The following is a 113,428-nucleotide window of genomic DNA, read 5'->3' on the forward strand; positions in this document are numbered from 1 at the left end:
TGTTCCTCGATGGGACTAAGCCCCCACATTCACGGGTCCATTTTTAATGCATCCCGAGAGTTTTGTCTGATGGTAGTTGCTGTGCCCCGCATCCTCTATCACTTGGCCGAGACCCCCTTCCTTTATTGGTCGACTTTGGGTGAGCCGGTACAGGTCAAGAGGGAGCCCATCACAACCCTCACTATTGCCACACTCTTTAGCTTGGGCCTGGCAGGGGCTGGAACAGGTATCACTTCCCTGGCAACTCAGAATCAAGGTTTATCCTCTCTTAGAGCAGTAGCAGATGAGGACTTAGACCGCATTGAAAAATCCATTAGCCACCTTGAAAAATCCCTAACCTTCTTATCGGAGGTTGGCGCTGTTATCACTGTTCTCCAGTTGTTCATCGAGTTGCTCGAGCGGGCCCAGTAACGTCTCCATTGTGAGACTTGTTGTTACTGTGTTTGTCATATCGAATACATCACGGAGAGCTTGCCAGGCTTTGCCGTGCAGGCGAGATACTCTCAGTAGCTCGCTGTGCTCTCCGAGAGGGGCGGAGGAATCGAAACTGGGTCAGCCAGGTCGGCCGCGTATAAGGCAAATGTCCTACCAATGTGCTATCGCTCCAGCCCGTTAACATAATGGTAACATAAAGTTAACATAACATCACGCTATATCTAATTATAGCAGAAAACTGAGAAGAACGTTTGTTCTGGGTGAAAGTTTCTTCTCTCAAACACTTGAATTTTAAAGAAATCCAAAAAAACACTGTAATTATCGGAGTAGTCCTCCAAAATAGGCGAGGTCTGGATCTGCTGCTTCTTAAGAATGGGGGACTCTGTGCGGCCTTAGGAGAAGAATGCTGCTTCTATGCAGACCACACAGGGGTGGTGCGAGATTCCATGGCCAAGCTACGGGAGGGACTTGAGAAACAAAGGCAAGAACGGGAGGCACAGGGAGGTTGGTTTGAGACCTGGTTTAACCAGTCCTCCTGGCTCGCGACTCTGCTGTCTGCCCTTGCAGGCCCACTGATTATCCTGCTACTCTTAGTCACCATAGGGCCTTGGATACTCAATAGACTGATAGGCTTTGTCAAGGACAGGGTCAATACCGTCCAGCTTCTGGTCCTACACCAGCAAGATCAGGTTCTTGACACTGCTGAGAATGGTTTCTCAGTATGAACCAGAGAGAGGGGGAACTGTAGGGTGACTACATGGGAACTGAAAATCACTGTCAACTTGTTTATTTAGACTTTGAAATGTTGTTTAGACTGTCAACTTGTTTTTTTCAGATTTTGAAACTTTTTGTTTGTACTAACCTGATAAGGTCCCGGATACCGCACACCCCGAACATGTCAACTTGATTGTTTAACGTGGTTTTGTTTTTTTTTTTTTTTTTGAAGTTTACAGGTCCTCACTCCACCCGGATACTGTAGTCAATATCCTGAACTTGTTTTCCTATCTGCATACCCCATAATGCTTGTGACGCAAATGCTAACTTTTAAACCTATGGGCCAGATATGCACCATACTGTGCTGTGTTTTTAAGTAATTGGTTGAAGTAGTGTACTGTGTTTTAAAGTGATTGGCTCCTGGACAGAAGTAACGAACGAAATGGCCTATAAAAAGACTGTAACCTGAACGAACGGGGTCTTGCCTCCTCAGCTGGTCCTGCATGGCTAGAAGAGGGGCTCGACCCTAGCTAGCTAGAACAATCAATCCTGTTGCATTCTCTGGTCGGTCCTTTGGAGACCTTAAAACCATGACCTAACAAGGACTTCTCAGGAAGTCTTGGCCATGGTGGGGCCCTTTCCTTCTTTCTACCTGCCCGCTTCAGTTTTACCTTACAGGAATTAGGTGTGGGGGTTCAGCCCCGGCCTCTTCCACTCACAAAGCTTCCCACTGGCCCCGTGAGTTGCCTCCTCAGCACACCAGTCTGGGATCATCTTCAGAGCTGTTTTTCTCTCATCACAGCTCATTTATTCATTCTTTTCATGATAGCTACTAAGTCCTTCTCTCCATTTATACTGTCAATTTAAACAAAGCAAGTCTGCACTTGGATCAAAAGAACCTTCATTATTTCAGAGTTTTCAAGGATGTCTGGAAGCAGAATTCAGAAAGAGTAAATTTTGTAAGCTTCTCCTCAGTTCCAGCAGACTTCAGGTTTACTTTTGTTTAGTTTCAGTACATCAGAAATTTACATGTGAAGTTAGGAAGAAATAGGCATTTCTCTTTCAGCAGCCAAGCGGAAATGTTTGCCTCCTGGCTGATCCCAGACTGCATTTTACATTTGAAAATGTGAGGCACGAATCTTCCAGGTGTGAGCAAAAGGCAGATCTTTGAAAAAAGAAGACTTTCATGATTATATAAAAAAAAGGCTTTAGGGGATGCCTGGATTCAGGTTGTTAATAGCTGGCCTATTCACAAGAATGGCTTCAATAGGAGTTTGGAATTGCAAATTGATGGGGGTGGTACTCAATGAAAAGGTTTTTCTCTCTGGGAGAAAATTCACGTGGGCCCCGAGTACTTTCTATTCTACAACTTTCCTCTGTTGGAAGAACCTGGGGTTCTGCCACTGCCAGGCTAGGTTGCAGGCTGCGATATTGGCCTAGCAAGTGCCTCTTCCTCAGTTGCTCTGATTCAGGAAGGGTATTCAGCTGCAGGCTCAAGTCAGACCCCGAGGGTGGGTGTGGGTGTGGTAACAATCCACTCTACTGAGTCCAAAAGGAATGATTCCATATGGATTTAAAGAAGTTCTGAGGTGAGGTACTCTTCGCATGTGACTGCTGATTTCTAGATGTTTCCCTCCTAATTCTTTCCAGCAAGACAAGGGGATGTTCACAGCATTCCTAACCAACAGGGATTTGGATTTCTAATATTAAAATCAGCTCTTGATTTCTTTGAACAGTTTCAGTCTCAGTTTTGTCTGCCCCAAAACTGCAGCATCATGTCTTTCCACTTAGAAAGACCTAAATGCCTAAATGTTTGTTTGGGGCCACACCCAGCGGTGCTCAGGGACCACTCCTGACTCTGTTCAGGGATCACTCCTGGCAGGGCTCAGGCTACAGTATCTAGTGCCAGGTATAAAACCTGGGTTGACTGCATGTTAGGCAAGTGCCCTAATCGCTATACTTTCTCTCCAGCCCCTCCCTCTTCATTATAATGCTTAAATATCTACTCTGGACTTTTGTTTTTGGATTTTGAGCCATACCTGGCAGTGCTCAGGGCTTACTCCTGGCTCTGTACTCAGGGAATCATCCTGGCAGGCTCAGGGGGCCATATGGGGTATCAGGAATCGAACCCAGGATGGCTGCATGCAAGGCAAACACCCTACTCACTGTACTATCTCTCCGGCCCTATCTCCTTCAGACTGAAGATGTATGTAACATGTATGATGAATGACTAAACATGTTCACCCACCCTTTTTTAATTTATTGGGGTTTTATGGTTTACACCCGGTGGTGTTTGGGGTTACTCCAGGCTCTGTGCAATGCTCAAGGAACCATAAGTGGTGCTGGTGATTAAACCGGGGCTAGGCAAGTATCTTAACTTTTGTCCTGGGGATTCTTTTTAGTTTGTTTTGCTTTTGGGCCACTCCTGGCAATGCTCAGAGGCTACTTTCAGCTCAGTGCTCAGGGATTGAACCCAAATACAAAGCACATACTCCAACCATGGAGCTATCTCCCCAGCCTAATGCTGGGCTTGTCTAGTTGGAGGGGTGGATGGAATTATTTTTAGTGTCTTGTGGAACATTCTGCTCAGGTTATTTCTAAGACTGTGGTTGTCTGGGCAGGCCTGGACCTTTGCTGCAATTGCTGCCCTGCCTGGTTAGCCACGTGCTTCACCAATGCATTCAGTGTGGCCCTGCCTGCTCTTAGCTTCTAGTATCACCCTGATGTCATCAATATAGTGTATTATTACAGTGAAGAACTACATTCAGTCCCAAACTCTCCTGACCAAATGTGGACAATAAGCAGGTGAGTTCAAATAACCCTGTGGCAAGGGGCCTGAGAGATAATACAGGCCATGTATCCAGCCAGCCCCAGGTTGCTCCTCAGCTAACCGTATGATTTCCTGAGCACTGCCAAGAGTGGCCCCATAAGCACTTAACCAGGTATAGCCTCTGAACATCACTAGGGGTGGTCCAAACCATCACTCCCCCCACCCAAAAACCAACCAAACAAAATCCCTGGCAGCACAGTAAATTGGATCCTTCCCATGAGAAGGATAATCTCTTCCCTGAAATTGTGACAAAGGAGAGAACAATTGCAATATCAGTCACTGGGAACCAGTCTCTTTTGGCTTGTAGTATTTCTCTCATATGGTTGAACCATGTTTGGATCAGCCGAAGTTAGGCAGCACAATTTAAAAAAAAAAAAAAACAAATTTTATTTGTCCCTGTCCCTGTCACTGTCCTCCCGTTGTTCATTGATTTGCTCGAGCGGGCCCAGTAACTTCTCCATTTTGACAATTGTTACTGTGTTTGGCAGATCAAATACGTCATGGGTAGCTTGCCAGACTTTGCCACGTGGGCGAGATACTGTCAGTAGCTTGCCGGGCTATCCGAGAGGGGCGGAGGAATCGAACTCAGGTCGGCCATGTTGGCCGCTTGCAAGGCAAATGCCCTACCGGCTGTGCTATTGCTCCAGCCCAGATTTTATTTAGTCATCAAGAATTACAAAATTATTCATGATTAGGATTCAGGACTACAGTGTTCCAACAATGACCCCTTCACTGGTGTCCACTCCCCTCCACCACTGTCCCCAGTTTCCCTCCCATCCTTTATCCTGCCTCCATAACAGGCATTTTTAAATAAAATTTTAATGAGACAGAGCAATAGTACAGCAGGAAGAGCTCTTGCCTTGCATGTGGTTGACCTGGGTTCAATCCCTAGCATCTAATATGTTTCCTTGAGCCTGCCAGGAGTGATGCCTGAATGCAGATCCTAGAGTAAGCATTGATCACCAGTAGGTATGGCCTCCAAACCAAAATAAACACATTTTTGGCACTGTGACTTACAGTATTGTTAATAATAGGCTTTCATGCCTATCACTTCTCTACCTTTCCACACCCTGTCCACCTTCCAGTCCTTCCAGGGGACTACTTCCGTCCTCCATTGTTGTAGTTGTCTCTTTACTGTCCTAGTTCCACCCCACACCAGCTTCCTACTGAAGACCTGTTCTAGGGTTCTTCATTTCTATTGCCTTTGGGATTTGTTGTTCCCCTGCTCTTTCTATATGTCCTACATATGAGAAAGATCATTCTAAGATAATTTCATTCTAAGATAATTTCCTCCCTCTGACTAACTTTATTCAATCTGATACTCTTCAGATCCATCCACATAGCGGCAAATGATTTTATCTTATGGTCAAGTAATATTTCATTATATATATCTATGTCTTTTCTGCTTTGTGTTTTTGGGTCCTTGGGGTGTATCCCAAGAAGTGGAGTTGCTGGGTCAAATGGAAGTTCAATTCCTAGATTTTTTAGGAATGTCCATGTTGTTTTCCAGAAAGTTGGGACCAGTTGACATTCTTATTCCCTCAACCCCTGCAGTGACTGAGGGTCCCGTCAACCCACCTCACCTCCCATCTGAGCCAACACTGGTTGTTGTGCTCTTTTAGAAGTATAATAGTCTTTGTGGTATGAGGTGATGTCTCATTGTTGCTTTGATTTGCATTTCCCTGATGATTAGTGATGCAGAGCATTTTTTTCTATGCCTTTTGGCCATTTGGTATGTCTTTTTTTTTTTTTTTTTTTGATGGGGGGAACTGGGTTGGAGTGATAGCACAGCGGTAGGGCATTTGCCTTGCACGCAGCCAGCCCAAACAAGCCAGGTTCTATTCCTCCACCCCTCTCGGAGAGCCCAGCAAGCTACCGAGAGTATCTCGCCTGCACGGCAAAGCCTAGCAAGCTACCCGTGACGTATTCGATATGCCAAACACAGTAACAAGTCTCAAAATGGAGACGTTACTGGACCCGCTCAAGCAAATCGATGAACAGCGGGAGGACAGTGTTGACGAGGGAGGCCACACCTAGCAGTGCTCAGGGGTTACTCTTGGCTCTGCACGCAGGAATCATTCCTGGCAGTGCTCAGGGAACCAAACAGGATGCTTGGGTCAAACCTAGATTGGCCGCATATAAGGCAAGTGCTTTACCCACTGTGCTGTCCCTCTAGCCCCCATTTATATGTCTTCTTTGAGGATGTTTCTGTTTATCTCTTCTCCCCATTTTTTGCTTTGTTTTGTTTTGGGCCAAATCCAGAGTTGCTCAGAGCTTACTTGTGGCTCTGAGTTCAGGGATCACTCCTGGTGGTGCTCAGGGGACCATATGGGATGCTTGGAATTCAATCTAGATCCGATTCTGCAAGGCAAGCACCCTACCTGCTATACTATCACTCTGACCCCTCTTTGCCCCAATTTTTTTTCTTATAAAATTCTACTAGTGCTTTACATAGCTTAGATATTAGCCCTTTATTGGATGAGTGGTAAACATATTTTCTCCGGTGGGGTGTTTTTGTATTTTGGTCACTGCTTCCCTTGAGGTGCAGAAATGTTTTAATTTATCTTTTCTTCAGCTTTCTTGGCCAATGGCACTGACTCCTTAAAGATTCCTCTAGTTTCAATGTAATGGAGAGTTCTGCCTGTTTTCTGGGTGGCACAATTTTAATTAGGCTTCAAAGTCTACTCTTAATCTTCCACTGACTTTCTTAAAGGCCACACAATGCTATTTGACAATGAATTCATTGGTAACTGCATGCCAGCACCCAGCATGCTATTAATTAAAGAACTAATCTCTCTTTTGTCCACTAGGTATGCTGCATTGTTTTGTGGACTTCTTTTTAGGTTTGGGGAGTTCCCTGAGTAGTGCTGCAGGGTACTCCCAGCTCAGTGCTAGGAGGTTGCTTCTGGCGGTGTGCAGGATTCCATGAGGTGCTGGGTATCAAATTTTCACATGCAAAGCATGCATGAAGCCTGTGAGCGCTCTCCCTGCCCAGTCTGTACTGTTCTAAATTAACCACCTGTGTGGGGTGTGTGAGTCTTAGGGTTTCTCATTTAGCATGACTAATTAACACTGCCCTGCAGATGTCTTTTCATGCCTCTGTTTTATAATCTTAGTAGGAGAGAAGTTCTGGACTGACAGGCTATCCATTTGGGCCAGCATGTGACTCTGTGGTAAAGAGCCTTCTATGCATGAGACAGATTCACTGCAAAAGGGAAAAAAAAAGTATTCTGCATTCCAAAAATTCATTCAGGTAATGGAGATGCAAACACTTTGCATAAAAATTTGTTCAAAAATATTCCAGAGGCCAGAGAGGTATAGCAGGTCAAGTCCTTGCATGCTATCGGGGCAAGTCCCATATGGTCTCCCAAGCCCCAGAGAGAGTGGTCCCTGAGCACAGAGCCAGGAGTAAGCCCTGAACACAGTCAGGTGTGGCCCCCAAACAAAACAAAAGCAACAAGAGCTGGAGAGATAGCACAGCGGGTAGGGAGTTTGCCTTGCACGCGGCCGACCCAGGTTCGATTCCCAGCATCCCATATGGTCCCCTGAGCACCGCCAGAGTAACTCCTAAGTGCAGAGCCAGGAGTAATCCCTGTGCATCACCAGGTGTGACCCAAAAAGGAAAAAAAAAAAGCAATTAAAAAATCTCAATTTTCCGGGCTGGAGAGATAGTATAGGGGTTAAGATGCCTGCCTTACATCAGGCCAACCCCAGTTTGATTCCCAAAACCACATACTCCTAAAGCAATCCTGGGAGTAGCCTAGAGGTTATTCTTTCATCTCTGGGTGGCTCAAGTCATCCCCACACTTCAGAGTCTCAGCCCCCCAGTCTCAGTTCCTTGCATTGGACCAATGATCCAGTTTACCAAGAATCACTGGGAGGGACCCTAGGATACCCTGAGTACTGCTTAGATGGCCGTCCACAAAAACTTTTCAATTTCTATGCAAACGTTTATGTTTGTTTGTTTGGAGGGGGGACGCATCTGGCAATATTTAAGAAGTATTCTTTTAAAAAATATATTGGGGGGGAGGGAAGCAGTTTTGGATAGCATTTACAGTCTCCTGACTGCACTGAGGACTCACGCTTGGTAGGCATGGGGGACAACATGGGATGCTGGAGATCTAACCCAGGTCAGCTGCATGCAAGGCAATCTCTCTCTCCACAAATACTATCTCTTGGGCCCCTCAAGGAGCTACTTCTGGCAAAGTGCTCATGGGCCACACCCAGGAGTGCTCAGGTTACCATAAGGTGTTGTGGACAGAACCGAGGATTCCGGCGCTCCATGCACATTCTCAGCCCTCTGAGTCATTTCTCCAGTCCCAAACCTTTAAACTCTTTCAGCGGTTGAATCCTGTAATCTCCCAACCTAACCTCAGCCCATGTCTGTTAAGATTTCATCAAGAGAGCCAGAGTGGTAGTACACGGTTTAGATGTTTATCTAGCACGTCACTGATCCTGGTTTGATCTCCAATACTCCATATGGTGTTCTGCACACCTCCAGGAGTGATCCCTGAGCACAGAGCCAGGAGAAAGTCCTGAGCACTGCTGGGTGTGGCCCCCAAAACAAAACAAACAAAAAAGATGTCATGAACAAATTTTGGAGTCATATATATTGAACTCTGCGCTAAGGAGTCCTTGAGAAGTACTTTTCCTCCATAGCTCCATCTGTTCTCCACATTTGTTGCACAGGGATTTGGTCCTGGCTATGTGGGGACCAGAAGACCCTGACCTCTAAGTCCATATTCATCTTTTCATCTTTATTGATCTGTACCTAACACACCCTATAATTAAATAATCTAAGTTATATGCAATGGTGAACTCTTTTTTTTTTTTCTTTTTGGGTTATACCTGGCAATGCACAGGAGTTACTCCTGGCTCTGTACTCAGGAATTACTCCTGGTGGTGCTCAGGGGACCATATGGGATGCTGGGATTCGAACCCGGGTTGGCCAGGATTGGCCAAGTTCAAGGCAAACGCCCTACACACTGTGCTATCATTCCAACCCCTCTTTTTGTTTTTTTTAATTGAATCACCATGAATTACAAAGTTACAAAGCTATTTATCATTGGGTTTCAGGTTAACAATGTTTCAATACCAATCCCTTCACCAGTATTCACTTCCCTTCACCAATGTTCCAGTTTTCGTCCTGCCCGGCAGTCTACCTCAATGGCAGGTCCTTTTTTCTTTTTTCTTTTTGCTTTTTAGGCACTGTTACGGAGAGGGTAGCCTACCTATCACTATATCTCCTATCAGCACCCAATCCTTATCCAGAGTGACTTCAACCACTTTCCTCCTTCATTGCCATAGTGATTCCTTCTTTGTCCTATCCCTTCTGTGACTGTCCTCCCCTACTCCTCAACCCCTTCCACCAGTAGCAAGTTTCCTACTAAGGTCCAGTTTCTATTATCTTTGGGGATTCATTATTCCCCTAGTATGTTTCTTTATGTTCCACGTATGAGTGAGATCACTCTGTGTCTTCTTCACTCTCTCTGACTCATGTCACTCAGCATGACACTCTCCAGATCCGTTCATGTATCAGCATGACTTCATCTTTTCTTACAAAGCTATGGTACACAGACACAGACACATGTATGTACCATAGCTTCTTTATCCACTCACCTGTTCTTGGGCACTTGGCTTGTTTCCAGATTTTTAGCTATTGTGAATCTGCTGCAGTGAACAGAGGAGTGCAGATATTTTTTCTGCTTGAGCTCTTTCTCTTTCTCCAAAATACTTCAAAGCTTTCTCTGGGGATTTAAAAAAAAAAAAACCACACCTAAAACAGGAAACCATCTGGGAGATAGCTCAAAGGACTGAGAGCATGCTTAGCATGCTGGAGTCCTGGCTTCGATCCCTGGCACTGCATGGTCTCCTTTGATATTAAAATTAAAACTTTAAATTAAGGGACCTAAAAGATAATATGGTGGGTAGGGTGCTTGCCTCACATGCAGTCAGCCCTGGTTTGATCCCTGGCACCACATATGACCCTCCAAGCCCACCAGGAGTGGTCCTTGAGCACAGAGCCAAGAATAAGCCCCTGAGCACAGCCATGTGTGCTCCCCGCTTCCAAAAAACTCTTAGGGGGCCAGAGAGATAGCTCAGTAGGTTGGGCACATATTTTGTATGCAGGAGACCCCTGGCTTAATCCCAGCCACTTGAGCCTGTGGTCCCCTAAGTACCACCAGGAGTGACCCCCATGCACAGAACAGAGGATAACACCCCCACCCACACACACACACACCCCACCACCACCACCAAAGACAAGACAAAAATGATACTTTTGTACAGATAAGGACCCAGGGCCCCTGGCTGGACAGCACTGGTCAGCAGAGACTGCACTGGAACCCACCCCCACCACCCCTTGACCACCAGTCGCCTTCCTTTTCTTATTACCACACTAAAACCACCCTCTGATGAGGCTCATCTGCCCTTTTCTGCACTTGCACTGCATGTCCATGGTACGTTCCTCAACTGCGCATGCCCTACTGTGCCCCCTCATAAATATGTATGAGATTCCCGAAAAACCGCCGAGTATGTATAGACCATTGCATCACCCTAACTCTGCCAGGCAGAAAGCGAACCCTCACTCCCTCTCTTTGAAGCTTGCATTATGATCTGTTCTTTAGACGCTCTTCCTACTTCAGTTGTTTCTTTGCCAACCTCCCTGTTTAATTCAGTTGTTCCTGTGCTTTTTTTGGACAGCAACCTGAAGCGATTCAGTTAGCATTTTCATCACATATTTAGGAGGAGGGGAAGGTTTCCCCCACAAGGAGTGCTCAGAAGGCTTGGTGGGGAGGGGCATTCAGGGTGATACTTGAGCAACCCAGCCAGATGACAGTTAAATACTGGGGCCCAGACAGGCAGCACTGCTCAGCCCCAGGGGTGCTGGGGGCTATCCAAGCCACCCCAGAAATGCTTAAGGACCATTTGGGGCCACGAACCCAACTTGAGTCTTTGAGCACATACTCTGAGCCCTGAGCTATCTCCCCAACCAGCTTTCCCATCATATTTGCTTTCTGCTTTTTAAATCCCTCCATATTGGGGTCAGAGAGAGAGAGAGAGAGAGAGACAGTGCAGAGGGCAGGGCACCTGCCTTGCATGCAGACAACCCCAGCACTACATACTATATCCAGAGCCCAGCCAGGAGTGATCCCTGAGTACAGAGCCAGGAGTAAGCCCGAAGCACCACCAGGTGTGGTTCAAAAGCAAAACAAAAACAAACACCCTCCCCTCCCCCCAAAGAGATAAAATCCCTCCAACCTCTTAATGCTGATATTAATAGGGGATCTCATGGTTCCTCCTAATAGCTGGCAGTAATACAGAGACACCTTTGTTTCACTTCCTAGTGTCAATTTTATTTATCTCATTTCTTTAAACTTGTCATATCTGAATCGTTACATCCCATGTGGTCCCCTGAGCCCACCAGGAGTAATTCTTGACTGCAGAGCCAGGAGTAAGTCCCAACCACTGTCAGGTGTGGCCTTCAAATTAAATCTGAGCTTGGCTCAGTATCAAGGCCAAGCATGACATTTTTCCTTCTGTTTTTGTTAAATTTTACACAAATAACAATGAAGAAATTTTGTATCTTGTATGCTTCTTAATATGCATTTCCACATATACAATCAGTAAGGAAATGAAAATCAGTCAATTTCAGTGCACATCAACAACGCTTTGGGGGTCGTTCCTGGCTTTGGTCAGGGGACCATGAGAGTATAGGAATTGAACCTGAGCCTGCACTCAGTTCATTGACTATCTCTCTGGTCCTAGTCAATAAGCTTTTTTAGGAACTTTGAGGAGAGGACCGCCTTCAAGAGAGGAGAGAGGGAAGAGAGGTGATAGTGGGAAGGGATTATGTCAAGATCTTCTCCAAATTGCCTTGACCTGGAGTTTTCTGTATGTATCAGAGTAGTCAGAGTGGAAAAGCTTTGAACTTTTGGTGGTATTCTTTGGGGGAAGTGGGTGTGGGGTATTTGGGCCATACCTGGTGGTGCTAAGGGACTACCTTAGGTTCTGTGCTTGTCATCACACCTGCTGGTACCTCCAGCTTGTAAAACAAGTGCTCAGCCTGCGTCTGGGCCTCACTGGCACCAGTTAATTAAAAAAAAAAAAAACCTGTAAACCAGTTAACAGTTTTTTGTTTTGGGTGCTACATCTGGTGATGCTCAGGGGTAACTCCTGGTTCTGTGCTCAGAAATTACTCCTGGAGGTTCTCAGGGGAACATACGGGATACCAGGATTCGAACCCAGGTTGGCTGCGTGCAAGGCAAGCACCCTACCTGCTGTACTGTAGCTCCGGGCCCACCAGTTAATGTCTTATCAGACCTCAGTAACTTTATCCTCAAGAGGGGCCCCAGCTTTCACTCTTTGAGGCTGGCAACAAGGTAACTCCTTTTTTAAAGATCAAATCTGGGTTTTAAAACTTCCCCCAACTCATTGCTAAGTCCCCACTTTCAAGCAGTAAAATTAGAGGAAGGACCTCTAAATGACCCATTTTTGGAGCTGGGCAACGGGTGGCAAATCACAAAGAAGTGACCAGAACAGTCTTTCTCCAGCCCTTGGGCTATTTCTTATATTGCTATATGAGTCTTTTTCCTTTTATAATTTGTTTTGGATCACAGATGATAGTGCTTGGGGGGCTATTCCTGGCTCAGTTCTTGGGGTTGTTCCCAGTGGTGGCACACAGGGGGATTATGTGGTGCTGGGGATTGAACCTGGGGGTCCTGCATGCCACACTTGGCAGTGCTCAGGGATAACTCCTGGCTCTGTGCTCAGGGATCAGGTATCAGGGATCAAGGGGGCCATATGGGGTGCTGGGAATTGAATCTGGGTTAGCTGCATGCAAGACAAATGCCCTCTCTGCTGTACTGTGACTCCCACCCGTTTTTACATTCTCTTATTGGTATCCTTTGATGCACACAGGGCTTCAGTGTTAATGAAGTTCAATTTGTCTGTTTTTCTCCTTTTGTTGCTTGTGTTTTGGTGTTACACTTAAGATTCCCTCACCAAATCTGCAGTCATTGGATTTGCTCCAATTTGGTTTTTTTTTTTTTTTTTTTTGGTTTTTGGGTCACATCCAACTGATGCTCAGGGGTTACTCCTGGCTCTGCACTCAGGAATCACTCCTGGCAGTGCTTGGGCGACCATATGGGATGCTGGGAATCGAACCCGGGTCGGCCGCGTGCAAGGCAAACGCCCTACCCCCTGTGCTATTGCTCCAGCCCTACTCCAATTTTTCTTTTAAGAATCTAGTGCACTATTTTTTCCCCCATTCCCTTTTTTGTTGCTATTGTTCTGTTGCCTGGGGCTAGCATTAGATCATAGTGCTTTGCAAACCTGACTGTGGCATCATGGAATTTGTACTCTTTTTGCTGCGGTGTTCACATATGCACTCACCAGGGGTCATATTTACTTCCTGGCCTGGGAGCTCCATCTACTTTCATTGAGTGCTCACCTCACCCGTGGTTACATCTCTTTGTAGTGCTCATACACATTTGTCTGCTGCAGCTGAAAATCACTTGTGGTAGCACTTTAACACTGTCCTCTCGTTGTTCTTTGATTTGCTTGAGCGGGCACCAGTAATGTCTCCATTCTGAGACTTATTGTTACTGTTTTTGGCATATCGAATACGTCACGGGGAGCTTGCCAGGCTCTGCCATGCGGGCGGGATACTCTTGGTAGCTTGCAGGACTCTCTGAGAGGGATGGAGGAATTGAACCCAGGTTGGCCATGTGCAAGGCAAGCATTCTACCTGCTGTGCTATCGCTCCGCTCGTCATCACTTGTGGTACCAGGGATTAAAGACAATGGAGACATCAGGTTCATACTCAGCACAGATGAATTCCAGGGATTTGAACTCCCTCAGACCAAATAAGGGCTGGAGCGATAGCACAGTGGTAGGGCGTCTGCCTTGCATGCAGCCAACATGGCCGACCTGAGTTCAATTCCTCCGCCCCTCTCGGAGAGCCCGGCAAGCTACCGAGAGTATCTCGCCCGCCCGGCAGAGCCTGGCAAGCTCCCCGTGACGTATTCGATATGCCAAACACAGTAACAACAAAAGTCTCCAATGGAGACATTACTGGACCCACTCGAGCAAATCGATGAACAAGGGGAGGACAGTGACAGTGACAGTGACAAACCAAATAACTGAGAGGCAGGACCTCTAGCGACTGTGGCATAAGAGCAATAATTTTAGCTCTTGAATTTAGGCATTTGATCCATTTTCAGATTTTTTTAAATTTTACATGATGTGAGGCTTGGGTTTGACTTTTATTCCTTTTGCTCATTGACACTCACTCATCACAGAAGCATTTATAAAAAGCCTATTCTACCCCCATTAAAAGTTCATTTAAATCCCCATTTGGAACTCTTGTAGAAAATAATTGATTTGTGAGTTTGTTTCTGGACTCTCAATTCTACTTCGTTAATTGCTGTTTCTCACTATTCTGTTACCACGCTGATTGAACACTATCATTTTAGCGAGGTTTGAAATCAGGACTGAAGAGTCCTCCAACTTTCTTTCCTCCTCTTTAAGGCAATTGAATCTATTCTGGATCACTAAACCTTCCATATGCATTTTAGGATCTGTTTGTTCACTTCTGCAAAAAATGGCAGTTGGAGTTTTGATTGGGACACATTGAAAATGTAGATCAACAAGAACAACTAGTGCTAGTGTGGATGCAGGGAGAAAGGGTTTCTCATTCATTTCTGGTGGAAATGGCAACTGGTCCAGTCTTTTTGGAAAGCAATATGGTCGTTCCTCAAAAAAACTAGAAATTGGGGCCCAAGTGATAGTACAGCAGGTAAGGTGTTTGCCTTGCATGTGGCAGACCTGGGTTCGATCTCTGGCATCCCATATGATCCCCCAAGCACTGCCAGGACTAATTCCTGAGTGTAGAGCCAGGAGTGACCCCTGAGAATCGTTGGGTGTGACCTCAAAAGAAAAAAATTCTAGAAATTGAGCTTCCATACAATCCAGCAATACTGCACCTGGGAATATAGCCTAGGGGCTCAAAAAACACAATGCAGAAAAGGCATCTGCACTTCTATGTTCATTACAGCACTATTCACAATAGCCAGAATCTGGAAACAACCTGTGTGTCCAAGAAGAGATGAGTGGATAAAGAAACTATGGCGTATCTACACAATGGAATACTATGTAACTGTTAGGAAAAAACGAAGTCATGAAATTTGCTTATACATGAACAATGACAGGGTATATCTTGTTGCTGAGTGAAATGAGTCAGAGAGAGAGGGACGGACATAGACTGATGTGCACTCATTTGCAGGATATATATATAAAAAAATCATCACGAATCACGAATCATGACCATCCTGTTAATTGTCGATTGCCTCGCGCAGGCCCCAGTAATATTTCCTTCATCCTAGCCCTGAGATTATATTCAAGGCTCTTTAGGAGAATGAGACCTATCATTGTTACTGGTATTTGGCATATTGGGTATGCCACGGGGAGTTTGCCAGGCTCTGCTGTGTGGGCAGGCTACATTCGGTAGCCTGCCAGTTTGTCCAAAGTAGGAATGAGATAATACGATGTTATAATAAGATGTCACGCGGCCGCAAATGCGGCCGTGCGGTTCCAGGAGCTGGTATTTATAAATCATAGTATGAGACTAATACCCAAAGACAATAGAAATGTGGTCCAGGAGGACTGGTCCATGGTTGGAAGCTTTCCACAAGTGGGGTTTGGAGGAGGCATTTAAGAAAGAGAAGAGACCACCACGACAATGTTAATTGAAAATGATCACTGGACAAGTGAGTGCTGAAAGGAAGTAAAATACATAAATACATGGGGAGGGCGAGAGGGAGAGAGAGAGAGAGAGAGAGAGAGAGAGAGAGAGAGAGAGAGAGAGAGAGAGAGAGAAAGAGAGACAGAGGGACAGAGAGAGAGAGGCATCTGCCATAGAGACAGGCTGGGGATGGGTGGGAAGGAAACAGGGGACATTGGTAATGGGAAATGTACACTGGTGTAGGTATTGGTATTGGAACATTGTATCACTGAAACCCAATCATGGACAGCTTTATAAGTGTGTGTATCACTGTGATTCAATTAAAAGGAGGTGAGTCTGTGGAGAAACTGTAGTTCAATCTGATTGCTGTCATCTTATACTGTCTTGTAATCAAAATAGGGTTATTTCATTTCCTTCAACAATGTTTTGTTATTTGCTGACTTATTTTTGTGTTGCTGAATATCAAACCTAAGGCCTTGAGGCCTCAGGGATCATTCCTGCTGGCGGACCATATGGGGGATCAAATTAGCACTTCTTTTTAAAGATCAAACTTCCTACCTTCCTTCCTTCCTTCCTTCCTTCCTTCCTTCCTTCTTCCTTCCTTCCATCTGTACTCAGGAGCTACATCTGGCATTGTGCTTGGGGAGCTACATGAAATGCCAGGCATTGAACTGGACTTGTCTGCATGCAAGGCAAGCACCTGTCCTCTCCTATCTCTCCAGGCCCCTGGTTTTATTTTCTTGGAATGGCTTCATCCTACTTTGGATCAGGAAAATCATGGCCTCATAGAATGAGTTGAAAAATGTCTCCTCCTCTATTTTATGGAAGAGTTTTGAAAGAGTTTGTGCTAATTCCTCTCTAAACAGTTGATACGATTTTCCTGTAAAATCATTTAGCCCTGATTTTTCTTGGTTGAAACCATTTGGATAATTGGGTCAATCTCTTTGCTGATTAAATGTCTATTCTGTTTTTTTCTTTTTTAAAAAAATAGTTTTGGGGCTGGAGCAATAGTACAGTGGATAGGGTGTTTGCCTTGGACGTGGCCAACCTGGGTTCAATTCCCAGCATCCCATATGGCCTCCCAAGCACCGGCCAGGAGTAACTCCTGAGTGCAAAACCAGGAGTAACCCCTGAGCATTGCCGGGTGTGACCCCCCAAAAAGCAAAAAACAATTTAGTTTTAGGGGGGCTGGAGCAATAATACATTGGCTAAGTCATTTGCTTTGCACATAGCCAACCATGTTTTGATACCTGGAACCCTGTATGGTCCCCTGAGCATCACCAGAAGTAATTCCTGAGTGCAAAGCTAGAAATAAGTCCTGAACTCCAACAGGAGTGGCCCAAAAGACGAACCAAAAATATATTTAGCTTTAGGGTTTGTGCCTATCTAGGAATTTGTTCATTTCATCTGTATGAAATGAATTTATTAGCTCCTAATGTTTGCTCTTAATCCATTTTATTTCAGTAAGATTATCCCCCACTTCCATTTATGATGTCAGTAATTTGAGTCTTCTCTCTGATTTTCTTGGCTATCTTGGCTAAAGATTTGGCAGCCTTGTGACAAAAATGTTTGTCTTTTATAAAAGTCCATTTTTAACTGACTCTGCTGCTATTCTATCCCCCATGTCATTAGTGTTCACTCTGCTCTGTGTTATTTTTTCCTTTCTGCCTGCTCAGTTTGCTCTTCTTTTTCTGTAAAGTAGAAGGTGAGATTATTGATTTGAGATTACATTGCATCTTTTCTTTCTCATCCCCATTAGAAGGTATGCTGCATTAAAATTTTTTTCAGTTTATTTTTTTTTTAGAAATTATTTTTTTCTAAAACTATGCTTGTCAACTCATTCATCAGGTGATGGCCTTTTTTTTTTTTTTTTTTTGGATCATACCTGCGATGCTTAAGGGTTACTTGTGTCTCTGATGTCAGGAATTACTTCTGGCAGTATTTGGGAGACCATATGGGATGCTGGGAGTTGAATACAGGTCAGCCGCATACAAGGCAAATGCCCTTCCCACTGTACTTTTGCTCCAGTCCTTTATGTTGTTTTCTCTATTTCTTCTTGCAGTTATGCGTTATGAAGGCTTTTTTTTTGGGGGGGGGGGAGGGAATAGCACATCCAGCAGTGCTCATGCGCTATCTCTGACTCTCTGCTCAAGAGTTACTCCTAGCAGTGGTCAGGAGACCGTATGCAGTACCAGGGATTGAACGTAGGTCAACTGCATGCAAGGCAAGTGCCCTAACCCCCTTTTTCATTTCTCCAACTCTGATATAGAGATTTATATGCACCATTTTTGCAGCCACGGGACCTCTCATAATATTCATAATAAGCAATAGAAAATAAATTATCTAAGCATCTGCCCCTAGCAGGCAGGTTTGAATGGTGGTGGGAAAATTTGAAATAATGGTGGTGGTGTAAGGGCGAAACTGATGCCATGACAGGCTGCAGAAATGAGAAAAATCAGGGAGGCCTCAGGTTCAGTTCCTGGTACTGAAACAGATTCAGCTTCCCAGCAATAAAACAACGCTTAACTAGCCAACCTGAACCCACCTGGGAAAGTTCCTGGGCTCAGTATGTGGGCTCAATTAAATCAATTCTCACAATTCCCCAGAAGTTGCTTTTTGTTTACCCTAATAGGACAAGAATCCTATGTAATTATAAGATTGTTACCGTTACTGGAAATTATTGTTGAATTGTTACCTAACCACTGTTACCCTAGACACTTGCCAAAACACCTTTGTTTGGTAACTAAGTAAGATTCTTTTTTAAACAATAAGGCATATACTGCTTATGTAATCAAATCCTATATAAATTGCTTGCAGCCTGAAGTTGGGGTTGCTATCAGGAAACCACCCTGTGGGTGGGATAGCTGACCCCAGTATACTGGAATAAAACTACTGTTTTTGCATTACCAAGTTAGTGTTTCTGTTCGTCTCACCTCTTGAGTACCCAGAATCCCGGGCTTAACAGTGGGAAGGTGTAATGGAGGCGGATTGGTTTTGAAATATTGAATGTAATCAATTAATGTGAACAACCTTAGAGCGATAGCACAGCAGTAGGACGTTTGCCTTGCACACGGTTGACCTGACCAACGCAGGTTCAATTCTTCCTCCCCTCTGGAAGAGCCCGGCAAGCTACCTAGAGTATCTTGCCCACAGGGCAAAGCCTGGCAAGCTACCCATGACTTATTCCATATGCCAAACACAGTAACAACAAGTCTCAACAAGTAACTCAACAAGTAACTCAACAAGCAACAAGTAACTTGTAACAAGTAACTTGTAACAAGTAACAACTCAACAAGTAACTCAACAAGTAACTAAAAAAGTAACAACAAGACATTACTGGGCCCTCTCGAGCACAACAGGAGGACAGTAACAGTGACAGTGAACCCTATGAAAATATAGTTTAAAAAATTTTTAAAAAGTTATATGCAATTGCTTGTGTAGATGCATATTTTTGAAGCTGGTCCAAAAATATTCATAGTTGAAATTAGGGACTGGAGAAATAGTGAAGCAAGTAAGGCACTTGCTTGCAGGCAAATGACTCAGGTTCAATCCCCAGCTATGCATATGGTCCCCCAGCACTTTCAGGAATGATTCCTGAGCACAGAGCGAAGAGTAGAGCCTGAGCATGCTGGGTGTGGCCTCAAATCCCAGAAAGAAACAAAGTTTACGTCAAAATTGAAACTAGACAGCCTATCTAGTTAGGCATGGTTGAAAGAGGTGAGAATATTATTTGTATCTGTTCTTGAAGAGAAGACTTCTTATTACTGTGTTTGGCTAGAGCGATAGCACAGCAGTAAGGCGTTTGCCTTGCACGCAGCCAACATGGCCAACCCGAGTTCGATTCCTCCGCCCCTCTTGGAGAGCCCGGCAAGCTACCAAGAGTATCTCGCCCGCACGGCAGAGCCTGGCAAGCCACCCGTGATGTACCCGTGATGTATTCGATATGCCAAACACAGTAACAACAAAGTCTCCAATGGAGACGTTACTGGGCCCGCTCGAGCAAATCGACGATCAACGGGAGGGCCTTTACCTTTTACCTTGAAGAGAAGAATGGAAACCTTGCAAAGAAAATCTCCAGGCATTCAAGGCCAGAGATCCAAGAGCAGTGGATAAGGTGCTTACCTTGCACGTGATGGACCCAGGTTCAATCCTAGCATCCTCTATGGTCCCGTGGGCCCGCCAGGAGTGATTCCTGAATGCAGAGCCAGGAGTAGCCCCTGAGCACCACCAGGTGTAACCCCAAAATCAAAATAAATGAATAAGAAATCTTCACATCAGAATGTTGCTCAGGGGCCAGACCTTGAGAGTTTGTTGATCAGCCCAGTGCTCACAGCCTGTAATCCAACGTTCCTGAAAACAGGCTTCCTTATTCTCTTGTCCTACAAAACTGCATCTGTGACCAAGCTGATGACTTTTTTTTTTCTTGCTGGTGGTGGTGGGGCATGAGCCTTCCATCTTCTCAGGCTGCTGGTCCCTAAATCAACCTGTCTTTCTTGCATCAACTCTTACTGATCTCTTGACTATTGGCCCTCCAGGGGTGAGCACGAACGTGAACTTGTGTGGGTAATATTTTCCTCGCTCTTGGGTGTATGCCTTGGAGTTAATGGTGGGATCACATGGTGTTAGAGCACTGGGCTGGCTTGCACGAGGCCACAGGCCCAAAGCCCAGCAGCAGGCCACATGGCAAGTAAGGTCCTGGAGGCACGGCCACCTGGGGGTCTCAGTGCCACCTCTGAGGGCACAGGCTGAGGGTTCAAGCATCACCATGGAGGAGCCGTGCGAGCCCAGCAGAGCCGCGCAGGGAAGGAAGGGTGCCAGCACCAGAGCCATGCGTGCGAGCAGGGGAATACGCCTGTGTGTGTCCCTGGTCACACACCACAGCGATCAAAGGGAAGGGACAGGATAAACAATAAGGTGACTTCATGTGGGTCTGACCAAATCTCCCCAACTCTGTTAACAATGCCAGTGATTGCTGTTTTCAAAGCGGAGGTACAATTTAAATATGGTGAAATCTGCAGCTCTTAGGTGTACATTTCAACGAATCATAGTAAATATTTATTCCTGTACTACCACCACCCAGAACAAGATACACATTTCCTTTGCCCCTGAATGTTTCTTTCCAGCCGCTCTCTCCACATCTATTATTACCATCATAATGGTAGCTCTGGGGAGGTTCTCATTTGGGAAGGGGGGGTGGAAGGGTGGTAAGCCACACCCGGCGGTGCTCAGGTATTACTCTTGGCTCTATATTCAGGGCTCACTCCTGCCGGTTCTCAGGGGACCAAATGTGGTGCCAGAAATTGAACCCAGGACGGGAAGGGGAAAGCAAGTGTGCCTTAACTGCTGTACCTTCTCTGGCCTGGGGAACAGTGGTTTTTTGTTTGTTTATTTGTTTGGTTGATGGATTTGGGGGCCACACCCAGAAGTTCTCAGGGCTTACTCCTAGTTTTTGGACTTCGGGATCATGCCTGGTAGGCTAATGGGATCATACAGGGTACAGTGGTATGCAAGGCGAGTGCCCTACCCACTGTACCATGTCTCTGCCAGTATGCACCCACCCTCTCACCCAGAGAGAGCCATTTGGGGGCCATATCCAATCTGCTCGGGATTAGCTCCTGGCTCTGTGCTCAGGGATCACTTCTGGAAGTGTTCTGAGAACAATACGAGGTGTAGAGATGAAACTGAGGTCAACCATGTGCAAGGGAGGTGTCTTACTGGCTGTACTACCTCTCTAGTCTCCTAATCTTTTTTTTTTTTTTTTGCTTTTTTGGGTCACACCCAGCGATGCACAGAGGTTACTCCTGGCTCTGCACTCATAAATCAACCCTGGCAGTGCTCAGGGAACCATTTGGGATACTGGGAATTGAACCCAAGGCAAACACCCTACCCGCTGTGCTATTGCTCCAGCCCCTCTAGTCTCCTAATCTTTGGGAGACCACAGGTCGTAGCTCTGTAGCTTAGAGTTCCTGCTTGCAAGTGTGTAAGATTTCAGGTCAGGGATATGTGACCCTGGTGTCACCTGGTCCCCCAAGAACTGCCAGGAGTGGCCCCTGAGCACTAATCAAGGAGTACTCTGGAGCACTGCTGAATGTGATAGCCCTGCCACCACCACACCCAACAACAACAACAAACCTATGCAAGTGTAAGGTTTCAAGGTCAGCAACTTTAAAAAAAATAATAATTTAACTAAAGAACCATGATTTACAAAGTGATGAATAGTTGAGTTTCAGGCATATAATATTTGAACACCAGTCTCACCACCAGTGTCAACTTCCCTCCACCAGTGTCCTCATGCTCTCTTCCTACCACCCTCCTCAAGCTCAGCAGTTTTTTTTTGTTCGTTTTTATTTATTTTATTTTATTTTTTAATTTTTTGCTTTTTGGGTCACACCCGGCAATGCACAGGGGTTACTCCTGGCTCTGCACTCAGGAGTTACTCCTGGCGGTGCTCAGGGGACCATATGGGATGCTGGGAATCGAACCCGGGTCGGCTGCGTGCAAGGCAAACGCCCTACCCGCTGTGCTATTGCTCCAGCCCAAGCTCAGCAGTTTTGGGCCATAGCATGGAGAAGTGAGTGTGAGTGTGTGTGTGTGTCTGTGTGTGTGAGTGTGTGTCTGTGTGTGTCTGCGTTATGAAACTAGAAAACAATTGAAAAATGCATTCCCTTCTATTGTTTTGTTTTGAGGGCAACACCTGGTGATGCTCGGGGCTCTTCTCCCTCATGCAAACCATGAACGCCAGTTCTCTGAGATATCTCTCCCCTTCTCCCACTTTTTTGAAAACTTAGATGCAGACTGGAGCATGGGGGGGCGGTAATCATGAAAGTTAGAGTGAAATATTACCTGCCCTATGGGCTGAAGAGATAGCCACAAAGATCATTGTCTTGCTCGGTCAACCCAGGTTTGGTCCCCAGCATGGTATATGGTCCCCAAACATTGCCACAACTAAACCTTGAGCACCATTGGGTGTGACTCCAAAGCCAAATATATACATGAATTTTCATTAATTGATTAAAAGAAGAAGGGAAATCAGCCCCAGCCCCACATGCAGAAGCTCACAGCAGGGCTGGCAATAGTGCCCGTGAGGTGCTGCCCGCTAGAAGAAGAATGGCTGTGTGCTGAGAGAGGCAACTGTCAGAACTTAGAAGCACTGAAGGATTGAGCACGTGGAAAAAGCAGCCATGGAGATGGCCTGGGCAGAGGACAGAAGGCTGACAAGCACACCTGGCTTCTTTGCAGGTGAAAGCAGCACCGATGAGCTGGCAGTGGCCAGTGGGTTGGGCCGAGTGGTGGGGCCCACTGTGAGCTGAGGTTCCGTGAGGTAAAGGTCACGGCTGGATGAGCCTCAAAGGGGATGAGATGCGGTTCCGAGCACCTGCTGCTCCTCAGGAAACTTCCAGCTGGTGTGTGTGCAGCCGGGAGAGGAGGCGGCGGGTAAAAATGCTTCAGAGCTTCAGAGCTGGCACCCTCCAAGCCTGGGCATTCTGGAAGCAACTTCACACCTCCTGGGAAGACGGAGCCAGCAAGAATGAAGCCAAGAAACTGTTTCCTGAGAGCACAAAAATACTCTGCTCAGTTGCCTCCTGGCTGATGGTGTGCAGTACTCAGTAACCGTACCCGCTCTGAGGGGGCTACTCGCGCCCATACCTGGAGGTAGGTTGGGGGCCATGGAGATTGTACTTACTTGGACCTACCTCTTGTCCACCTTGGTCTCAAGGGTCACAGTCATCTCATCTCTTCGCTGGAAAAGCCCAGATCCGGACCAGAAACGAAAGGATGCTCTTTTGAGTACCTCCAGGTCTGTCTTGGGCCTTTGCTCCTATTGGGAGGAATGAAGCACTAGATTGACTTGCAGAGTAAGTTAATTTCCATGTTGACCCATTAGCAAGCTGGGGTTCAGAGAGGGGACGGGATTTGCTCCGGGACACACAGCTAATAAGTGGCAGGGGTGAGTCAGTTTCAGTAACATACCCTACAAAGATGGTTCAGTCAACAGGGGACCGTAGATTAGACAGCAGTGTCCAGACTCCTATTGCCTGGTGAAGTGGGCAAATAGACTGAGGGGCCCCTGGCAATGTGGATTAAAGAAGCTCCTCTGGTGCTGGAGTGAGAGTACAGGGGGTCGGGCATTTGCCTTGCACACGGCTGACCCAGGTTTGATCCCCGGCATCCCATATGGTCCCCCAAGCACTGTCAGAGTGGTTCCCAAGTGCAGAGCCAGGAATAACTCCTAAGCACTATGGGTGTAGCACAAAAACCAAAACAAAAAAGAACTCCTCTCGCACCAGACCTGGCATCCCATATGGTCCCCTGAGTCCCTCCAAGAGTGATCACTGAGCACAGAGCTGGGAGTAAGCCCTGTGCCTCCCCCAAATCCCCCCAAAAAGAACATGATGAAGGACCACCAAAAGTTCTAAGCTCTTCTCCTTGACAGCATCCTAGCAACAGACTCTTTATCAACGTAAGAAAACTCCAAGTGGGGGCAGCTTGGGAAAAACCTATAAAACCAACTTTGCAAAGGCAAGCTGCGTGCATCTCCATTTTGGGATTCATCCACATCTCAACTTGGATGTATACTCAGCTCGCTCTCTCTCTCTCTCTCTCTCTCTCTCTCTCTCTCTCTCTTGCTCTCTTGCTCTCTCTCCTTTCCTCCCTCTCTAAATAAAGGTATTTTACTTGACTCCTGAAATTCTTTTTTTTTTTCTTTTCGCTTTTTGGGTCACACCCGGCAATGTACAGAGGTTACTCCTGGCTCTGCACTCAGGAATTACTCCTGGTGGTGCTCGGGGGACCATATGGGATGCTGGGAATCGAACCCAGGTCGACCACGTGCAAGGCAAGGCAAATGCCCTACCTGTTGTGCTAGCACTTCAGTTCCCTGAAATTTTTTTCTGCATGGTAAAGGTAAAAAGGCAGGTAAAGGCCCTCCCGTTGATCGTCGATTTGCTCGAGCGGGCCCAGTAACGTCTCCATTGGAGACTTTGTTGTTACTGTGTCTGGCATATCGAATACTCTCGGTAGCTTGCCGGGCTCTCCGAGAGGGGCGGAGGAATCAAACTCGGGTCTGCCATGTTGGCCGCTTGTAAGGCGAACGCCCTACCGCTGTGCTATCGCTCCAGCCATTTTCTGCATGAGTAGATGATAAACCCGGGCAGAGAAAGGACTGATTTTTCTTTTCCGAGATCCCTCCCTCCTGTATGGGGCCACGGCTCCCTGAGAACTTGGGTGATAAGTCCAGTGGACCTCAGGTACAGCTTGTCGACTGCCCCGTGGAGCTGACGGAATAATAGTATCCAGCTGACACAGGTGCTTGTGGCCAGACTTTAACCATCCTAACCCCCCAGGCATTTCCCTAGGGCCCGAGGTGGCTAGCACTCTCTTGCAGCTACTACCATTCTCGCCCCCACACTTCATTCAAGACACCCCCAATAATTGGAGAGACCGCCAGGAGCCAGGCAATCTGTAATGCTGCCACCTTGTCACAGGGATGGCCTTGCAGCTTCGGTGCTTTAGCCCACAGCCATCTCAGATGTCTCATGCATCCTGTGTCACTTGGTGGCATCATTTCCCTTTGCTTGATTTGGTCTCTTGTTGTCTCATCGTGGCTCCTAAGTGTACAAAGCCCGCTGCTGATGTTGCCAGTAAGAGGTCACAGTGAATGGCTGACCTGGAACCAAAATGAAAGGTGATGAAGGGGCTGGAGGAGAAGGTTCAGAGAGCTGGGTGCAAGCGTGGCATGTGAACGGTCTGGATTCAATCTCTAGCATCAGAGGGGCCCTGAGGCACACGGAAGGGACCCTGAGCACAGAACCAGGAGTAGTCCTTGCTACGGGGGACAAAGAACCAAAAGAGTTTTTAAAAGAAAAGTGATTAAGGACTACCATGGTTGAAAACCAGAGATGACGACAGTTTATTATTCAGCAATTATGTCCCACTCTACCACAGGGCAGGATCTGGAAGGTGAGGAAAAGAGAGACTGCGGCTGTGCAAGCCCCACTTCAGAGAAAGCAGTAAGACTAACATTTAAAGGACTACATTAGAGGGTCTAAGTTATATAGTACAGCAGGTAAGGCGTCTACCTTGCACGTGGCTGACCCAGGTTCAATCCCCAGCATCCCTTATGGTCCCTGAGCACTCCCAGGAGTAATTCCTGAGTGCAGAGCCGGGAATAACCCCTGTGCACCGCCAGGTGTGGCTCAAAAAGAAGGACTACATCAAATAGAGAGAAAAGTCTAATGATCTGGATTGAAGAGCAGACACAATCAGGAGGATAACCACCAAAGAAAACATTTGTTTGCTTTGCAGTATTGAAGAAAAGGCTGTACTGGCTGAAGTGAAACTCTCCTGACTCTCTTAGCATGAGGACCTATAGCTTCAGGAGTGTGCTTCTCAGAACGCATCCCCTAAGCATCCCCAAGGCTGGAGGGATGCTACACGGAATAGGCACTTGCCTTGCACACAGCTGACCCATCACCCATGGTTCAATTCCTGGCACCGAAGACAGTCCCCTGGCACAGAAGATGAGTCACGAGGTGTGGTCCCAAAAGGAAAAAAAAAACAAAAACAAATAAAAGCCAGAATGCATCTCCATTGCTAAGTGAAGGACTGCTAGAAAGGACACAGTTGAATTGCAATCTAAAGCACTCCAGCCTTGGAGTGGGAAGAAGAATGGGATAAAAAAAAAAAAAACATCCAGGGAAGATAGTTCAAAGAACTGAGCACATGCTTTGAATGCAGGAGACTCAGTTCGATCCTGGCAATGCGGAGTCCCCCAGTACCACTAGGAGCAACCCTCAAGCATTGAACCATGAGTAACCCCTGAGCAAGAAATAAAAAATACATACATGTCTCCAAACTGAGGAAATAATTATATCCCACTTAAACATGCCAATTTTCCCCAAAAGGCAATTGAATCTTTTACGGAACACTGAAAGTCAGGAGATAGCACCCCCAGGGGCCCTAGGAGAAAGTATTGTTTTATTTTAAGATTTCCCTACCAGGGGCTGGAGTGATAGCACAGCGGGTAGGGCGTTTGCCTTGCACGCGGCCGACCCGGGTTCGATTCCCAGCATCTCATATGGTCCCCCAAGCACAGCCAGGAGTAATTCCTGAGTGCATGAACCAGGAGTAACCCCTGTGCATTGCTGGATGTGACCAAAAAAAGCAAAAAAAAAAGATTTTCCTACCAGGCAATACGCAGGGGTCACTCCCAGGAGTGCTCAGGGGACCAGGTGGTGCTGGTGATTGAACTAGGGCTTTCTGAAAGTAAGCACAGGGCAAATACCTTAACTCTTATACTGGCCCACAAATTATTATTCTTTTGTTTTTCAAAACATTTATTTGTTAATTAATATTGGGGGTTTGGAACCACACCCAAACCACACCCAGTGGTGCTCAGGGGGCTACTCCTGACTCTGTGCTCTCTCTCTCTGGCCCCTCATTTCATATATATATATATATATATATATATATATTTGCTCGAGCGGGCCCAGTAACGTCTCCATTGGAGACTTTGTTGTTACTGTGTCTGGCGTATCGAATACTCTTGGTAGCTTGCCGGGCTCTCCGAGAGGGACGGAGGAATCGAACTCGGGTCGGCCATGTTGGCCGCTTGTAAGGCGAACGCCCTACCCGCTGTGCTATGAAATATATATGAAAGGGGAATTGGAGCTATACCCTCCAGTTCTCAGGGGCTATTCCTGGTTCTGGGTTCAGGAGAGACCCCTGGTAATGCTTGGGGGACAAAAGCATTCGGGGACATTACCTGGGGATGGACGGACCCTGCACAATCTTTATGGTCCACTTAAAAAGTTTTTTTTTTTATTAAAGCACCATGAGTTACAAAGTTATCCATATTTGGGTTTTAGACACAAAATGTTCCAGCACTAGTCCCTCCACCCTTGTCTTCATCCCTCCACAAGGTTTCCAGGTTCCTTCCTAAACTGCCACCTTGACAGCACATTTTTCAGTTTGATACAGTGCTCTTGTTCCTATTTTGGTCTACACCCTGTGGTGCTCAGGGGTCACTCATGGTGGTACTGGGAACCTTGTGGCAGCAGGGTCAAATCTCCTGCAGGCAAAGCAGGAACTCTAGCCCTTTGGACCATCTCCCTGCCCCCCTCCCAATACACAGCTTTAAATGACCTCACATCATATATTGAGAAGATTTTCCTTTTTCCATTTTATTTCAAGTTGTCTGTGCCAATATATCTGCAACACCTCCCTACGAGTTGCTAAAAAATGTTTGGCAGGCAACAGAGTCAAACCAGAATGCATTGAACCTATAGTCATGGTTACCTTCTATATATGGCAAATAAGATTGATTTCCCATTTACAATAGTGATTTAATTCTATTTTTGTTTTTGTTGGTGGGGAGGTGGCGCACTCAGCAGTGCTCAGAGCTACTCCTGGTGGGCTCAGGGGACCATAAGGGAAGTCAGGGATTGAACCGTGTGCAAGGCAAACCTTCCCTCCTTCCTTGTTCTCTAGATCTCCTGCTTTAATTCTAAAATAAAGATATCAGAGTTTTGTAAAAAAAAAAAAAAAAAAGGAAAGAAAGAAAGAAGGCAGGGGCAAAGGGCAAACATTTTAAGAGGCATGTAAACCAAGTCATAGCAGAGAGCCAGAGAGATGGTTCAACAGGCTGGATGGAGCCATGTTGGCATGCAGGAGGCAGCAGACCATGGGTGGTGCCCGGGACTCAAACTGAACCCAGGCATGCAAGGCAAGAGTCTTAACCCCAAACTAGCTCTTCAGCCAGGAAGCTCAAGGCTTTGTTTTGTTTGGTTGGTTTGGTTTTCGGACACACCCGGTGGTGCTAAGGGCTTAGTCCAGGCTCTGTGCTCAGGGATCATTACTGGCAGAGCATGGGGCCCAGGTTGGCCATGTGCAAGGCAAGTATCCACTGTACTATCGCTCCTGTCAAGGAGTTTGATTCCTGGCACTATGTGATCCAGTTAATACCACCAGAAGGGATCCCTGAGGGCTGAGCCAGGAGTAGCCCTGGGGTTCTACTGGGTACGGCCCAAACCCAGAAAGGAAAAGAGAATAAAAGTGGTGACCTGGAGACCATCTAGAGGGATTCAGGAGGACATACACCGACCTCACCTGGCACCACAGACTCACAATCATCTTGTGGAATCCTAGTTCCAAAATACCCTGGGAGTGAAGAGTTTTCATTTTGGCCTGAGATCAACTGGCAAAGAACCTGCCTGGAAGAAAAAAGCAAAAACATTAGCATTGTTTTCTGAAGGGACAGTTTGCCTCTTTCCCACACCACCCTCTGGGAATACTTAATAGGAACTAACTGCTTTGGACTCAGTTAACTCTGAATGAGTTGAGAATTGTTTTGCAACTAAGGTCTTAAGGGTGTGTGTGTGTGTGTGTGTGTGTGTGTGTGTGTTTTGGCCCAACCCAGTGGTGCTCAGGGCTTTCTCCTGGCTCTGTACCACTCCTGGAAGGCTCAGGGGACCATATGGGGTGCTGGAGATTGAACCTGGGTCAGCTGCATGCAAGACAAGTGCTCTACCTGTGTACTATCACATCAGCCCATCTGTGTACTTTTTTATTTTATTTATTTATTTTGCTTTTTGGGTCACCCAGCGATGCACAGGGGTTACTCCTGGTTCATGCACTCAGGAATTACTCCTGGCCATGCTCGGGGGTCCATATGGGATGCTGGGAATGGAACCAGAGCCAGGCCGCATGTAAGGCAAACACCCTACCCACTGTGCTATCACTCCAACCCCACCACCTGTGTACATTTTATTTATTTATTTATTTATTGCTTTTTGGGTCACACCTGGTGATGCACAGGGGCTACTCCTGGCTCTGCCCTCAGGAATTATCCCTAGCGGTGCTCAGGGGACCATATGGGATGCTGGGAATCGAACCCGGGTCGACCACGTGCAAGGCAGACACCCTACCCGCTGTGCTATTGCTCCAGCCCCTGTGTACATTTTAAACGTTTTTTGATTTTGTTTTTTGGGGAAGTCACACTTGGCAGTGCTGGGGCAGGAAGGGTTCTACAGTTTCTATGCTCAGGGCTGCTCCCAGCAGTGATCAATGAATCACGTGGTGCTAGGGATCAATTAAGGCCTCCCAGACGGAGCATACACCCCAGCTTTGAAGCTCTCTCTCTATCCTGCTTGCTTCTGCTTTTTCCTTCTTTTTCTTTTGGGCTTTTGGTCCACATCTGACAGTGCTCAGGGGCTATTTTTGACTCTGTGTTCAAGAGTGACTCCTGGTGATACTAGGGGGACCATATGAAGTCTCAGGGATTTGAACTATGGTCAGTGAGTTGCAACACTCATGCTTAGCTCCAGTGCTATGCCTCTGTCTGAGTTCTTACATTCTTTACAGGGGCCACACCTGGAAGTATACTGGGAGGCAGAAGGCCATCAGTGCTGGGGGGTCAAACTTGCACATGCTTGAGCCACATCCTTGGACGTGGATCTTAAGATTTAGTAGGAGTGGGGAGCAAAAAATGATTTTTATTTCTTTGAGGAGTGGGTGGGGATGGGCCATACCCTGTATTCAGCACTCACTCCTGGTAGTGCTCAGGGAACTTTATGCAGTGCCAAGGATCTAACCAGGATTGGCTGTGTGCAAAGCAAGTGCCCTATGCACTGTACTATTTCTTTGGTCCTTAAGATATTTAAGGGACAGTGATTAGGAAACAGGAAGTTCTTCTCCCTGGAGTGAGAGATGATGACTAGCCATCAGTACCGACATTTGGGTCAGTCTCCCAGTCTCACTCTGACTTCAGGCTGTCAGGTCCCTGTCATTGTGTCGACCCTTCCATGTGTTTGGAATCTCAATGAATCTCGGTGACATTAAATCCCACATACTTCACAGATAGGTCAGCGTTAGAAAATGGATCCAAACTTCTGTATTTTGAATTCCCTGGCCGCAAAATTCTGGATAAGACTGTTGAAGTGAACTTTTGTTCTTGGGTTTTCCTGGTGCCCTGGGCACATTTTCTAGCCTAACCACTGGTTGCTAAGGGAGGGTGGGGGGTGGGGTGGGAGTGTGACTGGGACTGCCACTTGGGCCCTGCTCAGGATGCTGACGTGGGACCTGTCAGGTCATTCTGCACAGGAGTCAGTCCATCAGGATCTTGTCCCTTCTCCCCGGAACCCGCTGTCTTCTGAGCAAGCCCTTGTTTGTGTTGACTTCACATTCTCTGTGCTAGAGATCCGGAGAGATCAGGAAACACAGGAGTAGGAAATGGCCTGGGATCTTTCACCCATCACCAGAGAACCGGGTGGCGATGAGATTCCTCATTCCTGGCTCCCTCAGAGCAGGGAGGAGTCTGAGGCTGGGCCGGCTGTCATTACGCATTAAGGAATGAGCGTTTGGACATTCCAAGTGGCTCTGATGTGTGTCAGTTAAGGACAGGTCTCAGCACCCAGTAGGTGCTCAAAACAGGAAGAAAAAAAAAACCTTGGTTGATTTTGTATTGATTTCTGTTTGGAGGCCATACCTGGTAGCATGTGGGGACTAATACTGGCTCTGTATTCAGGGGACACTCCTGGCAGTAGTTGGGGGACCATATGTGGTGCGGGGGATGGCAAGCTCCTTACTTTCTCTTTAGCCTGAATCTTAATACATCTTCACTGAAGATTTGCTGAAGGAGAAAGGAGGGTGGAGATGAGGATAGGGTGCAGAAGAGAGCTAGGAAGGAGGTGTCTTGTAGCAGATTTGCACCTGCCTTATGGTCGCCTGGTTTAAGAACAGCTTCTGTAGCTAAGTGCAAATATGCAGTTGATACTTGGAGAACGGGTTTTCCTGAGTATCTTGCTCTGGTCCTGCTCTGACATGCTGTGACCAGCCTAGATCTGAGCCCTGGAGAAGGTCTTCAATTCTGAGGGCTCGCGGGGATGCTCTCTGGAGTTGATGGCCACAATGATCATTTCTACCAGCTGTTCTGGCCAAGTTATTTCTAGCCCCTCTCTCCCAGGACAAGAAGGGTATTGTAGTGTGAAGTGGCTCTCAGAGCATCCTTACATGGATGTGATTTAGAGCCAGCACACGCAGTGGCACGCAGGACGAATAAGGGGGTGGATGGATTGGACCTTCTCTCGCTGGAGCAAAAGGGAAGTTGGATCATATGTGAAGTGATTTTGGGAGAAGTAGGAAGTGCATTTTTAGAAGTGAATAAAAATAAATTATTTTGCATAGGGCATTTTTGGTGACATGAAACCAGAAATTTCAGGGAGGAGATCGTGCAGCTCTGACAGGAAGCCCCAGGGATGTGCGGGCAAGTTGAACTCTGCCAGGCCCCACTGGTTCTCAAAGTGGGGACTTGAAAGTTGGAGACTGAAGCTACAGACTTGGCATGTTTCCTTGCCCTCTATTCTCTTGGTTAGTCCAGATTCTTCTTCTCCTTCTCCTCCTTCATCTTCTTCTTTTTCTCCTTCTTCTTTTTCTTTTTTTTTTTATGGAGTATGTGGGGGTGGGGGGGCATACCCAGCAGTGCTCAGGGCTTACTCTTGACTCTACTCAGGAATTAACTCCTGCTTGGGGGATGCCAGGGATTGACCCCTGGTTGGCTGTGGGCCTGGCAAACACTCTCCCCTCTGTGCTATCACTCCAACCCCACCCTAGTCCAGGTTCTGATTGTGCATATAATTGGTCTAACTCCACTTTATGTGCAGGACACAATTAGCAGTACTCAGAGCCTTGTCCTGGCTCTGTGCTCAGAAGAGAACCATGGAGGTTCTCCAAAGACCTTGTGTGGTCCCAGGGATTTGAACTGGGCTTGGCTGTCTGTGAAGTAAACTCCTTAACCCTTGTACTAGCTCTGTAGCCCCTGGAATATCCTGGTTTTGTGTTTGGGTTTTTTTTTTTTTTTTTTTTTTTTTTGCTTTTTGGGGGCTGGAGCGATAGCACAGCGGGTAGAGTGTTTGCCTTACAAGCGGCCAACATGGCCGACCCGAGTTCGATTCCTCCGCCCCTCTCGAAGAGCCCGGCAAGCTACCGAAAGTATTGGATATGCCAGACACAGTAACAACAAAGTCTCCAATGGAGACGTTACTGGGCCCGCTCGAGCAAATCGACAATCAACGGGAGGGCCTTTACCTTTACCTTTACCTTGGGTCACACCCGGCGATGCACAGGGGTTAGTCCTGGCTCTGCACTCAAGAGTTACTCCTGGCGGTGCTCAGGGAACCATATGGGATGCTGGGAATCGAACCCGGGTCTGCCGCATGCAAGGCAAACGCCTTACCGGCTGTGCTATCTCTCCAGCCCCATATCCTGGGGTTTTGTCAGTTGATTGGTTGGTTTGGGTTTGGGGGCCACACCCACCTGTGCTTAGGGCTTCCTCCCGGCTCTGTACTCCTGGATACTCCGGGTGGTGCTCAGAGGACCACGTGTGGTACTGGGGATGGAACCAGAGTCAGCTGCATAGAAGGCAAGTGCCTAAACCCTATTCTATTTCTCTGCCCGCCTTCCCACAGTCGCATTTAAATCTCTCAACGATTACAGGCGGTGAGAATTATTATTCTGATTGTAAACTGCTGAAGAAACGGAAGCACTTACTGACTCCTGTGCTTAGGAGAGAGTAGCAGAGCCAGTGGCTGGTTTCTGTTTGGGCTTTAGGCTCCGTCTACACCAAGTGGCGCTCAGAGCTCACTCCGTGTTGTGTTCAGGGGTTCAGGACTGGACCTCTGCCACAGCCCTTCCGATGGAGACCTCTGGGATGTGGGTGCTGAGGCCTTCTGTGCACGCTCATTCCAGTCCCGCTCCCACACAGAAAGCTCCATCTGGGAGAGTTGGCATGGGTATGGAGAGTTTGCCCTCCGTCTCGCCCTGACCACCCAACCCCAGAACTAGAGGCAGAGCCTCAAGTCCCTGGGTTCCCATGGTGCTGCATTTTGGGGTGGTAAACGTTTGAGAGCCCAGAGACCTCTTGGAGCCAGGTAGGAGGGTTCTGAAAAGGGGACTGGACAAGCTGAGCGGTGGCACCTGCTTATTGTCACTTTCCAGAATCATTTGCTCTTGCTCTGGGGTGTAGCCCCCTCTCTGGCAGGCAGAGACTGTGAGTACTGGGGTGAGGGGCCGGAAGCTTCAAGGTCATACCTCTGCTTCATTGTCCATGGAGTGGGCATCAGAATGGCCCAACCCAGAGGAGAAAATGAGCCAATGCATCCAGATGTGTAAACGCCAAGACAGGATTAGGGAAACATTCATTTATTAGCACTGTAACACTGTCCTCCTGTTGTTCATCGATTTGCTCGAGCGGGCACCAGTAACGTCTCCATTGTGAGACTTGTTACTGTGTTTGGCATATCAAATACGTCCTGGGTAGCTTGCCAGGCTTTGCCATGCGGGTGAGATACTCTCTCGGTAGCTTGCTGGGCTCTCCGAGAGGGGTGGAGGAATTGAACCCTGCTTCATGCAAGGCAAATGCCCTACTGCTGTGCTATCGCTCCTGAAAAAAAAAAGGCAGGAATCCTTAGGAAGTATCCTATAACAACGCTTTTTCCTTTTCTAATAGGAACCACCCTAGCAAAACAGGACAGGTCTGATGTTTGGTACTAGGGCTCAGTATGGGGGTCATAGGTCTTGGGGGTCAAACTCTGGGCCCTGAACACGTACTGGCATGTGCTTTACCGCTTGAACTGTTTTATTTTTATTTATTTTTTAATTGAGTCACAGTGAGTTACACAGTTGCAAAGTTGTTCATGATTTAAGTTTCAGTCATATAATGTTCCACCACAAAAAGCCTTCAACAGTTGTACATTTCCCACTACCAGTGTCCCCAGTTTCCTTCCCCCCTCCCCCCCCCCCCGTTGTTCGTTGTTTATTTTTAAATCTGGAAAGATAATGTCATTGTGTTCAAAGGATATCTCTGTGTCATAAAATCACAGAGTATTTTAATTTACTCTTTGTCCCTTTTATCTAAACTAAAGGGCTAGAGAACGAGTATAGCGGGCCACAGCTGGCCTTGCATGTGGCTGACCTGGATTTGATCCCTGGCACCTCAGATAGTCCTCTGAGCCCTGCCAGAATGATCTCTGAGTACAGAGACAGGAGTAAGCCCTGAGCACAGATGGATATGGTTCACTGTCCACCCTACCAAATAAATATTAAAAGATAAAAATAAGGGGCTGGAGAGATAGCACAGCGGGTAGGGCGTTTGCCTTGCACGCGGCCAACCGGGGTTCGATTCCCAGCATCCCATATTGTTCCCTGAGCACCGCCAGGGGTAATTCCTGAGTGCAGAGCCAGGAGTAACCCCTGTGCAATGCCAGGTGTGACCCAAAAAGCAAAAAAAAGGATAAAAATAATAGTTTGGTCTGAACATAGATTATTTATATATATTTTAAAGATGTCATCCTCTGTACATATAAAGTATTCTTATTATTATGTACTTCAAAGTGTGTTAGCAAGTTGACTTTCCATAAATGTGTGATTTGCCTGCTTGAGTTCAAAAGTTGCTCTGTGTCTCTGTGTGTGTGTGTGTGTGTCTGTGTGTCTGTGTATATGTTTTCTCAATACAAGAATGTGGTAAGGCCTCTGGCATGGGTTATTGGTCTTGTATTTGACTGAAAGCGAGCAGAGGAGACACCCACTAAGCCTTTAAGATGTCTAAAGTTGGGTCAAGAGAGACAGCTCAATGGGCTGCGCGCATACTCTGCATCAAAGAGGTCAGGGTGTGATGTATTTTCCCACGCTATCTCCTGGTGAGTGAATTGAGCGTTTGATAGTAGTTGGATTCATGAGACTCAGTTCCAAGACTAATTTGAGGATATAGATTTCTGTCTTCCTTTTTTGTTTCCCCACTGGTCTTCAGGCCACTCTAGTGGTGCTCACGAGCCTTGGGGTGTGGGAGGGGAGACGGAACCTTTCCACCATGCAAAGAATGGACTCCAGCCTCTTGAGTTTTCTCCCCAGCCAAAGATTTACACTGTTCTGATCTATTAAAGGTGACTTCCATATGTCAGGTAGGAATTTCTACTGGGGTGAGAATGAGCTCAAGAGGGAGAAAGAGGAACTGAGAAATGGAATGAAAGAAACAGGTTCTGATTATGTCTCTGAGTCACTGGACAAAATCTCTCGAAGGTAGGAATCAGAAAGCTAATACAATTTGTACAATGCCCTTAGGGCTAGAGCGATAGCACAGTGGTAGGGCATTTGCTTTACACGCTGCTGCCCAGTCGAGCTGGGTTCAATTTCTCCGCCCCTCTCGGAGAGCCCGGCAAGCTACCGAGAGTATCTCGCCTGCACGGCAAAGCCTGGCAAGCTACCTGTGACGTATTCAATATGCCAAACACAGTAACAACAAGTCTCACAATGGACACGTTACTGGGCCTGCTCGAGCAAGTCGATGAACAACGGGAGGACAGTGCTACAGTGCTACAATGCCCTTGCCTTGCACCCTGATGACCCGGGTTCAAACCCAAGCAACACAGGTAGTCTCCTGGAACTCCTCCAGAAGTGATCCCTGAGCTCTGCTGGGGATGGCTCAAAAGCAAAGAAACTAAAAGACCTCTCTACTGTGGGGCCATTGTTACATTGTTACACCAACATTGTCACCTCAGGGAGAGGCCTTGAGCCTAAGGCCAAATTCTAGATACAAATCCTGGGTTCATTCCCAGCATCCCATATGATCCTCTGAGCACTGCCAGGAGTAATTCCTGAGTGAAGAGCCAGGAGTAACTCCTGTGCATCATCAGGTGTGACCCAAAAAGAAAAAATAAAATAAAGAAACAAAAATGCAGCAAGGCCTCTGGCTTGGGTTTCTGGTCCATGTATTTGATTGAAAGCAGGTAGAGGAGACTCCCACTAAGTCTTTAAGACGTGCTAAAGAGGGGTCCAGAGAGACAGCTCAACTGGCTGAGCACATACTCGGCATCCAGAGGTCAGGGTGTGATCCCCAATAACACATGTTTCCTGAGCACTGCCAGCAGCCAACTCGTAGAACAGAGCCAGGAGCAGTTCCTTAGCACCAGGGAGTGCGACCTTTGTCCCCCCAACCCCCCCAAAAAAAACAAGGAAAGTAACCGCTCAACTAACCCCTAACCTGGTCAAAATCAGTCCAAGCTCTAAAAGCACCCTGAGGTCCTTAAATGTATTTGTAAGAGTGAGATGACTGACGGGTTCAGCCTTTAATGGGGGGTAGGGGCAATGCAAGATCTACTCATAGGCTTCACTGAAGACAGGGACCAGCACAGACAGGAAGCCCATGATGCTTCAGGGAGTATTTAATCTCTGGGGCAGCTAGGGAGAGCCCCAACGGCTTTCCCTCTTGCTGCCCAGGTTCGGTGGGCTTGGGCTGCTTGCCCAGTCGGGGTGGCCTATGTCATGGGGCAGATGGAGGAGGTAACAAGAACCAAGCCGGTTGGCGATCAGTTGTCATTTATTCCATTCTCCCCACGCGCCTGTTCCAATCTCTCTGAGCCCCTCACACTGCCCCTCATTCCCGTCTCCTCCTGTCTCTCCCGCTCATCTCTCTGTGCTCCATCTTGCTGCCCTCCTCTGTCTCTCCTCTCTCTCCAACTCTTCCGTCTCCCCAACTCCTCTGCACTGGGGGCAGACACTACACCCAGTCCAGTAGCGAAATCAACATAAGAAAGCCCGTCCTGACAGTCCATCAGGCTCAAGGGCAGAAACACCACCTAAGGGTGTTACTCTTCTCCTTAGTCCAATAACTTAATTAACATCTTAATTGACATTTTAATTCTACTTTTTAATATTAGTTATTTTTGTATGGACACAGTAAGAGATAACATTGAGGCTTGTAAGGCTGCTCTCCTGGGACCATCTTGCCACAGACTCAGACTGCTGTGCTCAGGCCAGATTAATCTTTTCTAACCCTGGGCTGGAGAGATAGCACAGTGGTAGGGTATTTGCCTTGCGCACAGCCAGCCCGGTCAAGCCGGGTTCGATTCCTCCGCCCCTCTCGGAGAGCCCGGCAAGCTACTGAGAATATCTCGCCCACACGGCAAAGCCTGGCAAGCTACCCGTGACGTATTCGATATGCCAAACACAGTAACAAGAAGTCTCAAAATGGAGACATTACTGGGCCCATTAGAGCAAAAATCAATGAACAATGGGAGGACAGTGTTTTTTTGTTTAACCCTAGCAGGGTTCGAATCTAGTTATTACTTTTTGGAGCATGTCAAAATGTGTCCATGACCATGTTCTTAACCTCACGATCACGATCATAGTGTTGTTCATCGATTGCTTCGAGCAGGCACCAGTAACATCTCCTTCGTACTAGCCCTGAGATTTTAAAAAGTGCCATAGTCAAGGCTCTTTCAGGGTTAGGAGAATGAGACCCATCATTGTTACTGGTATTTGGCATATTGGGTACGCCACGGGGAGTTTGTCGGACTCTGCCGTGTGGGCAGGTTACATTCGGTAGCCTGCCAGGTTGTCCAAAGTAAGAATGAGATAATAAGATGTTCTTAACTTATGGTTAAGCATTATGGCACTTTGGCCAGGCCCACTTCGATGCCAGGGTAGCACATAGCTCACTGCTTGCCCTGGGTCCATCCAATCCCTTGTAGGGACCCTGCTTTTGGGGTGCCAGGAAGTAAGGGCAGCTGAGGCTTAAGTTGAGAGGACAGATGTCCAGGAGGTAAATATTATTCAGAGTTAATTAACTCCCCTGTTACAAAAGCATGGCATTAACTGCCTTCTTGTGTCCATACAAAAAAGACACTGCTCAAATGAACTATGCAAAGGACTTAAGAAGAGAAAAACAATATTTACAAGTTAACAGAGCACAAAGAAAGAAATTACAAATAAAGACAGAGGAATGGGAGCACTATGATGAGAGTTACCCAATAAACCCAAGCTCCCTGCGGCAAGGCAGAAAGGACAAACCAATGTTACTCTACATCGGAGTTTTAACCAAAGACAGGGAAAGCTGTGCGTGGTGTCTGGGGGGCAGGGGACACTGCCATCCTGGGGTCTGCCCGGGCTCGCTCCCCACCTCTCAGGGACGCCTCCTCTCCTGTCTCTGTCTTGGAAGTGGCCGGGCCTGCTGAGGCTCAGCCTGCCCGAAGCTGCCTGGCCTCCGGAATCCAGCCCCCGACAGATGGCCTTGACCCTTCCTCTCGGCCTGAAGCCATCATGGCAGTGAATAGGAAGCAACACGTTCCCTCTCCCAGCCTGGATCCTGCCCACAAGTCCCTCTAGAAACGCAGGACAAAATGGGTCATTGTTCTCGGGACAATAGGTTTCCTCACAGGGAGGGCATCCAGACCTTTGCCACAAGGGCTTTCTTCAAGTGCAGCTGGACTGGTCCGGGGCTGGGGTGGGTCAGTCATAGGGTGCCCTGACAGGGCTAACTGCTGTGGGTGGAGAGGCTGGGACTCAGGGTGCAGCCGTAGAGGGGAAGGGACTCTAGCGGTTAGTACTTTCTGGAGGCAGGACTGAAAGAGATGAGGGCTGGCTAGGCTAAAAGGATTGGGGTATGCATGAGCGCAAGGTTATTCAACGTCACTAATTACCCTCTTTCCCTTCCTCCCCACCCTTAGACCTGCTCTGGTTTTCTATCTGTGCCCTTAGCATCCCCTATGTTACCTGCACTGTAGCACTGTCCTCCTGTCCTCCTGTTGTTCATCGATTAGCTCGAGCGGGCACCGGTAACATCTCCATTGTGAGACTTGTTGTTACTGTTTTTGGCATATCGAATACGCCACGGGGAGCTTGCCAGGCTCTGCCGTGCGGGTGGGATACTCTCAGTAGCTTGCCAGGCTCTCCGAGAGGGATGGAGGAATTGAACCCGGGTCGGTCGAGTGCAAGGCAAACGCCCTACCCACTGTGCTATCGCTCCAGCCTTTGTTACCTACCTTTTAAAATTGTTTGTCTTTGGGTTTGGGAGACTGCACCCAGGGGTGCTCAGAGGCTGCTCCTGGCCCTATGCTTGGGGGAACAGGCAACTGAACCAGGATTGAACCAGGAACTGAACCAGGATTGAGGCTTAACAACCTTCTCTCTCTCTCTTCCATCTTAGACTGTTGATTGCTCATCTGCCTTCCTTGAGGGATGTTGGTTACAGGAAGACAGAACTCATTGTTTTATTCACTTTTGTTCCAGGCACTGTCAGACATAGAGCAGGCAGCCAAGACACAATTGTGGAAGGAATAAAGTAGTTAAACCCCTGGCTTGTGAGGGTAGTGCAAGAAAGCTGAAGCTCTGCTTATACTTGGGCCTAAGAAAAATGGTTCCTCGGATCCAAGCATCAGCACAGACCAAGAGGCCCTGACTCCCTTCCCTGAACTAGTCACCTAAATTTCACACAGTCCCTGTCGTCCCAGATCAGAGTTCATACTTTCCTATCTTACGTAAATAGTGCTCAGAGTTTTGGTTTTGGATTTTAGTCTGGGGGCCACACCCAGTGGGGGTGAGGCTCCTGTTGGCTCTCTATGTCCCTTCCTAGCAATACTGAGGGTTCCATAGTTGCTGGGATGAAACTTCTGCCCTCTCATGCCAGGCTCCTGCTCCAGCCCTCTGAACCCTGACCCTCCCTGCCCACCCAGCTGTCTCTCGGGGGACTTTTGTTTTACCTTTTCCATCCTGATTACTTCTCTCTTCCCCACTTAGCACTTCTACTACAGGAGGGTCCCCATGGGCAGTGGGAAGGGGGTTAAAACTGGGGAACTGGAGAGACAGCTCAAGAACAGCACACAAGACCATCGAGCATACACGAGGCCCAAGTTCAGCCTCCAGAACTGCACATGCCCCCTCCTTCAGCACCACTAGCTCCCTAGATTTGGACCCTTCTAAAGAAGCAGCTTAAAACGGCATCAGCAACAATTCAGGGGCTGCTTGGTCTTCCTACCTCTTTGTTTCTAAAGCCTGGTGGGGGGCTGGAGCGATAGTACAGTGGGTAGGGCGTTTGCCTTGCATTCAGCCAATTAGGTTCGATTCCCAGCATGCCATATGGTTTTCCCTGAGCACTGCCAGGAGCAATTTCTGAGTGCAAAACCAGGAGTAATCCCTGTAATCCCTGACCCAAAAGGCAAAAAAAAAAAAAAGCCTGGTGGACTTCAGCCTTCTCTTAGGCAGGAAGTTCAAGCACATGCTTACTAAATGGGAGTTTTCAGGAATAAATGAGTAAATTCATGGATGAGTAGATGGAGCCCCATCTTTGGCCCTGATCTTTAGGTAACTCATGTGTCTTGACCTTCCAGGTTAGTGGACAGAAATGTCTGCCTTGGGGCAGAGAAGGCGCTCAAAAGGCTGAGCGGTGCTTTGCAAATGGGAGCCGAACCAGAAGGTCCCTCAGGACTGTAGCAGGAGCCCTGCCCTGGGAGCAGCCACCAGTACTGCTAGGTGTGGCCCCCAAACAAAACCCAAAATAAACAGAAACAAAAATACCCAAATAAACAAAAAGAGACAGAACCGCCTGCCTGTTCCACCTAACAAAAATTGTTGTTTTGTTTTTGTTTTGGCTTTTGCATCACACTTTGCTGTGTTCAGAGTTTACTCCCCGGCTTTGTGCTCACTCCTGCTTCCCTTCTGATGGGGCTGAGGGGATCACATGTGGTGCTGGGGATAAACCTGGGTCGGGATCTAAGGCCGGTACCTGAGTCCTGTACTGTTTCTCTGACTCCACAGAATTGCTGAGAATCAGATGAAATGATTAGTTCCCAAAGCAGAAGTTGCTTAAAGGTCACTTTGCTTTCCTTCTCCTTTTCTTTCTCTTTCTCCTTCTCCTTTTCTTTTGGGTTTTAGGTCACATCTGACTGCTCAGGGCTTACTCCTTGCTCAGACTTCAAGGTACATTCCTGGCAGTGCTTGTGGAACTGTATGTGGTGCCAGGAATTGAACTCCGGTTGGTATATTCAAGGCAAATGCCTTACCTGCTGTACAATCTCTTCGGCCCTTTTAATTTCAACAAGGAAACAACCCCAGACTGAGACTATGTACATGCAGATGCAGAAAAGCTGGATGCAACCAACTGCTTGCTCTGTTCCGGGTTGGGTTTAGCTTGGTCCACCCAGTCTGAGGGAATCTGAAATAGATGGAGAAAGCGACCGCTGAAAGCTGGGGAGGAGCTGAAAGGTGGGCTCCCAGCTCAGGTCCCCCTTCCTGCTGTGCGGGCAGTGTCAGGAGTGGTGGCACCCAAGAAGCAGAGAAGGAATTGGCTTGGGGGTATACACAACAACCCCCACCAAATACACCCTGGGGGATAGAGGCCAGGTTCAGGGTAGGAGGGACTGACCAGGAAATTAATCCCTCTTGGTGATAATCCAATTCCCTCACTAGATGACTGTTACCTGGAGATGCTTGGGGAAGTCACTCAGATACATACCCATCTCCACATCTTTGGGGAGGTCAGAAGTCAGGGACAGGAGCACAGGGTGCCCTCACACCTTGCCTCTCCTCTGTCCTTTCATTCCTGGGATTACTCCCCCCCCCCCCCCCCCCCCACTTCATGGCTCATAGCTGAAACCATTTTGACATGTTTCAAATCTTCAAATCCCCTTATGTCCTTTGGCCCTCCCTCAAGTGCTGAGTCTTTCAGTTTCTCCTGCAAAAATCTATCTCTGAAACCTCATTTACCAGCTCCCTGGAGGTGCTCAGGGGACTATTGGAGGCCAGTGACTGCCAGCAAGGCCAGCCCTTACCCCTGTGCTCTCTGGACCCACCATCGTCAGAATGGCCGTCACGACTTAGCCACTAAATGATTGTAAGGAGGCTCACTTGCCATCTCCCAAGACTGTCATTCCAGGGAGGGGGACCCAGGGGACAAGGTGGATGTTGCCAGGGAAGGGGCAGGTGTGTCCAGCGCAGTCAAGGGACTTTCCCAGGGGGAGGCTGTGCGCTGTCGTGTGAGGGGAATGTCAGTGCTCTGCCTGGGGGGGTCTCTGGCCCCTTCCCCCTGGAAGCAGAAGCGAGGCCACAGGCCCCGTGTAGGGGAGACTCCCTCTGCGACCTCTGCGGGTGGGGAGCGGGGAAAGAGAAGGGCAGGGAGGGGAGACCCGCACAAAAACGAATAGAGAGAGAAGTTAAAGAAGAACCACCGGGAGGGACAGACCAGACAGAGGGAGGGACAACGACGCCCAAGGAGTAACAGAAGCGGACAGTACCGCGGGTCCGCTGCTGACCCGGGTTGGATATCGGGCACCTCTCCTAGCTTGCCTGGAGCAGGCCCCGAGCACCACCGCCAACTCCCGCAGAGAGAAACAAAGAGGAGGCGAAGGGAGCGCGGGCCGCCGAGGGGCATCAGGAGCCGCGCACCGAGCGAGCGCGGGCGCCAAGCGCGCCGCATGCCCGCGGGGCCGCCGCTCGGGGCCCGGCGAGGCGCGCCGCTGCCCAGCAGGGGGCGCTCGGAGTGCGCGGCCCGACGCGCCCGCGGGGCCGGGGCGGGGGCGGGGCGGGGGCGGAGGGTCCCGCGCCGGGGCGGGGGCGGGGGGAGGCGGTCGGGGCCGCGCTGGGTCCCCGCGGCCGTCTTTATAAAGCCCGCGGGGGAGGCGGCCCCGGCAGCAGCGTCGAGCTCCCGCTTTCCCGGCACGCCGACCCCCGCCCCCAGTCTCGAGCAGGACAGACCCTCGACCTTGGCCAACTCCGCGCGGGTAAGGAAGGACACGGGGACCCCCGCGGCTCCCGGCGACCGCGCGCCCCGCTGCAGCACGCGCGCTCCGGCTGCAGGTTGGACGTGGCGGTCCGGCGCTGCAGGCTGAGCTCTCCTGCGCCCCGGCTCGCGGCCCGGGAGCACCGTCCTCGGGCCCCGCTCGCTCCGTCTGCCGCGTGCGCGGACACCGGGCAACCCCCGGGCCATCCCCGGGGTTGGAGATGGAGGGAGCCGCTCCCGGGCCCACACGCTCCCGCCTGTTGCTTCGTCTCCGGGGGAGGGGGCTGCAGCGTCCCGGTGGGGGTGGGGGGGTTCAAAGGAACTGGGGGGCTGAGAGCGGGCGAGGGGAGGGAGGAGACGGACCCGGGGCTGGAGGAGTCACCGGGAATGAGGAAGGGGCGCTCAGAGGAAGAACAGGAACTGCAGCCTCCACGGAGCCCCCAGGCTGCAAGGAGAACCCCCTCTCCCCCGCCCAGATCACCCCCACTCTCCCCCCAGGCATGCACAGGTGAGGTTGGTCGCCCAAGGGGGTTCGCGGGCTCAGTTTAGGTAAGAAAGAGTTAAACTCGTGGCCGCAACGGGAGGGCGGGAAGCGGAGGGAAGCCTCTTTCTCCCCCAACTTTCCCCCCTGACCCCTTTTCAGTACTTAATGGGGCTGGGAGGAGCGGGGGAAACCCTGCAGATCAAAAGCCCGGGTGGTTCTCAGGCCTGAAAGGGCCTCGGAGCCCTGGGAAAAACTCAGATTCCGCGGGGGCGGACGGGGTTGGCTCCGCACGATGAAGATGAGGGCCAATGAGGACAGAAAGTCGCCTGTGAGCCGGACCCCACCCACACTTCCTGCATCACCGTCGCATTATACAGAGGGTTTCAAAAGTCGGAGAGGTTGCGTGGGGGCCCGAGGGGTTGTACAGTGGGTAGGGCGTTTGTGCTTCACGGGGCAGATCCTAGGTTGGATCCCCAGCAGCACCCCAGAAAGTCTCCCAGCACGGTTGGGAGTGATCCCTGGGTGCAGAAACACCCGAGTACCACCGCCGGGTGTGGGCCCCACAAAACAGAAACTCCCAAAAAAGTGGGGTGCACTTAAGGAAACAAATGGTGAGTTCAGCGTTCAAGCTAGTCTCAACCACAGCCTCAGTCTACTGCGACAGAGGCAGGCTAGACCTTGGTTCCTTCTCCTGGCCGTTTGGAGTGCCGCCTCTCCTCATCCAGACCTCCCTTCTTCAAATCTTACCCTTCCCTTCGGCGTTGCCCCTCTCCCCCTGCCCACCTTTCCCTCCCTGAGTTCCATCTGTACCTCTGAACCTGGAGGGGAACTGGGCTTGGCTGTTCGGTAACCCCCCCAGTAGGACAGGCTTGGGGAGGGCCACCGTGGCCCTGAGCCTCCTTTCTGATGGGGACTATATCTCCAAAAGAGTAAAGCCTAAAGGGGACCAGAAACCTAAAGAGGACGGCTTGCTCCCACGAAACAGTCTTCGCACCACGTGTGGGGAAGGCAGCAGCAAACACGACTCTCTTCTGACGTTTGGGTAAAGTTTTTCTAGGTTTTGGTACTGACAGTTCAAAACCAGAATCTGGCAGTTAGCCAGGGCAGGGATCAAACTGCAGTAACATGAGTCAAATGGGTGAGCATTTGTGCTTTATTAAAAGACGTGGGGGGCTGGAGCGATAGCACAGCAGGTAGGGCATTTGCCTTGCACGCCACCAACCCGGGTTTGATCCCCAGCATCCCATATGGTCCCCTGAGCACCGCCAGGAGTAATTCCTGAGTGTATGAGCCAGGAGTAAACCACTGTGCATCGCCGGGTGTGGCCCAAAAAGCAAAAAAAAAAAAAAAAAAAGACATGGTGGGCTGTGGGGAGCTCAGTGAGCAAGAACACATCCTTCCGCATGCAGGAGCCCTAGGTTTAATCCTTCCAGCTCTGCAGAGTCCTGAGTGCCCCACCCCCAAACCCAACCAGGTGTAGTCCCCGAGCCCCATAGGGTGTGACTCCCAAAGAGTTGAATTTAAGACTGAACAGAAGGTGCCTCTCTGTGTGTGGCCTGGGATAAGTTCTGCCTAGTGGCCTAGTCTCTACCTCATGGGGTCGATGATTGGATTGACCTGAACCTGAGGGTCAATCAAATGCTCCAGATGGTGAGGGCTGTGATCTGCGTGTGTGTGTGTGTGTGTGTGTGTAGTGGTCAGCCAGCGCCCATATGGAAGGAAATAATGATTGTAGTCCACTCTAATGAATGCCAGCAGGAAATGCAGTGCTGAGACAGGTTATGTCACGGCCTCTCTACCCTACCAACTCATCAGCTGCCTCTGCCTTTGCCCTGCACACTCCCTGACCAGCAGTGCTATACATACAGGGAGCTGTGTGCAGGGAACAGTCTTGGAGCTGGGCTCTTCCCCAGTGCACCTTCCCCTGTCTGCTACACCACCGGATGGCCCATTTGGAAATGGGGCGATGGTAAACTCCAGTCCTCTCCTGTCCTCTGACTTCTCTACTTGATGCTGCCTGCAAGCTCCCTGAAGTCCTCACTTGATGTATGGAAAACTCAGTCTTGGAGAGGGGAAGGTGAACTGGGACGCTGTCTAGGAGCTGGGGCTGGACTAGAGCATCTAGAATTAAAAGTCAAGGGAGCTGGATGCTGTACTCATCTCTGGGACTGAGATCTCCTTTTCTCTTTGAGTTTGGGCCACCCCAAATCAGTAGGTGGGGCTTGCTGCTGACACTGCTAGGGCACTAGGTGGTGCCAGGATTGGATTGAATTTGGAACTCCTGCATGCAAAAGTGTATAGTCCAGTTGAACTGTCTCCCTAGCTGGGTGAGGCCCTTAATCCAGTCGGAAAGGGAGGAGCTGTCCATATAGCTCTTTTTTTTGTTTGTTTTTGTTTTGTTCTTGTTTTCGGCCACACCTGGTGGTGCTCTGGGCTTTACACTCTGGGATCCCACCTGGAGGGCTCAGGGAACTGGATAGGTTCTGGAGATTGAATCCAGGGCAGAGGCATGCAAGGCGAGTGCCCTACTCATTGCATTATAGCTCTAGCCCTAGAACCCAGAGTTCTTTCCTTGAAACTGGTTCAGGACAGGGAGACAGTGCAGTGGTTTGGATGTGCCTGGGTTTGGCCCTGGGTTTGATCCTTAGCACCTCAGGGCCTGCCGAGTATTGCTGGGTGAGGCCCCTGTGCGCGGTCAGGGTGACTCTGGTGGTCCCTGGCACCCAGGGCAGCAGCAGCACCACATCCTTGGATCCTATTGAGCCACTTGACTTAGTGGGCCAAGTAGGTTGGCCAAGCATTGCTGGAAGCCACCCCTCCCACCCCTCCAAGAAAAAGTAAAATAAATAGGTCCAGTTGGAGTTAGTAGTACAAAGCTCAAAACTTGAAGAGAACATTGCAGGGCGGGTGAGTGAGTGGGCTGGGCTGAAAACTGGCACTCAGGAATCTCCGCGTGGCCGCAGGAATGCTGACTCAGCTCCCGGAGTGCTGCCCGTGTTCAGGCTGGAGCTGCCTGCGCTCTGTGGCTCTCTTAGAGAGGGGCTCGCTTTGAGTTTCTTGGGATGGGGAAAGCAGTGAGGGTCAGGGACCATGCCTAGAGCCTCATCCATGGCAAGGGATGGGCTCTGCCACCGAGCTGCCTGGTGTGACCTCCCTTTCAGCAGGCCGTGGGGTCGTAGCTTGCAGATGCATTCTTAGCACTACTGTGTGACCTTAGGCAAGTCATTTCCCCACTCTGAGCCTCAGGGAATCATGGGACGTGGGTTAAAAATGTACTGGCAGCGTAGCTGTAAAGAGAAGCAAGATCATATAAATGACTTTCAGTGTTCATGTTGATGGTGGTCATTGAGACATTGATACTTCCTGGGGGGCAGTGTGGGTGCCGCTTGATTTCACCACCCCCAGACAATGCCGATGAGCCAGGGTGGAATTTGGGGGCCAGCACGTGTGTCCTAAAGCGGGTCGCTTTGCCTCTCTGAATGTTGGATTCGTAGTAAGCCCTCAGCAACTTTTATGTGATGACTTAATCTCCGAAGAGCAGTCAGGAACAGTCCTTATTTTTCCACCTCTCCCTACTACCCCCCAGCATTTTCATAATTGCTCCCAGAAAAACTTCATGCTTAAACTTTTCCATGCGGAAATTCTCAGCCTCCGCTGTGGCATGAAATCAATTGTTTGCATTTAATTTGACTTCTCAAATGAAGGGGTAAAATTTGAGAAGAGGGTAGGGGGCAGGGGGAAGGAGAAGAGGAAAATGAAGTTAAACCAGATGTGTTTTTGTTTAACTGTAGGATGGTGGTTAAAAATTGCCCGAGCATTACCATCCTGCTTTCTGAATTCCTGTAACTGGGAGTCGGGTTTCTCTAAAAATTGTAGTGTTCCTTCCTGACGAGTATGGACTTGTTCCTCCCCATTATTATTACTATTTTATGTTCATCGCGGACACCACAGAGTACTGGCCAGCGAGAAGACCTCACAGATGCTGAGGCTTTCAGACCTAGAAGGTCATTAGAAGCTGGCTTGAACAGCATGCTCCCAGGCCAGAGACCGCCCCAGAGAGGGGAAGGGGCCGCCCCGGAGTCCCCCGCACTTCTTGGAGCAGAGTTGGACTGAAATTCAGACTTCTGACTTTTAAGATCTTTGACCTTTCCTAAAGGAACTATTACCTTTAATTTGACATCTCATTTCCATACATATTCCTTGTATATCTTTTTTTTTGGGGGGGGCGTTGGATTACTCACTGCTCTGTTCTTGGGGGATTGTTTTCAGCTGTGCTGGGGGACAGACCATACAGGGCCTGACATCAAAAGCATGTGATCGACTTCCACAGTCAGTCATCTCCCCACTCTCAATTTGCTTTTCTTTTTTTTGGGGGGGAGGGGGGTTTGTTGGGACACACCTGATGGTGCTCAGAGCTTACTCCTGGCTCTGAACCCAGGGATCATTCCTGACACTGCTCTGAGAACCATATGTTGTGCCAGGATTGGACAGGGTCTGCCGTGTGCAAATCAAACAACTTAACCCCATGCTATCTCTCTGACGGTCCAACTCTTGGTTATTTTGAGGGGATCAGGGGTTTGGCTTGCACTCAGGTACTCGGCTCTCCCTGGCTCTCCCCATTTCTCTGCTGCACAGTGGTCCCTCAGGGTGTTTCTTGGAACAAACCATCTTGGAAGAAGAAACGATCTAGACCTTGGCCTAATCTCTACTGCCATCTCTCTGCTCCCCACCCCCACCCCCCAGCTGCTTTCCTTTGAAAATTCTTAAGTACTACCTTGAAAGACTTATCATGTGACTCTTTGTTCACTCACTTGCTTGCCTTTGACTTGTACAAAACAGCAGGGTGGGTCCTCTGAGATCGTGGTTAAGGTGCTTAGATCTCGCCCCTATTCCTCTGGGTCTCTTGTTAGCTAGTCACTGAACTGTATCAGGTTTGGTTTGTGTGAGCATCGTTTGATTTTTCTCTTCCCCCACCTGTCTCTACTTGGATGCAGTCCATCTGTTAACACAGCAGTTGATAAAACTCACTCCTGTCGCCATCTGGGAAGAAAGAGTTTCAGTCAGCTCTTCCTGTGGGCGCCCCTTCCCCTAAGCACCTCTGAGCTGCTGTCCTCTTGGCCTTATTAGGGAGCGCTTTGTCCCATGGCTGCGAGTTGAGACTCCAGCCGCACACATGAGAGCACATGAGAAACCAGTGGCATAAAAAAACATCAGTGGGAGATAATAGACACCATCCTCTACCCTTGCCAGTGCCTCACCCCCACAGCCCCGCCAATACTGCTTTTATCCTCCAAAGAAAAGTGACACAATCCATCTTCCTGCAGGAATTCCTTTCTTCCTTATTCTGAAATCATTAAAAATTGTGTTGTAGTGTAGAGAGTGTAGTGAAAACACATGGTTGGCATGCAAGGCCCTGCCCCTGGCACCATCAGGTGTAACTGACAGCCCCCAAGCACTGCTGGGTGTGACCCCTGCAGTCCCCAAGCAGTTCCAATGGCACAGTTCCTAATACTGCTGACTCTTGTCAGTCCAACTCTGCTGGGGTGGCCTTGGGCACTGGAGGACTGCTGGGTGTGATCATCACAAAACATAATGGGGCCAGAGAGATAGTACAGTATGCAGGGTGCTTGCCTTGCATGTTGCTGACCTGAGTTCAATCTCTAGTACTGCATATGTGATAGAGCATAGAGCACAGAGCAAGGAGTAAGCCCTGAGGAGCATCACCAGGTGTGACTCCTTCCAGCAAAAAAAAAGAAAGAAAAGTATATATCTTGATATACATGATGTTACTTTTTGGTTTTGATATTTTTGTTTCTGAGTCACATCTGGCAGTGCTCAGGAGCTATTGTAGACTCTGATCTTGAGGATTGTTCCTGGCAGTGCTCAGGGGACCAGGGGGTGCTGGGACCTGGGCCATTCCATGAAAATGCAGACTAAGCATGAACTCTGAGTCCTGATTTTTTTTTTTTTAATGGGCTAGGAATGTGGCTGAGCAGTAGAGCCCTTACTTTGCATGTGTGAGGTCCTGGTTTTGATCCCTGGCACCACAAACAAAACAAATAGTACTTGATACTGCAGCTTTAGTTAACTCACAGAGATAAACAGGATTCCTCAAAGCACCTCTCAAGCTTGTGCCTGTATCAGCTGAGGTTTTGTGAAAATGCTACGTTTCAGTTGTTCCCTTTCTTTGAATTCAGGATTAACTTTTCAGGACTATCTGTCAAGAAACCAGCTCATCAGTTTGAATGACCATAGCATTGAGCTTGCTCTCCTTCAATTTACGGAGAAGGAAACTGAGGCTCATTGTAGAGTCGAGTAACTTTCTCAAGGGTCACAACTAGGAAATGGAATGAGACCCAAATCCTGATCTCATGCCCTCGTGCTGTATATTATCTGTTTTCAGAGGGATCCTTTGTCTTGTGTTTTGTAAGGTGAAATGGGGTGGAAGGCTGCAGAGGGAGGGGACCAGGGACAACTACTACTCGTTGGGCAGGCTTGGCAGGTGTCCCTTCTCCCAGGCAATAGGTTTTAGCCTGGACACCTCCCCTTCTAACCAAGAAGGGAAGGGATGATTCTGTCAGAAAGCATTCAGAAACCCAGAGCAGTCTAGATTTACATCCTGGCCTTACCATTTCATTTCATTTCTTGTGATCTTTACTATGTATTTATTTTTGTTTTTTTAAATCCACATCCAGCAGTGCTCAGGGCTTACTCCTGGCTCTACTCAGGGATCACTCCTGGTGGGGCTGAAGGGACCATATGCAGTGCCAGGGATCCAACTTGACCCACGCTGTGCAAAGCAAGTGCCTTAGCCATTAGACTGTCCCTCTGATCCTCTGAGACTTTTCATCACCCTTCCTTGGAGATACTGAGGGAGAGCTTAGGACCTTCCTGGTTCCTGTATGAAAATAGTTGGCATGCATGCCACCACTCACCTATCCTGCACCTATACCAGACATCACTAATACTGTTCACTCATACATTCTTAATTCTAAAAAAAAAAAATTAAAATTAAAAAAAATTTCTTTGACCACAACCAGCAATGCTCAGGGCTTACTCCTGGCTCTGCATTCAAGGATTCCTCTGCATTGCAGGGCTTGGAATCATATGTGGTGCCAGGGAACTAACCTGGTCGGTTATCTGCCAGGCAAAGCGCCCTAGCTGCTGTATTATTTCTTCAACCCATCCTCATGTCTTTTTTTTTTTGCTTTTTGGGTCACACCTGGCGATGCGCAGGGGTTATTTCTGGCTCTGCGCTCAGGAATTACCCCTGGCAGTGCTCAGGGGACCATATGGGATGCTGGGAGTTGAACCCAGGTCGGCCGCGTGCAAGGCAAATGCCCTACCCGCTGTGCTATTGCTCCAGCCCTGTCCTTTTTAATGCAGTCTTCCTAGAAGCCCAAGTGACTACTGAATGTAGACTAGTAAGATTAAAGGATATCCTGGACAGGGTTGGGAGCTAGGTCAAGGGGTGGACCACATGCCTAGCATATGAAGGCCCAGTGTTCAGTGCCCAGCACTGCATACCATGTCTCACCAACCCTCTCTCAGCACCTGCGCGTGAGTGTGGTCCCTATAAAAAAGAGTTAAGAATTTCCAGGAACAATTTAGATTTATTCATTTATGTGGCTGGGATAGAGGAGGGCCAGGTCTGGAGGTTAGATCAGAACTTACCACTGGGGGGTCTGAGAGATGGTGCAGGGGTTCTGGTGCCTGTCTTTTCTGTAGACTGACCCCTGTTCATCTCTGGTACTACATAATGGTCCCTGATCACCCCAAGGGGTGACTCCTGAGCTCAGCGGGGTATAGCCCTTGAGGGGCTGGAGAGAGTATAGCTGACAGGGTTCTTACCTTGCCTAAGGCCATCCAGGTTTTGATCCCCATCACCCCGTATGGTCCTCAGCCCACCAGGGGTGATTCCTGAGCCCAGAACTAGGAGTCAGCCCTGAGCACAGCCAGATGTGGCACAAACAAACAAGCAAAGGAGTAAATAATCCCTGAACTGCCGGGTATGGTCCTAAAACAAAAAACAAACCAGGAATGGGGTGGGGACCTTTCCCGGGGCACGCACAGAGATGCTCCAGTTCTGTGGCAAAGAACACTGGTTTCTGGGGCTGTGCACAATCCAGTCTTTACGAGTGAAAAGGAATTGGGGGAGTTTCAGACATCCTGAAGCGTGTCAGTAACCCTTTCCTATACCCAAATGCAATAAAGTCAAGAGTTGTAATAATAATGGTGGTAAAAGTGACAGCTACTGAATCTTAATTACCAAGCCACAAGTTCAAGTGCTCTATATACATTCATACCTTTACTCCTGATCACAGCTCGTTTTTGTTTATTTTTGGCTTACTCCTGGCTCTGGGCTCAGGATCACTCCTGGCTGTGCAGTGCCAGAGATGGAGTATAGTGCTCTACCCGCTGTCCTCCCTCTCTGATCCAATTTTTTCAAACAAGTTAAATGACTCAGAAATGAGATCATTTGCCCGAAAGTACTTTCTCAAATGCGGTCAGGAAAGTTAAAAAAAAAAAAAAACTAGACTCAGAATAGATGAATTTCTTAAGAATTATAAAGAGCTTTGGGAGGGCGAAGAGGGTGGGAGACAGCTGCTAGACTGAGTCGTGATTTGCTTGCACCTGGCTCAATCCCTAGCACTGTATGGTTTCCTGAGTACCACCAGAAGTGACCCCTAAACCCCAAGTCACGTGCTCCTTCCCTTTTTGTAAATTGTTCTGTTCTGTGCTTGGTGATGTTCAGGTGCTGTGTGTGTGTGTGTGTGTGTGTGTGTGTGTTGTGTGTGTGTGTGTGTGTGTGATGCAGTGCTGAAAGGTGGCCGTCATGCAGTGCTGGAAATCCAACCCCAGGTTTTCTGCATGCAAAGGCATGTGCCCTTAGAGCTTTTTCTCGAGACTCAATCATTTAATTTAATTTATTTTAATTTTGATTTTTTTTTGGGGGGGGGCTGGAGTGATAGCACAGCGGGTAGGGTGTTTGCCTTGCACATGGCCGACCCAGGTTCCATTGCTCCCTCCCTCTCGGAGAGCCTAGCAAGCTACCGAGAGTATCCCACTCACATGGCAGAGCCTGGCCAGCTCCCCGTGGCGTATTTGATATGCCAGAAACAGTAACAAGAAGTCTCATAATGGAGACGTTACTGGTGCCTGCTCGAGCAAATCGATGAACAGGAGGACAGTGCTACAGTGCTACAGGGCTTTGAACAACAGCTGGTGCTGCTCAGGGCTTGCTCCTAGCTATGTACTCAGGGATCACTCTTGGAGGGGATTGGGAGACCATATAGGATGCTGGAGATTGAACCTGGGTTGGCCACATGCAAGGTCAGAGCCCTAACCACTGTACTCTGGCGCACAATCTTTTAATTCTGTCTGCTTATTTATCTTTTTTTTTTTTAAATATTTTATACTTCCACTTTTATCTCCCTCCCCTCCGCCCCTTTCTCTTCATCAGGTAACTTTCTATTATTCACATTCATGGGTCTCTCTTTTTGTGGGGGTCAGGGTGAGGAGTGGCATTAGATGGTACCTGGTAGTACAGAGGGGTAGTACAGATTCCTGCCTCTGCTCAGGAGTGACCCTTGGCGGTGCTCAGGGGACCAGATATGGTGCTGGGAATTCAAAGTAAGATCATGGCCACCACAAGGTCCTGACTACTATCTCTTAACTCCTGGTTTGTCTATTTGGGGGGTTTGACACCTGGAGTGTGGGGATAGGGTTTAGGTCCCGCAGTGATGAGGACAGATCTAGGATTCCGCATGCTCTAATCCCTTTGAGTCATGTTCCCTGTTCATTAATTTTATGTCCTTATCTTGACTATTAAGGTGAAATCCAGTGTTTGTCTTTTTCCTTCTGATTTATTTCCCTTCTGCTCAGTTTCCTCCAGCATCTTCTGTTCTATTACAAATGGAAACTTTCATCTTTACAGCTGAACAATGACTGTCCCATTGAAAAAATGTCACATCTTGAGCCATGTATCTATCCAGGGGTGCCTTATTAGCTATTGGAGGAATAACGGGGAAATGCTGGCATGAATGTGATGAATGTGATGCTCCTCTTTTTTTCTTTTGAAAACGCCAGATGGCAGTTTTACAGTTTCATAAAGACAGTATAACACACCCAATGACTTTGTTTTCTTCATTCACTGTGCAGCCTGCCGTCAGGATTGGTGACTCAGTGGCCAGCTGGGCTGCTCATTCCGTAGTTGCTTTGCGATTTTTGCTTTTTTTGGGGGTGGGGGATCACACCCAGAGATGCACAGGGGTTACTCCTGGCTCTGCACTCAGGAATTACTCTGGTGGTGCTCAGGGGACCATATGGGATGCTGGGAATCGAACCCGGGTTGGCCATGTGCAAGGCAAACGCTGTGCCCGCTGTGCAATCGCTCCAGCCCCAGCTTTGCGATTTTTGAAGGAGACATGGGGAGCGATCTCCCACAGGAAGATTTGTTGCCCCTCTGGCTGAAGTGGGCAGGCCTGTGTGTGTGCTCCTCCCCTCCCTGGGTGGAGATCCATTGGTCCGGGTCCCTGGGGCCTTCCCCACAGCACACCCTGAGACGGCCCAGAGAGGGTGTGACCAGGCCCTGAAGAGATTTCCAGAAGGGAGACCAACCTGCCTGTCATCCCAGCTGGGATTGCCCGGCCTGGCTGCCCACCGCTGACATGGACCACCCTCCCTGCCCATAGGGATTGTTCACAACAGCTCTGAGGGAGGGAGGAGTTTCCAGGGAGACCGAAAGGACACTTAGAGAGGGCAAGGAACTGACCCAGAGCGACACAAGTGGACACAAGCTGGTCAGTGGAGCTGAAATTCCAGCCAAGAATCTGGGGTCTTTGCTTTCTGCCTCCCAGTTGACTGAGTAGGCTGGTTTGGACTCGGATGAGGTGGGATGGGGCTGTCTTGGGGCTATCTGGTCCAGAGATCCAGGATTGGACCCAGTTGCTTTTGTTTAGTCTAGTGAGACCGGTAGTTGTTGCATTCCTTATCAGTGCTGAGATCGAACCAGGGTTTCCTACAGGCAAAGCCCGTGTGACCGCAACCCTTGGAGCACTCTCCCTTGCCCCTTTGTTCCATCTTTATCAGAAGGGCAGAAGAGGAAAGGGATTTGGCAGCGGTCACACATGAGCAGTGAAGCTAGAGTTTGAACTTGAGCAGCCTGGCTTCAGCATGTGGGCCCAGGATCACTTAGTGAATATTAGATCCATTTCTGTAGGCCAGATGTGAAGACTCATCTTTGAACCTGCTGCTTCTTTCAGAGCTAGACTCGAGAAGGGGGGTGGGGAGGACTCAAGAGGCGTTAAGCCTCTGGCGCAATGGACTACATGACCCGCCCGATGCCCCGAGCCAAGGAGTGAAGAGTTTAATCTGTTCCCAGTGATTCCTGGGGGGCAGGAAGGGCAGTGGAAGTGGGGGCAGTCTGGGTGCCTTCAGGATCAGGGTCAGGAGGAGGTCAGTGCCGTTATCTAGGCTGGAGCCACGTTCCTTCAGAACCTGAAGGCATTGACCCGAGCCTGTTCCAGCAGGTTGGGCCCAGGGCCTGGACCTCTGACTTTCTCCCCAGCTCCAAGTCTTCGTGGGGTTCGGAGAGTCAGACACCCGGCTTGTGTGAGACTTTTGCTCTGAAATTTCCTCCCTCAGTACCCACCTCCCTGGGCCGACCCTCCTGCCTGCCCACTGTCCCCTTCGAGAGGAAGCAGAGCCTTTTCTTTTGGGCAGCACTTGAATGACAGTGTTTTCTGACTGGCCCCAGGCCAGGCTGGGCTCAGCTGTGCAATCGAGCCTGGCGCTAGGGCTCTGGGCCGGGCTGCCAACCCGCAAGGATGGTGACAGACTCCAATCAGGAGCGTGAGATGGGAGCACGGTGCTTTCGAGGGGCCAGAGCACAGGCCATTTCTGCGACCGATGTGGCACTGGCATCAGGCTTTGTTCCCTTAGTGTCTGGAATGGCACCTGGTTGGGGATGAAAGGGAAATTCCTGGTGGTGTGGCTTTTTTTTATTCTTTTTGATTCTTGGGTCATACCCTGTGGTGCTCAGGATTTAATCCTGACTTTACTCAAGGGTTACTCCTGTTGCTGCTTGGGGACCATATGGGATGCTGAAGATCAAATCCAGGTCAGCTGCATGCAAGGCAAGTGCCCTATATGCTGTCCTATTGGCTCTGGCCCTAGGAGTGGCTTATCTTGTCAGCTCACCTTGTGTCTGCTTCTTGCAACCTGTTGCAGGAATGAGGGAGGAAGCCAAGTGGTGAAGGGTGAAAAGATGAGGCGCACAGACACTCTGAAATGCATGCATGCTTCCTGCAGCAGACATTTCCTAAGCACCCTTGCCTGTTAGTCTCAGGGTAAGGTTCCAGCATTCTCGGAGGAATCTGGTTTGTGCTTTTCTAGCCTCGGCTTGTGGGGAGAGGGTTGTAGAAGAGATGCATTCAGAGTCTCAGGGATGGAGAGCACCTCGAAACCCAGCCTGGCCAGAGTGACTACAGGGAATTCTGGAGGAAGCTGTTTGTTTTCTACAATAATCGTGCACTGAGCATCTGCTGGAGGCTGGTGTGGGTCTCCTGCGGTGTAGTGCAGTGAACCCCACCAGGTCTTTCTGGAGCGAGTGAAAATAGAGAAAGGGAGGTTGGAACCTTCCAGAGGGTGAGGAAGGCACTCAGGCTGGGGCAGCTTGGGGGAGTGCCGATGGGAACTTTGTCACCCAGAGGGACAGGGAAAGACCTCCCAAAGTGGTAGCCTTTGCACTGCTGAAATAAACTGAGCTTGGACCTCAGGGGACCATGGTCCAGGCAAGGAACAGCCAATGCAGGATATAGTGGACAGGATTCTCACCTTGCACACAGCTGACCTGGGTTCGATCCCCAGCACCACATATGGTTGCCTGAGCACTGCCAGGAGTGATCCTTGAGCATAGAGCCAGGAGGAAGCCTTGAGCACTGTCAGGCATGGCCACCCCCCAAAAAAGTTTGAGGGTCACAAAGAAAGTTCTAATAGACTGAATCAGACGCTTTGCATGCAGGAGGTCTGGGTCATATGCCTGGCACCAATGTGATTGGGGTGACCCGCACGAGCACCAAGCCTAGAGTATGCCCTGAGCAGTTCTGAATGCTGCTCACAAATTCCCCAACCCCAACCCCCATAAAAAAGAGAAAAAGTTCAAGCAGATGTTGCTTCCACCCTGATAGGTGTAAGTAAGCTCTGTGGGGCCCCCGAGATGGTAAGTGTCCCCAGGTCACAAAGGGGAGGGGAGAAACTGAGTCAAATGCAAGTACCATCCTGAGTCTGGGCTTCGCTTTCACTTGCCTTTTGAATTGGTAGTTATTTATCTATATATGTGGGGGTGAGGGGGTTGGCTAGACCTGGCGGTACTTGGGGCTTACTCCAGCTCCATGCTCACTACTGGCAAACTCAGGACACTGTGGTTCCCAGGATCGAACCTTGGTCAACTTTCGTGCCAGGCAAGTGCCTGCATGTACTATCATTATGTTTTATTTATTTATTTATTTGCTTTTTGGGTTACACCCGGCGATGCTCAGGGGTTACTCCTGGCTCATGTACTCAGGAATTACTCCTGGCGGTGCTCGGGGGACCATATGGGATGCTGGGAATCGAACCTGGGTCGGCCATGTTGGCTGCGTGCAAGGCAAACGCCCTACCCGCTGTGCTATCGCTCCAGCCCCTGTACTATCATTCTGGCCCTTCTGTATTGTTTTGTTCAGTGCTGGGGATGGAACCCAGGTCTCTTGCATGCAAGTCATGTGCTTTATGCTGACTCACATCCCTGGCCCTAATTTGTAATTAATAAGTGACTGGATTTTTTTTTTCTTTTTGTGGCGCCAGGGATCAGACCCTTAACTTTTGAGCTACATCCCTGGCCCTGTTTATTTTTATTAATATTTTGTATTAGTATTATAAATTTTAATGTATTCTTATCATTTGGGCCTAGTGTTACATGTCAACTGATTTTACTTTGATCAGTAAGTTCTTTAGGGATGTCTTAAGTTTTGGAGTCTGCGGAATTAGTCATCCTTTAAAAAAATGTAATTTCTGACTTGTACTGTGGACAGAATGTGGAATCTGTAAACTTGTTATTTAAAATGTGATCCCTGCTTTATGGCCTCATATGTGATTCATTTTTTAAATGTTCGTGTGTTACTGAAAAGAATGTGTGTGTAGTACTGTTTCAACCATCCTGCATTTGAATTTCAATATGTTCTTTTTTTTCCTCTCATTTTAATGCTTTGTTGTTCTTAATTTTTTGGGGGGGTGGGGGAGACGGGACATACATACCCAGCTGTGCTCAGGGGTTACTCTTGGCTATGCACTGTGGAGTTACTCCTGGTAGGGCACAGGGAACCGTATGGTATGCTGGGGATCAAGTTCAGGTCAGTCATGTGTAAGGCAAACACCGTACCTGTTGTAACACAACTCTGGCCCCACTTGTCCATAAATTTTAGTAGTTTTACCTACAGAAAGTAGCATGTTCTCATATCCCTCACTCCCTCTTCCATCAGCTTTCATAACTACCAACATTCTCTTCAATCCTAATATCACATTCAAATTGTCTAGATATTTTAGTTCTTAGTTAATATAGTATATGCTCTCCATGTTCTTCTCTTTTATCTGAGAAATTACATAAGCCAGAGGCTCCCAAACTTCTTTGGCCGAATGCCTCCTTAAAATTATTCAAGGACTGGAGAGACAGTACAGTGGAAAAAGCACTTGCCTTGCATGTGGCTGACCCAGATTTGATTCTTGGCATGCGATATGGCCCCCTGAGCACAGGACCAGGAGTAAGCTCTGAGCCCTGCCAGTGCCGCCCCCAAACAAAGCAAAATTTTTCAGTGCCACCCCAGCCCATGTGCCTTCTTTCAGTAAACTAAAAGCAAGCCTCTCCCCACTAGTTACAATCCAGACCATTCCCTGATTCCCATCATTCTAATGCCTCTGGGGGGAGTGATATTGCTCACTTTAGAGAAAGACAGACTTGAGTAATTTAAAATGTTTTAGTTTTAGTTTTTGTTAGCCTTTAACTTTAAGGGACAGTTTAGTTGGATATAAAATTCTGGGGTCAGGAGCTGGGGGTGATCCTACTGACTGGTCCTCAAGCACCAGCTGGCTGGCCCCTGAACAAGGAACCAGGACAGCCCCTCACCCCCAGCACTACCCATGTGGCCCAACAAGAAGAAGTTCTCCATTTAAATTCCCTTACTTTGGTTTCAAGTTGATTTTTAATGGTAAATGATTTTTTTTTTTGCATGGCAGAGCCTGGCAAGCTACCCGTGGCGTATTCGATAGGCCAAAAACAGTAACAATAACGGGTCTCATTCCCCTGACCCTGAAAGAGCCTCCAATATGGCAGTTCATTGGGAAAGACAAGTAAGGAGAGGCTGCTAAAATCTCAGGGCTGGGACAAATGGGGACGTTACCGGCACCCGCTCGAGAAAATCGATGAGCAACAGGATGACAGTGATACAGTGAAATGGTGTTTTTATATAGACTTTTAGACTGTTGTTGTCATCTCTTGATAGATGTTGCTTTTTTTTTTTTTTGCCATATCTGGCAATGCTTAGGGTTACTCCTAACCCTACACTCAAGAATCACTTCTGGCAGTGCTCTGGGGACCATAGGTGGTGTTGGGGATTGAACCTGGGTTGGCTGTGTGCAAGGCAACCTGATGTTACATTTCTGAATGTGGATTTTCCCTCTCTTTTGGTCCTTTTTCATGCAATATCACTTTGTTTTTTGGGCCACACCCAGCAATGCTCAGGGGTTACTCCTGGATCCCGCACTCAGGAATTACTTCTGATGGTTGCTTGGGGAACCATATGGAGTACGAGGGATTGGCCAAGTGCAAGGCAAACCCCTATGTGCTGATATTGCTCCAGCCCAGCAATATCACTTTTTTATAGCACTGTAGCACTTTGTTCATCGACTTGCTTGAGTGGGCGCCATTAACACCTCTGTTCGTCCCAGCCCTGAGATTTTAGCAGCCTCTCCTTTCTCATCCTTCCCAAAAGGGCCATATTGGAGGCTTTTTCAGGGTCAGAGGAATAAAATGAGGCCCGTTATTACTGTTTTGGCATATCGAATATACCACAGGTAGCTTCCCAGGCTTTGAATTATTTAAAAGAAAAACAACCCTGATCCTATGGTTTACAGTATTGTTGATGTTGCTTCCATGTATACATCACTCCAACACGACACAGAGTGCCCAAGTGCCCACTCCATCCCCTCAGGCCCCTAAGGTCTTTTTTTTTTAAAGGATAACTGCTTTTTTTTTAAAGGTTTTTGTTTTTGGGGTTTTTTTTGTTTTTTTTTTTTTTGCTTTTTGGGTCATACCCGGCGATGCACAGGGGTTACTCCTGGCTCTGCACTCAGGAGATACTCCTGGCGGTGCTCAGGGGACTATATGGGATGCTGGGAATCAACCTGGGTCGGCTGCGTGCAAGGCAAACGCCCTACCCGCTGTGCTATTTCTCCAGCCCCTTTTAATAGTTTTTCTTAATCTCCTCCCTGTCCCTTTATTGTGAAAAGACCAGTGGTTGTGCACAGCCTGGCCATCTTGCATATTCGAGGTGAGCTGGTGAGTTGTGCATGGGGTCCAGTGCTTGCGTGCTTTGCTGGCCACGCGGCTTACAGGTTCACAGCCTTCAGCTGCACTGCTCCCTGCTTGCTGGGCTGGCGCTTCCTGATTGTGACGTTCACTCAACTTTCTGTTTATTTTATCTTTGGTTTTGGACCACCTCCACCCGTGCTCAGGGTTTACTCCTAGTTCTGCACTCAGGTGTTACTCTTGGCGGGCTTGGTTCATTCCCTGGGGCGTCTCATGTAGGACAAGCGCCCTACCTGCTGTGTATCATTCAAATCAAGTACCTGTTTTTTAGTTTCAAGGTTACCTTTTTACTTAGTCACTGTACTATCTCAGTCCCCTCAAGGTTAATTTTATTGCCACCTCAATTATCTCCCTTCATTTATTTTCCTCTCTAGGGACTCCAGTTATTATTAAGTATAGTTCAGCACTTGCATGTCCATTTCTTCTTCTTTTGTGGTGCCAGGGACTGAACCTAAATCAGCGTATATTCTAGCGATGGGCGACATCCCTGTCTCCAAGTTGATGAATTTTGGCAGGGTGGGAGGGGGGTTTGGTGCTCTGAGCTCTGCTCAGGAGGGGACCTTGGCAGTATTTGGGGAACTAGATAGATGCTTTGGATTGAACCAGGGTGTGCAAAAGCCTGGACCTTTGTCCTGCCTCTCCGGTCCACCAATTTGATGACTTTTGACAAATAAGCATTATCTTAGAACTGTGTTGGCTAAACAAGATTGAAAATAGTCTCTCTCACTGCAGTGAGTTCTGTGGCCCCCTTTGCTGCTCCCACGCCAGTCATCCTGTGCTCTCTTGCCACCTGTTTGAGTGATCCGCCTGCAGGGGTATTGTTAACAGTACTCCTTATACATGACTGTATTTTGGGAGTGGGAAGGCAAGCAGAGCTCAGGGTCCTGGGGCCACTCCCTGGGGTGTTGAACAGGCAGGTGGTTCAGAGCCAGGGCCCTAGGATGTGAAATAGCTTTGGCTGCCATGCGTTATACCAGAATGTGCTGGGAGGACCTGTGTGGTACCAGGGTTGGAACTCAGGTCCTGGCACATGCCTAGAAGCACCCCTACCCACTGAGCTATCTCCCCAGCTTCCCGTGATTTCAGATTTTGTTGTTGTTGTTGTTTTGAGGTGTCTACCCGTGGTGTTTGGGGGTGGCTCCTTGGTACTGGTGCTCAGGGGACCATGTGGTATCAGGAATCAAATCCTGGCTCCTGCTTGCACACACTGCAGCCTTTCGAGCCGTCTCCTTGAGCCCTTTTTTAGTTGGTTTGATTCGGTTTGGGGCCCACATCTGGTGATGCGCAGAGACTCAATAGTCTGAATTCAGGTTCAATGCCGTGCCATGCCAGGGTCGCACCCAAGCCTCCCCGCCTGCAAAGCATGCGTGCTTGCCCCCGGTTTTCCTTTTTAAAACAGATATTTAGGAGTGGAATCGCTGAGTGATACATGTTTGATTCTTTTCCACAGTCACTGCACTATTTTACACGCTAATGAGCTCTTGATGAGACATCTGCTTGTTGGGGGTTTTCCAAGCACTTAAACAAATTTTGAACTTTGTAAGTTGTCTTAACTTTTGCCACTCAAGTGGTGTGCATGGGTTTAATTTTCATTTTTCTAATACAAATTTTTCTATGAGTATTTCCGTGTTTTCTTTTTTGAATAGGTTAAATTGTGTTGTTTGTGTGTGGGGTGGAAGCTCATTATTTTATTTATCAACTTTAGTTCTCAGGGGGCCGGGGAAACTGCTCAATAGTATTCAGGGACAAAAATATCCTAGTACAGCGGGTAGGGCGTTTGCCTTGCATGCGGCCCACCCGGGTTCGATTCCCAGCATCCCATATGGTCCCCCGAGCACTGCCAGGAGTAATTCCTGAGTACAGAGCCATGTCCTATGAATATTTTTCCCATTATGTCCCATAGGACATTCCCATTATGTGTCTTATCTATTTAAGTTTTTTTTCCTTTCTAAGTTTTTTTCTTGCTTTCTTAGTTTTGGTGCCACACCCAGCTGACTCCTAGCACGCTCAGGGGGCCATGAGGTGCGGGGGGGACCAAACCCGGGTCTGTTGCTATCTCTCCAGCCCCTGCTCTCTTTTTCTCTGGTGTGTACATTCATGCTTATTTCAGATTCTTGCCCATTTGAATATGGCAGTTCCAGTAAAAGCACTCATCGTTTTGTTTTTCCTCTGAAGTCCCTGTGCTGCCTGGATTCCCTGCTGTCTCCTGTGATGTCACTGCTTGCTTAGGGCAGTGGGGGCAGCTCTTCTGTTGGGTGATGAAGAATCTAAGCCTGGAAAAAAAAAAATCAAGCCTGATCCTTGTCTCAGTGCCAATGAGCCAGAGCGCCTCTTTCTTCCTCAGGTTTGGGGACCCTTGGGATCCCCACACCTCACATCGCCTCCCCCAGGGCGCCAGCTCCACCTGACTGGGCCTGGTTTGCTTTTCCTTTTTCTCTTTTTTGGCTACACCCATCTGTGCTCAGGGCTCACTCCTGGCTCTGTGCCCTGGCAGGCTCAGGGAACCGTATGGGGTGCCGGAGATCAAACTTGGGTCGACTCTGTGCAAGACAAGTGCCTGACCAGCTGTACTGTATCTCCTCAGGCCCCCAGTGGCCTCATTTTAGGGTGTTTGCCTTGCACACAGCTGACCTGGGTTCGATTCCCAGCATCCCATATGGTCCCCTGAACACCACCAGGGGTAATTCCTGGGTGCTGAGCCAGGAGTGACCCCTGTGCACTCAAAAAGCAAAACAACAACAACAAAAAACCCAAAATTAAATAAACCGAACAAAAGTGGAAATAGTCCACATGGCGAATCAGCAGTATGATGGCTTCTTGCCCTTCCCCAGTCTTTCACTCCCCCAGGCAGGGTCTCACTGTTCTCCAAAAAGACCATCTTACACCACCACTTTCTTGCCTCCCCTTCTGCTGGAAATAATCCTGCTGCATTTCCAGCCCTCTTCCCTGATGGCCCCTCTGGTCCAGGTGGTGCTCAATGATAGAGGATTCCAGCGAGGAAACAAAGGTGCTGGTTCCTTTTGTCTGTTTTTGGACCACACCCGACCTTGATCCACCATAGGTTGATCCGAAGACTGAACTCCTGTTTGCTAAGCGCAGCCCTTTGAACCTTCTCTCCCTGGCCCCCAGGTGGTGGTTCTTTAACTGGCCCTGACTGAGGAAGGTCAGACAGAGTCAGACTAATTCTCTGGACCTCAGGCTCTGCAGAGAAAGTCTGGCCCGATTCCTGGAGTCCCTTCCGCTCTGATGTGCTGGTAGTTTGGTTGAAAGCAAAGGTTCTGGTGTAAGACTCTTCTGCAATCTCTTCTGGGTCAGCACTTTATGGTTGAGTCTGTGCACAGTTATTTCAGCTCACCTGATCCCAGGTCACAAGTTGGTATTTTGGAGAATATCTCAGACTGCCACTTGCTTGCTGTGTCACCAAAGGCAATCTACTTAACCTATCAGTGCCTTTTTTTTTCCGTTCTCTTTAAAAGTCCCCAAAAGATCCTAAAAGTCCCTCCCTCTGGCTGGGTGGCTGAGCACAATGAATGCAGGTATTGTTTTGTTGGTGGTGGTTTTCATGATTCTGTGGATTTCTCCAATCACTTCAACAAATTCCTGATGTTTGCTGGGCTCTGCTAAGTGCTTTCAAAATACAAAGTTCATTGAATTTTATCTTGTGACTGATACTACTTTTTTTTTTTGACGACAACAACCTTGCATGACAAGGATCACCTGGCCTGTGAGAGAGATAAGGAACCTGAAATCGCTCTTTTTTTTCCTTTTTGGGTCATACCCAGCAATGCCCAGAGGTTACTCCTATTGGTGCTGGGGGACCATATGGGATGAAGGGGGCAACAAACCCAGGTCAGCCGCATGCAAGGCAAACGCCTTACCCATTGTACTGTGGCTTCTGCCCCTACAATCACTTTCAAAGCTCTGTGGCCAGGACATAACCCATGCTCACTGCCAATGTGCTGCAGTGTTCAGGAAGATTAAACTGGGGTTTAGGGAATCACTAAACAAATCCAGGTGGGGAAGCTCAGTGAGAAGCTCCCCCATCCATGCCCATCCTTGGCTTTCCTGACTCTGCCCTGGGCTGTGGATAGTTACATGCAGGCTGTGGATAGTTGCATGCAAACACCAGTTCAGTGATAGATAGGCCATAAGTTAATTGAAGCAGAATGAGTGCAGGCTGGACAAGCGGGTTCAGCTAACCTGGAATAGAGAGAGCCAGAGTGGCTCTGGGAAAGGGAAGACATGGTGTCAGCAAAGACAAAGGCTTGAGGGGCTGGAGAGATAGCACAGCGGGTAGGGCGTTTGCCTTGCACGCGGCCGACCTGGGTTCGATTTCCAGCATCCCATATGGTCTCCTGGGCACCGCCGGGAGTAACACCTGAGTGCAGAGCCAGAAGTAACCCCTGTTCATCGCCAGGTGTGACCCCCCCCCCAAAAAAAAGGCTTAAGTTTCCACAAACCCAGAGTGGAAGCTGGAGGGTGAGCCTGGGACTGCAGTGTGGGTCTCACCAAGAGACAGTGTTGGGGGCTGCCATTTTCCCCCTTTTGGGGGGTGAGGGGGTGTCACATCCTGTGGTGCTCAGGGCTGACTCCTGGCTCTGAGCTCACGGATCACTGTTAGCAGGGCTCGGGGGGGCCAGTGGGGCGCCCCGATTGATCAAACCTGGTTCAGCCACTTGTCAACATTACCCTGCTGTGCTTTTGCTTCAGCCCCTCACATGTGTTGTCTTATCCCAAATATGAGACACGGGAGCTGGGGAGATAGTGTAGTGGGTAAGTCACTGCCAGGAGCGATCCTTGAGTACAAAGTCAGGAGTAGCTCTTGCGCACTGCTGAGTTTGGCCCTAATGCTCACCCCTACCCTCACCCCCCCAAAAAAATAACAGATTCCACAGACCGAATTTGACCATTACATATTTGACTCCTGGGAGTTTTGCAAGGCCCCAGTGAGATGACTTCATGCGAAGACCTGACCTCCCTGAGCTGCGCACACCAGCTTTCCTCCCGTCCTCCTTCCTGCCTTTTTCTCCATTGGCATCCTGTCATTTAATTTCCTCTGGGGGCAGGGGGCAGTGATTAGGGGTCCCTTCCAGCTCAGGATAGTCCCGTGACTTACCCCCTCCACCATCCCCCCAGTCTGTCCCTTTTCTGGTTTCCTCCTTCTCCATTTGGCCCTCCTGCAGGGACTCAGGCCGCTTGGTTCAGCGCCTTAGTCTTGCACACTGAACAGTGAGGAGCCCAGCTTGGCTGAATAGGCCATAAGGAAGGGCCGACAGCCGAGGGGATGCTGAGTTTGAGAATGGGACACAAGAGCAGCCAGGACAACTGGCTTAGGGTTGGAAGAGCTGCCCAGGAAAGCACCTGGGACCTGAATATTGGCAATGCCTGGCCCCTCTTATCTGCTAGCAGGTTCAGAGCCCCGGCTCGGGGCAAAGCTGTCAGGCCAAAGGGCTGGGGCTTCCAGCCTTGGATTCATGCTGTCCAGCAAGCTCAGATACTTGCTTTCCAGCTTCTTCCAGCCTTTTTGTTTTTCACTGGATTTTGTGGTGGGGGTTATTACGCCTACTGTGCCAGGTATCAGGCCTCCTCGCTAAGCCACCTCTCAATTTCTTTTCTGCTCTTTTGGCTTCTTGAGTCATACCTGGCAATCTTCGGGGGTTACTCTTAGCTCTGCGCTCAGGATTACTCCTGGCTGTGCTCAGGGGACCTTATGGGATGCTGGGGATTGAACCCAGGTCGGCTGCTTGCAAGGTAGAGCCCTCCCTCTTGTCCTATCGCTCTGGCCCCTCCAACTTCTTTAACATTTTGTTTTGTTGGTTGTTGGCTCACACCCAGCAGTGCTCAGGGCTCTGCACTGAGGGATCACTCCTGGTGGTGCTTAGGATGGCGGGGATCAAACCTGGGTGGGCTGTGTGCAAGGCAAGTGCTCTACCCACTGTACCATCACTTCTTTAACATTTTAACTTCTCTATCTGTCCCTAAGTGGAACAAATTAACTCAAAGAAAGGACAAACCCAGGGGCTGGAGCGATAGCACAGTGGGTAGGGCGTTTGCCTTGCACACAGCCAAACCCGGGTTCGAATTCCAGCATCCCATATGGTCTCCCGAGTACTGCCAGGAGCAATTCCTGAGTGCATGAGCAGGTGTAACCCCTGCAGGGTGTGACCCAAAAAGAAAAAAAAAAAACAAAGGACAACCCAGCCCTCCATTTCCCTATTTCTCCCAACCCTCCAAACCACACCACACCACACCACACCACACACACACACCTATGACAGGAAGGCAAAGCACTGGGCTTGGAGCCAGACTGATGCAGGGAGAAAGAGGGACCTTGTGCAAGTCATTTCACCTCTGTCTTCCTTTTCCCCTTAGACAAGGGGTGTAACTGTCTTTACCCTGTAAGCCGACCTCCTGGGGCTATTACATGAAACCCTGTAAACATGTGTAGTATGACTAGACTGAAGGTTGTACCTGCAGCCCCAGCATGGAGCCTAGCACCACAGTACACCTGCAGGGGTGGGGAGGGGGGAAGGGGGGGTGGGAGGTCAGATAGGCTGTGAACTGAATGGACAGCTGTTTGCCGTGGGACAGGCTCCTAGTCCTGCACCCAGCAGGGCGGTTAGGCAAACACCATTGCAGATCAACAATTTTTGACAAATTTACAGATCCCCCAAAAAGCAAACATTCAGCTGGCTTCTTATTTTATCCTGCACTAAGAACTTACCTGTCTTTTTTTTTTTTAAGATTTTTTTTCTCCCTTGGTAGAAACAGTTTTCAGAACAAACATAGCATGGTTGCTTACAATGTAAGAAAAACAGGTTGATCTGAGTTCTGAGTACAGACACTGTGTACTAAGTAACAGAAAATGTATAGCAAACAATAAGGGGAAGTAATTGATCTTTGTAAGCAGGATGGTCAGAGGTGAATTTCAGGCATAGATGCATCCAGGGACTCAAACTGTGATACTGTGTGTGTGTGTGTGTGTGTGTGTGTGTGTGTGTGTGTGTGTGTGTGTTTGGGCCACACTTAGTGGTCTAAGTAAGACAGTATGCTCACACATACACACGTACATACACAAGTTCTACAGCTGTCCTGCCAGGGACCCAGTACACATGCACATGCATACACACATACAGAGTCTTCCAGCTCTCCTGCCAGGGACTGAATGCACTCACACACACACACACACACACACGTGCACAAACACAAGAGTCCTTAAGCTATCCTGCCAGGGACTGAGTATGCTCACGCACATGCATGCACACAGAGTTCTTACAGCTCTCCTGACAAGAACCAAGAATAGGGGTTATTTCTGGCTCCAGGAATCACTCCTGACCATGCTTGGAGGAGCATATAGGATTCTGGGAATCGAACCTGGGTTGACCACGTGCAAAGCGAGTGTATTACCCCTGTACTATGTCTTTAGCTCCTATACCAAAGACTCTTGCCTCTCTGCATCTCTTGCATTTTGAGGATCGCTTCACCTTCAGGCTCCACAGAGGGCCCTCCTCACTGCCTCAGACCTTTCAACACATCATCCAGTTGAGTTTTTCAGCATTAGCCACTCAAGACTCACTGGGAGGTACTGAGGGTGGCATGGCTGCAAAGTAAGTCGTGGTCGTGATTAGGTTGCGGGAATGGATTCTGGCTGGCGAATGTTTTTGCAGTCTTCAGAGGGTGCAGGGGAGGGCCGAGGTCATCTGTGGAACAACTTTACAGCATGCAAGTTCCTTCCTCCGAGAAAGCGCCAGGCAGTGGTGTTTACTATGCCTGCTTTACGGATGAGGAAGCTGCCTAGAGTGTTCTGCCAGGACTCTATGACCCCAGGCTGCCCTTAGAACTCCAGAGACCTGAAGCTCAGACTTGATAGGAGATGATATCCAGGAGCCCGCAATCATGTGAGGGCCCAGGAGGAGCCAGTGTGGGTGGAGGGAGCAGCCTGACACAAGGACCAGTCACGGGACAGTATCTGGACGTGCGCATGGTGGGAACACTACAGCTCTCCTGCCAGGGACCCAGTGCACACATGCACACGCATTCACATGCATGCACACACATACAGAGTCTTACAGCTCTTCTGCCAGGGACTGAATGCGCTCACACACACACACACACACACACACACACACACACGAACAGAGTCCTACAGCTCTCCTGCCAGGGACCCAGTGTGCATGTGCACGCGCACACACGCTCATGTACACACAGAGTCCTGCAGCTCTCCTGCCAGGACCCAGTGCATATACACACACACATGCACACATATACACACACACACACACAGTCCTACAGCTCTCCTGCCAGGAGCTCAGTGAGTGCACGTGTGCACACAAACACACATATAAACACACACAAACAGAGTCCCACAGTTCTCCTGCGAGGGAGACATACACACCACTACACATAACACATAGAGTCAGAGTCCTATAGCCCTCACTGCCAACAGTCCAGAATACACACACACACACACACACACACACACACACCTCCCTGCCTCTGCACTCGGACTGCCACCAGTGTTGGAAAATGCACTTGTGTTCTTGTGTCTGGGTGGGCTGGTAGGACTGCACCAGTGCAGCTGAATCCCGCCCCGTCTGCTGTCTGCTCTGTCTTGGCACCTCCCTCGAACTTGAATCTTTTATTTGTTATTGGGCCACATCCGGCTACGCTCAGGGCTTACTTGGGGTGCCAGGTGGTGCATGCAAGGCAGGCCCTCTGGCCCTCTCTTAGACTTTCTGAGTCAGTTTTCTTCTCAGACCGACCTGATTGCCCGCTTCCCAGGTCTTGGAAAGCTGAGTGAAAGCGGCGCCTGTGTGGTATTTCTCCCACCCTCTTCCCAGCGCCTGTTGCTGGCAGTGTGCCCTTCTGAGGGCAGCGGGAGCAGTCGAGGGGCTGCACAGGCCACGCTGAACAAGCCTGGTTCACTCAGTAGCACTGGAAGTGCTGGTCTAAGGTGAGCCGCCCTCTGGCCTTTATTTATCTCTTTGTTCCTTCCAAAATTGTCTCTTAGCAGTGCTCAGGGTCAGAATAGCACTCCCTCAGTCTGCACGGAGCTTGGCTAGGGGAGGGTCTGACTGATCAGGCTCAGTCTGGCAGTGCTGGGGCTCTCAGGGATGAAACTCAGGGTGTGCAGTGCTCCAGCCTCTCCCCCCATCCCCGCCCCACCCCCATTCTGATAACAGCACCACTGGCCGAGCCCCCACAGCAGTCAGCTGGTCGTCCTTGCTCAGGGAGCCTTGCGTGCTCGGGTCTGGGTTTCCTATCTGGAGGCTGGATGTCATCATCCCTTCCCTGCTACCTCCCAGGGTCACTGTGACTATCAGATGCATGAGCGAACAGCCAGGAGTCGGGAGACTCTCCATTATCTTGGGCCCGGCTGGAGCAGGCCTTATCTGTGAGAACATCCAAGTATTCCTCATTCTGAGGCCAGCAGGATGTTCTCCAGCCCCCCTGCTCGTGCCAGCCAGGATGCATCTTATGTTGACCGAGGCCCAGCAGGTTGAAGTTCACAGTTCCACCTCCCCACCCCCAGTGTCGAGCCACCTCAGCCCTCTCACGGGGGGCTGTGCATACCTCTGTGGGCTGGAGGCATCCCCTCCCAGGGCAGGCTGCCTGCCAGGGCACTGGCACGGGTGAGCCACGGTAGTGCAGCGTCCTGCGGAAGCGCCAGCTGGATCCAGGGCTCTGCAGGAGGAAAGGTATGTCCAGCGGTCCAGAGAACTGGCCAGAGAAGGAGCCAAGTCTCGGCTCACCCCACCCTCCATAGACCCTGCAATTCCCAGGGGCAGGCAAGGTGTGGGCAGTGATCAGGGACTAGTGCCCCCCGATTCCAGAGGGGACAGTCGGCCAGTCCGCCTCTGTGCACCCCGGGGCAGCCCCTCTTCCCTCTGCCTCCCACATAGTGTGGCTTAGGTGAGGCATCTGCATGTGTGCACAGTTCAAGAGCAGCGTGATGAGTGTAGGAGTCAGACGGTAGCCAGCCCCCTGTCATCCATCCGTCAATAGCATGTAATCTACATGTTGCGGACAGGATATGGTGCTGCCTGTTCAGTCGTGCTGGCACAATTAAGAGTTAACACCTGGTCCTGGAAAACAAACATCTGCAAAGGAACTGTGATTTCTGGCTTGGCCTGGTGACCTGGGGAAGGCTACTTAATCTCTGCACATGTTGAGTTACCTGTAAGGTGCAATAATCGTAGTGCCTGCCTTGAACCCAGGGGCGAGGCTCAGGGGGAGGTAGAGCATTTGCTTGACATGCGTGAGGCTCTGGGTTTCATCTCCAGCACTGCAGAAAGAATAGAAAGATAAAACGATAATGCTGTCTACTTTGTAGCTTGCTGTGAGGATTAAATATATTAGTATACACAAAGCCTTCAGGGGGTCTGAAGTTAAGCATAGTTAGGACTATGAAGTTCTGTTAAGAAAATAGTCATGGTCCTCCTGTTCATCGATTTGCTCGAGCGGGCCCAGTAACGTCTCCATTGGAGACTTTGTTGTTACTGTGTTTGGCATATCGAATATGTCATGGGGAGCTTGCCAGGCTCTGCCGTGCGGGCAAGATAACTCGGTAGTTTGCCGGGCTCTCTGAGAGGGGCGGAGGAATCGAACTCGGGTTGGCCATGTTGGCCGCTTGTAAGGCAAATGCCCTACCGCTGTGCTATCACTCCAGCCCTAAGAAAATAGTGGAACTTAAAATTTAGTTGGGAGGGTTGTTGAGATAGGGGCTAAAGTGATTGTCTTGCATATGGCTGACCCTTCTTAACATCCCCAACAGCACATATGGTCCCCAAAGCCCTGCCGAAAGCAGATACAGTCCCCAAAACAACATTTTTATTTATTTATTTATTTATTTTAAAAGAGGCAGAGTAAAATAGGGAGGGCACTTGTCTTGCGTGCAGCTGACCTGGGGCCACTCTCCAGTGCCACAACCCCCCCCCCCCAAGCATCACCAGGAATAAGCCCTGAGCACAGTTGGGTGTGACCCCCCCAACCCCCCCCCCAAAAAAAAAGACAAAGAAGTATCCAGGGCCAGGAAGGTTGACCCCAAAGGCTTGAGTGCATGCCTTGCACAGTGGAGCCTGGGTTCAATTTCTAGCACATGGCTCCCAATTACTACTGGGTGTGTATCCTCCACCCCTCCCCCCCAAAATAAGTACCATAACAAGGTGGATAAAATAAGGATTTTCCTAGAATAGTCTGTTTGAAAAGTTCTCTACAAGTGATAGAAATTGTTCCTGCCTGGAATTCTAGAATGTCGGTGATTTGGAGCCCCACCCTTCACCCTGCTCAACCTCTAGGCTTGGGACAGAGCAGGGTATCTGGGGACATCCTTCTCAGCTGGTGGAAGCCTGTGTGCCTGTGCCATGGCTGGCCCCGCTCCCCCTCCTCCACCCGGGCTGCAGCACACACAGCTCTGGCCTGTGTCACGGGGCATGCGCCCCCTCACCTCCTGGCGGCCGGCTCTCCCACCACCACTTGGACTGTGACCACTTGCCCAGCCCCAGCTCTGCCCGGGGAGCCAGTGTGTAGTGTCCAGAGTGTCTAGAGCCCAGTCTCTTGGGGCTTCTATTTCTGACGCAGGAACCTGCTCGAGAGTGGACCCTCTGCTCCAGCGTGCTGGCTGGAAAGGGAGAAGCGTGGAAGCATGGCAGGCCACGGAGGGTGCAGGACAGAGGCTCTGAGGACCATGCCAGCGGCCGGCCCCTGCCCTGGCCAGCAGCCGCTCCTTCCTCTCTCACTGACCTCAGTCCTGTCTTCCTGTCTCCTGCCTTAGCACGTCAGGGCCTCCTGCTGGGAGCACCTTCTTTGTTCAACTCGGCCCTCCCGTGCTTGCACCCTGGCTTTCCTCCCAGCCCCTCCACGAACCTTCCTGGCTGACCCTGCGTGTTCTCTCTCCTTCAAGAGGAAAAGAAAGCGTCAGGCTGTCTGGTCGGTTGTTTGTCTCTTCCTATGCATGTGTGTGCGTGTGTGTGTGTGTGTGTGTGTGTGTGTGTGTGTGTGTGTGTGAGAGAGAGAGAGAGAGAGAGAGAGAGAGAGAGAGAAGACAGAGAGAGAAAGGGAGAGGGAGGAGAAGATACACACACACACACACACACACACACACAGCACGTTGGTTCTCCCAGGAAACGTGGAACTCTTAACATTAAGCCCTGGAACCTCTTTCCTTAGATGACCCCATCCCCAGCCATGGAGGTGCAGACAAGCCTTTCCCCCTTCTAGGGTTTAGCTGGGGCCTGTCCTGTGAGCGTCTCTGTGGGAACACTCAGCGGCACATGGCTGCATGGCCCAGTGGGCAGAGAAAGGTCTGTTTGTTCTGGTCTAGCCCCCCAGCTGCCCCACTTGCCCATCTGTGGCCGCTGAGTCTCCCCTGCACACCCCGTGACCAGAGCTGCAAGCCAGCGTTCCCTGAGCACCCACTGAACACCGTGTCCCGGGCTCTGTTTGGAGCCTTTCCATGCAAGTAGTAGCTTATATTCCTTGCAACAATATATGTTTTTTTCTTTTAAGGTTGGTTGAGTGCCACCAGGGATTGCTCCTAGCAGTTCTCAGGGGACCTGGGGCCCAACCCTCCTCCCCACAGCTTTGCAGGTGGGAAAGGAAGCCTGAGCAGCAAAGAGGTGTTGCTTGCTCTCTGCCCCCCGCCCCCAGCTGGAAAGAGTCAGAGGCGGGATTTGAACCTGCAGCCCGGCTCCAGAGTGCATGCCGACTGCTGGTGAGCTGCCCCTCCTGCCCCTCACCCCGCCGCAATGAGTCTGCCCGCCCAGCTGCCCGCCAGCCTCTGCCGTCAGCAGAATGTGCTCCCTGTTCTCGGGGTCATGGGGAGGAGGTGACGGCCAGTGACTCTGGGCCTCTGATAAACACGACCCAGGCTTGAGTGCTGGGGCTTTGGGAGCTCAAGGAGGCGCAGAAGTGACCGCCTGGGCTGGGGCCGGGGTGCAGCGCGGCCAGGCAGAGTGGAAGTCCTGTGGAAGGACGTTGGAAAGGTTTCATGGTGTGGCCAGCGGGGAACATTCCAGACCAGGGAACGCAGTGTGCAGAGGTGTCCAGGGTGGAGGTGTTGGGGGACAGCTGGCGTCTCTTTGGAGCCCTAAAGACGCAGCGGTTTGGCTGTGGGCAGGCGGACACCGGCCTCTCCGGGTGCTCTCACATCTGCTTGCTGCCGGCGTGGGCTGCGGGGTGCGGTGCCGCCCTGGGTGCTGCTGGGGCTGAGGTCAGAGCCTTGCTCCCTGCCCCGCCTGGTCCCCGGCCCTCCCCAAGCCTAACCTGCAGCCCCTCTGACCACCACACATTCCTGCCCCAGCCCTCCGCCCCCGACTGCTGCTGGCAACCATAAATAACTTCCCTCTGTGAATGAGTCCAGTCCTGCCAGCCCGGCCTGCCAAGACACTGCACTTGGCTGAGGAGGGACTCGCTGTCCCTCTCCCTGACCCTGCAGCTGAAACAGTACCAGGCTGATCTTCAGCTGAAGCGTCCTCTCTCTCAGACAACCGCTACAGCCCACATCGTGAGTTGGGGTGCCCCAGACCCTCCCCACCTGGGGGACGGGGGCACCTGCACTTCCTGTAGAGCCACAGCGACTGGGAAGAGGCCCTGGGTCCCCCGGACACAGCCCAGAGGACACATCCGGGCAGGTCCCACGGCTCCCTGTGTGCGTGGGGGGAGAGTGACTTCGGAGCCGGCCTGCCAGTCTTCTCTTTCCCTCTGCTCTTTGGAATGATCACTAAGGCAGTGTTGCTGAAGCCAGGTCCTGGGAGATTCTGACTGAGTGGGTCTGGCTTAGGGAGAATAGAACTTGTTTGCTGGGGGGATAGGGGGGTTAGAAGGGCGAAGTTTCTAAGTTTGGATACAGGGGTGGAGGTGAGGGGGAATGACTCAGTGGTAGGCGCATGACTGGTATGTATGAGACCATGTTTAATGCTGGTACTTACTGTGTGAATCCCAGCACCTGATCCAAGCCCATGTCCCCAGACCAAATTCATAGGGAGCAGCCCCCATGACATTTATTTTGGTTTGGGAGCCAAAAAAAAATAATGTTGACTTTGAGGGGCTGGAGCAATAGTATAGCAGATAGGGCGTTTGCCTTGCATATGGGTTCGATTCCCAGCATCCCATATGGTCCCCCGAGTGCAGAGCCAGGCGAACCCCTGAGCATCGCCGGGTGTGACCCCCCCCCAAAAAGAAAAAGACTTTGAATGTGGTTACCCTATTACACTATGCCTTTTTTCTTTTTTTCTTTTATTGCTTTTGTTTTGGGGGCCATACCCAGCTGAATGGGCTTCCTCCTGGCTCTTCACTCAGGGATCACCCTTGACAGGGCTCACGAAACCCATTTGTGGTGCCGGGGATCAAACTCAGGTCAGCTACATGCAAGGCAAGCGCCTTAACTGCTGTACCATCAGATCCAACATTGCCCTAACTCTCCTGGGATCTCCGCCCCGTTCTAGTGGTACAGGTAAGAGGAGATGAAGGTATCCATCCCTGCAGTTACTTTGGAGAATCTGGGGATTATTATACCCAAAAGAGTTTGAGAGTTGCTCCTGTGCTCAGGGGCCAGTACCTAGCCGTGCTTGGGGGACTCATGCAGTGTTGGGAGGTGGAACTAGGGCCTTCCGCAGGCAAGCCTGAGCATTTCGCTCACAATCTTCTCTGGCACACATCCCCCAAGTGCGTCTTAACTAAATTCTCAGATCATTATAGTAAACATTTCCTCTGTTGTTGCTGTTTTTCTTTGTTTAGGGGACACACCCCAGCAGTGCACTCAGGAATTACTCCTGGTGGTGCTTGGGGGACCATATGGGATGCCAAGGATCCAACCTGGGTTGGCCACATGCAAGACAAATGCCCTACCTGCTGTACTGTCACTCCAGCCCAAGAATATTTCCATTGTGCCAGAAAATTCCTCAGGCACTGCCCTTCCCTAGGGAACCATTGAGGATACAGGACTTTTTCTACTTTATAGCCAAGTAGTTTTCATTGTCTGATACTTTGGGGAACATATTTAGAGGCTCATCCCCAGCCCAGATTTTCTGGGACCTTAAGGTCCCAAACAAATAACTGCTAGGGACTCCCAGGGACACGTCACCACTCTGGTGGTACAGAATTTGTGCTGGACGCTGAGGAGTCCTCAGGAGCCCAGAGACTGACCCCCACCCCCATTGAGCCCTTAGTCCCTAGCACAGACCCTAACATACCCAGGAATGAAGAGTAAAGCAGATGGAATGGCCCGAGCATCGGGGAGGACCCCCTGGGTAAGGGGAGCTTTGTGGGTTGCCCCCCTCCTCCCTTACCCTCCCTTCTGAGCTAATCCTTGAAGATTAGTTTGAGGTCAGAGCCAGCTCAGGGCCACTGATCTAGGGCTTTGGAGGCCAGCACCGGAGGCTGCAGTGACCCGGGTGTGATGGCCATTCTGTGGAGTCCTCCGGTCCCTGTGATGGCCCTCCCGTCTCCCACGCTGGGCACAGTCCTCACGGCGGTCCTCTCGCTCCTCCTGCTGCTGTTAACCTTGAGTCTGCTCTGCTTCTTCACCTGCCGCCTGGCCAGGCCGCTCAGGTGGGAGAGCTCATTCCCGCCCAGCCCCCCTCCCGGTGTGCCCCAGCCTCCCACCCTTGGCTGTGCACCTTTGGCTGTGTCTGCCCTGGTGGGAAGTGGAGTGGGCACTTGTCTTTCCTTCCCTGAAGTGGGGAAACTGAGGCATGGGGCGGCCGTGCCCAGTTTGGGTGGATGGCACGTGGCCACCAGGGACTAGAAGTGACCCGTGTTCACCCTGACCTGTCACAGGAGGGCAGCTGGCCCTGCCTGTGGCACAGAGTGGACATCGCAGATGAGAACAGTCCCCACAGGCGAGCCTGGGAACAACATAAGTGCCCCAGAAACCGCACTGGTTCACTTCAGTCTCGTTACACTGCACTTTGTTCTGGGTCTTTTGAGATCTGACCCAGGGTGGGCTTTCTGCCAACTCCGAGGGGCTCCTGTGCCCTTCGCCCCAGGGCCTGCGAGCCAAAGCCCAGCCCCTTTGCTCCCTCCCCTGTAGCTGCGCCTTCGCCCTGGCCAGAGCCTGGCCAGGGCTCTTGCACACTTGTCATGAATATTCAGGGCACGGAGCTGGGAGTTTGGCGGGGAGCTTGGCAGCGACGGTGCAAGGTGGGGGTGCTGGGACTGGCACACACCCGAAGGCTCCATGCTGAGCTGGGGTGGTGGTGCAGGGGCCCCAGCGGCCTCAGTTTGCGCCCAAGGAGTCCATCCATCATCCTGGTCTGCCAGAGCACACTGGGCCGCTGTGAAGGGGCAGGGGCGGGTGGAGATGGCAGCGTCTGGCTTTTGGAGGGGTTTTAGGTTTTCCCTGCTTTCCTGTCCCCACTGAGGTCAACTGTCCATTTGCACCCACAGACCTGGGGCCAGAGTCTGAGCATCCCAGACTGGAACTTGGCACCTTTCTGTAAGTGCCAATAGTGCGGATTGTCTGCATGAGGTTGGGCTTCGAAGACAGATGGCCTTTGCCATCCCCCAACAGCAGGCATCAAAAGAGGCCAGCAAGAATGACCAGCCCTTTAGCTTGCTCAGGGCTACCCTCCACCCTCTCTTTGCCTTGTTTACCTGTTTTTTGTTTTTTAATTTTTTTTTGGAGGGGTGGCATTGAGGACCACATTCAGCAGTGTCCTTAGGCTGAATCCTGGCTCTGTGCTCAGGGATCACTCCTGGCAGGGCTGAAGGGAACCGTAGGTTGATTTTGGGGATGGAACCCAGGTCAGCTTGCAGCTGTGTCCTACTTACTCACTGTACTGTCTCTCCTATAGGGTGCAGAGTTGAACACACTGTGTTCTTAGCATATGAGAACTGATATTTCTCTATTTTTTTGGTTGGGGGGAGCACACCTGGCAATTCTCAGGGCTTACTCCTGGCTCTGCAGTCAGGAAATATTCCTGGCAGTGCTAAGAGGACCACACAGGGGAATGGGGATTGAACCTGGGTTGGCTACTTGCAACACAAGTTCCCTTTCCACTATACTCTCTCTCCAGCCCCCATAAGTCAAACCTTGATTTTTTTTTTCTGGGACGACCACCCATGCAGTGGTCAGGGAGCTTTCAGGGGTCACTCCTAGTGATATTCTGCCACACAGGCCAGATGCACATGCACAGGCCCAAGGATGCGGTACTGCTTGGGGTCTGCAGTGCTGGGATCACCCCAGCCACACCCAACTGTGCTTGGGAGGGCGGGTGTGTGGTGTGGGACTTACACCATATCAGGGTGCATGCTCACCCCTGTGATACTGCCCCAGCCCAAAAGTGTGTGTGTGTTTTGTGTTTTGGTTTCCCATTTGTGCTCAGGAGGTTACTCCTGGCTCTGCGCTCCGGGATCACTCTTGGTGGGGTTTGGGGTACCATTTGTGGTGCTAGGGAAATGAACGTATCTCCCCCTCCCTAATTTTTTTTTTGCTTTTTGGGTCACACCCAGCAATGTTTAGGGGTTACTCCTGGCTCTGCACTCAGGAATCATCACTCCTGGCGGTTCTTGGGGGACCACATGGGATGCCAGGGATCAAACCCGGGTCGGCCACATGCAAGGCAAATGCCCTACCCACTGCACTATCGCTCCAGCCCCTCCCTCTCCCTAATTCTTGTTGAATTCTTCCACTCCCCAAAGATCTTCATGGAAGCGTATTTCTGGGACCCTGAATATGCTGCATGTGTCCTTGGGAATTGGGCATGTGTGGTATGTTGGTGTGGTTTACATTTACACACAGAGGCCTGCATTCCTAAGTGTTTGGCTTAGTTTTGTTTTGCTTTGCCATGCCAGGGATCGAACTCAGGCCTTCACATATTTTCACCACAGAACCCCATCCCTGCTGCCCTCCTCCCCCTTCTGACTTCTGGTTTTGATGCCACTGCCACGTAGATACTGACTATCTCCTGCTAATTCATTCCCTCTGTTATGGGTAGAGAGGTTGCCCCCAAACCATGTCAGAAGCCAGGATTAAAGAGAGCTTGGCAAATGTTACTCTGAGTTTAGGTACCGAGTCTTTCTTTCTTTCCTTTTTTTTTTTTTTTTTTTTTTTTTTTTTTTTTTGCTTTTTTTTGGGGGGGTCACGCTGGCTGTGCTCAGGGCTTACTCTGGACTCTGCTTAGGGAATCACTCCTGGTGGTGGTCGAGGCATTATATGTTGGTGCCAGGGATGGAACCTGGTTGATTAAAGAGTAAGGCAAATGCTCTACCCATTGTATTATCTCTCTAGCCCCCCAAGGAATTTTTTCAATTCTGGGTTTCAGGGGGCTTTTATCATAGAGCTGTCTATGTTCATTTCCTTTGAAAGTTTCTTCAGGATTTGGTTTTTGTTTGTTTGTTTGGGGGTCATGCATGTGTGTGCTCAAGGCTTACTCCTGGGCTCTGCTATCGGGGATCACTTCTGGCAGTGTTCAGGGATCATAGGGAATGCCGGGAATAGAACCCAGGCAAGCACTCTACCCTCGATTATTGCTCTGGTTCCCAAATGTGTGGTTTTTCTATGTGCTAGCAAAATACAGTTTGAAGCAATAACATTACAATAACTCCCCATCTCCCAAGTGAAATGCACTGGTATATATTTAACAGCACCTAGACTACAAATGACTTTGTACCCTTGTTACCTAAACTCAATACTTTTTTTTTTTTAAAGAAAAGAATGACTACACATTACTAAATGCTGTTGTGTGTAATGTGATCAAAAAGCTGGACATTGCAAAGATATGAATCCTCCCCAAAGCAATCTACAGATTTAATATAAACCAGTCAAACTATGGGGATGCAGACAGCAGGCGGTTCCAAGATTTAGGACTGCGGGGTGGGGGGAAGGGGCTGGGGTTGTGTGTGACTACAAAGATTGCATGGGAGAGTTTGGGGTGAAATTGGATCATTCTGTGTTCTGACTGTGGTGGTGCTTACACAAATGTACCTGTTTTAAATTTCATATCCTTCATTTGAGAGCTGGGGATCTTGCCATGGGGTCCAAGGTTGGGGCCTCAGGCAACCTCCTGGCTAATTCTGTGGTCCCCAGCCCTGAGGCCAGAGTTCTGTGGGCCTGTCTGCCTGCTTGTTACCCAGAGCAAGTGGTTTCAGAGCTGTTCTTTCCTTACATAAAAAGGACATGCCTTCCTGTGTAGTAATAGGCTAAAGGTGGGAATTCTTAAGGCCCTACACAGTGCATTCACTGCACCTGCTGCAGCTGGACATGGCTCTTGAGGTCACTTAAACTGGGCTGAGACAGCAATCCTGGACGTTTCTGTTGGTGAACAGGTATGCATTTCTGTCGAGACTGGGTGGGTTAAAGGACCTATGTATGGTGCTTAGATTTGGGTAAATGCTGTCAGTTTTCCATTGTGATTTTATCCAGTTGTACCAACCTCCATTTCGCCATCAGGACTGGGACACTGTTAGTTCCACATCTGTGTTGACACTGGAGATAAAAACACAGGCAGGGGAAGGATTTGGGGATGATTCTTTTCTTCCTCCTTAGAACACGGGCTTTCTATTAATGTCAGTCCCTGTGTGCAGGTGCTAAGAATAGAGGAAACAAGTCAAAGTCCCTGATCTTAGGAGTTCCCAGTGCACTGGGCTAGCGAGGAAAGAATGACTTTGAAAACAGAGGTACCTGCAGTGATTTTTTTTTTTGTCAGTTTTTTTAAATTGTTTTGGGACCACACCCAACGGTTCTCAGGGTTTACTCTGTCTCTCCATTCAGGGATCACTCCTGGTGGGCTTAGGGCACCATATGGGATGCCAGGGATCAAACCCAAGCCAGTTGTGTGCAAAGCAAGTGCCCTATCCACTGAACCATTGCTTTGGCCCTTGGAGTGATTGTTCTGTGCCATTCATTCCCAGGTGTATTTTGGAATGAGTGACCATCCCAGAGGCTTTCTGGAAGAAGGGACTTAAGTTTTTGAGCCATTTTCGATGCATTTCAGTATATTTGTTTATCCATTGCATTTCATTTGAGGAGTGGAGGATGCATTCCCAGTGGTGATCAGGAGATTCCTGGCAGTGCTCAGGGAACCATATGCAGTGACAGATTCAAACTAGCTAGCCAGATGCAAGGCAAGTACCTTAACTCCAGTGCTATCACTTCGGTCCCAGATTAACATTTTCTCTCATGGTAGGAGTTACTCTAGAGCTGTTTGGAAATTAAAATAAACAGCACTAGTACAGTGTATTTGCCTTGCACCTGGCCAACCTGGATTTGATCCCTGGCATCCCATATGGTCCCCTAAGAACCAGCAGGAATGATTCCTGAATGTAGAGCCAGGATTAACCCCTGAGCATCACCAGGCATGACACAAAAGAAAGGAAGAAAAAAAAAGATTTAAAAAAAATACCACCAGAAATCCCACCACAGTTGAGTGCTATGAGGTGCTGTGAAAGTCTTTCCTGCCTTTTTCTGCCCTTCTCCCCACCTCTGAGCTGATTTCTATCAAGGGGCCAAGTAGATAGGGACAGGGTAGAGACATGCTGGGGTGTGCAATTGGATGGTGTGGTTGGGGGCCAATGGGTGTTTTCTGGGTGGAGTGCCAGGATGGAGTGACAAGGTTTTTTCACCAATTATCACTAGAAATAAAGGGACATTTGTCACTTGCTTCTTTATCGACAAGGAAGGTGGGATACTCCTAGACATACTCTGGGGCTGGTGGGGGGCAGGTGGCTTTGGAATCAAACCCAGGACCTCGACAGGCAAGGCATGTGCTCTGTGTACTATGAACTTGCTGGTCTCAGCATACACGTTAGAGGGACGGGATCTCCCACACTGCATTCAGAGGCCCTAGGGGTCACTCCCAGCAGAACCCAGCCACAGCAGCCCAGGAGGGCCATCAGAGCCACCTCTGCAGGCTTTCACTCTGGTTCAGATTGCACTTCAAAACTTTTGCTTTTTTTTATTTTTGGGGGAGGGGGGCACATTGGCAGTACACGGGGAACCATTTGGTGCTGGATGTTGAAGCCAGGCCTCTAGCATTTGCATAGGCCGGTCCTCTCTCCAGCCCAGCATGCGTTGTGTGGCAGAGGCTCTTATCTCTGAGGACCTGGACACTGTCTCAAGGTACAATGTTGCGCATTACTGCTGTTTCCCAAAAGTGGAGGAATCCTTTTCATCTTGGGGTTGGTGGAAATAATGGCTTCCCAGTGAATCGCTTGTCATTTGAAATTCCTCATCTTCCAGTAACATTTATACACACAGGGTTAGTACATTCTCAGCAGCCAAGGGGATCATTTGGACTTTTCTGCACAAAAGTTGTCTTTTGATCCCAACAGATGACCACAATTTAAAAACATTCTTATACCATTTATACATACTCATTTTAGGCAATTTGGAAAATTAAAAAAATAAAAAGAAGAGAAAATAATCATTCACAGTCCTACCGCTCAGAGAAAACCACAGCTACATTTTTTTTTTTGGTGCATTTCCTTCCAGTGGGTCTTTTTTTTTTTTTTATAAATAGCATGTTGAGGTTGTATTTATTATTGTTGGAGGTCTCCCCAGTGGGACTCAAGAGCCCCAGGTCACTCTGGGGCAATACTTGGCCCAGTGTGCTGGTCTGATGGTTGTTCTGGCCTGTGGTGCTGGGGGCCACAAGGGCCACATGTGGTGGCACTGGGGACCATGCAGTGCTAGGAATCCAGCTTAGGGCCTTATGCAAGCCAGGGATGTGACTCAAGAAAGCACAAACCTCACAGGAGAGAGACCCTGGGTTTGATCCCCAGTACGGCAGTGAATAATAGGTCATGGTAACCTAAACAGGAGAGCATTTGAGAAATGCAGAAAAGAGCATCAAAACAACAACAAGGCAATCTGCAATGTCACACTGCCTGGAAATGTTGGCAGACCAGCCCATCACTCCAAGTATGTCTTTCCCACCAATTTTCTCTAGATAAATGACCCGCCTCCACTGGGAGGGCATGAGAAGTGTCCCTGTTGTACGGGGAGCACAGAAGATCAAATGCCTCGAGACTATTTAGAACAGTGATTCCATGGGCCTGGCCTGAGAACCACCACGGAAGCACCGCAGGGAGTTGTGAGGAATGAAGTTGGGGTCTCTCTGGGAGACTGTGCTGTGCAGGCCAGCCCCTGGGAAACATCAAGGAAAGACTGTCCAGCTCCACACCCATGAAACGCACACCTCTGTGACCCCTGCCAAGCCAGGGGTATGGCTCCATAGAACACATACCTCACAGGCTCCCGGTGGGTCACGGCGGGAGCGGAACAGACCACCTGGGTTTTGCATCCCAGCGCCTACCTCCGTAGGAACAGATGACCTGGATGATTAGGAAACAGGTGTTTTGTAAATTTACTGCTGGAATGAGCAGTGAATGTGGTAGTGAGCTCTGAAGTTGGGGGCCCATGTGTCTTTTTCCTTTATTTCTAGGATCGGAACATCTGTTAACATCAGCTAACGGCTGGTCGGTGCCAGCCCACCTCCTCCCACCCACGTGGACCAAACCTCTGGGCTCCAGAGAGAACGGGACTCAGAGCAAGCCATGATTTCACCATTCTTCGTGCTGGCCATTGGGACCTACCTTACCAGCGCCTTAGTGCCAGGTAGGATTGGGGGGCACAGGTGGTGGAGGAATGGGGAAACCTGGTGCCAAGGGATGCACCATGGGCAGTGCCTGCGCAAGGCTGTGAAGTCAGGTGAAGAACTGAAGTGCTAATAACAGTCTTAGGAAATCTAGTAGCTCTTCACCTGTCAGTGCTAATACTGGCAATGTCACTCTTTTGTCCCCCTTCATACAACCCTATTCTTTGGTTTTGGAGCCACACCCGGCTGTGCTTAGGACTTACTCCTGGTTCTGCACTGAGATCACTCCCAGTAAGATTTGGGGGGAATATTTGGGATGCTGGGGACTGAACCCACGTCGGCCACCTTCAGGACAAGTTCCCTGTATGCTGGTCACACTGTTGCTTTGATCCCCATCCTGTTCTTTACTTGGGGTTTCTATCCTTTCTTATCTCTAATCTGAGATGTGACTCATTCTACAGAACCTGCCAAGATTTGGTAAGCTTCATCTGTTGGTTTTGTCTGTTAACTTCTTGTGGTTTGTAATTCCTCCTGTGAGTTCTTTTTTTTTTTTTTTTAACTTTGGGTTCGGGGCCACACTGGGTGGTGCTTGGGGAGGTAGACAGTTCCCACCTCAGTGGGTGCTGGCAGACATGAGCACTCAGACCTTTGAGCAGCACTTTTTTTTTTCTTTTTGGGTCACACCTGGTGATACACAGAGGTTACTCCTGGCTCTGCACTCAGGAATTACCCCTGGTGGTGCTCAGGGGATCATAGGGATGCTGGGAATCGAACCCAGATTGGCCACATGCAAGGCAAATGCCCTACCCCTGTGCTGTTTCTCCAGCCCCTCAATGCACTCTTAATCCCTATGCAACTACCACCCAGATGGCACATTTCCAGACACTGAGCACCAGGTCTTTCCTGTCGCCCCCAGCCAGCCCACCCTCCAGCTCAAAGGAAGTAACGAGGTGTCCCTTAGTCCCCCTGCCCTAAGACTGGTTTCAGCAGTTTGGAACTTAACCTTAGGGACTCCGACCACAGTATATGCTGACACAGGAGACCCAGAGCCTGCATACATGTCCTTCTGAAAATGATGGTCCCCTGGGGCACCATGTGCAATGCCAGTCCTCTGACAATGGAGCCTGTCAACGCATCTCACAGACAGTTCCAGAACAGTTCTGGGAAACAGATAAGGGATCTGCCCTCACCAGAGCCCTGGTCCTGTAGGAAGTAAGCACAGTGGAGAGCTCGACCAACCCCTGTCAGGAAAAAGAAGCTAGTGCCAACTTTGCCCCCCAGCCCCACCTGGCTGCAAGGTAGTGGGATGGAGGGGTTGGAGGGCAGGCTGCAGGGGGTCAGTTGGCCAGAGAAGTTCAATGTCACCCAAATGGCCAAAGAAGCACCTTTCACAAACCCACTGAGCTGAGGTGTGGTTGAATGAGGAAGCAAGAAAAAGGTGGAGGTAGGGAAGACCCCTTAGCAGACTCCACCAAGGAAAAGGTGGCTCTGGGAGCTGCCAGATGGAGGTGAGAAGTCTAAGAATTCGGGGTGGGGGTGTCAGGAGAGGCCTCGGGGGAGAAGTGTGGCTTGAAGAGTGAGTTTGAGGCTTGAGGGGGAGAACCGTTTCCTTCCGCCCTTCCCCTGGGTTACCTGCCGAGATAGGAGGTCAGCCGCGCAGACATGTGGGGTCCTGGCATAGGGCGCTGAGGTAGTTTGTTCCATAATGTGGAGGAAGCACTCGCAGCCACCCCAAAGATGCCCAATAGGTAGGACCCCGGGGCTGGAGCCATAGAACATGGCTGACTGAGTTTGATCCTTGGCATCTCATATGGACCCCAGGGTGGCAGAGCCAGAAATAAGCCCTGAGCACCATCGGGTGTGGCCCTCCCTCTCAAAAAAAGGAAGGACCTGCTGCCATGGTGTGAAGCCCTCAGTATTCCTTTAAGTGTGTATGTGTGAGTGAGTGTGTGTGTGTGTGTGTGTGTGTGTGTGTGTGTGTGTGTCTCGCCCTTGGCTGACTGTCCTAACGCTCCCTAGGCACACGGATGAGGCTTGTTTAGTTTTCATCCAGCCCATGGATTTCTGACATGACCTAGCTCAAGTCCCTTCTGTCTCTCATGTCCTTAGTCCTGAGCGTGAGATACCTCAGGGAAACCCATCCTTGGCTTCTGCTGGGACCCCGCACAGATCTGGGCAGTGGGAACGGACCCTGACCTCTGTGGACGGGGATCATGATAGCCAAGGCAGACGGTTGGAAGGAAAAGGCCATCTCCACTTGGAAGAAAAAATGGTTCCAGATCTGGAGATGAAATTGTGGGGGAGGCTAGCTGAATCATTTGCTTTATCTTACGTAGCTCCTCAGTGTCCCGTGAGGAGGCCACCACTGGCACCTGATTGGTCAGAAGAAAGGGGCGATCAAGGGCTGACCTGTCCCCAGCTGGTCCTTGGCACAGCTGCGGCTTTAATTGAGGGCTGCCAGCAGTGCAGCTGTCCCCTCTCCATGGGGAGGGGCATTCCTGGTTCCGGTCTTATCTTGGGATTGGGGTGCAGTGACACTCTCTGAGTCCCCCAGGCAGGACCAAGTTCCCCTCACGGGATGTTGGAGTGCCATTGGAGTGCCGGTGGCTCAGTCAGGGCCCAATAAGCCCACGCGGAGAGGTGAGGCCAGAGTTGATGATTGGCTGGGGACATGTGGGTGCACCCTTGTCTGAAAGTGGCTTATTTTCTGGACTAGCTTAAACCTTAACCTCCTCATTGTGCAAGCACAATTCCTTTGTTGCTCTGCCAGGATGTCTGCAGAGTGCACAGCAGATGTGGGCTGCAGTCACTTCCAGCGCTGCCCATGTCTGCTGGTGCTGCACCACCTGAGGCATGGAACTTGGTGTCTCTGAGCCTTGGCTCCTTCCAGCCACATAGGAACCCAACACCCAAGACTTGTTGGCAGGGTTAGACTGACAATCTGTGTATACATCACCCCAGGCACAGTCTGAGGGACCATTACTGGTGTACCCCCAGCAGCCCAGGCCACCCCACACTCAGCCATGCCAAGAGGGACTATCTGGGGACTAGGAGGAGAGCAGGGCACTGACCTTGCACACAGCCGGCCCTGATTGGTTCCCCAGCACCATACATGGTCCCCTGGGCCCCACCAGGAATGGGCCCCGAGCATAGCTGGGTGGAGCCCCCAAAAAGGGGGGGGGTAATCTGCCTGGAGGGTGGGAAGCTGCCCCATCTGCTGCTGCCTGATGCCTCGGCCTTCCACTCCGTGCAGAGAAAGAGAAAGACCCCAAGTACTGGAGAGACCAAGCCCAGCAGACCTTGAGAAATGCCCTCCGACTCCAGCAGCTCAACACCAACGTTGCCAAGAATGTCATCATGTTCCTGGGAGATGGTGAGGCAGAGGGCACCCGGGTGCGGGGGACAGGTGCCCACTGTGGTCTCGCTCTGGTGCTCACTGTCCAGTCTGGCTGGGCTCTGGGTGCTGGAGGGGCTGCTGCTGGAGAGGGAGAGGGAGATGCCGGAGCACTGGTGACTGAGTTCAAGCCCCCCCCCCCCCCCCCCCGCCACTGCAGGGATGGGCGTCTCCACGGTGACAGCTGCCCGCATCCTCAAGGGCCAGCTCCACCACAACACAGGCGAGGAGACGCGGCTGGAGATGGACAAATTCCCCTATGTGGCGCTCTCCAAGGTACGTGGCGGCCGGTGTGCTCTGCAGAGCTGCGGGAGACAGGACGTGGCTGATCCTGGCTGACCCTGGCCAGGTCATCGGGCCTCCCCTCTGTGAAGTGAGGACCACACAGTGCCTTCTTTTCCAGGCTTTGTTTTAAGGGGTCTGGTTCCCTGATGGAACAGCTCCATGGTGGCTAATACACTCAGCCACAAGCCAGCCCCTCGGGTGCTGGACTCCAGAGCTAGGCCCCTGCAACCCCTGAGCCCCTCCGCACACTCCCTGACTCCTGAGGTGGGGGGCAGCTGCTGAGGGAAGCTCATGCATGCAAGACTTCCCCCACTGGGCTCCACCTGCCCCATGCACACTGGGCGTACCCCAGCCTTCTCTCCAGGCCATTCCTACCCAGCATTTGAGCTGACCCCTGTGCAGCAGCTGTCATCTTAGGGCATCTTGGGGCAGGTGGGGGTTGGAGTTATGGGGCTCTGCAGCAAATGTCTCCCAGACAAGGGGTCAGGCAGGGGTCCTGTGCAGTAGCAGGGGCTCTGGAATGCTGGGACATGGGCAGATGGTTTCAGAGACAGCACTAGAGTTGCATGGCAGAGAAGTGGGTGCCAACCTCTCATGTCCACCCTCTGGATCCCATTTCCCACTTGAGGCCTTATATGCCTTTGTTCCTGCCCCTACCCCACCACCCTCCGTGCCTTCAAGAACCCCTCCCTCTCCCTTTCCCTTTTGCCTCTAGCCTCCACGCCTGCTGGCCCAGCCCCCTCTCCTGCCAAACTCATCTCCACATTCATGCAAAGTCACATTCTGTCCCACTCTGCAAGGGTTGCCTGGATACAGGATGTGAGCGGCAGGAAGTGGGCTCCTGTGTGATACTGAGAGCTGGGGACTCTCTGCCTCCCTTGGGCGTGGCCATGGCCTGACCCTGCTGTCTCGCCTACAGACATACAACACCAACGCCCAGGTCCCTGACAGCGCAGGCACGGCCACTGCCTATCTGTGTGGGGTGAAGGCCAATGAGGGCACCGTAGGGGTGAGTGCCGCCACCCAGCGATCCCAGTGCAACACCACGCAAGGCAACGAGGTCACGTCCATCCTGCGCTGGGCCAAGGATGCAGGTGAGTGAGGGGCAGGACATGGCTCTGCCGCTGCTCCATGGGGCAGAGCGTGGAGAAAGATGCTCCGAGGTACCAGAGTCTGGAATATTCTTGGGCTCCCCGCTGGAACAGGGATGGCCCTGCTTTGGTCTCACCCATTTTCCTGAGTCTACTCCTGGGACCACCAAAGGGGGCATGAGAACAGCTCCCAGGCATGGTGTGAGGATGGTGAAGGACTAGTCCCCTCAGGCATCCAGGTGAGGCTCCCACTGGAGGGGCCACCAGGGAGGGACCCAGCAGTAGCACATTCCCCACACATGGGAGGCCCTGGGTTCAATTCCTGGCACTGCCCAAAACAAAACCAACTCCCCCAAGAACAAGTTCTATATCCCTCTGACTTCCTCTGTGGAATTGGGAGGCCCAAGCCTTACAACCCTGGAAACAGGTGGCAGGAACAACTGCCCCTGAGCCCCTATAGGAGGGCTCCCTATGTGGTTCAGCTTTGTTCTGGTCTGGGGCCACACCCGCTGGTGCTCAGGGCTTACTTTTGGTTCTGTTCTCAGGGATCACTCCGGGCCTTGTTCAGAGAATAGTGTGGGGAGCCGGGCCAGCGTGTCCAAGGCCAGCGCCTACCCTCTGACTGCTGGCCCCTGCTGTTCTCGATGGAGGGGAGAATTCAGTGCTCACAGCGCAGAGTATTTGGGAGACCCCCCAAAAGTTTAGAGGGGAGACTGTGCCCCAGGGTGTCCAGAGAACTGCCGGGAGGCCAGGCTTTGACTAGGAGTGGGAGGGAGACATCTGCTTGTGCACCCCAGCTCTGAATGACCCTCTCCCCACCATCATCACCCCCCAGGGAAATCCGTGGGTGTTGTCACCACCACGCGAGTGAACCACGCCACCCCCAGCGCCTCCTATGCCCACTCTGCCGACCGGGACTGGTACTCAGACTACGAGATGCCCCCCGAGGCCCTGAGCCAGGGCTGCAAGGACATTGCCTACCAGCTGGTCCATAACATCAGAGACATCGAGGTGAGTCGGCGGCAGCAGGGCTGGCCACTCCCCACGCATCCAGAGGCCTCCCAGCTTGTGAGGGGATTTGTGGTCGCAGCAGGAGGCTCTGGAGGGATAAACCCCGAGGTGGCAGCCGACACACCCCCAGAATCAGGCGCCCAGGGATTATTCTGTAAATTGGAACCTGGTGGTTCTCACCATGGGGGGTGACGGGGGCGGGCGGAGGGGGGAGTCACTATCAGAGTCAGAGCGGAGGAGGGCCTGCCCCGCACAATCCCAGCATTCCTCACCCAGCAGGCCCAGAGGAAGGGTGATGGAGCACAGCTCTCCTCGGAAAACTTGGGGTGCAGATCCTTGCCCTGCTGTTCACTAGCTGTGTGATCTTAGATCCCTGACCTAACCTCTGGGTCTTCTCCCTAACAAGTCTATTGTGAACTGCCCTTACCAGATAAGCCCTTGCAAGATGTAAACAGATTCTGCCTGCAGTGTCTAGCACGGGCCTGGGCCCCCTGGGGAGTGCTGAGGAAGCGGTGGACTTTATGTCCAGCCCAAATCCCAACCTCTGCATACGGCACCCCCAGACCCAGTGCACCCTTGCTCTGCTCCTTACCAACAGGCAGGCCTGAGGGGCAGAGCCCCTGAGACTAGGACAAGGGTTCCCTAAGGCCCTGAGAAAGTGGCCAGGTCCCACCTGCTCCTCAGCTGTTTTCTACTCTCACCAGAAAAACGCAAACCCTGTCGTGACTCCTGAGCCTCAGTTTCCCCACCTGTGCATCTCAACATAGAGCCCCCACCGCCAGCCCTTCCCAGGCCCCTGGAGGCGGCGATGAGGTCATGGGTGTGAGAACATTTGTTGTACAAGCATGGGGTATAATTACGGGGCTGCTCTTCCAGAGGGTTGGCAGCGGCAGCCTGAGAGAACGGGACAGGAGCTTAGGGGGAAGCCAGGAGAGGGGAGATGTCCTCTCAGTCCAGGAGAGGGGTGTGTGGTTGCGTCTGCAGGGCCACTGGGGCTGGAATCTAGGGGTTGGGGGGCGTTAAGCGAACCCTGACTGGGCCCTGCCTTCTCTCCTCTTGCCTTTTCCTGCCCATCCACCCTGATCCCCGACCGTCCGAGAGCCCCCAGTCACCCGCCCGTGCATGAAACAAATCTTGGTGTCCCACCCTGAAAATAAATATCTTCTACAAAAAAGAAAAAAAAAATTTTTTTTTTGAAAAAGAAAGAAGGACACAAACCCAAACCCCAAAGCCAAACAGCAAGTCTGTTATTTAGAGTTTAATGAGCCCGTGTGAAGTCCCTCTTGGGGCTGGAAATGATGAGGCTCAGGCAAGAAGATTGGGGGCTTCACGTTCCTCTCGGAACATGCCAAGGGGTCAGGTTCTGTGGGAACAATGTGGGGGGGCAGTGGCCAGCGGCCCAGTGTCCCCTCCCTCTTCTCCCAGCCTGCCCCAGTCTCGAGCCGCCAGCTGGGGCTGACGGGGGTGAGGGGGTGGGGGGGGTTATCTGCCTCTCCTGTTTGTTTGGGGAGCTGACTCCGGCCCTCCTCGTGACAGCAGCTCCCTGTCCCCCACAGCAAGCTGGCAGGAGGGGGCTCTCCCCTGGTCAGGTTGCGAGAGGGTCTGCACCAGGCCCTTGGTCATGGATCAGCGTTCACCCCAAAATTTGACTTGAAAGCCCACAGCCTCTTTGCATCCCCCCATGACCCAGGCTGGCCAGCGAGTATCCCCCCATCTCCGCCTCCAACCGGGACCCCCTGGCTCCCCTCCAGCCTGTCCCCACTAAGCTGACTGCTGGCGGGGGGGAGGCACAGGGGGACCTGCGAGCTGCCAGGCCTGGGCACCATGGCTCGAGGCCTGCCAGGCCCTGCTGTCCCCAGGTGTCAGCCAGGGGCGGCGGCCTGGAGTGACGCCGGCGGTGACAGGAGGACACCGGTGTGGTGGTCACCACAGGCGGTGGCTGTTATGTTCTTGGCCCCCGTTTTAAAAATAGTCAGGACTTCAAACATGGACTCCCAAGGAAAACAAACAGTCCCGCGTCCGTCTGCCCGCGCACGCCAGCCACAGGGGGTAAAATTAGCCTGGCGGGGACTACACAGACGAGAGTGCCGGCCCTCCGCTGGCCCAGGCTCCTGGCTGGGCTGTCCCAGACCTCCGGCCTCCCGCCGCGGGACAGGACTTCTTCCATTCCTGCCCCCGGCACTGCCCACGCAGCGCGGCTCCTGGTCCGGGGCAGCGAGGCAGAAAGGGTTCAAATCTTGCCTCTGCCACTTACTGAATTCCCCTGTATGTGGCCATGCGGAAGAGAAATGACCCTTCTGGCCGGGGAGAACGCAGAGGGCTGAGCATGTGCTTTGCATGCAGAGCCCTATTTCAGCTCCTGGGACCACATTGTTTCCCACTTAACATGTCCCTGAGCACTCTGGGGCTTTGAAAAAAAAAAAAGAAGGAAAGGAAATAAATTGTCTTTCTAAGCTGTTTTATTTGGGTACTGCTACCAATTTTTTTTGTTTGTTTTTTAAACTTTAGTTGCATAATTTACAAAGTGCTCGTCATAGTTTCAGCACAATTTCTTTCCACTTCATCCCACCCGCAGTGTGACTTTTCCCTCCACGGCGTCCCCAGCTTCCCTTCCATCCCCCAGCCTGCCTCCTGCACTGGCACTCTTGGAAAGTTTGCTTATTGTAGTTTGGATTCCATGCTCTCGGTGTTTAATGATTTAACTCCGCTCCATCTTCTGCTGTACCCTTCAAACCTGATGATCTGTAAGTGGTCTGTAACACACACTGAGCGGAATCCCTGAGTCCAGAACACTGTTCCTGTTTCTTTTGTTTTTGTTTGTTTGTTTGATTTTTGAGGATGAGGGTACCTGCCAGTGCTCGGGGCTTAGTTCTGGCTTTGTGCTCTGTATTCACTCCTGAGGGGTGGGGGGCTCAGAGGACCATCCAAGATGTCAGGGATCCAACCCAGGTCAGCTGCACACATGGCATGCACCCTCAATGATCCCTCTGACTCCACGCCCCCTGCTTCGTGCTTGGGACACTGGTTCCCTGGGCAGTGAAATGAGATGATGCATCACAGGTGTTTCCTGACACGCCGATAAGAAGTGTTGTTCTCATCCCGGTGGGATTGACACTTCAGGTTTCTGGAAATCCTGGCCAGGCAAGGGAGGTTGTTAGCAGCTGCAGTTATTCAGGAGCTCGGACTGCATTCTCCATGAATCTCTGATTTCTTCCCCAGCACTGAAAATTGGAGGCTCAGGTGGGCGGCAGGACTCAATTCAGGCAAAGCAGCCAGTGCTGGTCTAGAGGGCTGTGCCGGGGCACCTGGCTTCTTCTGCATTTCTTGGATCCCTGGAAAATTGATATCTTTCTCTCTCTCTCTCTCTCTCTCTCTCTCTTTCTCTGTCTCTCTCCCCCCCCTTTCTCCCTTTCCCCCACCCTTTAGGTGATTATGGGGGGTGGCCGGAAGTACATGTTCCCCAAGAATAAAACCGACGTGGAGTATGAGACGGACGAGAAGGCCAGGGGCACGAGGCTAGATGGCCTCAACCTCGTCGACATCTGGAAGAGTTTCAAACCAAGAAACAAGGTAGTGGGGTGCATGGACTGGAGTTTGCAGGCGGGCGGGGCAAACCCACTCTCCATCTGCTTTCCCCTCTGTAAAATGAGCATTTTAGTTCTGGCCTCCGTGGGTTCAAGTGGTCTGATCCATGAGAGGCACGTAGTGGATGATCCACCGGTTCCTTCCTGTGCAGGAACCCTGGGCTGGGCACAATGTCTGCAGGACAGAGAATTGGGAATGGGGAGGCTGGGGCCCCACGGAAGCCCAGAGGGGACAGACCACAGAGGTGAGGGCTGTAAACCCCAACAAGCGGAAGGGAGGGAGGAGGCAGAATTGGGAGTCTCTCCGGGCAGAGGTGGCAGGGGAGAGGAGGTGGCCACTGAGGTGGGAACCATCTGTGGTAAGTTGGCTTGACCAGGGCCGGGTCCTGGGTTCCCTGGAGAGGCTCTGGCCCTTTAAGTGCACGCTGCTGGCCGCTGGGCCTGGGGCAGCTGTGGTCTGGAAATGTCTGTGGTCAGTGCTGAAAACAGTGGGGAACAGCCTGGCAGCTGCTTTGATGTCACTCTGGAGTTGGGTTTCTGAGGGTTCCAGGACTGGCCCCCAGGGAGGCCTGGTGGACTGGGGCAGGACCCAGCAAGAGGTGGTGGGGAATGGCCCATCAGGGGGTGATGGGGGGGTTGGGATGAGCATTCGGATCATTTTCCATCCCTCTGAGTCAGCACGGGCCAGCTTTATCTCAGCCTCAGTTTCTTCCCTGAGAACACGCCAGAATCTAGTCCTTCTTGCTCTGGAGAATGCCAAGACCAGAGCCCTATGAAAGGAAGAACCTCCCGGTAGGGTCCCATCCCTGTAGCTGTGGGTGTCACAGGGTCCCCAGACAGGCCAGACGGGGTCCCCTCTTCCCCACTCCAGCATGTCTCAGAGCCTCATCTGTACCAATGGGGAGTGTAAGTTTCTGCCTCATCGGATGGATGCGGGGCTCAGAGGGGGTGACCCAGGAGAGCCCCCTGGAAAAGTGGGGAGCCTGCTTCCGTGCCTTTGCACCTCCCTTCCGGGACAGCTCCTAAGGTCTGGAAATCACTGGTGCCAATGCATTGCCTTCAGCCAAGGGGCTCCCTCAAACACTGGGCTCCTGGCTGGAGGAGTACTCCCAAACCAGGCACCAGATGGTGCTCCCCTCTGCACCTTTGGAAGCAGCCCTTCCCTTCACCCCTCAGAGACAGGGTCCCCAGTTCAAAGCTGGGGACTTTGTCCTGGGAATTAATTTTACCCTCCGTCTCCTCCTGGGGGCTCGCTGTGCTCCCAGAACACAAGCCCCAGATCCTCAGGCCCCCCCACCCGTGCCCTACCCTTCCTTCTCTGCAGTCCCTCCCCCAGCCCATCAATTCCTCCTTGTCCTCTGAGCCCCTCCCTGTGTAGACATCACCTCTGCCCCCTTCCTGCCTCGGGCATGTCCCCCCTACACTCACCCCCAACTCAGTTCTCAGAATTGTCGTGTCTCTGAGCTGGAATTGCTGTTTATTTGTCATTTCTGAGGACAAGGATGTTAAGTCCTTGGAGAGAGGGATTGCTAAATGAGGGAAACAGAAACTCGGCTCCAGCTCAGAGCAGCTGGGGTCAGCCCCAGCCGCCGTTCACCCGGGCCCTTCCCCCTAGCTCTCTGCCTACGTCTGGAACCGCACGAAGCTCATGGCCCTGAACCCCTACTCTGTGGACTACCTCTTGGGTAAGTGCGGCTGGCGGTGGGGGGAGGAGTGTGATGTGAGGGATGCCCCCAAGGGGCCCTGGGCTGGCTGGGGTCCAGCCACTCAGGAACCTTTGCCCTTGGACCTTGGGGGCAGTGGGAAGGGGGTTCTGGTTCATGAAATCAGGCTGGAAATCTGCTGGTGCAGCAGGGTGAGGCCAGGGGATGAGAGCTCAGGAAGGGCTGTGGACTGCAGCCTGGCACACAGGTGATCAGTGACCCAGTTCAGGCTGGACTCCTACCTGTGGAACCTGGTATATAGCTCCCCTGTGCCACAAGACTAGTCTGGTCATCTCTGTTTGCATGGACAGGGAATGGGGAACTGGTCAGGGGCCCAAGGGTGCCCTGAGCAGACATCTGAACGTGGCAGAAAAGTTGCCCACAAAACTTTTTCAAAGAGCACAGACCCTAGGTCCTGGAGTGTCATTGGAGGAGATCGTGGGTTCAGAGCCTCGTGCATGAGAATCCCACAAACACAGACATACATACACAGATACACCACACACATTCACACACACTGTTATACACACACACACACATGCCCACACACCATTACCAGACTCATTGTCGTGTGCCACACACACAGACACATACATGCACATGTCCCCACATACTACACACACTATTATACAACACACAGATACAGACACATACACCCCCATACTACCACAGCATATGGACACACATAGATACACCATGCACATACATACACATACACATCCCACATGCACACACTACACACACACACACACACACACACAGAGCTACGGACCATGTGCCATGGCACCTCCTCTCCTGGATCTGAGTCCAGCTCTACCTCCCATGGATGGGCAGGTGCTATCTGTGTGCCTCAGTTTCCTCCTCTGTGAAGCGGGAACGATGACTCTTGACTGTGGAGGTAATGACCGTCTCCCTCAGTCTCGAGGATTAGATGAGCTCACACATTTAAGTTCTGTTGCTGTGTAATGACTTATCCCCGCGCTTTAACAGTTTAAGACAAGGGTAAACATCTATTACTAAACGCAATTTCTTTGAGTCAGGAATGGGGGGTGGGAAGGTGCTCTCAGTTGGGTCTCTCAGGAGGTCACAGTCATCTGAAGGCGTATGTGGGGCTTCCACAGGGCTGCCAGCAGGACTCCCCTCACTCACCCCCACCACCTCCGGAGCTGCACACCCTTGGGACCGCTGTATTGCCTTCTGGTGTTTGTGGGAGGGGGCCGAGGGTGTGCGCTTCCAGAGGAGGGGAGGTGGCCCGGGGGTGTGTCCCAGAGAGGCGTTTGTGGGCGTCTTGTTTGGCTGCACCCCTCACAACAGGCACAGGACGTGCAGATCTGGAAACAGCAGGGCTGCACGTGGGTCTGGTGACCCAGCCGGGAGTGATCCTCCTCCTTATTTTCACAAAAGAGCAAACCCAGCGCGGCCAGTGAACTTCAGGGGCGTGACCCTAGGAGTTCTGCCACGTCGCTGCCCATGCCCTTCAAAACCGCCCTGAAGTGTTGTGCGCACATTGCCATGCCAACCCATTGGGCTTGGGGCCCCAGCATCTGCTCATTGCCCTGCATCGGGTGCCCTCCGGGCCGAGGGAGACCAATAAATTTGAGCCGAGGAAGAGCCCCTTAGGTCTGAGTCCTGCATACGTCCTTCACCCCTCCCTGTCCCCAAGTATTTCCTGACACCCCAGTTCCTTGAGACTCCTGAAAGAGCCAGGGATCTATCTCTCCATCCATGTCTCCCTGAGATCTCTCTCTCCTCTCCTCTCTCCTCTTTTCTCCTCTTTCTCTCTCTGAGGAGTGAGACTACTCCTAACTCGTGGGGTGACATGGTGCTGGAGATCGCGTCCAGGTTGGCCGCATGAAGGCCAGTGCCTCAGCCTGTGGTCTCTCTCTGTCTCCTCAGGTCTCTTTGAGCCAGGGGACATGCAGTACGAGCTGAACCGGAACAACGTGACCGACCCGTCTCTCTCAGAGATGGTGGAGGTGGCCATCAAGATCCTGAGCAAGAACCCTAAAGGCTTCTTCTTGCTGGTAGAAGGTATGGACCTCTCCTTCTCCACCCCCTCCCCCCAAGGTCTCAGATAAATCCTGTCATCAGTGGAGGAGGGGGGCAGTGATGAAGTCCCGCAGGCTTAGTCCAGGGAGGCTTCCTGGGAGAAGAGGCAAGTTTCCATTTGGTTAGTATTTGTTTGCTTGGTTGGTATTGGTTTTCTGGGCCACACCTGGCAGTGCTCAGGAAAGACTGCTGACTCTGCCTTCAGGGATCATTCCTAGCAGGGCTTGGGGAACCACATGCAGTGCCAGGCATTGAACCGGTCCTCAGTGAGGCAGCTTTCCTTCTGCGGAAGGACTGGCTCAAGAGCCCCCTGCAGCTCTCCACGCTCCACTACCTGGAAAGAAAGATCTCCAGGCTGTGGTTTTCTTTTATTAGTGAAACACCATGAGGTACAGTTGTAGACTTACAAATTTTTGTGCTTGGGTTTCAGTTATACAATGATCGAGTACCCATCCCTCCACCAGTGCCCATTCTCCACACCACCAATGGTCCCCAGTAACTCTCCCATACCTTCCCATCCTCCCCCCCTCCCACACACACACACACCCCAACCCTCCTCTGTGGCAGGGCAGGCTGTGGTTTTCTTTCCCACACTGCAGCCAGCAGTCTCCGGGGGTTCTGGTGCTGCGGGGAAGCCAGAATCCAACCTGGGCCCTCCTGAATCAGTGCTGCCATCCTCTGGCCGCATGACTGTTGCCGGGACACTGCTGCCCAGCGGGGCCCTGAATAGTCCCCTTTTCAGAAAAGGATTGTTCACATCCATTGCATTTCGAGACATGAAGTACTGGGCACAGAGCCCAGCAGGCAGAAAATGCTGTGTTTCGAGGAGGAGGAGGAGGAGGATTACACAACAGCTAAGTCCGAGACAATAGGAAATGTGAGGAAGTGATAGTTTTCAGAGGCTTCTGGGTTTCTAATAGCCACGGTCCATGTATGTGAACACACACACAGGGACACACATAGGCACACGTGCACACACATAAATACACAGCCTCACACCAACGTTTGCACACAGACACTTCCAGACCCCTCTGCCCTCCAGGGGGCCCGTAGCCGCCAGCCTGGCTTGGTTGCTTTCTTGCCAAACCCCAGGGTTCCTACTCAAGCCCAGCGGTCTCCGCCCGTCAGGGTCTGTGACGCTGAGAAACGAGCCACGAATCGGCAGTGGCGAGCTCCAGGCTCCCCGGGGAGCTGTCCTCTTTGTGAGCAGGGCCACGCCAGGCCACACCAAGCCCGCTCCCAAGGCTACAACAAAGGCGGGATCCACCCTGCCAGCATGCCCGGGCAGGGAAGCCAGCCAGACCCAGACTCCGCACCCTCACATCTGGAGTGTCCCCAGAGGCCGGGCACACAGCCTTTCACTGTGACCTTGAAAACCAATCTCAGTGCTGGGCCTTCTGCAAGCACTGGGGGCCGGTGGCATGGAATGCAGGTCCGGAGGGCTGTGTTCGAACAGAGACAGAAAGCAGGGGCTGCAGACTGACTCATCCGAGTTTGAATCCCCAGAAGTGCCACCTTGGATTTTGCATGTCCCTGCCTGAGAACTCATTTAGTCTGATGATATCCGGCACTGACTGTGCCCAGCTCGACCAAGTGTGTGTGGAAGGGAGATCAGCTATGGGCATAATGCACCCTTTGCTGCCTCTGAGACCCTCAGAATCCTCCAGTAAACCAGAGGTGGGGAAGGGAGCACTGGCAAGCATCGGCAGGACCCGCTGTAGGCATGTGGGAACTTCGCCCGGTGCCTCGGCCTGTATGCACCCCCAGCAGAGTTGAGTGGCTGCAGAAACTGGCATGGGTCACTCCAGGGCACGATGGTTTGCCATCAAGTTAACCTGGGGCTGTCCAGATGCAGACCTTGCTCCCCGCCCCCTCACTCAAGACCTTTGCCTTCATATCCCAGGAGGCAGGATTGACCATGGGCACCACGAGGGCAAGGCCAAACAGGCCCTCCATGAGGCAGTGGAGATGGACAGGGCCATCGGGTTGGCAGGCACCATGACCTCCCTGGAGGACACGCTGACCATCGTCACCGCTGACCACTCCCACGTCTTCACCTTTGGCGGGTACACCCCTCGCGGCAACTCCATCTTCGGTAGGTGCCCAACATTGGTCCTCTGCTGGTGTGAGTGGGGAGGGGACCCAGCTAGGTCTGCCTCAGTGGGACTCAGTGAGAAATGGATGGGGAGAAAAAGGTACTGATGGGGGTGGGGAAAGGATGCAAGGCTAGAGTGAGGTGAGTGGATGAGGGGCTGCCTGCAGGATGCATGGAGCAAGTAAGGATGAGTGGATGGTGAGTGGGTCGGTGAGGAGAGTGGATGGATGGATGGACAGACAGAGGATGGATGGACGGATGGATGGGCAGAAGGGCAGATGGATGGATGGATAGATAGACAGATGGGCGGTCAGATTGAGGGATGAACAGAGAATGTGGGATAGTGAAAATGGAGGTTTTATGGGGGAGATAAGGGGTTCCCGGGGATGCTGTATTCTGACCCTTCCACCCCACACTTCTTGTGCAGGTCTGGCCCCCATGGTGAGTGACACGGACAAGAAGCCCTTCACTTCCATCCTATATGGCAACGGGCCTGGCTACAAGGTGGTGGGCGGTGAGCGAGAGAACGTCTCCATGGTGGACTATGGTGAGACCCAAACCCGGGACTGTGGGGCCACTTCGGGCTGAGCTGAGAAACACACATGGGACGGAGTCGGACAGTGCCAGCCGGAACCTCCTTCCTGACTAATGGGCCACTGCTGCTTCTGAGCAGCTGTGACCAGGCGTGTCTTCAAACTGGCTCTGTCGTATCCAACCCAGGAGCCTTCCTGCTTCATCTGCATCCAGGCTGCTGAATGTTTTCTGCATGTGTTTGGTTTTTGTTTTAGGGGTTTGGGGCATCATGCCAGCTCTGGGCTCAAGGGTGACCCCTGACAGTGCTTGCATGTGGCCTGTACGATCTCTCTGACCTCTTTCTTGTTTTGGGAGGGCCATGCCCAGTGTCCTGGGTCTGCTCAGGGAGCCACACAGTGGGGGTATTGGTGAGCCCAGGGCTCCCATTGGCAACGCATATGCTCCAGCCCTTTGAACCATCCCCACCAGACCTGGATGAACAGTTTTCTCTTTTTTTATAACCCCTTCCCCTAAAAAAAGTGTTTTGGTTTTTTTTTCCGGAGGGGCAGGGAGCACACCCCATGGTGCTCAGGACTGATTCTTGTCTCTGCCCTCAAGGATCACTCCTGGTAGGCTCGGGGGACCATGTGGGGTGCCAGGAATTGAACCCAGGTCGACTGCGTGCAAAGCATACCCCTACTACAGTATCACTCTACCCCCGGAGTGAATAAAAGTTCTTGATGTCTGTCCCCAGGGGTGTGGGGGCGTCTAGTGGAGTGACCAGTGATAGTATGGTGGGATGGGGGTGGAGAGGTCACAGGGAAGCTGCCCTGGAGGGCCCTCAGCATGTGTTTCTCCTGCCCCCAGCTCACAACAACTACCAGGCGCAGTCTGCCGTGCCCCTGCGCCACGAGACTCACGGCGGGGAGGACGTGGCCGTCTTTGCCAAGGGCCCCATGGCCCACCTGCTGCACGGCGTCCACGAGCAGAACTACATCCCGCACGTCATGGCGTACGCGGCCTGCATCGGTGCGAACCGCGACCACTGCTCCTCGGCCAACTCTGCCAGCAGCCCCGCCGCGGGCTCCCTGCTGCTCCTGCTGGCCCTTCTGCTTCCGGGCATCCTCTTCTGAGGGCTCGGCGCCCGGGCGCCCACCCATGACAGAGAGCCAGCCTCTCCCAGCTCTGCCCGCTACCCGGCGGCGGGGGCCGCTCCCGCCTCTGCAGCTGCCAGAAAGGGGGGCCCAGGAAACCAAAGTCTGCTGCCTGCCTCGCTCCCCTCCGGACACCCTCCACGGGGGCCAGACTCAGCCTGGCCTCCGGCCTCCGGCCCTCCCCGCTGCCTCTTTGGCCATCACGGAGAGTTTCTCTTGGGCAGGCAGAGAGTACAGACTGCAGAAATTCTCAAAGCATCTTATTTTTCTAGCAAACATATTTCTCCAGACCCAGAGGCCCTGGGGTGTCCGTGGAACATTCCAGATCTGACCTTCTCTCTCCCTTCTCCTTCCTTCTGGAGCTCAACAGGCCCCTCCATGCTCATGGCTCTTGTCCCCAAGCCTGGCCTACCTACTGGGGAGACCAAGCGCTTTTCCTGGGCGCAGGGCTGTCTCACCCACTCATTCCAAGCGCCCTGGACTCCTAGGAAGGGCACCTCTGGCTCTGACTGTCCAGCTTCAGGGTGGCCGGCTGGGACATGCAGCTCGCAGGGTGGACACGGCCCAGCTCTGAACACGCATGCCAGCTCGCCTCTGAAGCGACTCTCCTGTTTGGAATGGCGTTTCCTCCCTCTTTTTGGTGTTGGTGAAAAGAGAACACAAAACATTCAAATAAAACTCTCCAAATATTTCTGAGGACAGAGCGGAGTCTTTGTGGTCAGCGAGCAAAAGATGGAAATAAGCTCATTTCTCTGGGAAGAGCACGGGATGGGCGGGGAGGAAGGGGTCTGCCACTGGCTTGGGGGCTTCCCTGTTCATGGGGGATGGGGAGGGACTTGGGACAAAGTCCCTGGCATTGGGGATTTGTTGGGACAGTAATGATGACAGTGAACTGGATGACTGACCCCCCGGGAGGCCTTTGTGCCTGATAACCAACAGTTTCGGGGGTGATGGGACGGCTCGTGTTTGCCCAAGTTGTGGAGCTGGATTTGAACCAACCAGCTCTCCCTGGTCCCAAAGTTCTTGACTACCTTTGCTTTTCTGAAATGCGTTTCCAGTGTCCTACCCGCTGAGAGGGGTGCGTTGAGGAGATCAACCTCACCAGTTAGAGCCTCACAGGAACCGGTTCAGGGAACAGCCTCACAGAAGGAAGGGAGGCTGAGCGGGTTTCTCGGCAGTGTCCCGGCAGTCCTGCCTGAGGGGCAGCTCTTTGGCGTACGCTGGGCAGTGAGACCAGCTCAACTCCACCTTCTCCCCTTCACTCTCAAGTGCACGGTTCTCGGGAGCTGATCTTATGGCAGGATACTTGTGTTTCATAACCTCTTACTCGGATCACACTTGGTCCACCGGGTGCTCCCCAAACAGTGCTCAGGGGTCCTAGTGAGCACTCCTGAGTGCTTCAGTGCTGCGGTGCTGCTCAGGTTCAGCAGTACAGGGGGCCGCCAGGGCTTCCCGGCCAGGGCCATGCCGGTTGGGGCTGTGGGACTGTGGGATGCAGTTCTGGGCAGGGCAGGCCCGAGCCCCTGAGCCCAAAGCTCTTCCCATGAGCCCACACAGTCCAAGCTCACTGGCACTGGATGAACACAGAAACCTGCCTTGGGGACGTGTGTCCTGTTGTTGCCTCAGCCTGGGTTTCCAGGCTGTGCGCAGAGGTGGTTTGTGAAAGGAGCCCTGGAAGTACCCAGGAATCAGAAAGAGGAATAAAGGGGACGATATTCAGCCAGCGGGGTACAACCCTTCACAGGGGCCCTGGGAGATGGGAAAAGGTGACCCTCGGGTGCCTCACTGGGAGGGAGCCAGGCGTTCACGCCTTGCCGCCAGGCACTGCCCCCAGAAACAGACCTCAGCATGTGACAGGACACGGGTTGCACAGAGGAGACTAAGGCAGAGAACAGGTGGAAAAAGCCTCGTGTTTTTGTTTTTTTGGGGGGGGGAGAGGTGTTCTTTTTTGCTTTCCTGGATCACACCCAGAGATGCACAGGGGTTACTCCTGGCTTTGCACTCAGGTATCACTCCTGGCGGTGCTGGGGGACCATATGGGATGCTGGGATTGAACCCAGGTCGGCAACTTGCAAGGCAAACGCTCTCCTCACTGTGCTATAGCTCCAGTCCCTCCATCACATGCTTCAGTGAATTCCACAAAGCCCTCGGATTTTGCTGACATGCCGCTTCTCTACCTGGAGGTAGAGTGCCTCGCACAGGGAGGGTTCGGGATCCCACCAGTTCATGGGGCTTTTCCCACCCAAGTGCAGCCCATGCGTCAGAGCAGGTGCCCACCTGCTGTGGAAAGGCAACAGGTCCTTCTAGAACAGTGAGGGGCGCTCAAGGGCACTGCACCAGGCCAGACCCTTGAAATTAGCCACAACCTCTGGACAGCAGCTGTTGGAGACTCAGCATGGATGGAGCCAGGGTGACCAAGGCTCCACCCCCCCATCAGCTAAGTGGCTGTGCTTATGGAACAAGGGCTCCACAAGCCCCAGAAGACTCCAGAGAGGAAGAAGAGAGAGGTTACCTCACTCAGGGAAACTTGTCTGCAAGTTTCTTCTTGCAGGTTATCCAGAAACCACCAACATTTAACCCAAGGAGGGTTTTTCTCTCCCAGCTGTGTGCTAACTCTGGCCTGGTGATGGGCCAAAGCACAGCCAGGCCCTTGTGCAGCAAGTCCAGGTGCTTGCACTCAAGTTTCAGGCCTGCTTTTTTTTTGGGGGGGGTCATACCCAGCGATGCACAGGGGTTACTCCTGGCTCTGCACTCAGGAATTACTCCTGGCAGTGCTCAGGGGACCATATGGGGTGCTGGGAATTGAACCTAGGTCGGCTGTATGCCAGACAAGTGCCCTACCCGCTGTGCTATCACTCCAGGCCCTCAAGTTTCAGGCCTGCACAGGGTCCGGGGGACACTGTGGAGGAGGCTTCCCTGCTTGATTTTTGTTATTTTTGTTTTGGGGCAGCACCCAGCAAAGCTCAGGGCCTACTCCTGGCTCTGTGCTCAGGGAATCACCCCTGATGGGGCTCAGCGAGGCAGGGAAAAGCCAGATGGGATGTCAAGGATTGAAACCAGGTGGGCAACATGCTAGGCAAACGCCCTACCTGCTCCAGCCCTCGCCCACTTTGATTCGTTTGTGGTTCAGAGGACGAATCCCAAGGCCTCACATAGGCAAGGCAGGTGTTCTACCAACTGAAGGGCCCCAGCCCTAGTAACTCACCTTTTAATTGAACTTTTTAATTGAGGGGCTTACACTATGGAGCATTGATGAGAATGGCCCGAGCTGCAAAGGAAATGGGAAAATGGGGTCTTTGCCTAGGCAGCTGCTTCCGGCCCCTGGGGCTGGATCTACTCTGGGGACCGTCCCTATGTCCCTCCGATGCTCAGCTCCTTGCCTGGCTACAACACACTGGTTTTCTGGGGGTTGGGGCACAATCATCCCCCAACCAGCTGAGAAGCTAAGCTGCATGGTAAGAGTGAGGTACAGGAAGTGTGGAGGTTCAGCGTCTTCTCAGCTCCATTTAACTGCCTTGCCCTCCCATGCTCCAAAGACCACACCACTCCATCCCGCCATGGTGTTGGAAGCATCAGGGGCAGACTTCCAGCCATCTGAATGGGGGGAAGGTCTCTGTGGGGCCAGGTACGTGGAGCAGAGAGACAAAAATCCGTGGGGCATATCCCACCATCCCTGGCCACTGTCCCTGCACTTGCTGTGTTCTCTCACTGAGCCCCTCACATAGGACAGATGTGACCAGTGTGATGCTGGTGGGTAGTGCGTTGTGCTCTTCTTAGCTATGCCTCGGCCCCACCGGGAAGGCAGGGAACTCCAGCCGCAAGAAAACCTGTTTCTAGGGACCAGAGCAATAGTCCAGGAGGTAGGACGCATACTTGGCATGTAGTTGACCCACGTTTGATGCCCAGCACCCTATATGGTCCCCTGAGCACAACCAGGTGTGACCCAAAATTTAAAAAAGAAAAATGAAAGAAACTCCCTTCTGCCAGAGACACTTGTGTGGAGGCCGGAAGGGACTGGATGGGAGCAGGAAGGGGCATCTCTCAGCTGGGATAGCGGAGGCTGAGCACTGAGACACAGAAGCCCTCGTGCCGGCTGGCGCTTAGCAGGGCGAGGAGAAGGAGGAGAGCCTATGCAGGAGCTACAGTGTTTTCCTGCATGTGGGTGACCCTGGTTTGATCCCCAGCACAACATATGGTCTCCCAAACACTGCAGGGAGCAACCTCTGAGCACAGAGCCAGGAGTAGCCCCTGAGTACCTCCAGGTGTGGTTCACCCCCTGCCAAAAGAAAGGGGCGGGGGGGGGGGCAGCATTAACACAGAGGAATTCTCCTTGGAGTGCTGCCTCAAAGTAGTGGGGATAGAGTGGCCATGAGGGCCTTGGGGAGCCATGGAAGGTTCTGGAACTGGGATATTTAAAAAAATACCCTGATAGCCTGAGTCCAGGGAAGCTGCGGGGAGAAGACTTGTAGGCTGGGAGGCCAGCAAGGAGGGAGCAGGTGGGAGAGCTGGGGTCACAGAGACAGGGAAGGGGACTCAGAAGGAAGCAGGGCAGGGGAGAGGTTGGATGTCTCCTGCAGTACACACACACACACACACACAAACAGACACACACAGAGAGACACATAGACACAGATAGCCAGCCAGCCACACAAACACACACACACACACACACACACACACACACACACACACACACACACACCCTGGTCTGACTAGGTGGGCAGCACCATCCCTACGGGACAGGTGCAAAAGTTGAAGTGTGGCGACCTGCTGCTCCAGGCCCACAGCTTGGAAGTGGCAGCCACCCGTCATAGCCAGCACACACCCACCCTTCCCCCCTGTCTCCCTGCCCATCCGCACACACTGCCCTGCTCCTAGCATGCTGATCTCTTCGAGGAAAACCGCCAGCCCCATCAGTTACAAAAGCCTGCGATGGGACGCAGGGGCCCCAGCCGCCGCGTTTATAATTAGCTCCAGTGGCTAACCCCAAGACCTCCCACCGAGATCTAGCACCAGCCGAGCTGGGGGCTGAGGGTGGGGATTAAGTTCTCAGAAGAGGTTTTGGGCTCCCCAGTTCCTGTGTGGCATTCCCAAGCCGCCTCGTGACTGCGCTGATGGCGGTTCCCGGCCCTTTGTGGGTTCTGCAGGGAACCTCAGGATGGGGCACTCACACGCTCCCGGCCCCAAACCAGGGGCAAGACGGACCAGGGTCCACCACTGCCCTGGGCCACCCTCCCTCCTGCCCTCTGTGGGTTTTTTGTTTTTGTTCAGCCACACCTGGCGGTGCTTGAGGGGTTCGGAGGAGTGTGGTAGCTGAATTGAACCAGGGTCAGTCACATGCAAGGCGCGAACCTACCTCCCTGCCCCACTTTCCTGGCCCCCTTCTGCCCTTCGGGACAGAATCACGGGGGTGGAGGGCATTGCTAGGAGGACCCCAGTCAGACCTGGCATTGTCTTCAGTGCCTCTCAGTTTCCATTGATCCATTTATCCCTCCACCCACTCTCAGAGGGAAGCAACAGAGATGGAGAGGGAGGAAGAAGCAGGGAGGCATCTGTAGCTTATTCAAGTCACACCACCGGCAAGAGCTGGAGGCAGGGGCGGAGGGAAATCACAGTGAGTCAGGGACTTGCCTTGCCCAGAGCTGACCAGGGTTCGATCCCTGGCTCCCCATATGGTGCCTTGAGAGGTGCCTGGAGTTCCGTGATCGCAGAGTAAGTGCCTGGAGCACAACCAGGTGTGATCCACGCTCCCCCTCTGAACCCAAGGGGGGAGAGAGAGACAGAGACAGAGACAGAGACAGAGACAGAGAGGAGAGACAGAGAAAGAGAGAGAGACAGAGAGAGGGAGAGGGAGAGAGAGGGGGGAGTGGGGGAGTGAGAGAGGGAGAGAGGGAGAGGGAGGGAAAGAGAGGAAAGCAGCATAGCTCTGGGTAGGGGTTAATCATTTGTCAGTGCCCAGGTAAGAAGCCTAAGGGAACCAGGACTGACATTCCAGATCTGGGGGTGGCACAGCTGAGGTGAGCCTGTGCTCAGGGCCCCAGTGGGACAGCCCAGCAACCTCGGGCAGGCACCCCACCTCCACCTGCCTGTGCCAGCACAGGCTTGTACCCCCCAGGGTGAGGGCAGAGGGGACGGAGAGGCTGTGGCCTGAAGCCACCCTGGCCCTCACTCTTGCGGCAGGACGGATGGAGAGACTGGTGTAGAGTCAGGCCTTCTGAAGACTGTCCTGGCAGACCCTCAGGGGGCTCCTGTCTGACCCTGTTCCGGACTGGGCAGAAACCCTCCATGGGCTCCATCTGAGACTGGGAGGGTGGCTCAGGTGGGGGACATGGGCGCCCATGGTCAGACCAGGCCTCGCAGGCACGGGAGCCTGGGTGCCTCACTGGGCACAGCGTGCCTCCCCGCAGGGCTGCCTGGTGTGGCCCCTCAACAAGAAATAAGTCAACGGGGACCAGAGAAATAGGACAAAGGGGAGGGCTCTTGCCTTGCACGCAGCCAACTGGGTTAGACCCCCAGCACCCCTGATGTTCCCCCGAACCCCACCAGGAGAGATCCCGGAGTGCAGAGCCAGGAATCAGCCCCAGGGTCCCCGTTAGGTGGAACAGGGGCTGGGGGTCTTGCCGGATGGGCTCCCTCAGACGCACTGCTGGCCCCATGACCCTCCCAGGGCACTGACAGGGCAGCGTCCGCCCTGGCTCCGGCCCCGTGGCCAGGAAGAAGGCCCCCCTCTGGCCCCTGCCCAGACCACCCAGCGCCAGGGCTGGTGGCGTCCGGCGGGGCTGGCGGGCAGTGCTCCCAGGCTGGCCAGCCGTGGTCTGGCTCCACCCGGGGAGCTGCGGCCTGGGAACCGCGAGCTGTCTCCTCGGGGAAGCGCCGGGACCTCCAGAACAAACAGGGGAACCGCAGCCCCCCCCCCCCCGCGACACCCCGCCCAGGCGAGTGCCTGTGTCTGCCAACACCCTCCTGTCCAGGGGAAGGAGCAGAGTGGACACATGTAGAGGGAGACAGCAGAGGCTGGGGCCCAGCAGGGGCTGCGCCGTCCTCTGGAACTGCTCTGCTTTCAAATCCCGACTGACCCTCAGCCTTTGTCTCACAGTGCCTTGGTTTCCCCCTGTGAAAACCAGCACCACCTCCCCTCCCACCCCCCGTAGCTCATCCTTCCCCATGCTGGGGGTGAGGGCACCCAGCATTCCGGGGTGGACAGAACCCCGCTCAGGTCACGGCACACGGGAGGTCCTCACCGGACAGCAACCACTGACCCCTCGTGGCCCTGTGGGAGCCTGAACAATCCAGGGGTTCTGGACCTGGCAGGGCAGGTCAGGACAACCCCGCTGATTCAGACCCGCTGGGGGAAGGGGGAGCATCTGACTCCACTAAAAGCCACAATTAGAGCCCAATTGAAAGGAAGGCCGCTGGGCTCTTCCCAGGGCAGACCTGATTATAGGCTCCTAGCTGGACCGTTACTAACACGATGACACAGAGCCCCTCTCCAGGCCATGGCACGAGCTCTGGTCCCCGCCCCCACTGCTGCCGGACCCCAGAAACCCAGGCCCAGAAGAGGGGCTGAGGCCAGCCTTGCTGCATATACTAAGCTGCATCCCCATCCTTTGCTCTTTCCCTAAGTGTTTGCTGCTGCGTCTGGAAGGGGAATGGACAGGGGCGGAGACGATCAGAGCCCCCTGGGGACAGCCTCCACATCCCAGCCTGCTACCCAGCCTGGCCCACAGGGGTCCAAATGCAGGACCTAGCACTGAGCCAGCTTTGCTGACGCTCACACACCCAACCCACCCCCACTGGAGCTGCCTACATTGTGCCCACTGTAGGGAGCGGGGAAACAGAGGCCCCAAGTGGGAAGTGACTCGCCCAAGGCCGGGATTGGTTTAGAGGTCACGTCAGCACTGGGACAGACCAGTCTCTGCTGAGACCGAATGGGCACAATGCTGAGGCAGGGTCCAGGGAGTGGTGGGCGTTAATGAGCGAATGAACGAACGAACAAAGGGAAAAGCTGGGAACTAGGACAGTGGGTAGGGCGCTGGTCTTGCACACAGCCACCTCAAAGTTCCATCTCCAGCACTCCATAAGGTGTCTGGGGCCTCACTGAGCACAGAGCCCTGAGTACCATTAGGTGTGGACCCGAAAGAAAGAAAGAAAGAAGCAAGCAAGGAAGCAGAAGCAGGAGAAACAGAAGCAGAAGCAGCAGAAGCAGAAGTAGTAGAAGCAGAAGGGAAAAAGAAAAACTGTTCAAAGGCCAGAGGCCCTTGAGGAGGTATGAGAAAGTCCCAGTCCTCGTCTTAGCTGCCCCTCCAGGGAGATCCCCAAGATCTAGGAGGTACAGGAAAAAGGCCCAAATCTTACCCCTGTGGAACTTGAGTAACAGTTACAGAGGGTAGGGTGTGACTGACCCCAGTTCGATCCCCGGCACCCCATATGGTCCCCTGAGCACCACCAGGAGTAATTCCTAGGCGCAGAGCTCTGCTGGATGTGGCCCCAAAACTAAATCCTACTCCGACAGAAACAAGGGCTCCCAACCCTCTCCCCCCAAGGCCTCTTGAGTTGTTCCAATGCCCCTCTAAGGAACGCCGAGCAGCACTGCTGTGCCTGCCCCCCACCTCCATCCCAATCAGCACCCCCCACCCCTACCCCCTGCACTCTTGCCCGGCTGAACTCCAGCTGGGGCTAGGGGCTGTCCAGGCCGGGCTGGGGAGCGCCGACTCACCTCCTCCCTCCAGCCCTTCTACAACTGACCTTAGGGAGTCCCTGGAGCGCAGAGTATTTACCTCCAGCTGGTTCTGAGGGGCTTGTCCTGGGCTGCTGGAGCCCCTGCTGGCCACCCTCCCCTCTACCCCCGAGCTGGGAAAAATCCACTTTAGTGCAGTGTTCGGGAAGCCCCTGGTGCGTGCCTTCCCCCGTTAGTGGTGGGGCCTCCCTCCGAGGGCCGCGGCTCCCCAGGTCAGCGCTCTGATGTCTGTACCTCCAGCATACCCTCCAGGATGGCCCCCATTCCCAGAAAACAGGCCCTCACTAAGGGCAAGTGCTGCGTCTCCTTCGTTAGATCTGAGTTTCCCAGAGCAGGGCAAGGCCGTCCCCACCAGGAGGGGGCGCTCACGACCCCGAGATGTGCCTTTTCCAGAGCCATTTCTTGCTGGCTGGCTCCTGGAGCCTCTCTCTGGATAGGGCTGCCAGATAAAATATAGGATGCCTGCTAAATTCGAATTCCAAATAAACAAGGAATAATTTTTTAGCATAAGTAGCTCCCAAATATTGCATGAGGTATCCTTAAACTAAAAATTATTCCTTGTTTATCTGCAATTCAAGTGTAACTGGGCTCTGTGTGTCTCTACTTGCTAAATCTGGCAGGCCCGATCCCGCTGCCTATGCCTCCTGCTGGCACCTGGCCTGGCCAGATGGCCCGGTCGTGCCTGGACACGGGCCCTGCCTGCCCAGTTATAGCTCCTGTCACCCACCCCACGCTGCCACCCCACTCTCAGGTAGACACCCCACCACCACTACCACCACCACACACACACACACACACACACACACACGCACACACCTGGCATGCACAGACCAGCCTGCGGGGCGACAGGAAGCTGTCAGGGCTCAGGCATGATGGACCCAGAGAGAGGGGACAGTACCATGGCAGGCAGGCCTGGAGTTCTGGAGGCAGAGACACTGACGAAGGGACAAGAGTGGCGGTGCGTATGAGATAGTTTGGGGGCGTCACGCTGGCAGGAGGCAATGCAGCATCCTGGGGGGTCCCTCCCAAGGCTGCTGCAGAGCCCACGTTGCTGAGGTGGAGGGGCCAAGCCATCACCCTGCATCTGCCCATTAAGCACAGCTGGTGTGCCCCAACATTCATCCAGGCTGGAGCAATAGCACAGTGGGTAGGGCGTTTGCCTTGCATGCGGCCGACCTGGGTTCGATTCCCAGCATCCCATATGGTCCCCTGAGCACTGCTAGGAGTAACTCCTGAGTGCAGAGCCAGGAGTAACCCCTGAGCATCGTCGGGTGTGACTCCAAAAAGGAAAAAAAAAAAAAGAATTGGCTCGGGGTCTCCTGCAGCCAAGTGGGGAGTGGGCGTCCTCCCCAGCCCCCGATACCCTCCCTTGCCCCACCTTCTCCTGGCCAAACACGAGGACATTCATGACTTTCCAGAAGGGCCCATGGGGCAGCCAGAGTGGCTTTTAAAATTAGCCTCACTGACCAGATCTGGTTATTTCAGGAGGCCTTGGCCCTCACAGGGCGGGTGCAGGGAGGGCCCTCCACATTCCAGGGTCCCTGGCTGCGTACCCCCTGTGGCCTGAGCAGCAAGGAACGGCAGGTTCCAGTCGCTGGCACTGGGCGGGCCTTGGCCTGTGGCAAAGCCTCTTTGGCCACAGCCCCTGGGTTAGCCACGGATGTCCAAGGAACCCCCAGCCTCTGTGGTGTGGTGTGGGGTCCAGGCTGGGACCTCAAGGTCCTAGCAACCCCTCCCCAGCCATCGGGAGGGCCCGGTCCCTTTTTACAGGTGGGGAACCCAGGGTAGGAGAGACGTAGCCGGCAGAGGGGGGTGTGGGCCTGCTGGGCACCCCTGCTCTCTCCACGGAGGCCTCTTGGCCCCCTGCATCGGAAGAAACCTCTGATTGAGTTTCCACCACCGGAGTTATTTCTAAGCAGGGTGCAGCGCTTCCCGGATCCCGGCACCCCTCGCCCAAGCCTCATTCCAACCTCTGGTGGTGACCTGGTTCACCCTCGGTACCTCAAACCCAGGGCGCGCGTGGAGCTGGCGCGGGCACAAGAGACACGGCGCCACACACTTTGGTTCCAGACAGAGTCGTCCACCGCTGGCCCGGCCCCAGCTCGGGGCCCAGCAAACTTGTGAGGGGGGCAGAGAACGGGGGCGGGGGAGGTCCTGAGTTGAACCCCAGCCCGGATGAGGCTGATGAGACCTAGTGTACCGGGTGGCAAAGGCAGAACCCGAGGAGCCCGACGCTGAGCTGGGGTCCAGGGTGGAGCTGTGGACGGGGTGCACAGGAGAGCAAAGGAGCGCTCGCTGGGGTGCTGGGCCTTTATTTTATTTCTTTTGCTTTTTGGGTCACACCCAGCGATGCTCGGGGGTTACTCCTGGCTCTGCACTCAGGAGTTACTCCTGGCGGTGCTCAGGGGACCATATGGGATGCTGGGAATCAAACCCAGGTCGGCTGCGTGCAAGGCAAACGCCCTACCCGCTGTGCTATTGCTCGGGTCCCTGGGCCTTTCAGAAAGGGTTGCTGAGCCCTGCAGAGCTGGCATGCTGAGGCTCAGGGCTGCGGAGGTGGGCGAGAGCACCCCACACATAGCGCCCCCTGCCCTGAAACCACCTGAGCCCACTGCATACTAGGGTTGCTCCAAGAACTTGGTGACAGGCTGGAGCCGTAGCACAGTGGGTAGGGCACTTGCCCAGGTTTGAGCCCAGGCAGTCCCCAGCGGTCCCCTAAGCCCTACCAGGAATGATCTCTGAGCACAAAGCCAGGAGAAACCCCTGAGCACCACCAGGTATGACCCCCAAAACCGAACAAAAGGTATCGAAGAGACTGTCCAGCAGGTGGAGCTCTGGCCCCGCACACATCCGACCGGGGTTTGATCCTCTGCATGCCATATGAGCCACCTGGGAGTAGTTCCTGGGCTCAGCCAACTGTGTCCCCCGCAAAGTAACAAAAAACTTGATGGGGTGCCCCATTTATAAATCCCTACATGAATGAAGCTACTGCCGTTAGGACTATCAACATTCCCACAGTCCGATGGAGAAACTGAGGCCCAGAGAGCCAGTCACAGGGCAAGGGGAATGAAGGGGGGAGGAAGGGGGAGTGTTGGCCGTGGCTCAGTGGGTGATGGTTCTGGGGGAGTGGGGGAGACACGGGGGCAGTGAGGACAGGGGGCCAGGCCAGGGAGTGGCCTGTGAAGGGGGAGGCTGAGGAAGGGGTGGGTGAGCTGAGCACCCTCTGAGCTCAAGGTAGCCCAGAGCAAACCCAGGAGGCTGAGGATGTTTATTTTGTTTTGAGGGCCACACCTGGAGATGCTCAGGGATCACTCGAGCAGGGCTCAGGTGACCCTATGGGATGATGAGGATTAAAGTATGGGATGATGGGGATTAAACCCTGGTCAGCTGTGTGCAAGGCAAGCGCCCTCCCTGCTGTTCTACTGCTCTGGACCCAGGAGGGTGAGGATGGGGCCCAAGGGGGAGCCATTGGCAACAGTCTGGCTCTCTGTCTTCCCAGACAGCTCCTGGGGGTGCGCTCAGCATCCTCTGGGGGAGGGTGTGGGAACTGGTGTGGGGATCTGTCCCTTTGGGGTGCCAAACGCGCATTCACCGTCCCCCTCTAGCCCTGTGCCCCCACCTCAGAGGATATCCCTCCACCCCCCATTCACCCAATCCCTGAAAACTTCCCTTGGTCCCACACCCATCAGGCTCATGGTCCAGACCCCTTCCAGTTCTGCCTACCTTCCCCTGAGCATCTCCTTGACCCCCCCAGTCTCACCAGGCCACAGCAGCCCCTGCTCCTTTATTTTATTTTGCTTTTTTTTGGGGGGGGGGGTCACACCTTGTGAGGCTCAGGGGCTGAAGCCTGGCTCTGCACTCAGAAACCACTCCTGGTAGTGCTCGGGGGACCATATGAGATGCCGGGGATGGAACCCAGGTCGGCTGTGTGCCAGGCAAATGTCCTACCTGCTATACTATTGCTCTGGCTCCATCCCTGCTCCTTTAAAAGCAAGGTCCAACCCCCCTCCCCCCCCGCTGGGTTCCAGCCATGCAGCCTCAGCCCCTCTGTGCCTCTCCTGTGCCCCATCACTTCCCCATCTTTGGGGACACTCTCCCCTCCATGGCTTTGCAGCACCCTTCCCTGAGGATGCTCAGTCCCCCCCGCCCGTGCTGGAGGGTCTTCCCAGCTGCCCCGCCCACCCGCAGCCCTGCGCTCTGCTCACCTCCCCTTGGTGGCAGCGCCTGGCACCGGGAGGCCCCACATCCTCATCTCCCCCTGTCCTCCGGAGTACGCGATCCCTCAGCGCCCCCTGGTGGCCGCAAGGGGAAACTGGGTTTCACAGAGCAGAGGGTGGAGTTGGTGAACAGAGTTGGCAGGAGCCACGGACCAGCCCGGACGCTTCCTCAGCTCCCACTAAACAGATGTGGGAACTGTGGCTCAGAGAGGCCACCAGTCTCTCAAGGTCACCAGCTAGGCAGGGACAGTGCCAAGGCCAGGCTCAAACCCACCGGGCTCAATTGACTTCACAGTCATGTTCCCTGCCCTTGGAGAAGTGGATGGGGTGGGGGGAGGAGGGGCAGGAAAGCGTTCTTGGGGAAGAAGCAACAGCCCACCTGAGCCACAGTCTGTCCTGGGAAACGTGCCAGACCCGCTGCTCTGATGAGGGAATGGACATGGGGGTGGGTTTATCCCCAGAAATGGGTCTGGGGTCCACCTGGGCAGAGGTCACAGAGAGCCAGGTCCAAATCAGGGTACAATAGCGATAAATAGAATTTATTTTGTACAACTGTTACCGACATACACACGGCCACGGGGGCTTCCAAAATGGGTGTTGGGGCTGGAAGGCTGGCCTTGGGCGCTGACGCCTAGAAAGTGGACACATACACACACACACACACACACACACACACACACAAGGATGGGCTC

The 113,428-nt window shown here is 51.8% G+C and overlaps 1 protein-coding gene across 2 annotated transcripts; it reads left to right on the forward strand.

The window, feature by feature from the left end:
- The first annotated feature begins 43,118 nt into the window (after positions 1–43,118).
- Positions 43,119–100,473, forward strand: ALPL (alkaline phosphatase, biomineralization associated). 2 transcript variants are annotated; one of them, XM_056122842.1, is made up of 12 exons: positions 43,119–43,264; positions 82,751–82,923; positions 86,157–86,276; positions 86,458–86,573; positions 87,502–87,676; positions 88,509–88,684; positions 92,111–92,254; positions 93,884–93,953; positions 95,868–96,002; positions 97,924–98,115; positions 98,543–98,662; positions 99,496–100,473. In XM_056122842.1, exons 2-12 carry the CDS (start codon positions 82,863–82,865, stop codon positions 99,759–99,761), a joined length of 1,575 nt encoding a protein of 524 aa, XP_055978817.1. In that variant the 5' UTR covers positions 43,119–43,264; positions 82,751–82,862; the 3' UTR covers positions 99,762–100,473. The 2 variants fall into 2 exon arrangements, with proteins under 2 accessions (XP_055978817.1, XP_055978818.1); XM_056122843.1 differs by lacking the exon at positions 43,119–43,264 and adding an exon at positions 73,788–73,872.
- Positions 100,474–113,428: the final 12,955 nt, after the last annotated feature.

Source organism: Sorex fumeus, unplaced genomic scaffold (assembly GCF_029834395.1).
Source record: "Sorex fumeus unplaced genomic scaffold, SorFum_2.1 ptg000047l, whole genome shotgun sequence".
NCBI classification, from domain to species: domain Eukaryota; kingdom Metazoa; phylum Chordata; class Mammalia; order Eulipotyphla; family Soricidae; genus Sorex; species Sorex fumeus.

Bases quoted from the DNA above. Each gene is read 5' to 3' on its own strand.
- ALPL (XM_056122842.1), top strand. From the start codon at position 82,863: ATGATTTCACCATTCTTCGTGCTGGCCATTGGGACCTACCTTACCAGC. The intron at 86,277-86,457 runs GTGAGGCAGAGG...CCGCCACTGCAG, and splicing joins CATCATGTTCCTGGGAGATG to GGATGGGCGTCTCCACGGTG. The intron at 98,663-99,495 runs GTGAGACCCAAA...TCCTGCCCCCAG, and splicing joins CGTCTCCATGGTGGACTATG to CTCACAACAACTACCAGGCG.